The 124120-nt window shown below is 36.0% G+C and overlaps 6 protein-coding genes across 8 annotated transcripts; 3 read left to right on the forward strand and 3 right to left on the reverse strand.

The window, feature by feature from the left end:
- Window positions 1-63283: 63283 nt before the first annotated feature.
- On the forward strand, window positions 63284-65301 carry LOC132599971 (uncharacterized). Its single transcript, XM_060313114.1, has 2 exons — window positions 63284-63487; window positions 64453-65301. The coding sequence occupies exons 1-2, from the start codon at window positions 63434-63436 to the stop codon at window positions 65149-65151; spliced, it is 753 nt and encodes a 250-aa protein (XP_060169097.1). The 5' UTR covers window positions 63284-63433; the 3' UTR covers window positions 65152-65301.
- Window positions 65302-65368: 67 nt separating this feature from the next.
- On the reverse strand, window positions 65369-73987 carry LOC132645448 (uncharacterized). Of its 3 annotated transcripts, XR_009584107.1 has the most exons (6): window positions 72980-73544; window positions 71817-71884; window positions 70811-70899; window positions 67959-70122; window positions 66796-66863; window positions 65369-65878 (listed from the first exon to the last, which is right to left on the reverse strand). XR_009584107.1 is itself a non-coding variant. In XM_060362431.1 (4 exons), the coding sequence occupies exon 4, from the start codon at window positions 70118-70120 to the stop codon at window positions 68819-68821; it is 1302 nt and encodes a 433-aa protein (XP_060218414.1). In that variant the 5' UTR covers window positions 70121-70122; window positions 70811-70899; window positions 71817-71884; window positions 72980-73544; the 3' UTR covers window positions 67601-68818. The 3 variants fall into 3 exon arrangements, 2 of the variants coding, with proteins under 2 accessions (XP_060218414.1, XP_060218415.1); XM_060362431.1 differs by lacking the exons at window positions 65369-65878; window positions 66796-66863 and having other exon boundaries at window positions 67601-70122; XM_060362432.1 differs by lacking the exons at window positions 65369-65878; window positions 66796-66863; window positions 71817-71884 and having other exon boundaries at window positions 67601-70122; window positions 72980-73987.
- Window positions 73988-79650: 5663 nt separating this feature from the next.
- LOC132645450 (cytochrome b561 and DOMON domain-containing protein At3g61750-like) lies at window positions 79651-83094 on the forward strand. The gene is made up of 4 exons (XM_060362434.1): window positions 79651-80688; window positions 81349-81745; window positions 81969-82261; window positions 82520-83094. The coding sequence occupies exons 1-4, from the start codon at window positions 80482-80484 to the stop codon at window positions 82793-82795; spliced, it is 1173 nt and encodes a 390-aa protein (XP_060218417.1). The 5' UTR covers window positions 79651-80481; the 3' UTR covers window positions 82796-83094.
- Window positions 83095-83710: 616 nt separating this feature from the next.
- LOC132645449 (protein REDUCED CHLOROPLAST COVERAGE 1) lies at window positions 83711-99829 on the reverse strand. The gene is made up of 25 exons (XM_060362433.1): window positions 99536-99829; window positions 99027-99134; window positions 98842-98903; window positions 96985-97077; window positions 96805-96877; window positions 96312-96641; window positions 96192-96241; window positions 95838-95969; window positions 95660-95701; window positions 95001-95525; window positions 94756-94913; window positions 93749-94268; window positions 93611-93673; window positions 93393-93494; window positions 92694-93008; window positions 92001-92093; window positions 91780-91881; window positions 91468-91572; window positions 91201-91334; window positions 89877-90060; window positions 88390-88521; window positions 87902-88014; window positions 87267-87354; window positions 84436-86809; window positions 83711-84014 (listed from the first exon to the last, which is right to left on the reverse strand). Exons 2-24 carry the CDS (start codon window positions 99088-99090, stop codon window positions 84602-84604), a joined length of 5688 nt encoding a protein of 1895 aa, XP_060218416.1. The 5' UTR covers window positions 99091-99134; window positions 99536-99829; the 3' UTR covers window positions 83711-84014; window positions 84436-84601.
- A 7261-nt stretch (window positions 99830-107090) lies between these two features.
- Window positions 107091-108172, reverse strand: LOC132644379 (uncharacterized). The gene is made up of 2 exons (XM_060360968.1): window positions 107834-108172; window positions 107091-107591 (listed from the first exon to the last, which is right to left on the reverse strand). The coding sequence occupies exons 1-2, from the start codon at window positions 108170-108172 to the stop codon at window positions 107091-107093; spliced, it is 840 nt and encodes a 279-aa protein (XP_060216951.1).
- Window positions 108173-123328: 15156 nt separating this feature from the next.
- Window positions 123329-123793, forward strand: LOC132644381 (uncharacterized protein At4g04775-like). Its single transcript, XM_060360970.1, has one exon. It carries the CDS (start codon window positions 123329-123331, stop codon window positions 123791-123793), a length of 465 nt encoding a protein of 154 aa, XP_060216953.1.
- The last annotated feature ends 327 nt before the right edge of the window (window positions 123794-124120 follow it).

Here is a 124120-nt window from a genome sequence, read left to right on the forward strand (position 1 = left end):
TAGCTAAATATAACATATTTTCTACATAAAAGGATCAAAAATAATTTTTTAATTAACTGAAAATTAAATATGTTGAGTAATATATAACAAGAACTAAAATCATAATTTAGCAATAACTTAGGGACCATTATTATCCCTTTATCTTAAAAAGCAAACCATCTTAGTTAGACGAACAAGCTGGACGTAGTAGTAATTAAACATATCATCTACTACTATGTAATCTATATATATTATAAAACTAGGTATAGATAGGGTGATGTGACATCTCTCTATGACCTTCATTCTCATTTATCTTTTTTCTCCTTTTTTCCTTCTTCATTCTTCATTTATCTTATTTTAAACTAGCTCAAAAAAAACTCTAAATTAAATTAATGGTGTTAATTGCCATTCATTCTTGAGTTAATACTTACCATGAAAGCTGCAATTGTTACAAAAATACACTCAACGTGTTTTCTGGTAATAAATGTTTGTAATAAACTTTTCTCCTACCGCTTCAATGGTTTCTTTATTCTATCATTAACTATTCTCCTTCCTAATATCAATCAAATAATTACGTATTTACACGGCTTTTCCTATTCTCTCATTTAAGGTACTCCTACAATAACTATCAAATTAAAGAAAATGAGTTATGTGGAAATAAGCAAAGACAAGAACATGCCCTTTTGATACGGTAGGAAAACATAGTGAATTTTGCGCCTTTTTCCTAGCCAGAATTGAGAGCTAGAAGATTGAAAACCAAGAAAAAGAGTCGGTCAATCGAGATCTCAATACTATTCTTTATGTACCTTTGTCAGTCATTTTGTTCTTGTAGATTCATGAAAAATATTGATAGTTTGAACTCTAACTTGAGTTTTTAAGTTGTAATTTGATTGCAGGTGTAAGAAGCATATTGGATTACATCTATCTCTAAGTCAAGTTCATCCAAATAGCATTTGTAGCAATTGTACTATTGTAGTATATCACAACTCTTAATTATTTTGTCGTAAACTTCTCTAAAGAAGCCATGTAAATATTGCAAGAACAAGAAAGGCCAGTTTAGAGAATGGAATCTCCATTTCCGGAAAGGCAATGATGAGGTGAATTCTCCTTTTATTTTTAGACTTCGGAAATATTTTGTAACCATCAGATGATATCATTCTAACTATTCATTCATTTCCCCTTCTTAGTAGATTTTTATTTATATTTTGTTGCTTTCAAATTTGTACTGTTGTAGATATGGTGATCCCTACTTTAGAAAGTTAATGAGGGAGGTCTATGTTTTCTTGGATACTCAGGAGCAGATCAGGTATATTTTCAAGTTTTTATTATCAATTTTAAGCATTTTTCAAGATACTCATTTTTCTTTATTTTGTAATAATGATTGGAACATGTGTATTTTATATTCTCAGAGTTTTTATACTCAATTTGAGTATTTCTCAGGTACTCACTTTCCTTATTCGGCATTCATGATCTTTTTTCTTTTAATGTTATAAGTCTGATATGATTTTTTTCAGTATTGAATTTTACAAGATTCACCAAGTTGATACAAAATGAGAGGCTCTGCACAGTATGAGAATCAGATCATATATTTGACGGAATGAATTCCGGATAATTATTTCTTCTAAACATACAATTTGATAACCCTTTCTTATTTAGTTTATATTATGTGCAATTTATTTTGTTGCAAGGTCCTGGCGTTGTTTTCTTCCCAAAAAATAGTAGTAGGATTTCTAAATGGGAGAGATGGAGTATTTTTATTTCATTTTATATACTATTTGACTAGGGTTGGCTCTTAGTACCAAAATGTTCTTTTTCTCAATCATTTTTTGCTTTTCCCGACCTAACGTTTTGGTTGTTTATTTTTTATATTTTCCCATTCTTTCATTCTACTTATGTTAAAAAAAAAATCGTTATTAGAAAAACTGTAATTTCCTTGTACATTAGAAAGCCCAAAGTTCTCCTAAAATTTTGTCTTAAAAAGAGGTAGACTAAAGTTCTTCTCCATTAAGTGACATCTAATCGCCTTTTACAAGTCGCTTAAGTAACAATATTTTGATATGTGCTGAAAATATATCATTTTCATTATACTTAAATTATTAATGTGTAGTTAGTACTTTTCTTTGATGGCATGTGTTTCTAATGTAATTAAAATACATGTATTATTGAAAACAGGGAACTTGTGACTATGCCTATACTAGGAAAGATTATCAAATATTGGCACCAAAAAGAATATACATGATTGTTGCTCTCCATAAATCAAAAAAAGAGTAAAGTGTGAAGTATTTCAAAAATAACATGTCACAACAAGTGCATTCTTTATTACCAGTTATTACAATTTTGTAAAGCTTGAGGGTCTCCACCTACAAATTATTGCCGGTAGATGTTCTTTTGAATCTTTATGTTCATGCTCATAATCAGTAGTGACATTTGCTTTTATTTCATTTTAGATGATAGTGAAATTTAGAAAACAAAATTATGATCGCGCGAAGCGCGAACATTTTCACTAGTTGAATCAGAAATTTAATCATATTAAATAGTAGTATTCAGCTTGATTTTAGCTCGGATCTTAAATATATAGCTCATGAAAATTTGTGAATGCAGTGGAAATATACACTACGTCTTAAATCCTCTCAAACATATACATAAGAAATGGAATAAACATTATTAAATACGCATTTGCCCCAGGTTGTTGTAATAAATTAGCCTTATTTTAAGTTACGGTTATCTTGGGCCATTTGTGATCTCATAACATGGAATCCGCGACTTTCGTAGCACAACAAAAAAAAAAGTTGAACCAAACTAACGAAAAAAAAAACAAGTTGTTGACACCTAATTTTGTCTAGGCATGCTTAAAATTAACGTTTTGGGGAGCCCTGATTCATTAAAGAGCGCGAAATATATTTTTTTACACATTTTTACATTTTTCGATAATTTATTGATGATTATCCTTATTTTAGGAATTTTATCAATTTATTGTCATTTTCCAAGAATTATTATTTTGCACATGTGCAGCGTAATACTACCATTTTTGTGCAATTAATAATTGTTTCTTAATTTTATAGCAATACATTTTCATATCTTACACATTAATATTTATATTTTTATACTTACGTTATTATTTATACATGTATTAATTAACTATATTTTAGTACAGTCCAACAATGCAGAGAAAATCGGAGTAATTAATTCTTAAACACAGAGCAAGAATTCGATCAAGTCAAGATCTCGTCACCTTTTTAAAAGTTGACATTTGAGGTGATAGATTGGGTTCTTGATCAATTGATTAGTGCATTTTTACACACGGGTTAAAAGGGGTAAGGGGACAAGAGGATAGTTCTTTTATTTTTTGGACAAAAACATGTGTTTGTTTACATTATAAGAAAAGGGGGTTGATTTAATTATTTTCTACACAACACACACTATTGATTTTCAGAGTTTGCTCCACCTTCCCTCTCTCTAAACCTAATACTACATTTTCTTTCTCCCTCCACTTCCCTCTTTGCCACCGCCCATCACCACGCCGGAGCTCCCCAACATCACAACGACGCACCCCTCCACGACCCCACTGCCCCACAACTTCTCTCTTAGCCGTCAACCACCACCCTCATTGCTACCGCCGGCGAACACCAACCCACACAACCACGAACCACCCACGCACCATAACACCATCTCGTCTCCTTCTCCCCCTCTTCGTCTTCTTCGCTGCTCCGGTGAATCGGAGCAGCCAACAACAGTCACCACACCAGCCCACTACCACCAGTGACGCCCAGCGCAACCACCACACCAGTCACCTCCTCCACGAACCACACCACGACCCTCTCCCTTTGATTTTCCCTACACAGCAGCCTTGCTGCTCTTAACCCCGTCACTGCCTACCCGACGTCAGCGAACAGCCATCAACGGCGGGGGAGGAGCAGCCAGCAGCAACACTGCCTTCCTCCATGAACCCATCTCCGACGAAACACCACGACGATGACAAACTCTCTCTATTTTGCTGCTTCTCGCCCGCTGTTACTTCTGCATTTTTTGCGTATTTGTATATATTTTGCAGGTTTATAACTGCCTTGCATTTAGCGGTACTGCTCCGCGCTGCTGCTGCCATTGTTGGGCTGTTTTTGAGCGTTTTTCGGTGACTTCTATGTTGCCGGAGAATCTCTATCTTGCCCCTTGTGGTTGCTGATTATTGTCATTGTTTTTTGTAGCTTTGCCCCCGGACCTCGGGGTTGTATTTGTTTCAATTTATATGTGGCGGCTTTGTTTTTTCTTCTTTGTTCACATGATGGCTTCTCTTAATTTAGTTACTGATTTTATCCGTTTCTAGAAATATCACGACAAGTCGATTTGTTGGTTGTTTCTAATGATTCTTCACATTTCTCTTGCTAAAAAATAAATATTGGTTTGCACCCGAAGATACTACTCTGTGTGATTAATCTTTCTTGGCCACCCGAGACAGGCGGATGACACTTTTACTTTTTTATCATTTTATTTAAACTCATTTGGAAAAATACTATATCCAAATGGCGGATGAAGAAATTTTCGTCGATTTTCAAGGCCTCCCATGTACAAAAGACGGATTTTTTATTTTAAGTTTATTCATTATTTCTTTAATTCATCCAATAGTTATTTATTCTCTTACTAACATTTTTACTAAGTGTTTATACAGGTGCCCGGAGATACATTCCGAAGACGACACTTTGAAGGAACCCGAAGGCTTTATCGAATCACTGTTTGTATTTACTTTCCGCATTTTTTTTATAACTGTACAAAACATAAACTCATCGTATAGTGGAAACTTTATTTTTGAAATGACGGGTTGATATATTTATTTACTTATCGCTTTGTTTGTTAAACTTAAAATTGTCATTCGCTTTAGGCAAGACTTAGGCCGTCAATACTTTCATAACTGTATTAAATTGACTTGGTATAAATACTTTGTTAAAAAAATTCACACTTTTGACGTTTAGGCAAAAATACTAGTCCATTCCTTATTTTATATTTTTTATACACTTTTAATACAACACACATTTCATATTGTTTCGTATACACTAATACATATTTTAGTTAAGGTAAATCCACATTTTTGACGCTAGGCTAGGTCATCCGTTTACTAATCTTTCATTCTTTAAAGGCATTATATCTTTTCACTCATTTTTTTAATACATAATTCCTTATACTTATTTTTTACCAAAATATTTTTACTATCCTTTTGTTCCTCATTCTTTTGATAGGATATTCATTAAATGAATACTCTTTTTAACTAAACGGTAGAAACAAGTCAAATCAACTTCACTTTGTCTAATAATTTTGTTATATAAACTCTTTACACCAATGAATATTCGTAGATTATTTTTACATTCTTTATGCACTAATATACCTAGTCATACAATTCTTTAGACATTTTATATTTGATATACACTCTTTTATACTTGAAATATGTTCTTTATATGTTTAATATACATACATTACACATAGACACACATTCTTTATATACTTACTAGTTATGTGAGACCCATGCTAAGTCCGGGCTCAAACTCAAGATATAAAAGTAGATATTTTAACTAAAGAAATATAATTTGTGTTAGTACAAGTGTGCAACAACAACAACAACAACCATATACCCACTGTAGTCCCACAAGTGGGTAGTTATATGAAAGCAAAATTTCCATTCCACTCCTTTAATATTTTAACTTACATTTTGATGAAATTATTTACTTCAAATCAAATGTGGAGCCAGAATTTGACATTTATAACTTATGTATCCTAATTTTCTGAAGTTATTTAGTTCTAAATAAATAATCTATACATAGTTAATGAACTTTTAAGACAAATACATAATTTAACTTGTGCAGCGGATGAAGCTGCTCGTCTCTTAATTAGGGATTAGGGGTTCGAACATGGATATGGAAAAAATCTTTGGAGGAAGCGCTCCCCCGAATAGGCGGATACAATGCGAATTATCTGGATTAATTGGGCTCAAATGCGGATATCGAGCACCAACCAGAAAATCAAAGAACATGAAAAATGAGGTAGGAGGTACGATAGCTTTTGAAAAGTAGACCTTAAAAATAAAAAATAAAAAAATTGACTTAAATAAATAAGATTAGGACCTAAAAGTAATTAATTAATTTTTTTTTAAAAAAATTGGAAATTATTGTGAGGACTACAAAAGTCCCCAGGTTCGATAGCTTTTGAAAAGTAGACCTTAAAAATAAAAAATAAAAAAATTGACTTAAATAAATAAGATTAGGACATAAAAGTAATTAATTAAAAAGTTTTTAAAAAATTGGAAAATTATTATGAGGATTACAAAAGTCCTCACATTTGCTCTTATATTATATAGTAATTTTACATACTCTTATATCTTTTATACATCTTCTATATTGTTATATATATTCTTTACACCAACTGATATACCTTTGTGCCAATAGATATACACTTGTTTTTACTAACAAATACACTACCATACGAACGAGGTATGGTTTCTTTACACTCCTTTGTATATTCATATCGATATACATTCTTCATAAATTCTTGATACTTGATATACATACATTTTTTATACACTGTATACACTTAGCATATTATCACCTAGCGTAGCTTTTCATGAAATCACAACATTTTGAAAAACAAGTAATAATAATGATAAACAGATAAATAATCCCCCTCTAGTGTTCAGTTAAACTAAGTTTAAGGACTGTCTTCGGACAGGCTCTGAGGGATGCTTAATACCTTCTCCTCAGGGTTAATAAAACCCTTATCTAGAATCTCATAGGTTTTGTGGACTAAAATGGAGTAGACATACAAATACATATAGGTTTCCTATTTTTCCTTAAAAATTAGGTGGCGACTCTAACCCCTTTAAAATCAGTTAGAAGAACCGTGGAGTTGCAAACTATATTGGACCCGTTCAAAATAGGGCGTAACAGAGAGGACACGCCTCAGGCTGATGTTGACTGACGTGCGCGTCCATACCTACTCATCATATTCGGGGCCATCCTATTCCCGAACACTTCAGGTTCGCATGTGAGCTTGAGGTATCTTCGGTATATCGACAATCTCGCCGAGATAGGATGTTATAGTTGGGGCGCTGCTATGCTGGGTTCTATGTATCGAGGATTCTGCCGATGTTCTATGGACACGAGGGTAAAGGTCCCTGCATTTTGCTCGCTCCTTCAGGTAATATATTTAAATGTGTGTAATTAAACACAAAATATATTTTTTTAAAACGACGACTAATAAAATATTTTTTAAATGACTATATCAGATATGGGTGTGGACTAGGTTGAGACCATTTCAGCCCATACCAGCTCACCCTCTCGCTGACTATCTTACTGTGCCGATGCTATACGCGCGGAGATGGTCGCGACGTGCGGAGACGCACCACAGCCTTCTCCCGTTTAGGGATCAGCTAGACCGCATGACGGCGCAGACGGTATGTTCATATTTTGGATCCAGACGCTAGACCACATAGCTACTATTTTAGTCTTTTATTGTTAACTAGTTCAATTCTTTTTACAGGCTTTTATATAGACGCCGTATGATCATATTTTGGATGAGCTGCCTGCGTTTTGTAGGGTTGGTCAGCACATGTGGATATCGCGGTGTCCATTGATACATATGGATATCGTTGAGTATCACGCGCCCGACCGCATGTTATGGCAGTTTGGGTATGTACAGAATATACCCGCGGCTACGGATTGGGAGCATGATCACTATGTGAGGGACGAGCGTGCGAGCGTCGATGATGCATGGCGACTCCATATGCAGCAGCAGGTCCAAAGTTGGGATGTGAGGATGACGAGCCTAGCGGTGGTCGGACATGAGACTCCGATCCATGTGTACATGGAGTGGTACATGCAGATTACTCGCATCATTATTGGCAACCCCTCTAGGCGTCATCCAGATGGCCTGGGATATGTAGCTCTCGCAGGAGCGTACGAGGCACTGGTAAGTTTTATTAGTCTTAAACTTAAACCATCGTCTTATGTACTACTTTATAAATTTATTCAGTTATTACTATTTGCAAACATATACAGGTACGGACCGTTTAGACGATGCGCTATGAGAGCACTGCCCGTACGGAGGCCCCCGAGACAGCGGAGTATGCAGCACGGATGATTGAGCTTGCCGAGACTGGTACGAGAGAGGCACATGACTTTGAGCATCTCCATGAGCGTGTTCCCGGTGCCCCACCTGGGGCAGCAGGCGGTCGTGGTCGCCGAGGAGCTGGTGGCCGTCACAGAGGTGGTAGGGCTGGCAGAGATGATGAGGCTCCGTCGGCTTCAGAGATCCCGCCAACGACTACAGATATCCTATCGACTTCTCATTCCCGGCCGTCGACTTCACAGACACCTCCGTATACGCCGGACTCTTTTTTCAGATTATATGCCCTGGCCTTCATTTCCATATCCACCTGTTCGTGATCCACAGGGTGAGCGGCCGGTTCGTGATCTACAGGGTGGCCTACATCTGGACTTCGACGACTCCATGTTCGAGGACTTCGTGTTTGATACGGCACCATTTGCATCTCCTGCTCCGGGGGCCGCTCAGGAGCCTTCTCACGAGGCATCTTAGGAGGTCGTCGACACACAGGTTTGACTTTTACATTAAAGTAAAATAATTTATTAATTAATTATTTATTTATTTTAGGTTCATTTTAGAATAAATCTAAACTAAATTGTTTATATATTATTTCAGGTTCATTCTTCTACGCTGTGGACCCATCTCCTGCACCGGAGCTCACTCAAGAGACCGTTGAGGAGCCAGCTTAGGAGCCCTCTCACCAGGCATCTCAGGAGGTCGTCGACACACAGGTTTGATTTTACAATAAAATAAAATAAAAAATAATTAGTTGTTTATTTCATGTTTAGTTTAGAATAAATCTAAATTAAATTGTTTATATGTTATTTGTCCCGCCTCTACTCCGAAATACCTATTTACGTTTCTAATATTTTCGGCAAATTAAAATATATTTATATTTTACTATAATTATTAGCCTCTTATCAATACCAGCGTTTCATTATTCTATTACAGTTACTAGCTATTATTATTATTATTATTAGTTCAAATACAAGCCCAATTCACCCCCAATATTTTCAGATTAACCCAAAATAATTTTCATAGGCCACTACCCATTTTAATACCCAGCCCAACACCCTATTCATATACAACCAGCCCAACATTTTAATTCAACTCAGCCCATTATTTAAACTATACCCAGCCCACACTACCGACCCGACCCGCCCCTTCCACTTAACAAAGGAAACCCATTAGGGTTTCCTTCATTTTCTCTTCAGCGGAGCCGCCTCCCTTCTTTCTCTCCTTCTCCCTCCTTTCTCCCTCATCTCCCTCACGTTACCTCTGCCACCTCCACCTTCCCCTGTTCCCCACGCTCACTGCCACTCCTATTCCCTTGTCCCCCCACGCCTGTCCTTCGTCTCTCTCCCACGCTCCTCTCTCTCTCTCTTCTTCACAAGAAAACCCTAGAAATTCATCCTATAAATAATCCGGTCTTGAATCGGTTAGAGGGGGCTTTGGGAATCGCAAAGAAAATCTCCCTAAAAAGGAAGTTCTTAAACCATCGAAATACCCTAAAATTAAGTCTTTCCAGTTGCTTCAAATTCCCTGGAAAACTACTAAGTCTCCATCAGGTTTAAATATTGCTTTGATATTCATTCGAAATAGAAGATTATTCTGGTTCTCTTTCATTTCCTACAACTGTTTTCGAGCCCGAATAAATTCGAGATCGGAATTTGTAGTGTTCGAGTTGATATCGAATCCTTCGCCCCACTTCGCTGCACTCGGAGAAGGTATTTTCTGTCCTTTAAGTTATTTTAGTATTTGATTGGATGTTTGAAACTGTTTGTGCGATTTGTTTGTTTAGTCGTATTTCAGTTTCGTTTTGTCGTTATTTTAGTCGTGTTAAACAGGTTTAGTCCGGCTCAATTTAGTTTTGTGACTGTTTTAGCTCTATATGCTGGTTTAAATTAACCTTTGTGCTGCAAGTTTACCTTTGTTTGCTTGTATGTTATTAGACTAATCACATGTTAGTTTGGACTAGATGATCTGTTGATCCTGTTCGTGTGCGTTAGCTTTATGATCAGTTAGTTTAAACAAGTTTACTTGGGTTACGCTTTGATTTGGCCTGTTGTCAGTATAGTCCGTTGTTCTTGTTTGATATTGGAGTAGTTTGGGAATGCTATGTTGGTTCGGGTGGCTCAGTTGTTAGTATGTTACTCAGTTTAATTTAGTTCAACTGCTATTGGATCAAGTATGGGTTATATTAGCCTAGTCGTTAACCTGCTGGCAGTTTTATTGTAGTCATCAGCGTATCTATAGCATTTCATACTGCTCAAATTATATAATTGGTCTAGTATCAACATGCTTTGTGGCTTGACTAGATTATGCTAATAGTTAATTATGTGCCTATTAAGATTATTACAAGCATGTTTAAGTTACGTTCATGTTCTGTTCAAATGTGTTTGCCCAGATAGTTTTAAGTTATTAGTATTTTCATATGTTGTTTTTTTTTTTTTTTTTGCCTTATGGGATTTGATTACTGTTTGTTATGTCATCAGCATTTGAGTAGTTTGACTGCTGTTTAATGAAGTAGTTTAACTTAATAATCGTTTCTGGAACTTCTAATAGACTATAGAGTTTAGTTTGGCTATGTTCTATGTGTAAAAGGTGTTCTTTCCAGCTCAATACTTAAGATGAGGCGAAATATGTTTTAAAACTAGTTTCTTCTTTTCCTTAAACTAGAACTCTCCCTTTCTCCCTCATGTCCTTGGTTCTGTTTGATGTTGTGTATAATTACTTTCCTAGTTTTCCATCCATGTAAATCCAGCATCAATACGAGTTAGTTAATTTGATTTCATGATTGTTCTAGTTTTGCTGACTGACATCCATGTATGAAGAACCTCGTTAATGATTTTGTTGTCGAATCACTGATACACTAATCAATATGTAATTAGTCGAAGTAAATTTGTTTGAGTTTAGCTTCTGATTTAGGTGTTAATGAACCCATTTTATCACCTTGGTTCTATAGAAACCGATATAAGAATAACTAGTTGAAAATATGTGCTAAGTGGAAGGGTATTCAGACTGCCTTTTAGTTTTTGGAATCTGGCTTTATTTTGCTTCCCAAATTGCTGGCTTTTGTTATGTGTGTTAGTTTGTGAAGTCGTTACCCGTGATCATGCATTATATGTTTTGTAGTCTAGATAGGTTCTAAAATGATTTAGCCTTAAACCATGACTAATCCTGCCCTAGTCATTAATATTGATCTGATGCATGTTTTCCTAAAAGACATTTTGATTTCTCTTCGAGACTTTACCTGAATGTTATGAACCTGCATAAATGCTTTGTGCTAACATCATGTTAAACAAATCATGGAAATAGATGAGCCCCGAGGACTGCCCTGTTGATGTATGACCTATTATGGTGATTTTATTTTCTTTTGGGTCGATCTGTTATGCATATTTCAGTTTAATCGGTTAATCTTGTCGAAATGCTTGAATAATGATCAAAGAATAATGTTGAACTTGCTATATATGTTGGTTTGATTTATGGTATATGGTAAGGTGTTTTGTTAAAATGACCCATGATTAGGAGTTGTTTTTTTTTTTTTGTCTGATGAAAGCTGCTATATCTTAACGAATTAGAAGTCTAGGAGTTTGTGTATAGGGAACTGCTTGTGCATGAATAAGTGTTTGAATTAGAGTATCCCTATCTCTAAAGACTCCTAATTTTCTTTAAGTGATTTGTTTGTCTAGTGTATACCGATAGTTATGTGGGATCTGTGGTGGTTTGGTGAATAAATAATAGGGCCAGTATACCTCTTTACATTTAATAGGCGTTTGTATATTGCAAGTATACTCCACTGATCCGTTTTATTTACATTGTGTGTGTTTAGCCTTATTTGTCAATTGTGTACTAATCCTCTCTTTCTTTCATTTCTTTGCATGAACCTCGCGTACCGAGTCCGAGGGACTCGTTCCTCTTCCACATTCGATGTTGGGCTAAAAGCCCAACGTAATATTATCGAGTCTCTCTCGTGTCCAGCCCATCCGCAGCATATACATAAAAAGAAAGGAATTCTGGGCTAAAGCCCAATGGCAAAACAGTCTGCAGCAGTTGGGCCCTAAAATGGGCTAGATCCATTCAATTTTCTCCCCATCTGCCTTATTTTTATTGTTGTGTATTTTTATTTTCTTTGTATGACTAACACCTTATCTTATTTTATTTTCTTAACTTAAATGAATCCTAGTAAAATTAGTGGTTTAGTTTTAATATGATGGGTAGTTAATAAAAAAAGAAATTAACATTAGTTCCATAAGTTTCATTCCCTTTTTTTTATGTTAAAATTATTTATAGTATTTATTTTTATTAGAATAATTGATTTTCAAAATAGCACGACTACATATTTTTGAGCTAAAAGAATCATGATTTGTTCTTGCTATCTTAAAATTTAAAAATGTCACTAATATTGCAAAATACGAGTTCAAGTATGCTTTACAAACAATTTTTTCAAGAGTTACCTAACTATGCGTCTTTTAGCCAAGTATAGTTAATATAAAAGAAAGAAAACTCATACCCTTTCTATCACATTTTAAAGAAAATAAGTCTAGGTATTTCTATATCACCATATTGATAGAATACAAATTTTGTCTAAAGTTCACATTTTGCTAAAAGGCTATAGGCGAGTTGTTATATTTTTACAAGTCTTATTTTCAAGAACATTATTACATTTTCATTCAAGGCTTAGCATGTCCAAGTTTTATTTTAAATAGTATTTAAAATCTTCTTTTTATGCAATAGATCATATTTTCTACAAGTATTATTTCAAATGACATCATTATTACTTTCATTTAAAGTCTTAGCGACATTTATAAGTCCTATTTTAAAAATGGCATTCAAAGTTTTCTTTTTTTTCACTAATATTATTTTCCTTTTTAAAACTTTAGCAACATTTGTGAACCATTTTTTAAGCATTATATTACTCTTAATTAATTAACCTAAGTTTGGCCGGATAACCGTAGTTAACGGATTCTAAAGGATGCCTAACCCCTTCCCTTTAGGATAATATAGAGCCCTTACCTAGAATCACACTGATTAAGCAGACTATTAACGGAGGTTTAGTTAGTTTTACCTTAGTTAATAATTAGGTGCCCTAATTCACCTTAAAATCAATTAGGTGGCGACTCCTTTAAATAAAACAAATAGGAATCACCAATATGTTGTACTCCTAAATTAACTCGGTTAAAAAGGGGTATAACAATTCCTCTGCGCCTGTGGACGGGTCTCCTGATGAGATTGACGAGGAACCATGTTATGAACCGGCCCCACCGTCATATCCCATAGAAAGCATGTTATAAACCGGGGTCCAGGTCGAAAGAAGGGAAGGAAGGGAAGCAAGGATGATCATGCCATAGAGCATGTACAGATTAAGAGGAGGAAGGGGGATGGAGATGATGGTGGTGGTGGTGGGGTTAGCCTTAGGCCTAGCCGAACTCTAAAGGCTCCCACTTGTGGGACCTGAGATTGTGAATGTTGTGAATAAAGTGTACATTTTATGTTATTATTTTCTTAATTATAATTAGTTATCTTAATAATAACTCGTGCGACGTATGAAAAAAAACGTGATTTTAATAGGTTAAAAAAAACAATATTAATTACAAATGAAATAAAAGTGTAAGGGGGAAGGGGACAATTAAACAAAACAAATCAAACCAATATTAATTACAAATGAAATAAAAATGTAGGGGGAAAAAACAATTCCAGCAGATATATAAAATATCAGTCCCTCTTCCAAAAGTACATGCTCTTTCACGCACAGAATCTATGAGTGAAAGTGCAAAAACATATACTACCCTTCACGCACAGAAACTGTGCGTGAAGGTGTTTTCTTCTTTCACGCACTAATTTCGTGCATGAAAAGGTCTCCTCTACCTGTGACAATTTCAGGAATCTATGACACATAAAGGCTTGATTTGACAATACATTGCTACATTATTTGACCGTTTTAATACGACTTGTATTGCGCACCATTTTAATGCACAACGTAAGTGTTGATTTGACAACACACCACGCATGACAATTTTAGGAATCTATGACACATAAAGGCTTGATTTGACAATACATTGCTGCATTATTTGACCGCTTTAATACGACTTGTATTGCGCACCATTTTAATGCGCAATGTAAGTGTTGATTTGACAACACACCACGCATGACAATTTCAGGAATCTATTTAACTTAAAGGCTTGACGAGTGAAAAACTCATCAATTTCATAAGTCTAAGTCTTACAAGTCATTCAAAAAAAAAATCAAACTTTATAGAAAATGTCTCAAAATGCTTCAACTGTTAGGGTTTCACTATTTTGGGATGGAGATATCATCGAGGACAATTACTCCGTTCGTTATAGTATCAAATCAAAAGCCCATGTTAAATTTTCAACAACTTTAAATTATGAAACACTAGTCAGTTACATGCACAAAAGAATGAAAACTACACCCAGTGAGTTTGGAATCTCACTAACTGGCAGATATCCGCAAACAATATCAAACGGTATAGTGTGTTATGGCATGCACAATATCAACGATGATGAATCTTTGAGTGATTATTTGGGATCGCCGGAAGAACATCGTGATTTAGTATCCATTAATGTTATTGAGATGTATGTAGAAAAGATACCTCCAGAAGAAGTCCCTCAAGTCCAGCCTATTCATGGTAACACTTATGGGGACTTTATTTCTTATGGAGACATTTTGAGTGGTCAAGTGCCGCTGGAAAATCTAAGCCAGAAATTTAATCAAGCTTACAATGAAAATTGGTAAATATGAATTTTTCATATTATTATTATTATTATTATTATTATTATTATTATTATTATTATTATTATTATTATTATTATTATTATTATTATTATGTGCAGTAGCACGTGTTTGTTGTATGAATTGGTAAATAACCAGTTTTCAAATCTTTATAGGAACTATTTTCAAAACTCACCAGTGGTACCAAATATGGATGTTGGTCAATCCTCTCAATTCGGTGGAGTTGATCATTCTTCACACCATGACAATGCTTATGAACAACAGTAAGTTCATCACCTTGATATTAAATTATATGTGTGTGTATGTATGTATGTATATATATATATATATATATATATATATATATATATATATATGATGTTGGTATTTAAAATATGTTACTTTTCGTGTAGGAGGATGAATACACTTGATAATGAAGATTTTCCTAATTATTATGAGTCATCATCAAGTGATGACGATGAAATAGCTAATAATGCAGAGGTAACCGATGATGAAGATGATGATGTTCAAGTTGGTATGACCAACAATATTCCTCAAAGCCAAAACCAACAAGAACCAATGCACCACCACGTACCACCACCGATGGATAAAAACCCAACTTCTGAAAGCCCAATTCAGTGGAATTCTAACAATATTCCTTATTTTGACAGCCTGCAGGGTCGTGATGAGCATTGTCTTCACAAGAGAAGATGATGACATTTTTTATAACGTCCAAATCCACTCCTCAAAGAGAAAGTGTACACGGTCGTATGCAATATAATTTACCCAACTATGAGTCGAGGTCGATCCCACAGGGAACAATATGCTAGGCGATTAAGAAAGTAAGGAACTTTCACCAACTAAGCTAAAGCCAAACGATAAATGATATTTTGGTTTTTGGAGAAAATTATAACTAATGCAAAAATATAAACTAACCTAGAAAGCGAGTAAAATGATCAATGGCCACAAGCATGGATAATAGGAGATTACACTCAAGTAACGATCCAATGTATTTTACGATTTTACAACTAAAAGCGGGTTTATGTTAATAGATAATGGTTTCTACAATCTCATTGAAAGTCTTCCAACCAAATCAATGAATTTCACTCTAAGCTTTTCCAAGTCTTAGAGTGTGATATCAAGCACAACCAATTGAATCTCAAGTAACTATCCTCTTCCGAGCTCAAGTTATTAGATGGGTTTAATGACCCAAATTCTTGTTAACTAATCTTTCCCAAATTGACTTTCCTCTCTCGAGCTCAAATCAAATTAAATGGGTGAGTCCTAGGGTTAGCTAATCCCTTTGGAAACATTCAAGAACGAGATTAATTAAAGAAACAATAACCCACTTCATTAGGAATAAAAATCATTCAATACATAAGCATAACAAGAGTTTCAAACCAAACTTTAATCAAGAATATTTTCATAAACAAGATTCAAGTCATGGAATAGAAAGCTACACACTTAGATAATCAATACAAAACAAGGAATTGAAGAAAGGCTTAAGAAATATCTCATTAAAGTGCTTCCAATCTTCTCCTCCAATGGTGTAGATGAAACCCTAGCCTCCAAGAACTTGTGTTTTGAGCCAAAGATGTCTATTACAAACCCTAAAAGAGTATTTATATCATTCCAAAAACGGGAACAAAATCTGGACAACAATACCTTCGGGCACAACATGCTAATCGCATGTTATGTCGCAGGTGCAACATGCTAGTCGCATGTTGTGCCAAAACCGTAGCATGTTGTGCCAATTTTCTGTCACCATGTGCCGCACCAAGTGCTACTCGCGGGTTGTGTCGCAGGTTCAACATGCTAATCGCAGGTTGTGCCAAAACCGTAGCAGGTTGTGCCAATTTCTCTGTCACCATGTGCTGCACCAAGTGCTACTCGCGGGTTCAACATGCTGCAGCATGTGCTATTAGCAGATGCTGCCAGAAAGTGTAGATTGTTCTATTTTTGCTCTATTTTGGTCCGTTTTGCTCCGTTATGCTCTCCGGACATCTAATCCTACAAAACAACATAAATACACAAAAAAGTAACAACAAAAGTGCTTAAAGAGTCACAAAAGCTTAAGGAATTAGCATCGAATATCCCGTAATTTCACGACTCATCAATGATAGTCGCCTAAAAACCTGGATTGAACCAAAAGATCTCAACAGAGATCGATGCTACCTTGCAAAGGGAATGTGATTCGCATCCAAAAAGGCGTTGCAACGGGCTATCAAAATTTATTGTTTTAAGGACATGAGGGAGTTTAAGGTTTATCAGTCAAACACAAAGATATAGAGGCTAGTTTGTAGACGACGGTATCAAGGCTGTGAGTGGTTGCTTCGGGGAATTGTTAAGCCTGATGGTATGTGGGCTATCACAATATTTCGCGAAAGAAACACTTGTGATAGGGAAGAAAATCAAGCAGATCATTATAATTTAGATACAAACATGATTGCTCAAGTGTTACTTAAAGACATTGTCGAAACCCTAAGGTAACTTATCATACCTAGTACATTATATGTCTTATATCAATTGAAAGATCATTACTAAATGTTGTTTGTTTAAACTTGTGCAGGTTCCCCATCAAAGACTGTATTCGAAACGTTCAAACAGTATATAGTAAAACTATAAGCAACAGAAAGGGATTTCTCGGGCGTAGACGTGCTTTTGAGATGGTCTTTGGAAATTGGCATACTTCTTTTCAATCGCTGCCAAGGTATATGGAAGCTCTATAACATTTTAATCATGGTACTGTTGTAGAGTGGAGGCTTATAGAGAGTAAAGTCTTCAATTTCGTATTTTGGACATTCAAACCATATATTGATGGTTTTGCTCACTGCTGACCAGTGATACCCATAGATGGTACGCATGTATATGGTGCTTACGACATCAAGCTCCTAATTGCAATAGGAATGGATGCCAATGGGTCAATATTCCCTCTTGCTTTCGCAATTGCCGCTAACGAGAGCAACGACACATGGGGGATCTTTTTGACCTATTTGAAAACTCATGTTATTAAGGATCGTACCGGAATATGCGTGTTGTCTGATCGTCATAAAGGCATATTGCACAATATGAATAATTTACCGGGGTGGTAGCCTCCCTTTGTTTACCATCGCTATTGTTTAAGGCACTTGAAGGCAAATTTGCAATCAAAGTTTCACAATGGCACTCTAAACAAATTGATGTGGGGGGCTGCGACGGAGCATCAATAACGAAAATGGGCTGCAAAAATGGATCTGATCAGGGCAGTGACTGAACCCGCATACGTTTGGTTGATGAAGCTCGAAGTTGAAAAATGGACGTTTCATGCTGATGGAGGCAAAAGATGGGGCATGCTCACAACAAACAGCTCAAAGTCTTTCAATGGCTTGCTGAAATCTGCTCGAGGACTACCTGCCACCGCAATGGTGAGAATGACTTTCAAGCAGATTGTGGAGCGATTTGTGGTTAGGACAAGGCAGGCCAAAGCGATATTAGCCGAAGGCGGGACATGGATGCCAAAGCCCTTCAAAAATGTGAAGCATTATAGAAAAAAATATGAGCATCACCAAATGACCGAGTATGACCCAATTCAACATGTGTATGAAGTTAGGACGGGTTATTACAACGGTAAGGATGGAAACGTGCATACCGTTTATGAGACAACAAGAACATGCACTTGTGGTAAGTGGCAAACATACTACATGTCGTGTTCTCATGTTGTCAAGTGCTTCGAGAGAATGAGAAAAACAGTAACAAGTTATGTGGCAGGGGAATACAAGGTCTACAGTTACCTTAGAGCATAGTCCGGCCAATTCCACCCACTTGGTAATGAAGCTTATTGGCCAAACGAGCCATTTTCGATGGTTGCTAAGAAGGATTACATCAGGAAATTGGGCATTAACTCACGGAGTCGTAGACCCAATCAAATGGATGTTAGTGAAAGAACTTACTCTCGCAAGTACTCTACATGTAAGCAATATGGTCATGACAAGCGTTCGTGTGGGCAACAAGGTCGTGGTGGTACAAGCACGTCTCGAAGTAATAAAGCCTCTAGAACTTGAAGATTGTATTGTTATTCTAATTTATTATTGTATTGCTTTGAATTAGTATTGTAATTAAATGGAATGAATTATTTTTTAATTAGTATAAACCTCTCGTAATGGATAAATTATTATTAAATCAACTATTTATATTTGTACATTCAAATATAATAAAACACTTAAATCAAAACCCTATAAATATGACAAGTTTCAAAGCTTACTTTGGGGCACTTTAGAACCCCTAAAACGATAATCCAAACGTTTAGGTGGACTTGATGTAATGAGCCGACATTATTGTACGCAAAAAAAGATATTAAGTTCTATATAAAATATTGATATTTTGGGGTTTTGAAACATGACTAATCTTTGCCCAAAGTATAGAAAAAAAACGTGATTTTGAAAGGTAACACAAAAAAAAAAAAAAAAAAAAAACAAAAGGCCTCCTTCACGCACGAATTTCGTGCGTGAAAGGCGAAACTTGTATTTTTGCAGTTTGGTCCTTTCACGCACTAAATTCGTGCGTGAAACCTATAAATGTTTTTTTTTTTTTTGTGTTAGTTTGGTTCAACTTTTTTTTTTTTTTGTGCTACAAAAGTTGCGGATTCCATAACATGCTATGTCTGACAAGTAGTACACCCTCCGTATCAAATAGAGTATATTCCCTAAAAGGTCATTCATGTTTTAAAAATTATCTATTAATTTTTATTTTTTTGAAACTATAATATCACTCAACTATCACTATATTCCTCAAAAGATACTAAACACCACAACACTCTCCTTCTGTCATAGTTGTCATGCCATGTCACATTAAAATTTTATTTTTTAATAATAAATTCGGATAGTTTCAAAGACCTCTCTCCAGGTTTTGCTTCATCACATTGTTCCCCCTTGTGGTTTAAAATATTATCCTTACTTCCCTTATTTTAATTTTTTTCCTGTAACCATTCTTTAAACCTATTTATTATTAATATAAATTAAAACTAAATCGACAAATTTACCCTTAATTAGTATTAATTTTTCCAGCAAAATATCTTAATCAATAAACTTTTTGATAGCTTTACTTCCCGTTAAGCAGATGCTTTAGTCTAAATAGTACTCTGCTCATTTTAAAAAATCAATCCAACAAGTTCCCGGGAATCAAATATTTTCCAACACCACCACCTTCATAGTGAAAATGGACTCCCAAAAAGAGAAAGCTGATGCGATTCCGTTTTATTTAAAAAAAAAATTGTTAATTAAGATATTCTGATGGAATTAATTTATTGGAAAGTTTAAATGTTAAGTAAGGGAAAAAATTTCAGTTTAGTTTTATTTCATTAATAATAAATAGGTTCAAATAAGATTGGTTACAAGAAAATTAAAATAAGGAGGTAAGCATAATAATGTAAATCACAAGGGAAATCAATGTGATGAAGCAAAACCTGGAGGGAGGAGTTCTTTGAAATTATTTATAGTTATTTTTTTTTTAAAATAGAATTTTCATGTGGCATTGCATGCCAACTAGGAGAGAATGAGAGTTTTGTGGGATCATATTTTAGTCCTAAAAGAAACAAAAATAATATTAGTATGCAATTACATGGGTGACCTTTTAGGGAATTTACTCTCTCAAATTACACTTTTTTACACGGATTGCCCTTCAAATACACTGGTCTTTAATATTTGCCCCTCATATTTTTGGTCTTTAATTTTTGTCCCTACTGCTTATTTAATGAAAATATTTAGATCTGCTTCATTCAGCATAAGTTCTGTAGCATTTTTATTTTTGATAACTTAACTTTTGCCTAGCTCGGCACAAGTGTAGGAATTAAGTTAATAAGTTATATCGTATTTTTCAGATTATGTTGAGTGTTGAAAGTTTTGTCTTTTTCAACATATATAATTTGTATGGATGTTATGATACATATGCCGAAGCTAAATGTAAACTTTGAAGAGCGAAATTTAAACTTATGTCGTTGTCATATTATGTTGAGTACTGAAAGTTTTGTCTTGTCTGGCATAACTTGTGGGATGTTATGATACATATGCTGAAGCTAAACGTAAACTTTGCCGAGCGAAATCTAAGTTATGTCGCGGCTAAAGGGCAAAAATTAAAGACCTCCCCGAAATAGGGGCATTTGTGCGAATGAATCTGTCGTGCTTTTTAAATATAGTTGTCTCAAATTATTTGTCGTCGCATAGAATTTCAAGACAAAATTAATCAGTTTTTTTCATTTTCTCCCTAATAGTAATTGTTTTTTAAGACTACAAATACCTCAATTATACTGTATTATACTGAACAATTCGGAAGTTATTTAAGTGTCACGATCAAACATGAACGGACTTCCCAACTAAATGTTACGTCTGCAATACAGTATATTAGCACTTAAATTTTGACTGGTTACTTTCGACCTTCATTAATGTAATTTTAAAGGTTAACAACATACATTTAATTTGTGTAAGTTTGTGAAGATACACATCCAATTTTCTTATTTACTTGTTTATAGGCCAGGCGTTCGATTAATTATAAAGGGTTGTTACATTCACCGGAAGATTTCAAATAGAATTTTATCACTGCTAGAGATAAAAGTAAGGGAATTAACATAGAGAGGATAAGAAATGTGAAATTAGACAGTCTTCATCTAGATATATCGTTAGATAGTCTGTTCGGTCAAGTATATGTGAAATTAGATGTACTTATTTTCTTAATAAATAGTATTTGTTTTCGAAAGTTGAAGTATTTACCCTACATTGTAGGAAATTAAGTAATTTTGAGTAGTAGATGGACTCAAAAGAACAACAAGAGCATGAATAGGGAAAAACTCTTCTCTTTTTTTTTTTTCTTTTTTTTTTTTTAAAAAGACATAGTATTTGTTTTCGAAAGTTGAAGTATTAACAAATAGTATTTGTTTTCGAAAGTTGAAGTATTTACCCTACATATTAGAAAAGTAATTTTGAGTAGTAGTTGGAATTAGGGCTGGGCATAAATTCCGAAAACCAAAAAATCGAATCGAACTTCAAAAAACCGAAACTAAAAGAACCGATCCGAACTAGTTTGGTTCGGTGTTCGGTGTTCAGCTTCAAAAAATCGAAATTGAAATAGCCAAATCGAAGTTTGATAAAACCGAACTGAAGGATCGAACACCCACTGTAGTTTATTCTCTTCTTGACAAGTATATTCTCTCACATTTGGTGAGAGCTTGGAGAAATTAGGAGTTGTATTGATGTGAAGGCTACTCGAACCAATTTTTCTTAGTAGTTTTAATTATTTTGCCATTACTTGGTAGGACCATATTCTGTGAAATCAACTTAGAGTTGAGATACTCTTAGGTTGATTATAGTTTTTTACTCTTGCAAAGCATAGTTATTCATTTTGTAATTGATTTTGTTATTTTTATTATTAATACAAAAAATTGCTAAGCTCGCTGCTCAGTGGTATAATATTAGTTAATAAAAAAAATCGAGCAGAGGTCTATCGGAATATTTCAACAAACTCGAACTTTATGTTTTACGTTTTCAGAAACTTCGGTGTTCGATTTTAGAGTTTGGTGTTTCGGTTTAAACCAAAATTTAATATATTACCCAAACAAATTAAAATAGTACAGGCCCATTAAGCTTAAGCCCAAAAAAACTCAATTGTAATAAGCCCTTTTTTGCTTTTGTATCCCTAATTTTCCACTTCAGTTGAGCAAATCAAATATTCTTAACAAAGAAAGGTGACTAGAATGTGTCTTTAGGATTAATGTATGTCATTTATGTGTTTTCTTAATTATTCTTACTGTATGTATATAACACCTAGTAATCCTATATCATGGTTATGGTTTTCTGTTCTTGTGTATCCTTGTTTGTTTGATTTTGATTTCATTTTATCAGTTTTATGTTTTATTGCTTTTGAGAATATAAATTAGTGTAAATGGAATCGCTTCCAATATCATATCAAAAAAAATCGAATTGAAAAAATCGAAACCTAACCGAACCGAACTTCAAAAAATCGAAACCGAAAGAACCGAACCAAACTAGTTTGGTTTGGTGTTCAGTGTCCACCTTCAAAAAATCGAAACCGAAATAGCCGAACCGAAGTTTGATAAAACCAAACCGAACGCCCACCCCCAGTTGGACTTGTTAGAGTTTGTCCTGAATTTCCTATCTTAGTTAGATTTTATCATTATGTTTTATTTTAAAAAGGTTTTCTTGATGGAAAACGTTTACTTGCTGGAAAAAATCTCTTCCGTATTTGAATAATCATTTCTTGGAGGAAAAGTTTCGGACTTCTATAAATTGAACATCCTTCTCTCACACACGAAAAACACAATAGCATCCACAATGTAGTTGTTTAAAGAGTCTTGTTTAGGGGATATTTTCTTCTCAATAGTTTTTATGCTTTTATATTAGGTTTTCATATGTAGATCAATTGATCAAAGCGTATTAGAATATTATGCCTCTTTTAGTATGTTTTTCTTTGTCGTCTGATTTATCGTTGTTCAAGGTTTTGCAAGTGTAAGCTTCGGCATGACGCCTGATTATTTCGTTCCCAACAAGTGGTATCCGAGCCAATTGTTCAACGAGATTGAAGACAGGTTCAAAGCAGATTCAAATTAAGTTGCAGCCTATTAACGATAATGAAGATTTTTATCCAATAAGTTTTTTTAAAAAAAAAAAGTCTGAACCAAAAAAAAAAAGTCTGAACAAAAAAAAAAGAGTCTGAACCATATTGTCAACAAAAAATAAAATATTTTTAAACAATTGTTAACCCATGATATTTTTAACTTTATTTTTAATCAAGATTATTTTGCCAGAAAATTCATGTCAATGGGAGATTTGTTAGGGTTTGCCCTGAATCTCTTACCTTACTTGGATTCTATCATAATTGTGTTTTATTTCAAAAAGGTTTTATTGATGGAAAAGTTCTCTTCCATATTTGCATAATCCTTTCTTAGAGGAAAAGTTTCGGACTTCTATAAATTGAAGATTCGTCTCTCTCACACAAAAGACACAATAGCATCCATAATGTAACCGTTTAAAGAGTCTTGTTTAGGGGGGTTTTTTTTTCTCAATAGTTTTTATGCTTTTATATTAATTAGTTTTTCATATGTAGATCAATTGATCAAAGCGTATTATAAAATTATGCCTCTTTTAGTATATTTTCTTTATCGCCTGATTTATCGTTTTTCAAGATTTTACAATTGTAATCTTTCGCATGACGCCTGATTATTTCGATCCTAACAGGACTCAGAAGAACAACAAGAGCACGAATAGGAAAAAACTCTTTTTGTTTTAAAAGACATAGTTACCAAAAATTTAAATATGTCAAACTATTCGTTAATATAATACATTTTTCGCTCAAGCTCTTTTTTTGGTCCTATCCCCACCTTTATAGTTACTTAAATAAATTAATAAAACTAATAAAATTAATTAGTGTCAGTCATAATAAATATTTAAAATTACTTTATCTATTTAAATAGTAATACTAATTGCAAAGTGAATCTTTACATATATTTATTTATTATTTGTAATTTGACATTCAAAAGTATTAGAAAGATAAGGAACCCATACATAACGGTATCTGGCAACAAAACGATTTATTTTGTTTTTGGTAACTAAACATTTTATTTAATCACCAGATAGGAAATACAAAACTTGCCAGTTGACTCAACTGGCTTTTCAACAGTACACCACATCATCAATACCATCTCATTCCTTACCAAAAACTAGCTAGGGCCAAAAAAGGAAAAGAGTGCAGTACATTCCTAGTTTCTAGTTTTAACACAACCGGCTGCAAATTTTCCAAAAGCTTATTTTGAAACTCCACCACTAAAAAATAATTTTAAAATAAGTACATTTTTTAAGATAAGCCAAACAGACAATCTAGTTGGCCAAAAACTCCGCCAAGGGTGGATTCTCCCAAAAATTGAGGGTAAATTGGGACAAGTTATTAGATTAAATTCTAACAAGTATATACTGAGCTAAAAAAAATATTACACATCCGATGTTGGACTTTCCCGTTGGTGTGATTTTTGTGTTAGTAAGCTCAAAGTTTTGTGACTTTTGTGTTAGAAAATAGTTAAGTGACTTTGGTGAAAAAAATGATAGTTATGTAATTTTTGTGTTAGAAAACATAGTTAAGTGACTTTTGTGAAGAAAAAAAGCGATAGTTATGTGACCATATGTGAAATTTACCTGATTTTTGGCACATAGAATGAATTAAGCTTTTTGAATTATATTGTGGTTACGGCCTCTGATATTTTAGTCATATCAAAGAGATATTGTTGCCGATTGAAGCGTGATCAATTTATCAGGGGGGGGGGGGGGGGGGGGGGGATGGGGGGACATGCAACATCGGATGGGTACCATGTTAAATGGACCTTAGGCTAATTTAACCTCAAAAGCTAGCTCAAATAGAAGAGGATTGCAAAAGATATATAAGGAGTCCAATGATCTAATCCCTTAGATGTGGGATTTTATCATTCGTCAGTTGTATTCTTAATTGTGATGGGATACAAGACGAACCAAATATATGTATTAAGAGATATATGTATATTTTAGAAAACAACAAGAATAATTATAACAAAACCTCCTTATGCAACATAAAAAGAACGACTCCATTTATATAATTTCGATTCTTCTAGGTTTCCTAGAGGGTGTTTGGATTGACTTTTTAAAAGTAGTTTATAAGCTAAAAGTCAAAAGTCATAAGTTGAGAGTATTAACTTTTGACTTTTAGCTTATTTTTGTACCTTTTTATCCTATAAAACTAGTTGATTAAAAGCACTTTTTATCTTTTCCAAACATCATAAAAAGTAAGAGAGCTTAAAAGTCGGTAAGTACTTAAAATAAGCCAATCCAAAACACCCTCTAGTTAAAAAAATTATCCTCTATTTGCATGGGGATAAAAACTTTTTCTCCGTTTTTTCAACTAAATACCCTTTGAGGAAGCATCGATATCCATTTGATATTGACAATGCCTTAGTACAATATTTACAACATCAATCCTTAAGAAAACATTTTCCAAATAATGTAATCAAACTGAGGGAGTGTTCTTCGGTCTTATTATCTTTTCCATGTCAATTAGATGAAGCCTTCAGAAAAAAAAAAAATTGCATATGATCTAGCCTTCAGAAAAAAGAATAAATTGCATATGATGTAGTCTAGTACAATGAGACCTTAATCTAATGAGGAAGGTTTGTGTAATTTCAAAAAATCCATGGAGATCGTATTTGTTGACAACCGTGTGAGGCTGCTATATATCCTGTTCCTTATAATGGTAAAATATAATGTGCTCTCATTTGTCTGTGAATGCCAAACTCCAAATCCTACTTATAAAGTAATTTAACACTTTTAAGCACCGACAATATAAAAGAATTTTAACACTATTAAGACGCTTAATAACTATACGTAAGTGAAATTAGTTACTATCTGAAAAATGAAGTAATTGTTCTCAATATCAGGGTATATATAAGTTAAACAAAAATCCACATATAAATGACTGTTTATTCTAATTATTTGCAGTGTTGCAAATATGCAATTCATGTCGTGATACACAAGAACCAGAGTGCAACGAATTCCTATCAGCCTAAGCAGCCGGCATGAGCGCCAAGTTAATAGTCGAAACTCAGACAAAACACAAAAAGTAATTCAAGAAACAGGGCTAACGACATGGTCTCGAAACAGGGGGCCCTGTTGATGTCCTGCACAATTACGAGAACATCGATTTCTCACTCGTCGACGTTATGGAGGAGCTCCGAGAACACAAACTTGGTTCTCAATTTTGAGAAGGCGGCCTCTTTGATTAGCTTGAATGAATCGACAAAATCATTGCCAAGCTGGAATTCTTCCTTCATCAACTGCTATCACAAATGTTAACTTCTTGGCATAACTACATGCATGAACCATTAGCCCCTACAATATGCATTTGCATTTAGCGATTTTGATCTAAGTAATTTATTTCTCTTTCAAATATAAATGCCGGCATGAAAACAGAAGATCCATATAATAAAATATCAACTCGTCTGTGATTGAAACATAGTTAGTTGGTTGATGGAAGATACTTACTGTGGGATGGCCATAGCATGTTGGGCCAAGGAATGAAAATGGATGGCCTCAGCAAGAAACTTCATCGAGCGGACCGGCTAAATTTGAAAAGGTTATTATTGTTTGGGATAGAACTCTTTGAGCAAGTTTTGTCGCACCATGGTGCCATGCCAAAGCAAAAAAAAATTGTTAGATTTAGATTCCAACGACAACCAACAGGCAAAACTAATCAATTATCACAATATTTCCTGATAATTTTAAGATGTAAAGAGAAAATAACGGAGGACCTTAATGCCAAAGAACTTGTGGAGAAGTTGTAAAAAGTAAAAGGTGCATTGAGACCCAAGAGAATGCTTCTTTCGATCCATGGATATCTTAGCTTTGTGAGAGGATTCTCTAATTGGGTTATAGTTAAAGGAACTATGACAAAGCCAAAACAATTTCCTTGTATCACTATGACATTCTTGTCAATCATTTCAGCTACACAGCCTGTCATATATGGTCACGTGAACTTAATTGATTAGCCACATATAATTTTGATATTTTTACATTGCAATAACACAATTATATATGAATCTTTAAGCAAAATATATATTTCTACATCAATCTCGTAAACTCTATAAGCCATCTTGGAAGCTTGATTTTCATTTTCAACGTGTAAATGAAGAAATACTTACTTGGACTCCTAAAGCTGGTCTCAGATTTATTAGAACAGTGGGTCTGCATCTCATCTCTAGCGAAAGCTTCCTCTTGCGTTCAACTCTTTTTTGTTTTAAGAAGAAAAAATTATAAAAAAAATTGATTAGCATGCATGGCTGAAAGCATATCAACCCCTCCCTCTTCCAAACAAACACGGGATCCAAATTAGATCTCAACTATAAATCACCGTAACTCTAGATTATTACTTACATATTATTTTTGAGTTTAGAACTAAAACCATACATGTTCTTTTACATAGAGTATTAATAGTCCATTATGTTTGCATAAGTGGTGCGCTTTTTGTCAAACTCCCAAATATTTGGTGCACTTTTTGTCACCTCCCAAATATTTTGTTAAAAATTTAACGGAAAAGGGCAAAAGTGCCCCAGAACTATTAGAAAAGGTCTAAAAATACCCTTCATTCATCTATTTTGCTAAAAATACCCCTCAATTTAATTTGTTGACTCATTTAAGCCCTTTGACTAATAGTCAACACTAATTTTTTAAAAAAAAAATATTTAAATTGCACATGGCGTTTTATTACTGGAAAATTGATTATTTTTTAAAAAAAAAAATCTGGAAAATGGTTTTTTTAGAATCAAGAAAAATGATAAAAAAAAAATGAAAAACTAGATTTTTATAAAAATCTGGAAAAAATGATTATTTTTTTTTTACAAAAAGTGTGGGAAAACCGTTTTATTTTTAAATCCAGAAATCTATTTTATTTTATTTTAAATCTAGAAAAAATTATGGAGTATTAGTTTTGCACATTTTACTTAAAAATTTCAGATTTTCAGATTTAAAAAATCCAAATTTAAATAAAAAATCAATTTTCCTTATTTTTTTTAAAAATGGGGGTTTTCCACCCTTTTTAAAAAAAAATCAGTTTTCCAGATTTAAAAAAATTCCACATTTGTTAATAAAAATCCAATCCTAATTTTTTTATTTAAAAAGAAAAAAAAAGGGGGTTTACCACATTTTTTTAAAAAAAATTAGTTGTTCCAAATTTTATAAAAATCCAATTTTTTTAGATTTAGAAAATCGGACTAGTAATAAAATGTCATGTGCATTTTTTATTTTTATTTTAATTTAGCATAAATGAGCCAAAAAGTTGAATGGGGGAGGGGGGTATTTTTAGCAAAATAGGTGGATGAAGGGTGTTTTTAGACCTTTTCTAATAGTTCAGGGGCATTTTTGCCCTTTTTCGTTAAATTTTAATAGAATATTTGGGAGTTGACTAAAAGTGCACTACTTATGCAAACATAATAAACTATTAATGCTCCATATAAAAGAACATGTATGGTTTTAGGTCCAAACCCAAAGATAATGTACTATTTTAGTCCTTTTCTCTTTGAAATTCCATTTTTTTTCCTGAATAAATAAGTAAATTTTAGAACGGAGAAGGGCAATATAATTTTAATTAATTAGGGGATAGTTAAAATAGGCCAATAGAATGACGACACGTGTCCCTTTGTTAAAAGGAGGGGTATATTTGTGTCAAAGTATAACTTCAGGGGTATATTTGGACCCAAAGTATGATGGCAGGATATATTGGGTAATTCGCAGAATTGCCCTTTTTTTGGGGTGGTATTTAAATTTTGCCCTTCGGCTAAAACCCATAGGTTCCGGGTTCGAACCCCCGCTCAGTCAAAAATTTAAAAAAAAATTGCAAAGCAGAGTTTAAATTTCGCTATGCCCCCTCCGGCAGACTTTTAGTCATGTTTAACTAAAAGTCTGCCGGAGGGGGCAGACTTTGCCTTGAAGCATATATACCTTTTTTTTAAAAAAACTTTTTAAGGTAAACTTTTAGTAATGCCTTAACTAAAAGTGTGCCCCATAAAACATAACTAAAAGTATGCCCCATAAGGCGTTAGTTTTCCTTAAGGCATAACTAAAAGTTTGTCTTATAAGGCAAAGTTTAAATTTTGCTATGCCCCCTCCGGCAGACTTTGCCTTGAAGCATATATATATATATATATATATATATATATATATATATATATATATTACTTTTCAAGGTAAACTTTTAGTTATGCCTTAACTAAAAAGTGTGGCCCAAAGACATAACTAAAAGTATGCCTATAAGGCGGAACTTTTCCTTAAGGCATAACTTAAACTTTGCCTTATAAGGCAAAGTCTATGCCTTAAGAAAAGTTTTTGCCTTATAGGGCATAATTTTGTTATGCCTTAACTAAAATTCTGCCCCATAAGGCATAACTAAACTATGTCTTAGGAAACATTCTGCCTTATGGGGCAGACTTTTAGTTATGCTGGATCCGGCATAACTTTAGCCTTTCCTTATAGATTGTATACTGGATCCGGCATACGCTCCCCCAGTCCTGCCTGGAGAAATTATTTTTTTATTTTATGCCTGAGCGGGGGTTCTGTAACACCCCGTACCTCTAACGAAAATTTTGACCACGATCCTAGACTTAAAAAATCAGATAAAGAATGTGGGAATTGAAATTTTCCTGTTCAGTTGTGATATGGTGGTTTACGCCCATGAACAGTGGTCGTATTTTATTTTACGCCCATGAACAGTGATCGTAAACTGAAATCAAGAATTTCTGAACATTCTGGAATTTGACATTTTGAGGTCATATGGTTAAATACGTATTCCACTTTACAGCCCGTATTTCAAAACGTATTTGGAATTTGGGAAAACGTCCTTGATGAAAGTTGTAGAGCTTTGAAATACCTTTCCAACGGTATCTTACGGGGGTCAAACGTACATCTGTGCAAAGCGTTATGGCCATTTTACTGAAGAGATGCAGTGCAGTCCGTATTGCAAAATACGACCTGTATTGCAGTTTACGACCCGTAAACTGAAAATACGACCAGCATTGTTCAGGTCGTAAATTGCAATTTCACAGGACAGTATATATTCATCCATATCAATTCAACTCATTATTTTTCATTCCTTCAAACCCTAGAACAACCTCCTACTCTCCTCCAACATCAAGAACACTAAGGTAAGTCCATTCTAATTATTCCAACTCAATTCTAACATATATCCTTGTAATCTAAACAAGAAATTATCATTCCTAATCTAGGGGTTTCAAGAGAACCCATCTCAAGATTCAAGAATCAATATTTAGGAAATCTTCTCCAAGATCCAAGTCTTTAATTCAAGTTTTGGAACAATTAAGGTATGTAGAACTTCCATCCACATGAGGGAATCTCTATGTTCTTCCCCATGCTTCGTTTCCTTGATATCCATGAAGTTCAAATCTTAGGGCATTAAACCCAACATATTGGTAGCCCGTATTTAAGTATTTATGTACATGAATTTTGTATCTATATTTGTTGTTGTATTCCTAATCTTCCATTACGATTATTAGGAACCCTAGCTTAATCCATGAATCATGAATTCTTCCTCATGTGTTCTCATCATGTTCATATGAAACTTTATGATTTTATTTTGCAAGTTACAAGCATGTTTTCAAGTCAATTACAAATATATGATTATGAACTATTGTATTACTTATAAATCAAGAACATGTTTACAAGCTATTTCATGAAACCATGTTTACAAGTTATTTCATGAAATCATGATTACAAGACAAGTACAAGTTAATTCATGAAAGTCATGGGCTTCTTAGCCAACTATATTATGTTCATGTTTTTGGGAGTTGCACGAATTACCGAGAAGGCTCAGATAGCCTGAAACTATGTAGCCACCATAGGACAAGGATCGCTCCGCCCAGTTAGGACGATACCTTAATTTTACACTGAATGGATCCATCAGGCACGTTACCACCTTATACCCTGGCAAGGTATAGGGGCTCTGCTGGTCCGGCGAGGTACCAGACTCCACGTATCCACGTGGTGATATCATGTGTCGGTTTATGAAATGCTCTCCCTACTTATCATGTTTTTACTTATGTTATATATATACATATGTACTCATGCTCATGTTCATGTCCAGGTTTTCAGTTTCAGTTCTTATCATGTTATTCCATGTCCCATTTTGTTTCTTTCGGTTGCTTTACATACCAGTACATTCAATGTGCTGACGTCCCCTTTTATTGCCCGGGGGACTGCATTTCACGATGCAGGTACGGATTTACAGAACGACGATTCTGCTCATTAGGATTTTCACGTACCAGCTTATTGGTGAGCCCCATCTCATTCGGGGTTTAGACATTGTCTTTCTTTATTTAGTTTTGCATCTAAAGGTATGCTGAGGGCCTTGTCCCAGTAAGTATGTTTTCCAGTCAGACTCATGATAGAGGTTTCATAGACTAGACAAGTCAGTTATGTCATGTCAGACATTTGGAGTCGTATAGCCATTTTGGCTCACTCATGTTTAAACAAGTATTATGACTTACCATGTTTTATAAAGGCTCATCATGCATTCACATTATATTCCGCTTATGTTTTGTATCATGATGATTCAGCAAGCCATGTGGTTCGCTCGGTCACATGCAGTCAGGCACCGAGTGCCGTGTTACGTCCAGGCCATGGTTCGGGGCGTGACAAAGCTTGGTATCAGAGCCTAGGTTCAAGTGTCTTTAGGGAGTCTATGAAACCGTGTCCAGTGGGGTCACTTTTATATGTGTGAGGGCCCCATACATATAAAAATTTGACCACCAAGACATTCAGGATTGTCTCATTTCTTTCTACTCTAGATCGTGCTATGTCTTAGAGTAATAAGTAACCTTCTCTTCCAATCAAATTACGTATGTTTCTAATGCGCAGGCGACAAACAGATAATTCAAGGTCTAAGTAAGGATGTTTACCCATATGGGGTACAATTGTGCAGTACTTACTGGTAACGAATGAGACTTCAAGTGCTATTAAAAGTGGAATACAATGTAAAATGCCCGAGAAGGGGTGTAGTAGAATGAATGGTATTTTGAATGATAATGATGTTCTTGAGAAAAGAGAATGGGATACCACAGGGAGAGGATATTAGAGAAATTAGAAAAGGAGCTAAGTCTGCAAGAAACGTAAATCATGAAGGATCTCAAGGAAGTGGTGGCAGACAGTTTTCTACCGGAGGTCATCAGGACCCACTCCATCTACAGTTAAAGATTGAATGGGAAAATAAACAGGAAAGTGTAACAGGTGTCACACCCCATTTTAACCCGGGAGGTCGAAGTAGAAGTGTGACGTATTGGAGATTTCTGTTTTGTTTGTATTAAGGAGTCGCCACCTAATTATTTATGGTGAATTAGGACACCTAAAGTTTATTAAAGTAGTTATCTAAAGTTGATATCATTGTAAATTCTACGAAACCAAATGATTCTAGGTAAGGGTTCGATTAGTCTAAAGGGAAGGTATTAGGCATCCTTTAAGACCCATTAACAATGGTTAACCGACCGGACTTATGATTAGTTAGGCTAAGTGTAAATATAGTATTATAGAAAAACGAAATTAATTTTGTAAGTATGGCTAAAGCTATAGATAAATATGTAAGAATGCTATTTAAAATAGAACTTGTAAAATAATAATAATTTGTATAAAAGAGTACTTTTAATGCTATTTTGAAATACGACTTATAAATGTTGTTAAAATTTTAAACGAAAGTATAATACTTGTGGAAAGGTAATAGTTGCATAAAAGAGTTTTAGTCAAAAAATAAACTAAAAGAAAGCGGGACATGTAAAGTTTATATGTGGAGGAAATGACTAAAATTTAAAAGAGTTATTTAATAAAGTTTTAAAGGTTATCTTAGACAAATGTATTTCAAGTGTTGGAAGGAATTAAAGTGGAAAGTTATCCGTTGACACTAATTTGTCTTTTTATTTCTCAAAAATAAGTTAACGTTAGTGTAAAATTAGTAGCGTGTTAAATTTCGAAGATAGTAAGAATGAATCTTGATTCTCAAAATATGTAGTCATGATATTTAAAATCAACTATTCTAATAAAAATAAATAGTATAGATACTATAAATAATTTAACATGAAAAAAAGAGAAATGAAGCCTATGAATTAATTGTTAGCTCTCTTTTAAATTAACTACCCATCGTATCAACCCACTAATTTCACTAAAGTTTATTCTAGCTAAGAAGACAAACCAAGTAAAGTACTAGTTGTACAATATAACTTAAATGTACGAAATAAAGAGCAAATAGAATCAAATGGGTTCAACCCATTTTTATAGGACTGCTGCAACTGTTTGCTGTTGGGTTTTGGCCCAGCGAATTTAGTATATGGCTGTGGATTCCATGCGGTAGCGGTGTCGTTGAGTCTCAAAATGAGACTCTTCGGCTCCGGTGTGTCATGCAAAAGAAAATAAGAAAGAAAAAGATTAGAAAACAAGAAGCAGACTTTAATATGATAAGAAATACATGAAACAAATCATATATATACTTGTCTTCGTAATAATTGAAATCTCTACTTTGTTTTTCAGTCGATCTGGAAACAACAATTTGTGATCTTCCTCTATTTCTTTATTAAGAGTCTATAGTCACCCTATATTAAACCACTGAAGTTGCAAAGCTATATCTTTGCGTTAATCAACAACACGATTACTATAAAGACTCACACCAGCAGGAAAATATACTAAATCACATCATATTGAAGACTGAATTAGCCCCTGACTTTTATGAAGATTTAAATTGCAGGGAAAACACTCTAGGACAGCATAACAGCATAAGGTTTTCAATATCAAACTTTCCTTGTTCAGAAATGCTTATCTGAGAGAAGCATATTTCAGGAGATAAAATAAATACAGTTAATAAAATAGAACATAACAGTGACTCATACTAAAGATTATTTAAAACTAGCATTTCCCCACAATTTAAACTCTAAAGGGAACAACTAAACGAGAGACATTAGAACAGATGTGAACTATGGATTTACCTAACCGAACTATCAATAACCTTTGTTAAAATGTTAAGACATATTCTAGTAATCTCGGCCAAACAAGGCTTCCAATTTGTTGCTTCAGTATTACCAAACCAAGATAGAAAAATGAACTAAGCCTAATAATGATCATAGATAGAGGACAACTGATATTGAATCCAACAGGCAAGTCTAGAAGCTTGATGCATTGGAGCATGAAAATCAATGAGAGAAAACAGATTCTTGCTTCATATATATGTTGCACTTAATAGGTGAAATTAACTCATGGACTTCTAAAAAGAAGACTCAATCATGCTAAACTTTAATAAATTATCAACAAGCAAATCAGAATTAGAGTTCAAACAAAGTATGGCAAGGTGGGGAAAACAAACTTAGGGAAGCCTCTCCTTATCTTCAAAGGAATGTTTTGGGGCTGTTTTCATGACATAATTGCAATAATTCAGATTATGCAAATTCATAATTTGGTTAACAATTGAGATGGGTCAGGGTCAGATCAGTTTGCATCTCATTTACCCTCAACTGAGAGTGTCAGTTTAGTCTAATGGGATTATCAATTAACCAACAGTGTCTAAATTAGCCCCTTATTAATCCAAAACTTTAGAGTGTCAACATTTTCTGAAAAAGACCAAACCATTTGATATTAAACTACATATTCTGAATTAATCGATTCAAAATCAATACAATATCACAGAATCAGACAATGACTGAAGCAAAAGAAATAAATGAAAGGGAAATGATTGGACAGCATTGTCTCATTTAGAACACAGAGCATATTCTAGAAATCATAAACAAAGGGAAATGATTTCGACTAGTATACTAACCAATGCAAAAGCCTTAAGTTTTGAATAAAACATCTGAGAGAAAGTATGCATTTAGTATGTTCATGTGGCATCAATCACATCCAGACTTAAACAGACAACTACATCAGTGTGAGCTAGCAAAATTGCAAGATTTTAGTTCAATACTAATCATGTTCAACCCAAGACAGTCAATTATGACAATATGAACTAGCATGAACCTCAAACCAACCTTTTAACATTGATCAGATTTCACTTCAACAAACAGTCATGACAATGTAAACTAGAGGAAACTACAACTAACTAGACGAGCTACTAGTGTCTAGCGTTGATCAAATTTGACTTAAACCACACAGCGATGACAAGGTAAACTGGCCTAAGTCTCAAACTAACCATTCTCCATTAATCTTAACAGTTTAAACAAACAGCCACGACCTTGCAGACCAAATAAAATCAACAACCAATATCGATATGTCGTATAATCATTGCGTCACATCTAAACCCAGGCAGATTACATTCATAACAGTATACATTATCTCGAACAAATAGAGCAAAAGAGGGACAGTGCTGGCCTGTTTTAATCATATACATGATATACCTAAGATATACACACCATAGTGTGTATAGCAGACGTATATCGAATGTATGCCTTCGCCTTATCTTGATAGCTCATTGTATACCCATGTATATTCGGCTCTAAATGGGTTCTAAGTTCTGGGAATTCAGTCTAAACATCCAAATTACGGTATGCATCTTTCAAATTCATTTTTTGGCGATTAACGTGCTATCATAACAACCCCCAAACATCAAACAAATAACGCGACGACAAATAAACTATATAATCATTAGACATATAGCAGCACAGGCAAAAATCTTAACCAAAACAGAAAAGACTAAAGATTATGAGAGATAAATGTATCGAGGTTTACCTCTTTTGTGTGCAGTGAAGTGGGTGTCGACGGTCTCGAATCTACGCTCGACTCCAAAGTAACAGTCGAATTGATGAGAGTGACTCACTTGATGTATCAAAGAGTGTTCTCTGATGTGGTGACTAATATGTATGTAAACAAAAGTTTAGGCGATTGACCGAAAAAAACCTTTATAATTAAAATTGATGTTTTGTAAGGAATTCTGCAGTTCTAGCTTCTTTGGTGATTCAGATTTTCTTATTCCTAAAAATAAACCACTCGAACACCAAAATCGCCCCCCCCCCCCCCCCCCCCCCATCTCCTCCTAAATTAAGATTATTTATAGTACTGTGATTAGGGTTTAAAGAGAAGAGAAAATGGAGCGTAGGAGAGAGATGAGAGCGGGGGACAAGCGTGGGGGGGCAAGGGAAAGTGGAGGTGAAACGTGAGTGGACAGAAAGTGACAGAGAGGAGTATGGGAAAGGGGAGGTTTGTCGGGTGAGGAGAGAGCGTGAGGATAGTGATGGTGGAGATGGCAGAACGGAGTGGGGGACAGGGGAACGTGAGAGCACGTGAGGCGTGAAGACGACACTGACGGAGAGACGAAGGGAAGGAGAGAACGTGGGGTGTCGGCGGTGAAATGATGAAGACGAGAAAGAGAGACAGAGAAGATGAGATGGAGGCGGAAGAAGAGAAAAAGAAGGACAGAAAATTAGGTTTTAGGAAAATAAAAGAACGAATGGGCCGGGTCGGGTCAATTTTAAACGGGTATTGGGCTGGATCTGTTGAAAACGTGGGTAATGGGCTGGTCCGTTTGGGCTGGCCCGTTAATTTAAACATGGGCTGAAAATGTGGGTTGGGTATAAAAAATGTGGGTTATTTATTTGGGTAGGGAAATAATATTGTATTTATATTTTGGGCCATTAATTGGGCTGAGAATTGTTGATCCTTCCTCCTCTATTTAACTATTTTTTGGGCTTCTAATTTAATAATTGGTACAATATATATTATGTATAGAAAAAATAAGGATTTAACAAAGTATTGTCTTGTAATTAAATTTAACGAGTTCAAACCCAAAAAATGAGACGATGACGATCATTTAAAATTAGTGATAAAGTAATGCTCATAATGTTGAAAATAAAAGTAATGATATTAGTAGTAGTGGTAATAAAATAAAATAAAGTATTTAGCTCGTCAGTAAATTTAGAAACCCGAGTAAATTAAATAAAAGAGGGACAAAATTGGGTGTCAACAACAGGTACAGTTTGATTTGGACATATGAGGTAAGTTCATCATTTTTATATTGTTGTTGAAATTGGGAGCCCTGTGTGGCTATGATATGATATGATATATACGTATATATATGTTGGCCTTGTGAGGCATTGTTGGTATTTCCTGCGTGCAGGTTTTGGGATAGTAAGAAATACAGAGGAAACTCTGCCAAAATTTTTCTAGAAACAGAAGGAGAATGAGATATAAGTTCGTAATATGTCTGGAAAAGCCATGTCAATAGTAATAATAAGATTTGACTAAGTTACGAGTACGACTGACTTTGAGAAATAAGATTTGATTTCCTATTCAGATGAACACCTTGAGTGGGTGACAGTTTGGATACATCCGAATGTGTGTGAGAAAACAAGGGCTTAAGTTAAGTTAAGAGTAGAGTGATTAGTGGAAAAAGAAATCAGCTAAAGTCGTAAGAGAGCAAACTACAGAAGAATAGCCTTTAAGAGTTGTCAAAAGAGGTTGTCCTAAGATTTACAAGTGTGAGCAGAGTTGAGTCGTTAAGATGGAGTATGCCAGTTATGAATACAGTAGCAACCCGTTCATGTTAGTAAATTTAGTTCTTTTTCCCCATGAGAAATTGCTCAGATGTGAGTCAAAAAAAAAGTAAGTGTTGTAGAGTACGAAGGAATTGCAGAAGGTAAGGAATGTTAATTGGATCCCATCAAAAGAGAAGAATTTGTAAGTATAAGATGTTAGCATTGGTCTAAGGGGGAGATGCATAAATCGCCAGTAAGTTCAGCGAGATAATTGAAGACCCGAATGGTTAGTATGAGATATGAAGAACCTTAGTTCAATTAAGTTGGCATAATGAGATAGTCTTCATAAGGAATATGCCTCATCTTAGAGGAAACCCGAATTGAGTAGAATGATCGTCGAACGAATATTATCAAGTTCAATTACTATCGATTAGGCGATCACAGAAAAGCTATAAGATCATGCCCAGTTATGTATCATAAGGGTAGTGCCATTGCACAAGACTCTAATCTTTAAGGTGCTCGTGAAAGACCTAGCGCACAACAGTACTATGAGTATTTTAGGAAGTATCTCAGAAAAAATCAAGTATGGGAAGTACAGCTCATGATTTAGGCAGACAAGAGAACTAAGGTGAAAGAAGTTCACTGCTTATCCAAGCTAGGAATTTGACTTTCAGACTCCGAAATGGGTGGAGTTATTGCCCAGAACATGGCATTCCTGCTTAGTCATTGAAGTTAGAGAGAAGCAGTTTGGTGATTCCTACTTGTTGCAGATGAAAGAGAGGGTTCACGAATAGAAAGCCTTAGCTTTTGAGCAGGAGGGAGATAATGGTACCTTGAGATATCAAGGCAGATTATGCGTTCCAGATGTTGATGGGCTCATAGAGCGAATCATGTTAGAAGCTCACAACTCTAGGTATTCCATTCACCCAGGTTCCACTAAGATGTATCATGATCTCAAGGAGATTTACTGGTGGAACAATATGAAGAAAAATGTGGCAGATTTTGTAGCTAAGTGCCTGAATTGTCAGTAGGTGAAAGTCGAACACCATAGGCCTGGTGGCTTGGCTCAGAATGTTGATATTCCTGTCTGGAAATGGGAAATGATCAATATAGGCTTTGCATCAGGTCTACCTCGTTCAGCTAGGAGGCATGATTTAATTTGGGTGATTTTGGACAGACTTACGAAGTCAGCGCACTTCTTGCCAGTTAAGACCACAGATTGAACAGAAGATTATGCCAAGTCATATGTTAATGAAATTGCCATATTGTATGGGACCCTAGTGTCCATTATTTCATATTATGGTGCTCAGTTCACAGCGAACTTCTGAAAATCCTTTCAGAAAGGATTGGGTACCAAGGTGAACCTTAGCACAGCTTTGCATCCTCAGACAAATGGTCAGACAGATACGCTATTCAGATCTCATGTTATAATATTCATGTTAGTTCAATACTCAGATATCAGTCCAGTACTCACGTATTCATGCCAGTTCAGTATTCAGCTAATCCAGTATTCAGTCAGCTCAGTATTCAGCTAATCCAGTATTTAGTCAGCTCAGTATTCAGCTAATCCAGTATTCAATTAGCTCAGTATTCAGTCAGCCCAGTCTTCAGTCAGTACAATAGACATTCAGTTTAGTAATCTTGTATTCATTCAGTTCAGTAACCATGTGTCCTTGATTTCAATGGTAATTGGGATGACCACCTGTCTATTATTGCGTTTACTTACAAAAAAAAAAAGGATTACCATGCTAGTATTGGTATGGCACTGTTTGAAACCCTTTTTGAGGGAAGGTGTAGATTACCAATTGGTTGGTTCGAAGTTGGTGAAGCAGAATTGTTAGGACCAGATTTTAGTTTATCAGGATATGGAGAAAGTCAAGTTAATACAGGAGCGTTTGAAAATGGCTCAGAGTCACCAGAAGTCATATACAGATGTGAGGCGAAGGGACTTAGAATTTTCAGTTGATGATTGGGTGTTCCTTAAAGTCTCACCTATGAAAGGTGTCATGAGATTTGGCAAGAAAGGGAAGCTAAGTCCCAGATATATTGGACCTTACAGAATTCTACGAAAGGTTGGTCTAGTAGCTTATGAACTTGGGTTGCCACAAGATTTGGCTGCTGTACACCCAGTGTTTCATGTATCCATGTTGAGGAAGTGTGTAGGAGACCAATCGTTGGTTGTTCCTGCTAATACTATAACAATTAATGATGGCCTCACCTATGAGGAGATTCCCGTAGTCATTCTTGACCGTCAAGTTCCTAAGTTGAGAACTAAGGAAGTAGCCTCAGTGAAAGTCCTGTGGAGGAGTCAAAAAGTTGAGGAAGCTACATGGGAAGCCGAGGAGGATATGAAATCCAAGTACCCGCACTTGTTTTAGCCCGCAGAAGAGATTTATGATGAAGCACCAAGATTTTGAGGTATGTAAGCTTTCTTTTCATGTTTTTGGTCGTGTGTGGCCAATTTATAGTGCTATTGTGATGTAGCCCTGTGAGGCAATGATATTATGGGTTGTTGTGACAGGTTGATAGTGCCATATTACATGGAAAACTCTGGCGAAATTTTTGTAGAATCCCGAATGTTTAACATTCGAGGACAAATGCTCCAAAAAGGGAGGAGAATGTTACACCTTGAAAATTTCCCCGTTAGTATACCACGAATAGACCCACGAAGGGTATGACGTATATGACATGTTGACGAGTAAGAAGTAATATTTAATGATTCTAAATGAGATTTCAAAGACATTAGAGGTAGGAGACAAAAGCTGTTAAGGAAAGCAAGGTATATGTTGTATGTCGGGCAAGAATTACGAGTATCGAATTAATGATGGCTTAATGACATTTTGGAGAAGAGTTATAATGTCCCTTATGTATTCATGCCTCACGTTTCACGTTCAAGTTCATGTATTCACTATTCATGTCTCATGTTTAGGCACTGACGTTTTCATGAAACTATGTCATGTCAGTTTCCATGCCCCATGTCATGTTATGTCTTATGTTTCACGCTCATGTCATATATCCAGCGCTCATGTTTCATGTCTCATGCTTCAGTATCCATGTTTCCATGTAATCACACATTCAGTTCTCATGATCCATGATTATGCTCCCACGTAACAATGTCAAGCTCTTATGTTTTATGTCATCTTTCATTCATGTTCATGTATTCAAGGCATATCCAGCCATATCCTTAACCATGACCCATCATTCGAGGACGAATGATCCCAAGGGGGAGATATTGTAACACCCCGTACCTTTAACGAAAGTTTTGACCACGATCCTAGACTTAGAAAATTAGATAAAGAATGTGGGAATTGAAATTTTCCTGTTCAGTTGTGATATGGTGGTTTACGCCCATGAACAGTGGTCGTATTTTAATTTACGCCCATGAACAGTGATCGTAAACTGAAATCAAGAATTTCTGAACATTCTGGAATTTGACATTTTGAAGTCATAGGGTTAAATACGGACCGAATTCTACTTTACAGCCCGTATTTCAAAACGTATTCGGAATTTGGGAAAACTTCCTTGATGAAAGTTGTAGATCTTTGAAATACCTTTCCAACGGTATCTTACGGGGGTCAAACGTACATCTGTGCAAAGAGTTATGGCCATTTTCCTGAAGAGACGCAGTGCAGTCCGTATTGCAAAATACGGCCCGTATTGCAGTTTACGACCCGCAAACTGAAAATACGACCAGCACTGTTCAGGTCGTAAATTGCAATTTCACAGGACAGTATATATTCATCCATATCAATTCAACTCATTATTTTTCAATCCTTCAAACCCTAGAACGACCTCCTACTCTCCTCCAACATCAAGAACACTAAGGTAAGTCCATTCTAATTATTCCAACTCAATTCTAACATATATCCTTGTAATCTAAACAAGAAATCATCATTCCTAATCTAGGGTTTTCAAGAGAACCCATCTCAAGATTCAAGAATCAAGATTTAGGAAATCTTCTCCAAGATCCAAGTCTTTAATTCAAGTTTTGGAACAATTAAGGTATGTAGAACTTCCATCCACATGAGGGAATCTCTATGTTCTTCCCCATGCTTCGTTTCCTTGATATCCATGAAGTTCAAATCTTAGGGCATTAAACTCAACATATTGGTAGCCCGTATTTAAGTATTTATGTACATGAATTTTGTATCTATATTTGTTGTTGTATTCCTAATCTTCCATTACGGTTATTAGGAACCCTAGCTTAATCCATGATGTCACGACCCAGCCCCGTGGGCCGCGACTGGTGCCCTACTTGGGCACCTATACGGACATACAAACTAAATCATCATAGCAAAGCTTAATACGGATTTCATATTCATCATTATTTTTTTTTAAACAGAGTTGAGAACGAATATTATCTTGCGTGATTGCGCGTACAAAACATTATATCAGAATCAGAAGAGGCGGCGGAATATACATCGCCGAACATATGCACATATATCAAAAAGCCGGCAAGGCTATCAAATGTGTCAAAAGCCGACAAGGTTGTCAAATACGTCAAAAGCCGACAAGGCTGTCATAGCGAATAGGGTCATATAAACTCATCTGTACAGAAGTAGGCACACACACCCACAAATACGTCTACAAACCTCTAAACAGACAAACCGAAACATATGGCGGGACAGGGCCCCTCCGTACCCCTGAACAAATACATATATACATAGCGAACAAATATATACCAAAATGTGTGCTCTGAAATGAGAAGAGCACTCCAAACAACAGAAGAGGGTGTCCTAAATGGGTAGATCACCAAACTGTGCGTCTGTACCTGCGGGCATGAAACGCAGCCCCCCGAAGAAATGGGGGTCAGTACGGAATATGTACGGAGTATGCTAAGCAGAATATACAGAAAACAAACCTGAGACATAAACGAGGCAGAAGTGCCGAACATAAGTACAAATCCAATCATATCAAAACGTTTAGTTTAAAAATATAAATCATGCATAGGGTACAGAGGAATATGGTCGCCCGCCCGTCGATGGCGCCATTGTTATACCCCATTTTAACCGGGTTGAAGCGGAGTACAACATATTGGAGATTCCTATATTCGCTTTGTTTTAAGGAGTCGCCACCTAATTAGTTTAATGGTGAATTAGGACACCTAATTTATTAACTAAGGCAAAGCTAACTAAACCTCCGTTAATAGTCTGCTTAATCAGTGTGATTCTAGGTAAGGGTTCTATATTATCCTAAAGGGAAGGGGTTAGGCATCCTTTAGAATCCGTTAACTACGGTTATCCGGCCAAACTTAGGTTAATTAATTAATGTTAAAAACGATGCCTGAAATTTAAGAAAAAGGGCTAAGAAATATTGCTAAGATTTTTAAGAAAGATATAAGAATGTTGCTTGAGATAGGGTTTAGAGAAAATATAATAATTTGCATAAAAGAAGATTTTAAATGCCATTTGAAATAAAACTTATAGAAGTTGATAAGGTTTTAAATAAAAAAGCTATTTAGAATGAGATTTGTAGAAAATATAATAATTTGCATAAAAGGAAACTTCAAAAGCCATTTAAAAATAAACTTATAAATGTTGCAAAGACTTTAAATAATAATGCTATTTAAAATAAGATTTGCATAAAATATATAAACAAAAGAAAACGCAGGTTTGTGCGGTGTTTTAATAAATACTTGAAACAAACTAAACGATGAGGTACTAATTGACTTTGCATTTTTAGAAGTATAAACAAAATTATGTTTTATTAACTACATTCGGCTAAACGTATGCATAATTTAGATAACCTTAAAAGATGTTTACAAAATACTTTTTAGTTCTTTTCCTTAAACTAACTACCCATTCCCAAACTAAACCTACTAATTCATCAGGATTTATCTAAACTAAAAAAGATTTAGTTGCATAATACACATTAATGTGCACAAAATAAAATGAAAGGGAAAATAAATCAACTGGGCCAGCCCACTTTTGAGGGACTGCTGCTGCTGCTGTTGGGCTTTTAGCCCAGTAATTTCATTGTATTGCTGTGGGCTCGGGAATGACTCAATAATAATACATTGGGTTTTGGCCCAACTCCGAATGCGGGAGAGGAACGAGTCTCTCGGACTCATATGCGGTAGTCATGCATAAAAACGAAAGAAAAGGATTAGGATATAATCAAATGAATGAGATCAAAGCACGTAGATTATACACTCACAGCAGATTAGGTGTATGACTAATGTATATTTCATACATACATATGCATAACCAATCAAACATGCTTGCAATATAGGAATCATAACGACAAGATTAAGCAAAACAACCAACCCAAACATGCCCCACAGACCTGATTTTTTACACTTTCACTAAATATAGCGATCTATAAGTAACTTAATGACTTTTAATTAACACAGCGGACTGCCTCTGACTAATATATCAACAATCTCCAAACAAAGCAAACATGAGTTGATGTATGTAAGCTGGACAAAACTAAATAACATTCTTGTCATGCCACTTGATGTTTCAAGATCAATCGATCAATGACACACCCTTAAGACACTCACAGAATTCCCTAAGTTGTGCTTCCCATTATAAGACACAATGTTTTAATAGTTGTCTTAGACCAGTAGGCCAACATGGAGGACCAGTTCGAACGACATAAATATAAAAATAAAATCAACAATCAAACAGGGATTTAATCAAATAGGTTAGATGTAGGCAGGGCATCTCAGATACCATAATGGCTCAGTAGGCTAATGAAGTTGAGGTATCACATGGAGGGTATAAAACAGATAGGAAAGCATCTGACACATATTCAGTAGAGCAAGAAAAGAAGACATATCTATATTAACCATGCTATACCCAAATCATGATACAAATGAAGTTATGCCATATGCAGATGAGTAGATGTTCATTGAGAGTGAATTCAGATGAAGCAAGGTGCAGGCAAAGATGTAGACATGAAAATATTTGAAGCTCAGATCTTTTAAAACCAGAGACACCACATGTTTATGAACTAATTGAAGTTAAATTCAGATCCTTGTTGATCCTATTTAAACCTGTTGTCATCATTTAAATCCTATTTTATCATGCTGAAGAGCATATGAATCCAGATAAACTCAGACTAATATCAAAAAAAAAACCTATCAGAATTCAAACTTATAATCTAGCATGGAAACATCAACAATGTCATATACAGGTTAGTCATCAGGAAAAACAGGTGGACATGACTTTATTTGGATAACAATGACATACAAGGCCAATCCTGACACAGATTATCACCTATGAGGAATAGAACATATGAGGACAGATCAAATAATTACACAGACCCCTTGTGGGTGACCTAGACTAGCACTAATGCATTTGTGAATCATATAGAGACATCAAACTGAAACAATATCCAATGTTATATTAAACTACTGAGATATCTAAATTAGCATAAATGAATAATGCACTTGAAACTAGGAAACCAACCCCAAACAAAAATTAGTTTACAGAATGACAAAATATGTATTTCAAGATAGTCCTTTCTTTAACTAGACATTAGTTGATCAAATGACTGTATTAAACTAATCAAATCAACAATTTAGAAGCAGTTAACATTATCAGCACAAAGATAATTCCCAGAGGAGAACATGCTAATCCATTATTAAATTAATAGAATGGTGAGACAAGAAAGAGGAATGCTACTGATATGCCAAAGATAGACTACTTCCACTGAAAGCTTTTAATTACTGGATAAGCACTTCTACCATACTTTAATAGATTTGAAACACCTTAAAACCTAACAGGACAGGACCTGTATCTAAGACTAAATCCTTTTCACGTATGTTCTTACAGAAAACCTTTTAAATTCAATAAAAACTGAAACCAGACAACACTCAGGCTGATCTACTCCCATAAAATTCTATACGTCAACTCCTAGCTTAATGGACACAAACAGAAACAAACAAACATACATCGAATGGGAGCAAGCATACAGAATCACATACAGGGTCCTACGGCATGTTGATTTTAACTCATTAAATTAACCAAACGTGTGACTCGATTCAGGTGATTTTTTAGCCAAACATGTACTTAGTAAAAATTCAAGGCTGATGATCTTTGATCCATATCACATGACAAACTAAATTTAAAACAGCAACCTCAAAACCTACTTAATCATAAAACACACCAATATAGCACAGAACTCGCTGCAAATAGCTAACGAAACCAAAATGTAAACGATAAAAGGGCGAGGAATTACCTTCTTCGAGTGCAGCGAAGTGAGGCGAAGGTTTCGATCTAACTTGAAACACTACCAAATCCGAGCTTGCGATGCTCGGATTCACAACAACAAACGAGGCAAACGAATACAAATTGGATCTAGTATTTTGACCCGATATTAAATAAGATTATGACTGCTAAAGGGACTGATTTTTAAGGAAATTTTCATGCGGCTGAAGAACTCTTTCTTTTATGGGATTTTCGCAAATAAAATAAAAAGGCCCCTTTTCATTCTAGGAACGATTATTTATAGCTAGATTTTTAGGATTTGGGGCTAGGGTTTTCGTGTTGAGGAAGAGAGAGGGGAGCGGGGGGACAGGAGAAAGTGGAAGGGACAGAGGAGCGTGGGGGACAGGGCATGGTGGAGAGGAGATGACGATGACGATGAAAGAGAGGAGCGGATGGGGTGAGCGGCGGAGGGGGGGGGGGGGAAGAAATGAAGGGAAACCCTAGGGTTTCCCTTATCTTAAAACGGGAATGGGCTGGACCCGGTCCTTTGTGGACTGGGTCAATTTCTTTTGGACTGGGTATTAAATGAATGGGCTAGTGCAATAAAACATGGACTGGTCTAAAAATTGAGATCAAAATATGGGCTGATCAAAAATGTTTATGAGCTGATTGGGCTACTACATTTAAACAAAAGACCAATTTAAATTACTTAATATAAAAGGTGCAATTACTAATACTCGGATAATAAATTATATGCCGTCATAATAGCAGTGCAATAATATTTGAAATTCAACAGTAAGTAAATGTTGTTATCTAATTATGCGAAGATAAATGCGACGCGTGTGCGTAAGATGGTAAAAAGTGCTGAAATGATAATTATGATAATACTAGTAATAATAATAATAGTAACATAATAATAATAATAATAATAATAATAATAATAATAATAATAATAATAATAATGGTAGTAATGACGGTAGTAAAAGATAATGACAGGATAATGAAATGTCAGTATTAATAAAGCTAATTATAGTAAAAATAAAAATAATTATTTTTTAAAGTTGCCAAAATATTAGAAGTGAAAAATAGGTATTTTGGAGAAAAGGTGGGACAAAATTGGGTGTCAACAGCCATAACACAGCATAACACCAGAAAGTCTCAAATCTCCGTATCCCCGTCACATATCACATCACAACATAACTCCATACACAGCATAACACCAAGTATAGGTGGAACCCGACCCTCTTTTGCGAGTAGCTCGGTGAACCATAAACACAGCATAACTTCGGAGTATATCAAAATGCGCATGATAACAGAACCGGCCCGGGACTCGGCGAAGGGAATGACAAAATGCACGAATAGAGTCGTGAGTAGTCATATGCATAAAATCATCCTCATAAATTCAAACATAAGTAAAATGATCATATTTGAAAATCGAAATAATAGTCTTAACAAATCCTTTCAAAAGTTCCCGAATTACATAAAGGAAGGTCGCGGGACCCATGGACGGGAATTTACCCAAGTCGGGCCCGCTTATGGAAAACATACTCGTTATACGTAATGCAAACTTTTATAAAAATATATATTGGAGCAATCCGAGCATTTATGTGAAAGATATGGCATTCGGAAATTTCGAAGTTCTTTAAAGTGAAACCTTTTTGCGCAAAGTTCGAAAAGCGATTTTTCGAATACGTAAAGGTTCATATTTCATCAAATCATACATAAGAGTACCAAAGAACATATACGGATCATAACATGCTCGGATTTCGGATTTAGAATTTTCCTTAAGGCTCTAATTTAGCCTATGAAAACTAAGACATGCCAAAAAGAAAGGAAGTTGCCTTACATACCTCGTACGCACTCCAAGATGGCCAATCTAAAGTAAATTCCAATCTACGCCTCGGGCTCCCCAAGGTCTACAAATATGCCAATGAATATCCAATATTAACCATAGGCACTTAAGCCATTTATTCCAACTAACATTAAATTCTACAGAAAATTCGGCAGCATTTCCCCTGTAAATAGGCCATCCCGAGAATTTAACTCGCTCAAAATCAACAACAACCACCACAATAACCAACCTAGTATCATCAATAATCAATCCGAAAGGCAAAACAACATTAGTAGCTCTCTTTTACACCATTCGACGACTTTCCAATTATTCCATTTAATGGCTTGCCTTAAAGCCATAATATCGTTCGTACATTCGATTATTAACCCAAACCCATACTACAACATTCAAGAACATTCTAAACGATTCACATAATATTTCCAATAATCCAACAACTTCTCCAAGTTGGCCGAAAACAGTCTCAACCGAGAACAGCCCCTTTTTACACATTCCTCATTTTCAATTCATGATTTGTATCGACAATTTACAATATAACGATATCATTTTCGTGGATATACAAATTACGCCAAACGCACAATAAGCCTCAAATCAGCCCGCAACAATTCACCATATCACTTTGGGACATTAAACTTTCATTTCCAAACTAGAAGTCATCACAACAACCATTAAAACGCTAAGCGACATTAGTGTGTTCTTTGGCATATAGCATGACCCATGTTCATCTATCATTACACATATATATATTTCGATGATTTTTATTCTCTTCTCCTCTCTACAACAATCAAATAGGCTACAAACAATTAATCATCAATTCAATTTTTCAACACCCATTTGCACGGCTAGACCACCCTTCACACAACCCACTTCCAACATACAATATTTCATGATTTCCATTCATATTAACATACTAAAATGTGCATACAACATTTATAACTCACAAACAAGAGAAAAACTTACCTTTCTTCTCCAATTCCACACTTTGGTTAGGGTTTGAAATCCACAAAATTGATGGCTTGATCGCTCCAACGACGCTTCCACGCTACTTAGGGACCTCAAAATAGTGGGTTTATACCAAAGAAAAAAAAATTGGAGAGGCTAGAAATGATCTTGATTTTTCCATGGTTCAGCCGTGAGGTTGGAGGGGATTTTCTCCTTCTTGCTATTTGTTCTAAGTGTGGGAAATGAATAAAGATGACTTGGTTTTCATCTTTTAGGTGTCCACCAAATATCTATACAAGTCTTTGGCCCACACAATGTGTTGGACCATTTAAAATTGGCCACACAATTGTGTGGGACAACTTCATATACACGGCCACCATGGCCTTATTTTGCAAGATTTTTAAACTCCCATTTTGTGAATTGTGGTCCCAATTTTTTTTTTCTAAGTGTACAATGGCAACAATTTTATATACAACTTATGTCTCAAAATAAAATCAAATGGTCAAAAGTCCCGACTTCAAATCCCGGAATGGTCTTGGCCTTACATTATCATAGTTAATCCGGGTTGTCCCAATGTATAAAAATACGGGACGTAACATCCTCCCCCCCTTAAGAACATTCGTCCTCGAATGTTGGATTAATACTACGGATCTTACTCAAATTCGGGGGAGTTTCTTCTATAGCCAACATATACAAATCATTCACAGATCACATAGGCAAATAAAAAAAAAATTGGATTACCTGAAGGTGCCGAAAATAGGTGAGGATACGTTTTCATCATCTGTTCCTCAGCCTCCCAGGTTAATTCCTCGCGGTTATTATTCCGCCACAGTACTTTAACAGAAGCCACCTCTTTATTCCGCAACTCTCTTACCTGACGATCCAATATGGCTATAGGTTGCTCTTCATAAGATAGCTCCTCTGTGACCTGTATATCATCTGAAGGAAAAATTCTGGAAGGGTCACCAATACATTTACGAAGTATAGAAACATGGAATACCGGGTGTACTGCTCCAAAATCAGAATTTCTTCCCGGTTGTTGTTCTCAAATCAATTGGCAGATCCAATTCATAGGCCACTTTGCCTATTATACGAATAATCAGATACAGCCCAATATATCTCGGACTGAGCTTTCCTTACTTGCCAAATCTCATAATACCTTTCATAGGTGACACTTTTTAGGAACACCCAATCGCCAATCTGGAACTCTAACGGTCGACGTCGTTTATCAGCATAAGATTTATGTCGACTCGGGGCCGCTAATAGTCGCTCTCGAATCAGTTTCACTTTATCGACTGCTTGCTGGATCACATCTGGACCAATTAACTGGATCTCACCCACGTCAAACCAACCAATCGGAGATCTGCTTTTCCTGCCACACAAAGCCTCATACGGTGCCATCTGAATGCTGGAGTGATAACGATTTTCATTATAAGCAAATTCAATTAGCGACAATGATCACCCCAACAACCTCTGAAATCAATAACACAGGCCCATAGCATATCTTCCGGTGTCTGAATAGCACACTCGGCCTGTCCGTCGGACTGAGGATGAAATATTGTGCTATGACTCATCTGAGTCTCCAGTCCTTCCTGGGACGATCCTCAAAAGTTAGCTGTAAACTGAGCACCTCAGTCGGTTATAATAGGTATAGGAATCCCGTGAAGTCTTATTATCTCATTAATATACACTCTGTCATAACCCTCAGTCGAAGAAAATGGGCAGATTTCATTAATCTATCAACAATACTCCGAATAGAATCGTATCCGCGTTGAGTGCGCGGTAAGCCTATAATGAAGTTCATGCGAATCGTTCCTCGTTTCCAAACTGAAATTTCTAGTTCCCGAAGCAATCTGCCGGGCCTTTGATACTCGATCTTGACTTACTGACAGTTTGGGCATTGGCCAACGAACTCTGCAGTGTCCCTTTTTCATACCATCCCATCAGCATAAATATTTAAGATCATGATACATTTTTGTGGATTCAGAATGAACAGAATGTCGAACATTTTGTGCTTCGCCCATAATTGATCATCATAGCCCTGCAACGTCGGGCACACATAATCTGCCTCCGTATATTAATACCCCTTGCAGACGAAATTTCAAACTAAGTCTTTTCCTTATCAAAGGTCGCATCTTTGTACTGTACAAGGATAGGATCCTCAAACTGATGCTGTTTTACTTCTTCTATAATCGACGATTCAGCAACTTCTCGAACAAAATCCCAATATCTCCAGAATCGACCAAACGGACTCCAAGGCTAGCTAACTGATAAATTTCCACTAACCAATTCTTTCTCATCAAACTTCACATCAGTCAAACTGTCCATGGACTTACGGCTAAGTGCATTAGCTACCACATTGTCTTTTCCAGGATGACACAGAATATCGACATTATAATCTTTCAATAATTCAAGCCATTTATGCCGCAGATTTAGCTCCCTTTTGCTTAAAAATATACTGGGGCTCTTATGGTCCGTATAAATATCAGCGTAGTCCCCATGTACGTAATGCCGCCACATTCTGAAGACATGAATCGCCGCGGCTAACTCCAGATAATTTCTCTCGTGTGATTTAAACTGCCGGGGGGGCCTAGGCCATAACTCAACTGTGCTGCACAAATTCATAACCTATCCCAATACCAAAAGCATCATAATAAGTAACATACCCAACTGGACCCTCGGGAAGAGCGAGAACTAGAGCTGTAATTAATTTTTCCCTCCAGTACTGGAAACTGCATTCACACGTACCGGTTCCCTGAAATTCCACGGCCTTCTGAGTTAGCTTCGCTAATAGTGCCGTAGAAGAAGCAAGGTCCTTCACAAATTTTTCTGTAATACCTGGCTAATCCCCGAAAACTGTGTATCTCGGTCTATGTCGAAGACCTAGGCCAATTCTTTATCGCTTTAATCTTGTGTGTGTCAATTATTTTCATTTATACTTACTTTACTTCTCTTTCATCCGCTCCCCCTCTTTTGGGGTTGTGCTCATACTGTATCCATGTTTTCCCTTTATAATTTATAACTTGATTATCTTCGTACGAGATCTTAACAAAATCACGAAGTGATGAAATTCTCAACCACATAGTACAAATCTTATCTGATAGCTGGCACTCGAATAATTTAATTAATATAGCAATTTATCCTTTAATAATCATATCCTTCCTTCATACCCGTTCCTTATCCGTCGTTCTATTTTCTCGATAGTCAAATTACTCAATATTCGCATGATTCATCATTCCATGCCATAGGTTTTTCTTTTGCCCTGCATTATTACATTCCAGTTCGTTTTTTGCAAGTAATTTCGTGCCTTGCCCGTCGACTCTTTTAGGAGCTCTGCGTAATTACGTTTCTTACGGTTCACTTTTTTTTTTCCACAAATTCCATCTCCAATTAGTCGATGAAGACTGATAAAATATTACTGTAAGGCATTCTACAACCACCAGCAAAAGAACACTAAAATCCGACGAATATCGCGAAATCCTTTAGTACTTAATTCACATAATTACCTCCATATTTATACATATATATAGATATATGTATTTCTTTTGAGTCGTAAGCAAACTATTTAATTCCCAACTGCCTGTTATACATTTAGTATTCTTCAAATGAATCGAAACTTAATCGTTGGACATTTCTGCCTTTCACATAAGCTTTTCTGAAGCAACATGTGATTGGAACATATTCTGATCCATTTAAATAAATTACGAATTTGCTACTCATATATTTCTCGGAATAAAATTTCCCAATTAAGGATAATGCTTCTTACGAATGCCATGGAGGGTATCTCTTAACTTTAATACATCATGATAGATTTACCCTATCGGTATCGACTTTCAAAACATGTTGAGAACTTATATCTCATTTTCTCTCTTTATATTTCTGGAAAAATTTTGGCAGAGGTTCCTCTGTATTTCTTACTATTCCAAAACCTGTACACAGGAAATACCAATCATGCCTTACAGGGCCAACACATATACGTATACATATATCATATCAGGTCATATCATAGCCACACAGGGCTAACAATTGCAAATAAATGTATACAAATGTCGAGGCTTACCTCACATGCCCAACTCAAACGGCACCGGTGACATCTCCCTGTTTATTTTTCTTTTCAATCTTCAACTTTATTTTTCCATCATACTCCAAATAACTTTCCCGACATACATCTTTCATACCATTTCTTACCTGTGTACGGTACAGCTTCCAATATCATCGGTCACTTTCTTACGTCGATACCGTCCACCAGCTGAAATTAAAGGTTAGTAGAAAGAGATTCATTTCCTACGGCTGGCTCTATCGCACGATCTAAGATTCAAAGAAAGGAAACACCCTAAATGTCCTGTAGCCTCCTGTTTATCGATGTGGTGCACAACACACCGATAAACAAGACTCTACGCGACACGGTCTGTAGACATTCCGAGGATAAACCGCTCTGATACCACTTCTGTCACGACCCAGCCCCGTGGGCCGCGACTGGTGCCCTACTTGGGTACCTATACGGACATACAAACTAAATCATCATAGCAAAGCTTAATACGGATTTCATATTCATCATTTTTTTTTAAACAGAGTTGAGAACGAATATTATCTTGCGCGATTGCGCGTACAAAACATTATATCAGAATCAGAAGAGGCGGCGGAATATACATCGCCGAACATATGCACATATATCAAAAAGCCGGCAAGGCTATCAAATGTGTCAAAAGTCGACAAGGCTGTCAAATACGTTAAAAGCCGACAAGGCTGTCATAGCGAATAGGGTCATATAAACTCATCTGTACAGAAGTAGGCACACACACCCACAAATACGTCTACAAACCTCTAAACAGACAAACCGAAACATGTGGCGGGACAGGGCCCCTCCGTACCCCTGAACAAATACATATATACATAGCGAACAAATATATACCAAAATGTGTGCTCTGAAATGAGAAGAGCACTCCAAACAACAGAAGAGGGTGTCCTAAATGGGTAGATCACCAAACTGTGTGTCTGTACCTGCGGGCATGAAACGCAGCCCCCCGAAGAAAGGGGGGTCAGTACGGAATATGTACTGAGTATGCTAAGCAGAATATACAGAAAACAAACCTGAGACATAAACGAAGCAGAAGTGCCGAACATAAGTACAAATCCAATCATATCAAAATGTTTAGTTTAAAAATATAAATCATTCATAGGGTACAGAGGAATATAGTCGCCCGCCCGTCGATGGCGCCATAACACAGCATAACACCTGAAAGTCTCAAATCTCCGTATCCCCGTCACATATCACATCACAACATAACGCCATACACAGCATAACACCAAGTATAGGTGGAACCCGACCCTCTTTTGCGAGTAGCTCGGTGAACCATAAACACAGCATAACTTCGGAGTATATCAAAATGCGCATGATAACAGAACCGGCCAGGGACTCGGCGAAGGGAATGACAAAATGCACGAATAGAGTCGTGAGTAGTCATATGCATAAAATCATCCTCATAAATTCAAACATAAGTAAAATGATCATATTTGAAAATCGAAATAATAGTCTTAACAAATCCTTTCAAAAGTTCCCGAATTACATAAAGGAAGGTCGCGGGACCCATGGACGGGAATTTACCCAAGTCGGGCCCGCTTATGGAAAACATACTCGTTATACGTAATGCAAACTTTTATAAAAATATATATTGGAGCAATCCGAGCATTTATGTGAAAGATATGGCATTCGGAAATTTCGAAGTTCTTTAAAGTGAAACCTTTTTGCGCAAAGTTCGAAAAGCGATTTTTCGAATACGTAAAGGTTCATATTTCATCAAATCATACATAAGAGTGCCAAAGAACATATACGGATCATAACATGCTCGGATTTCGGATTTAGAATTTTCCTTAAGGCTCTAATTTAGCCTATGAAAACTAAGACATGCCAAAAAGAAAGGAAGTTGCCTTACATACCTCGTACGCACTCCAAGATGGCCAATCTAAAGTAAATTCCAATCTACGCCTCGGGCTCCCCAAGGTCTACAAATATGCCAACGAATATCCAATATTAACCATAGGCACTTAAGCCATTTATTCCAACTAACATTAAATTCTACAGAAAATTCGGCAGCATTTCCCCTGTAAATAGGCCATCCCGAGAATTTAACTCGCTCAAAATCAACAACAACCACCACAATCAGAATTTCTTCCCGGTTGTTGTTCTCAAATCAATTGGCAGATCCAATTCATAGGCCACTTTTCCTATTATACGAATAATCAGATACGGCCCAATATATCTCGGACTGAGCTTTCCTTACTTGCCAAATCTCATAATACCTTTCATAGGTGACACTTTTTAGGAACACCCAATCGCCAATCTGGAACTCTAACGGTCGACGTCGTTTATCAGCATAAGATTTCTGTCGACTCGGGGCCGCTAATAGTCGCTCTCGAATCAGTTTCACTTTATCGACTGCTTACTGGATCACATCTGGACCAATTAACTGGATCTCACCCACGTCAAACCAACCAATCGGAGATCTGCTTTTCCTGCCACACAAAGCCTCATACGGTGCCATCTGAATGCTGGAGTGATAACGATTTTCATTATAAGCAAATTCAATTAGCGACAATGATCACCCCAACAACCTCTGAAATCAATAACACAGGCCCATAGCATATCTTCCGGTGTCTGAATAGCACACTCGGCCTGTCCGTCGGACTAAGGATGAAATATTGTGCTATGACTCATCTGAGTCTCAAGTCCTTCCTGGGACGATCCTCAAAAGTTAGCCGTAAACTGAGCACCTCAGTCGGTTATAATAGGTATAGGAATCCCGTGAAGTCTTATTATCTCATTAATATACACTCTGTCATAACCCTCAGCCGAATAAGTAGTCCTGACTGGAAGAAAATGGGCAGATTTTATTAATCTATCAACAATACTCCGAATAGAATCGCATCCACGTTGAGTGCGCGGTAAGCCTATAATGAAGTTCATGCGAATCGTTCCTCGTTTCCAAACTGAAATTTCTAGTTCCCGAAGCAATCTGCCGGGCCTTTGATACTCGATCTTGACTTACTGACAGTTTGGGCATTGGCCAACGAACTCTGCAGTGTCCCTTTTTCATACCATCCCATCAGCATAAATATTTAAGATCATGATACATTTTTGTGGATTCAGAATGAACAGAATGTCGAACATTTTGTGCTTCGCTCATAATTGATCATCATAGCCCTGCAACGTCGGGCACACATAATCTGCCTCCGTATATTAATACCCCTTGCAGACGAAATTTCAAACTAAGTCTTTTCTTTATCAAAGGTCGCATCTTTGTACTGTACAAGGATAGGATCCTCAAACTGATGCTGTTTTACTTCTTCTATAATCGACGATTCAGCAACTTCTCGAACAAAATCCCAATATCTCCAGAATCGACCAAACGGACTCCAAGGCTAGCTAACTGATAAATTTCCACTAACCAATTCTTTCTCATCAAACTGCACATCAGTCAAACTGTCCATGGACTTACGGCTAAGTGCATTAGCTACCACATTGGCTTTTCCAGGATGACACAGAATATCGACATTATAATCTTTCAATAATTCAAGCCATTTATGCCGCAGATTTAGCTCCCTTTTGCTTAAAAATATACTGGGGCTCTTATGGTCCGTATAAATAACAGCGTAGTCCCCATGTACGTAATGCCGCCACATTCTGAAGACATGAATCGCCGCGGCTAATTCCAGATTATGTATGGGATCATTTCTCTCGTGTGATTTAAACTGCCGGGGGGGCCTAGGCCATAACTCAACTGTGCTGCACTAATTCATAACCTATCCCAATACCAAAAGCATCATAATAAGTAACATACCCAACTGGCCCCTCGGGAAGAGCGAGAACTAGAGCTGTAATTAATTTTTCCCTCCAGTACTGGAAACTGCATTCACACGTACTGGTTCCCTGAAATTCCACGGCCTTCTGAGTTAGCTTCGCTAATAGTGCCGTAGAAGAAGCAAGGTCCTTCACAAATTTTTCTGTAATACCTGGCTAATCCCCGAAAACTGTGTATCTCGGTCTATGTCGAAGACCTAGGCCAATTCGTTATCGCTTTAATCTTGTGTGTGTCAATTATTTTCATTTATACTTACTTTACTTCTCTTTCATCCGCTCCCCCTCTTTTGGGGTTGTGCTCATACTGTATCCATGTTTTCCCTTTATAATTTATAACTTGATTATCTTCGTACGAGATCTTAACAAAATCACGAAGTGATGAAATTCTCAACCACATAGTACAAATCTTATCTGATAGCTGGCACTCGAATAATTTAATTAATATAGCAATTTATCCTTTAATAATCATATCCTTCCTTCATACCCGTTCCTTATCCGTCGTTCTATTTTCTCGATAGTCAAATTACTCAATATTCGCATGATTCATCATTCCATGCCATAGGTTTTTCTTTTGCCCTGCATTATTACATTCCAGTTCGTTTTTCGCAAGTAATTTCGTGCCTTGCCCGTCGACTCTTTTAGGAGCTCTGCGTAATTACGTTTCTTACGGTTCACTTTTTTTTTTTTTCCAAAATATCGTCGTATTAGCATCTTCCAATCTCAACCCATAGCAAAATCAATATTTGTTTATCTCGTAACATCTGTATCATACCTTTCACTTTGTCTCATAAATTCTATTCTGGTAATGTCTCCCGTATATTATAACGCTGTCTATTAAGGTTCGCCAATCAATCGGCAAAATCATAAATGGGGGTCCTATACATACATATATATATCACTGTCATTTCTTTCCCAAGACATCTGCAATCATTTGTTCAAACTCACTCTAATTCTAGAGCCGCATTGCTCTTTCTTCTTTTCGGACTATATAGTCACCGTGTCGCCCACTATAAATCCTCAATATTTTTCTCCTCATGCATATACATATATAATTTTAAACAGCCCACAAATTTAAGTTTTCATCCCACAAATTCCATCTCCAATTAGTCGATGAAGACTGATAAAATATTACTGTAAGGCATTCTACAACCACCAGCAAAAGAACACTAAAATCTGACGAATATCGCGAAATCCTTTGGTACTTAATTCACATAATTACCTCCATATTTATACATATATATAGATATATGTATTTCTTTTGAGTCGTAAGCAAACTATTTAATTCCCAACTGCCTGTTATACATTTAGTATTCTTCAAATGAATCGAAACTTAATCGTTGGACATTTCTGCCTTTCACATAATCTTTTCTGAAGCAACATGTGATTGGAACATATTCTGATCCATTTAAATAAATTACGAATTTGCTACTCATATATTTCTCGGAATAAAATTTCCCAATTAAGGATAATGCTTCTTACGAATGCCATGGAGGGTATCTCTTAACTTTAATCCATCATGATAGATTTACCCTATCGGTATCGACTTTCAAAACATGTTGAGAACTTATATCTCATTTTCTCTCTTTATATTTCTGGAAAAATTTTGGCAGAGGTTCCTCTGTATTTCTTACTATTCCAAAACCTGTACACAGGAAATACCAATCATGCCTTACAGGGCCAACACATATACGTATACATATATCATATCAGGTCATATCATAGCCACACAGGGCTAACAATTGCAAATAAATGTATACAAATGTCGAGGCTTACCTCACATGCCCAACTCAAACGGCACCGGTGACATCTCCCTGTTTATTTTTCTTTTCAATCTTCAACTTTATTTTTCCATCATACTCCAAATAACTTTCCCGACATACATCTTTCATACCATTTCTTACCTGTGTACGGTACAGCTTCCAATATCATCGGTCACTTTCTTACGTCGATACCGTCCACCAGCTGAAATTAAAGGTTAGTAGAAAGAGATTCATTTCCTACGGCTGGCTCTATCGCACGATCTAAGATTCAAAGAAAGGAAACACCCTAAATGTCCTGTAGCCTCCTGTTTATCGATGTGGTGCACAACACACCGATAAACAAGACTCTACGAGACACGGTCTGTAGACATTCCGAGGACAAACCGCTCTGATACCACTTCTGTCACGACCCAGCCCCGTGGGCCGCGACTGGTGCCCTACTTGGGTACCCATACGGACATACAAACTAAATCATCATAGCAAAGCTTAATACGGATTTCATATTCATCATTTTTTTTAAACAGAGTTGAGAACGAATATTATCTTGCGCGATTGCGCGTACAAAACATTATATCAGAATCAGAAGAGGCGGCGGAATATACATCGCCGAACATATGCACATATATCAAAAAGCCGGCAAGGCTATCAAATGTGTCAAAAGCCGACAAGGCTGTCAAATACGTTAAAAGCCGACAAGGCTGTCATAGCGAATAGGGTCATATAAACTCATCTGTACAGAAGTAAGCACACACACCCACAAATACGTCTACAAACCTCTAAACAGAAAAACCGAAACATATGACGGGACAGGGCCCCTCCGTACCCCTGAACAAATACATATATACATAGCGAACAAATATATACAAAAATGTGTGCTCTGAAATGAGAAGAGCACTCCAAACAACAGAAGAGGGTGTCCTAAATGGGTAGATCACCAAACTGTGTGTCTGTACCTGCGGGCATGAAACGCAGCCCCCCGAAGAAAGGGGGGTCAGTACGGAATATGTACTGAGTATGCTAAGCAGAATATACAGAAAACAAACCTGAGACATAAACGAAGCAGAAGTGCCGAACATAAGTACAAATCCAATCATATCAAAATGTTTAGTTTAAAAATATAAATCATTCATAGGGTACAGAGGAATATGGTCGCCCGCCCGTCGATGGCCCCATAACACAGCATAACACCAGAAAGTCTCAAATCTCCGTATCCCCGTCACATATCACATCACAACATAACGCCATACACAGCATAACACCAAGTATAGGTGGAACCCGACCCTCTTTTGCGAGTAGCTCGGTGAACCATAAACACAGCATAACTCCGGAGTATATCAAAATGTGCACGATAACAGAACCGGCCCGGGACTCGGCGAAGGGAATGACAAAATGCACGAATAGAGTCGTGAGTAGTCATATGCATAAAATCATCCTCATAAATTCAAACATAAGTAAAATGATTATATTTGAAAATCGAAATAATAGTCTTAACAAATCCTTTCAAAAGTTCTCGAATTACATAAAGGAAGGTCGCGGGACCCATGGACGGGAATTTACCCAAGTCGGGCCCGCTTATGGAAAACATACTCGTTATACGTAATGCAAACTTTTATAAAAATATATATTGGAGCAATCCGAGCATTTATGTGAAAGATATGGCATTCGGAAATTTCGAAGTTCTTTAAAGTGAAACCTTTTTGCGCAAAGTTCGAAAAGCGATTTTTCGAATACGTAAAGGTTCATATTTCATCAAATCATACATAAGAGTGCCAAAGAACATATACGGATCATAACATGCTCGGATTTCGGATTTAGAATTTTCCTTAAGGCTCTAATTTAGCCTATGAAAACTAAGACATGCCAAAAAGAAAGGAAGTTGCCTTACATACCTCGTACGCACTCCAAGATGGCCAATCTAAAGTAAATTCCAATCTACGCCTCGGGCTCCCCAAGGTCTACAAATAAGCCAACGAATATCCAATATTAACCATAGGCACTTAAGCCATTTATTCCAACTAACATTAAATTCTACAGAAAATTCGGCAGCATTTCCCCTGTAAATAGGCCATCCCGAGAATTTAACTCGCTCAAAATCAACAACAACCACCACAATAACCAACCTAGTATCATCAATAATCAATCCGAAAGGCAAAACAACATTAGTAGCTCTCTTTTACACCATTCGACGACTTTCCAATTATTCCATTTAATGGCTTACCTTAAAGCCATAATATCGTTCGTACATTCGATTATTAACCCAAACCCATACTACAACATTCAAGAACATTCTAAACGATTCACATAATATTTCCAATAATCCAACAACTTCTCCAAGTTGGCCGAAAACAGTCCCAACCGAGAACAGCCCCTTTTTACACATTCCTCATTTTCAATTCATGATTTGTATCGACAATTTACAATATAACGATATCATTTTCGTGGATATACAAATTACGCCAAACGCACAATAAGCCTCAAATCAGCCCGCAACAATTCACCATATCACTTTGGGACATTAAACTTTCATTTCCAAACTAGAAGTCATCACAACAACCATTAAAACGCTAAGCGACATTAGTGTGTTCTTTGGCATATAGCATGACCCATGTCCATCTATCATTACACATATATATATTTCGATGATTTTTATTCTCTTCTCCTCTCTACAACAATCAAATAGGCTACAAACAATTAATCATCAATTCAATTTTTCAACACCCATTTGCACGGCTAGACCACCCTTCACCCAACCCACTTCCAACATACAATATTTCATGATTTTCATTCATATTAACATACTAAAATGTGCATACAACATTTATAACTCATAAACAAGAGAAAAACTTACCTTTCTTCTCCAATTCCACACTTTGGTTAGGGTTTGAAATCCACAAAATTGATGGCTTGATCGCTCCAACGAAGCTTCCACGCTACTTAGGGACCTCAAAATAGTGGGTTTATACCAAAGAAAAAAAATTTGGAGAGGCTAGAAATGATCTTGATTTTTCCATGGTTCAGCCGTGAGGTTGGAGGGGTTTTTCTCCTTCTTGCTATTTGTTCTAAGTGTGGGAAATGAATAAAGATGACTTGGTTTTCATCTTTTAGGTGTCCACCAAATATCTATACAAGTCTTTGGCCCACACAATGTGTTGGACCATTTAAAATTGGCCACACAATTGTGTGGGACCACTTCATATACACGGCCACCATGGCCTTATTTTGCAAGATTTTTAAATTCTCATTTTGTGAATTGTGGTCCCAATTTTTTTTTTCTAAGTGTACAATTCCAACAATTTTATGTACAACTTATGTCTCAAAATAAAATCAAATGGTCAAAAGTCCCGACTTCAAATCCCGGAATGGTCTTGGCCTTACATTATCATAGTTAATCCGGGTTGTCCCAATGTATAAAAATACGGGACGTAACACATGAATCATGAATTCTTCCTCATGTGTTCTCATCATGTTCATATCAAACTTTATGATTTTATTTTCAAGTTACAAGCATGTTTTCAAGTCAATTACAAATAGATGATTATGAACTATTGTATTACTCATAAATCAAGAACATGTTTACAAGCTATTTCATGAAACCATGTTTACAAGTTATTTCGTGAAATCATGATTACAAGACAAGTACAAGTTAATTCACGAAAGTCATGGGCTTCTTAGCCAACTATATTATGTTCATGTTTTTGGGAGTTGCACGAATTACCGAGAAGGCTCAGATAGCCTGAAACTATGTAGCCACCATAGGACAAGGATCGCTCCGCCCAGTTAGGACGATACCTTAATTTTACACTGAATGGATCCATCAGGCACGTTACCACCTTATACCCTGGCAAGGTATAGGGGCTCTGCTAGTCCGGCGAGGTACCAGACTCCACGTATCCACGTGGTGATATCATGTGTCGGTTTATGAAATGCTCTCCCTACTTATCATGTTTTTACTTATGTTATATATATACATATGTACTCATGCTCATGTTCATGTCCAGGTTTTCAGTTTCAGTTCTTATCATGTTATTCCATGTCCCATATTGTTTCTTTCGGTTGTTTTACATACCAGTACATTCAATCTGCTGACGTCCCCTTTTATTGCCCGGGGGCCTGCATTTCACGATGCAGGTACGGATTTACAGGACGACGATTCTGCTCATTAGGATTTGCACGTACCAGCTTATTGGTGAGCCCCATCTCATTCGGGGTTTAGACATTGTCTTTCTTTATTTAGTTTTGCATCTAAAGGTATGCTGAGGGCCTTGTCCCAGTAAGTATGTTTTCCAGTTAGACTCATGATAGAGGTTTCATAGACTAGACAAGTCAGTTATGTCATGTCAGACACTTGGAGTCGTATAGCCATTTTGGCTCACTCATGTTTAAACAAGTATTTTATTAAGTATTATGACTTACCATGTTTTATAAAGGCTCATCATGCATTCACGTTATATTCCGCTTATGTTTTGTATCATGATGATTCAGCAAGCCATGTGGTTCGCTCGGTCACATGCAGTCAGGCACCGAGTGTCGTGTTACGTCCAGGCCATGGTTCGGGGCGTGACAGATTCGAACCCAGAACTTCATGTATTCGCCCATCTTTCCAAGCAAAGGGCAAAACTTAAAGACCACAAATATGAGGGGGAAAATTTAATGATCACAAATTTGAAGGGCAAAATTTAAAGACCACCCCAAAAGAAGGGCAATCAGCGCAAAAAAATGGGATATATTTGGACCCAAGATGGGTATATTTGGCCCTTTTCCAATAGTACGAGGTATATTTGGCCCTTCTCCGAATTTAGAAAGATAAGCCAAGTAGACAATCTAGTTGACCAAAGGGTGGATTCCCCCAAAAATGCGGGTAATTGACGACTTCATATCACACAAGTAATGTAAGGGTCCTTAAATATCTCTCGTACAAAGAAAACATATAACAGCCTTTTAAAAAAAAAATCACGAAATACACTGCAATCGTTTTACAACAAGGAAGGGGAGAAAGATTAAGGAGGTGAATTAAAGAAGACAACCTGCGATTAGCTTCTTCTTAATTATCATTTGTTTGTTTCGCTAATTATAAGAATGGAATGGTCCCCAAAATATGCTGCCAATGCATATCTTGACACCCTAAAGTTGGTAAGTCTCTCACCCCCATTATAATTAATTTCCCCTAGATGATCCTATCGTAGTTGGCTTGTCTTGCTAAATATAGTGGTAGTATATAATTTCTTTAATTTTAACGAACAAATTCTGATTTCTGTTACATATTATGAATTAAGCTTTTGGAATTGTGGGTTCGAGTCTAATATTTTAGTCATATCAAAAGATATTGTTACCTTTGCTGTATTTTTGATTCTGATGGGAAGCAAATAGAAGCATATATAGACAGTATGTCATAAGAGATATATGTATATTAAAGAAAACAAAAAAATAATAAGAAAAAAAACCTCCTTATGTAACATAAGAGGAATTGCTCCATTTATAAATTTACCTTGTCAAAAATTTCATCCTCTATTTGCAGAGGAATAAAAAAAATCTCATCCGTTTGTTCAACTCATCCCTTTTGAAGCATTGATATCCATTTGAGATTGACACTGCCGTTTACAATATTTACAATATCAATCCTTAATTTCCAAATAATGTAATCAAACAGAGGATATGTTCTTCCATCTCCTTTTTTTTCCAATTAGATCATGCCTTCAGAAAAAGAAAAATTGCATATGATCCAATCTAGTATAATAAGACCTTAATCTAATGAGGAGTGTCTGTATATTGTATACTTTCAAAATGTCATGGAGATGGAAGTTGTTGATCACCGTGTGAGGCTGATAAATAAGGCAATATAATGATAGTCTGTGAATACCAAACTCCAAATCATACCTATAAAGTTCTGTGAATACCAAACTCCAAATCATACCTGTAAAGTAAGTTTAGCTTTTACACACTAACAATATAAACGAATTTTTACACTATTAGAATATAAGTATACATAATTGACTAAAATAAGTGAATTGTACTACTTGAAAAATAAATTAACTATTCCTAATGTGTATATAAGTTAAATCCACACGTAACTGACTGTCTATTCGAATTATTTGCAGTGTGGCAAACACAAGCATATGTGCAATTCATGTAGTGGAACACAAGAACCGGAGTGCAACGAGTTCCTATCAGCCTTAGCAGCTGGAATGAGCGCCAAGCTAATAGTCGAAGTCACCACCGAAGGCTCATCAACCGTGGCCTTAGCTGCTGCAGCTCGGCAAACAGGAGGCAAATTAGTGTGCATTATTCCCGAGCTAAAACTCGATAAAACGCAAAAAGTAATTCAAGAAACGGGGTTAAACGACATGGTGGAGTTCAAAACAGGTGACCCTGTTGAGGTCTTGCACAATTACGAGAACATTGATTTCTCGTTAGTTGATTGCAAGACGAATGATTATGACATGTTGATGGAGAAGCTCGACGTTAATCCCAAAAGATCGGTGGTTGTTACAAATAATGTAGAAGGGAGAAAAGGGGTAGGAGGACAGTTGAAGAAAGTGGAGAATAAAGTAAAGGTAAGGTCACTACAGCATCCGATTGGTAAAGGCTTAGAGGTAACTATGATTGGGAAAAGCACTGAGTTTGGGAAGAAAGAAATGAGAAGCAAATCAGGATGTTATGCTCATTTAAAGAGAGGAGGACAGAAACAGAATGGACATGTTGTGAAGAAGGGTGATAAGAGCAAATGGGTTTTTGCTGTTGATGAAAAAAGTGGTGAAGAACATATTTATAGGATGCCAAAATCATCTGGACCTTGATTCATTGGTAATTCTAATTAACATGGTTCTATGAAACTCTGATTGAGTTCTCAGAGAAATGAGAATATTGGTGGCTTTATGGATTTCAAAACTAATTTTACAAATTAAAGTGCAGCATTTGATCCTTGAAATTATATGGTATGCTATCTATACTATGTCACGACCCAACCCCGTAGGCCGTGACTAGTGCCCGATCTGGGCACCCGAACCCATCTATCAAATATTATCTCAAATTCTATCAACTCATTCTAGTATATGGCGGAAGCCGACAAGGCTTTATTTCAAATTTAGATAATTTCCAGAAAAATTTCGGCAGAGTTTCCTTTGTTTTACGGACTATCCAATATACCCTGCACGCAGAAAATACCAACAAAAGCCACACAGGTCTAACCAAGTAATATATAAACATATGCGGACCGGCCGCCTCGGCGTATAGGATCGCCCAAACAACATATGCGGACCGGCCGCCTCGGCGTATGGGATCGCCCAAACGACATGTACATACATCCATACAGAAAGACCCTAACCCACAAACATGTCCACAGACCTCTAAACAGACCGACAAAATCATATGACGGGACAGGGCCCCGCCGTACCCATGAACGAATATATACAAATGCACTAATAAATATATATACCAAAAGTATAAGCTCCGGAAAGAGAGGAGCACTCCGAATAGCAGAAAGGGTGTCCTAAACAGGTGGATCACCAGGCTGTGCGTCTGTACCTGCGGGCATGAAACGCAGCCCCCGGAGAAGGGGGTCAGTACGAAATATGTACTGAGTATGCAAAACAGAAGGTACAGAAATAAATCTGAATAATAATCGAATCAGATATATAGAAAATAATACATATCAAAATGTTTATTTCCAAAGTATAAATTATGCATAGGGCACTGGAAAATGTGGTCGCCCGCCTGTCGATGGCGCCACAACACAGCATAACACCAGAAAGTTTCAAATCTCCGAATCCCCGTCACACATCACAACACAGCATAACGCCAAACACAGCATAACGCCAAACATAAGTGGAACCCGGCCCTCGAGCGAGGAGCACGGTGAACCATAAACACAGCATAACACCGGAATGTATCAAAAAGCGCACGACAACAGAACCGGCCCGGGAACCGGCGAACGATATCATAGTAGGCACGAGCGGAGTAGTGAGGAATCATATGCATAAAATCATTATTATAAATCCGAAGGATAAGTAAAATAGTCATATTCGAAATCGGAATAATAATTATCACTTTTTGATTCAAAGTTGTCGAATTTACATAAAGGGCGTCGCGGGACCCACGGACGAGTATAGACCCGAACTGAGCCCGCCTATGAAAAACATACCCATTATACATCAAGCAAACTCCTATAAAAAATTTTGGAGCGATCCGAGCCTCTATGCGAAAAATATGGCATTCAGAGATTACAAAATTCCTTAAAGTGAACATTTTCTATGCGAATTTCGGAAAGCGATTACTTCAAATACATCATGGTTCATATTTCATAAAAACATACATAAGAGTGCCAAAGAATATATATATGGATCATAACATGCTCGGATCTCGAATTTGGAATTCCCTTAAAGCTCTAATCTAGCCTATGTAAAACTAAGGCATGCCAAAAGAAGGAAGGTTGCTTTACATACCTCGTACGCACTTCCAAAATAGCCAATCTAAAGTAAATTTCCAATCTACGCCTCGGGCTCCCCAAGGTCTACAAATACGCCAACGAATACCAAACATTAGTTAAGGGCACTTGAGCCATTCTTTCCAACTAATCATTAAATTCTACAGAAAATTCGGTAGCACTTCCCCTATAAATAGGCCATCCCGAGAATTTATCTCGCTCAAAATCAACAACAACAACCACAATAACCAACCTAGCAACATCAATAATCAATTCGAAAGGCAAAACAACATTAATAGCTCTCTTTTACATCTTTCAACAACTTTCCAAATATTCGTTTCAACGGCTTACTTTCAAGCCACAATATCGTTCGTACATTCGATTATTAACCCAAATCCATACTAACAACATTCTAAACAATTCACATAATTTTTCCAACAAGCCAAGAATTTTTCTCTATGTTGCCCGAAAACAGTCCCCTTAGCCGAGCAACCCCTTTTTTTTCACTTTCCTCATTTTCAAGTCATGTTTTGTATCACAATCTACAATAGAACGATATGATTTTCATAAAATATACAACTTACGTCAAACGCACAACTAACCTCAAAACAGCCCACAAATTCTCAACATCAATCTTGAGTTATTAATTGCTCATTTCCAACTAAAATTCATAACAACGACAACTAAAACGTTAAGCGATACTAATGCGATCTTCGACATATTATACGACCCACATTCGTCCACACTACACATACATATATATTAATGGTTCTCATATATAAGGATTGCATTCAATGCACAAAGTTCTCCAAATCAGTCCGCACATTTACCATATCAATTTCGGGTATTTAACTCTCATTTCCAACACAAAAGTCATCACAACAACCATTTCGACGCTAAGCGATATTAATTCATTCTTTGCTACAAATTGGAGGCCATATACACGGCTACATACCCACCTATATACATACATCGATAGTTCTCATTCATTTCTTCACCCTACAACAATCAACATACTAAATAGAGTTAATTCTTCACTTAGTCACAACACCCATTTACACAACTTCACACACCATACACGACCCAACTTCCAACATACTACATTTCATGATTTTTCATCCATATTGACATACTATAATATGCATACAACATTTATAACTCAAAAACAAGATTAGATCTCACCTTTCTTCTTCAATCCACCAATAGGCTAGGGTTTGCAAATCTCTTAAATGAAAGACTTGATCACTCCAACAATGCTTCCAAGTTACTTAGGGACCTCTAATTAGTTGATTTGTACCCAAGAAATATTTTTAGAGGGGCTTGATTTGGATTTGGTTTTCCATGGTCTTGGCCGTGAGCCATGGTTTTGGTTCCTCAACTTCTTGCTTTATTTTCTAAGTGTGGGAATGTGAAATGAGAGAAAGATGACTAAGTGGTCATCTTTTAAGTCCCCTTAAAATATCTCTTATTGTCTTTGGGCCCACACATGTGTTGGACCAATTAAAATTGGCCACAACAATGTGTGGGGACCACTTCAATCCACACATCTTCTTTCTTCTTTTTTTTTTTTTTTGCAAGAGTTTTAATTTCCAAATTTATGAATTATGGTCCCAATTTTTCCTAAGTGTTCAAGCTAACAATTTCATACACAACTTATGTCTCAAAATAAAATCAAAGGTCAAAAGTCCCGATTTCAAATCCCGGAATAGTCTTGGCCTTAATTTATCATAGTTAATCCGGGTTGTCCCAATGTATAAAAATACGGGACGTAACATCCTCCCCCCCTTAAAAACATTCGTCCTCGAATGTTGGATTTAATGCTACGGATCTTACTCAAATTCGGGGGAGTTTCTTTTTGAATAGCATATATCAATTTCTTACCAAACAATGTAACGAATTTAAAAATTCAAATCACCTGTAACCACACCTGGTGGCGCCTCCTGGTCCTGTCGGCTGGCCAACGCATATATGCGGTTCGAGGGACCGCTAGAACCTGAAGCACCGCCACGGCCTCGACCGCGACCCGCCTGTACCGGCATACCTCATCCCGCAGGGCGCATGGCTGAGGGAGTAGAAGATGAACCCGCGGCTGATCCCGTCGGCTGAACTGTACTACCAGAACCACTTGCCATTGGACAATCACGCATCATATGGCCCTGACGGCCGCAAGAAAAACAGGCTCCCGTAGCTCGGTAGCACTCTCCTGGATGAGATCTCCCACAATACGAACACCGAGGCATAGGTGGCCTCGCCTGGCTGGAACCTCGGCTCACCTGTGAACCTGGAGCTCTGGAGCTCTGGCCTGCTCCTGAGTATCTGGCACTATCAAATCCCTCTCCGGTAGGCTGCGGGGGCGCACTCTGCGCTGGCTGAGAAGACTGTCTAACATACTGTTGAGGCTGCCCGCCTTGAGGCTCCCCAGAATACCCAGCGGACCTGGCCCTCTTGGGCGGCCTCCTGTCCCGATCTCTGCTGGAATAATCAGCTCTATGTCGGTCCTCCATACCCAGAGCATAAGCCTGTAGTCGGGCAATATCCATGTATGTCTGCAATGCCACCGCCATACAGCCATCAATCAAGTAGCGGTCTAACCCCATCACGTATCTGTGCATCCGATCGGCCATATCTGCTACTATGGTAGGTGCGTACCGGGCCAGAGAATCAAACTCCATATTATACTCACGAACACTCCGACCCCTCTGCTGCAGATGTAAAAATCGGTCAACCCGCGCCCGCCGTAACTCAGGGGGCAAAAAGTGGCGGGTAAAAGCAGCCACGAACTCGTCCCAAGTAGCTGGGGAAGCACCCTCACCCCTAGATAGCTCCCAGGACTCATACCAGTGAGCAGCGACATCCCGTAGTCTATGCGAAGCCAACTCAACAGACTCAGTCTCTGAAGCCCTGACCAAATCTAGTGAGCGCCGCATCCCCCGAATAAAGTCATGGGGGTCCTCGTCGGGCTTAGACCCGTAAAACTCTGGAGGGCCACATAATAGAAACTCTCGAACCCTCAGGCTGTCACGCCTATCGTCATCATCATCATCTCTCCGCCCGCGTCTGCGAGCCTGTCCCGCTACCAGAGTGGTCAATAACTGCACAGCCTCTCTCAGTGTCCTGTCCTCCGCCCCTGGCTGAGGAGCTGGAGGCGCGGGAGCTGAAGCCCCTGGAGCTAATGGTGAAGCTGCTCCAGACTCCTCTGACGATGAAGACGTAGCAGAGTCGGCTGGCCGGGACGTAATATCACGCATCATCTGAGCAAGGGTCCGAGTACCCTTCTGAGCCCGGCTGGTCTCTCCTACTACGCCCTTTTTCTTCTGGGCGGCCGTCGCCTTTTTCGGAGGCATCACTGAAAGAAAAACAACAACAGATCAAAACAGAATCATCCTAATAGCACAGTTCTATCGCACGATCTAAGATCAGAAGAAAAGACAACATCCTAAATGTCATGTAGCCTCCTGTTTATAGATGTGGTGCACAACACACCGATAAACAAGACTCTACTAGACACGATCTGTGGACACTCCGAGGACAAACCGCTCTGATACCACTTCTGTCACGACCCAACCCCGTAGGCCGTGACTAGTGCCCGATCTGGGCACCCGAACCCATCTATCAAATATTATCTCAAATTCTATCAACTCATTCTAGTATATGGCGGAAGCCGACAAGGCTTTATTTCAAATTTAGATAATTTCCAGAAAAATTTCGGCAGAGTTTCCTTTGTTTTACGGACTATCCAATATACCCTGCACGCAGAAAATACCAACAAAAGCCACACAGGTCTAACCAAGTAATATATAAACATATGCGGACCGGCCGCCTCGGCGTATAGGATCGCCCAAACAACATATGCGGACCGGCCGCCTCGGCGTATGGGATCGCCCAAACGACATGTACATACATCCATACAGAAAGACCCTAACCCACAAACATGTCCACAGACCTCTAAACAGACCGACAAAATCATATGACGGGACAGGGCCCCGCCGTACCCATGAACGAATATATACAAATGCACTAATAAATATATATACCAAAAGTATAAGCTCCGGAAAGAGAGGAGCACTCCGAATAGCAGAAAGGGTGTCCTAAACAGGTGGATCACCAGGCTGTGCGTCTGTACCTGCGGGCATGAAACGCAGCCCCCGGAGAAGGGGGTCAGTACGAAATATGTACTGAGTATGCAAAACAGAAGGTACAGAAATAAATCTGAATAATAATCGAATCAGATATATAGAAAATAATACATATCAAAATGTTTATTTCCAAAGTATAAATTATGCATAGGGCACTGGAAAATGTGGTCGCCCGCCTGTCGATGGCGCCACAACACAGCATAACACCAGAAAGTTTCAAATCTCCGAATCCCCGTCACACATCACAACACAGCATAACGCCAAACACAGCATAACGCCAAACATAAGTGGAACCCGGCCCTCGAGCGAGGAGCACGGTGAACCATAAACACAGCATAACACCGGAATGTATCAAAAAGCGCACGACAACAGAACCGGCCCGGGAACCGGCGAACGATATCATAGTAGGCACGAGCGGAGTAGTGAGGAATCATATGCATAAAATCATTATTATAAATCCGAAGGATAAGTAAAATAGTCATATTCGAAATCGGAATAATAATTATCACTTTTTGATTCAAAGTTGTCGAATTTACATAAAGGGCGTCGCGGGACCCACGGACGAGTATAGACCCGAACTGAGCCCGCCTATGAAAAACATACCCATTATACATCAAGCAAACTCCTATAAAAAATTTTGGAGCGATCCGAGCCTCTATGCGAAAAATATGGCATTCAGAGATTACAAAATTCCTTAAAGTGAACATTTTCTATGCGAATTTCGGAAAGCGATTACTTCAAATACATCATGGTTCATATTTCATAAAAACATACATAAGAGTGCCAAAGAATATATATATGGATCATAACATGCTCGGATCTCGAATTTGGAATTCCCTTAAAGCTCTAATCTAGCCTATGTAAAACTAAGGCATGCCAAAAGAAGGAAGGTTGCTTTACATACCTCGTACGCACTTCCAAAATAGCCAATCTAAAGTAAATTTCCAATCTACGCCTCGGGCTCCCCAAGGTCTACAAATACGCCAACGAATACCAAACATTAGTTAAGGGCACTTGAGCCATTCTTTCCAACTAATCATTAAATTCTACAGAAAATTCGGTAGCACTTCCCCTATAAATAGGCCATCCCGAGAATTTATCTCGCTCAAAATCAACAACAACAACCACAATAACCAACCTAGCAACATCAATAATCAATTCGAAAGGCAAAACAACATTAATAGCTCTCTTTTACATCTTTCAACAACTTTCCAAATATTCGTTTCAACGGCTTACTTTCAAGCCACAATATCGTTCGTACATTCGATTATTAACCCAAATCCATACTAACAACATTCTAAACAATTCACATAATTTTTCCAACAAGCCAAGAATTTTTCTCTATGTTGCCCGAAAACAGTCCCCTTAGCCGAGCAACCCCTTTTTTTTCACTTTCCTCATTTTCAAGTCATGTTTTGTATCACAATCTACAATAGAACGATATGATTTTCATAAAATATACAACTTACGTCAAACGCACAACTAACCTCAAAACAGCCCACAAATTCTCAACATCAATCTTGAGTTATTAATTGCTCATTTCCAACTAAAATTCATAACAACGACAACTAAAACGTTAAGCGATACTAATGCGATCTTCGACATATTATACGACCCACATTCGTCCACACTACACATACATATATATTAATGGTTCTCATATATAAGGATTGCATTCAATGCACAAAGTTCTCCAAATCAGTCCGCACATTTACCATATCAATTTCGGGTATTTAACTCTCATTTCCAACACAAAAGTCATCACAACAACCATTTCGACGCTAAGCGATATTAATTCATTCTTTGCTACAAATTGGAGGCCATATACACGGCTACATACCCACCTATATACATACATCGATAGTTCTCATTCATTTCTTCACCCTACAACAATCAACATACTAAATAGAGTTAATTCTTCACTTAGTCACAACACCCATTTACACAACTTCACACACCATACACGACCCAACTTCCAACATACTACATTTCATGATTTTTCATCCATATTGACATACTATAATATGCATACAACATTTATAACTCAAAAACAAGATTAGATCTCACCTTTCTTCTTCAATCCACCAATAGGCTAGGGTTTGCAAATCTCTTAAATGAAAGACTTGATCACTCCAACAATGCTTCCAAGTTACTTAGGGACCTCTAATTAGTTGATTTGTACCCAAGAAATATTTTTAGAGGGGCTTGATTTGGATTTGGTTTTCCATGGTCTTGGCCGTGAGCCATGGTTTTGGTTCCTCAACTTCTTGCTTTATTTTCTAAGTGTGGGAATGTGAAATGAGAGAAAGATGACTAAGTGGTCATCTTTTAAGTCCCCTTAAAATATCTCTTATTGTCTTTGGGCCCACACATGTGTTGGACCAATTAAAATTGGCCACAACAATGTGTGGGGACCACTTCAATCCACACATCTTCTTTCTTCTTTTTTTTTTTTTTTTGCAAGAGTTTTAATTTCCAAATTTATGAATTATGGTCCCAATTTTTCCTAAGTGTTCAAGCTAACAATTTCATACACAACTTATGTCTCAAAATAAAATCAAAGGTCAAAAGTCCCGATTTCAAATCCCGGAATAGTCTTGGCCTTAATTTATCATAGTTAATCCGGGTTGTCCCAATGTATAAAAATACGGGACGTAACATACTATAAGAGAGCGCTTGCTTTTAGGAGTGATCTTTCGCTATTATTGAGGAGATAAACAAGCTTACTTACTAATAAAGCGACCAGCAGCACCTTATTTCTTAAAGTCAACTTTCTCCCTTTCAAATGAAGGGAGGAGAAATGTGAAGGCACGTCTAAGATGAAGTTGCTCCAAGCATTGTGGACAAACTGAGAGTTCTTTTAATTTTTCTTTTCTTTTATACCCTTTTTTCTAATTTCTATCCCCCCCCCCCCCCCCCAATTCTTTTTTTCATTTGCCTTTTCGTGCCTAAGGAGAAAAAGGGGCCGTGGAATTTGGTGGTTGTATTTAGAATGGTCGATAGTGATTACATTGTAATTTGTCTCTTGTTGCTTTGTTATGTACTCCAAAGACATAATTCAGGATTTTAACTTACTGCGTCTGGAATATCATTGTACTTATTATGGTATACTCTAAAAAGACGAGTGCAGATTAATATAAATATATATATTTCAAAGTATTTAAACTATATATATAGTCCTATACTTACATCAACCTCTGCTTCCCAGTGATCAGCGACTTAATTTTTCTATCATCAATAAAACGTCCATATGGAATTTAAGTGGTTGCTGAGGGCCTCTCTATTTTCGTTTTTTCCGTTTCGTCAGGTGCACAGTGTAACTTTTGACCACACCTCAGATTAGGCCAAAACAAAACAAAAAATCATTAGTTACTACCGAGGACCAAACGAGCCATCATACTTGTTCAACATGTAAATTTTATTTTAAAAATTTAAAGATGACATGTCCGAATTTACGGTATTGGGATAGAAGGAGTAAGACAACACAATTGAGAATGTCTTATGAAATGATTTAGAAAAAACAACACAAAATATCTCTGAAATGTAAAATATTTATCCGCCCATGCCGCCTTGCCCCCTGCTAAATTAACTTCACTTTTACCCAGTCGGCTAAAAATATTTAATGGAGTACCCCCTGGTCCAAAACTCTTCCTCCATGATACCATTTCAGTATATTTGTGTGTCATGATGGTATCACGGAGGACTAAGAGAAGGACTGAAGCAGTCCTCCATGATACCATCTGAGTATACTTATATATCATGAAGGTATCATGGAGGACTAAGAGAGTGTCTCTTTGAAGGACTGAAGCAGTCCTCTATGATACCATCTCAGTATATGGTATATATGATAGTATCATGGAAGACTAACGAGTGTCTCATTAAAAGGATCATCCATGATACTGTCTCACTATATGTATATAAGATGATGTATCTTAGAGATTTTTTTGGGGAAAGTGTCTATTTTGAATAAATGAACATGATCCTCTATAATACCCTGTCAATATATTATATATACCATATGAGTCTCATAAAGCGCTGATGAGTGTTTTTGAAGAAATGAAAATAGTCTTATGTGATATCATCATGATATATAAGAGATAGTTAACAACTTCCGTTAGTATATTTTGTCATTTTTAGTTCTTTTGTTAAGCATATAAGTTGCAATGGATCTCAACCATTAATTGTTTTATGGTACACGTGGCACAAATCTACAAGATCATTGAATATTACTTGACACATTGTACTTGACTGGATCTTTTTCCGATATCATGTTGGTATCATAATTGTCACGACCCAACCCCGTAGGCCGTGACTAGTGCCCGATCTGGGCACCCAGACACATCTATCAAATGCTATCTCAGATTTTATTAACCGTATTCCAGTATATAGCATAAGCCGACAAGACTATATTTTAAATTTAGATAATTTCCAGAAAAATTTCGACAGAGTTTCCTTTGTTTTACGGACTATCCAATATACCCTGCGCACAGAAAATACCAACAAAGGCCACACAGGGCCAACAAAGCAACATTTAAACATATGCGGACCGGCCGCCACGGCGAATGGGATCACCCAAACACAACATATACACGCATTCATACAGGAAGACCCCCAACCCACAAACATGTCCACAAACCTCTAAACAGACCGACAGAATCATATGACGGGACAGGGCCCCGTCGTACCCCTGAGTGACGTACATTTATACAATAGCAGGAGACTGTACCAAAAATATAGGCTCCGGATAAGAGAGCGCCTCAGAATAGCAGAATAAGATCCTAAGCGGGCGGATCAGCGAACCTGTCGTATGTACCTGCGCGGCATGAAAACGCAGCCCCCGAAGAAAGGGGGTCAGTACGAAATATGTACTGAATATGTAAAGCCTGAAGTAGAGAAACCAAAATCATAACCGGAAACAGAACGAACAGAAAGGAATGCAAAAATCCAGAATACCAAATGCATATTTCAAAACATAAGGAATGTGTACAGAAACATATGTCATATCATGTCCGGCCCCCGCCAAGGGACTCGGTAGACAGAACGTGGTCACCCTCCCGACGCTGGTGCCACAACACATAAGGATCAGAATAGGGGATAACCCCATAACATAGCATGTCATGTCAAATGGCCATATCGGATCATATCATATCATATCAAAATAGTGTACATGGCACAGCATACTCCACAACCCATGTACACGTATACCTGCCCCCTCACCATCGAGGCACGGCGAACAATGCAGAGGAATACGCTTGACAACATATCCTGGCCCGGGTTCAGTGAAGGAAACATTGAGACATCCACGAGTGGAGTAGTGAGAAACTAATGCAATATGAGACATAATACATTTTACAAGGACTCGATGGAGTATTCCGAACAACAACCATATTAATGAAACCGCACGATAGTCACGGTGCGTATATTTCGGATAACAAAAATAGATTATGTGATAATAGTCTTCTTGGGATCATTTCCATATTCTAAAATAATTTATAAGACTCAATAGAATAACTTAAACAAGTGTCATTTAGTAGTCAGAAGAGTAGTTAAGACGTTTCCTTTAAAACTTCTCAAAATAAGTTAAAATGCAATAAGAGTGAAATCGAGCATAGTGGGCCCACCTCGGGTCAACTAAAGTGATAGGCTCAATTTACGTACATTAAGTCTATAGAGAGGGAATAACAAAGTGCACGAATAGAGTCGTGAGTAGTCATATGCATAAAATCATTATCATAAATTCAAACATAAGTAAAATGATCATATTTGAAAATCGAAATAATAGTCATACCAAATTCTTTCAAAAGTCGTCCGAATTACATAAAGGAAAGTCGCGGGACCCACGGACGGGTATTGACCCGAATCGGGCCCGCCTATGGAAAATATACTCATTATATGCCATATAAACTTCTACAAAAATATTGAAGCAATCCGAGCCTTTCGGTGAAAGATATGGCGTTCACAAATTACGAAATTCTTTAAAGTGAAACCTTTTTATGCAAAGTTCGGAAAGCGATTATTTCAAAGACATAATGGTTCATATTTCATCAAATCATACATAAGAGTGCCAAGGAATATATATAAGGATCATAACGTACTCGGATTTCGAATTTAGAATTTCCTCGAGGCTCGTAATGTAGCCTATTGAAAACTAAGGCATGCCAAAAGAAAGAAGGGTTGCGCTTTACATACCTCGAACGCACTTCCAAGATAGCCAATCTAAAGCTAATCCAAATCTACACCTCGGGCTCCCCAAGGTCTACAATTACGCCAACGAATACCAATCATTAGCTAAGGGCACTTAAGCCATTCATTCCAAGCTAATTATTAAATTCTACAGAAAATTCGGCAGCACTTCCCCTGTAAATAGGCCATCCCGAGAATTTATCTCGCTCAAAATCAACAACAACAACCACAATAACCAACCTAGTAACATTGATAACCAATTCGAAAGGCAAAATAATAATAGTAACTCTCTTTTACATCATTCAACAACTTTCATAAATTCAACTCGACGACTTACCTTCAAGCCAACATCGATGCTTATATATTTAAATACTAACCCGAATCCATACCAACAATACTTAAAGACATTCTAAGCAATTCATACAACATTTCCAACAATCCAAAATTTTTCCCTTCCTTTCCACATAATGTAACTCTTCCATTCTAACTTCACACCATCCAACTAATATCAACATTTTTCCCTATTCATTAACTAACTCAAGATTACCCAAACATATTTCAATAACATTTTAAACAATATCCAAGGATTCAAACCATTCCGCCCATTTTCATATTCCATTCGAAACTTCTACAATTGCAACGGAACTACCAAATCGCATTGTTTTCTTCCAAATTCATTAATAACAACCATAGTTCACACTTAGCATCTTACTTTCATAATTGCATAAAAATTATATAAAAATCACATAATTTCTCATAACAACATACAACCAATTTCAACACCAACTCAACTCGTTAACCTTTTATCTACGTCATCAATGTCACAACGACACCTCTAACAAGCTAAATAAATTTTTAATTCACCATTCTCTTTCATTACTGTGGCTCACGGCCACACTCCTCTTCACACGGCTCAATATATAATTCAACATCAACATACATAACCCGTTTGTATTCAACACACATCTACCAAGATATACAAGTCTAAACTACCTCCAAAACATGTAGAAAAGAATTAAATCTTACCTTAGAGACAAGCTCTAATTTTTCACCATGAAATGTCTTCAAGAAAGCCATGGCCGTGAGTTGCCATGGCTACCATGAGCTCCATCTTTTTCCTCCTCTTGATCTTCAAATCTCTCCAATTAATTGTGTAGAAGGGGGCAAAAATGGGCTGGGCATGAACAGTACCCGTGAACAGTGGCGCCGCCCGTGAACAGTTGCGGCGTGAACAGTGAACAGCCGCCGTGAACAGTGCCCGAACCCCTCTCTCTCTCTCTAGGCTTGAGAGCCCCTCTCTCTAAAACCTAATTTGCAAGATTAATTGTAGTGTAGTCATCCACTTATGCTCATTTATATAATCTTTACAAAGTGGACATGTGTCAATTTTCATGACATGTGTCCATCTTTATTCAAGGCCAACCAAATCTCGCCACGTGTCGTGGGGCCCACTTTCGATAATTAAATTAATTCCTAATCTCCAATATTAATAATTTTATGCTAAATAAAATTTATAAGCAATTTTTGTGATAATCAAAGTTGAAAATTAAAAGCTCTTATTTCATGTCCGAAAATAATTCCGCATTTAACTTGAGTCGATTTGCTTGCGGATAATTCGTCGTATAAATGTACGGGGTATAACAATAATCTTGGAGGCATTTCGGATAAATAATTTTGAGGGGATAAAAATAAGAGGTATAAGCGAATAATTATTTTGTTTTCAGGACGCATCTGCGATTTTTTTTCCCCTCTTTAGTCGTAGCATATCCATCAAATCAATATTCGTATATAAATAATCAATTATTGGCCGCGACATTATTTGGTGGAATATCTGGGAAAATCTGGAAGATACACAAAAGGGTGTTATAGCCTGTTTGGCCAAGCTTATTTTTCCCCCAAAAGTCCTTATTTTTTCAATAAGTGCTTATTTGAAAAAAAAATGAGGTGTTTGGCCAAGCTTTTGGGAGAAAATAAGTGTTTTTGGAGAGTAGCAGAAGCAGTTTTTCAGAAGCTAAAAAAAACAGCTTTTGCCCGAAAGCACTTTTTTGAAAAGTACGTTTGAGAAAAATACAAATAGAAGCACTTTTTAAAAGCTTGACCAAACACTAATGAATGTTCAAAAGTACTTTTTTAATTAATTGACCAAACACAAACTGTTTTTCGCTAAAAATGCTTTTTTGAAAAGTACTTTTAAAAAAAAGTATTTTTTAAAATAAGCAAATTTTAAAAACTTGGCCAAACAGGCTATTAAACTGTGAAAATACTACTGAGTTATTAGCTAACCTTTTCCAGATTAGCATGCGGTTTGTGAGACATATTTTCCCTGTTAACCATATTTGGAGGCCAATGAGGTTGAGGTAATACATGATCGTGTTTCTTTTGTTTACTTTTTAATGAAAGAAGAGGAGCAGGGCAGCTCAATACTATTTGTGGCCTAAACCGTAGCTTCAAATGAGAGGCTTGAGTTTTTATTTTTTTCAGCAAAAGAACTTTTATATATATTTTTAATTGAAATCTATTTTTCTAGCTTTTTAGACGCAATGTTATGAACAGTTGTTTTATAATCGATTGTTTATTTGAAATCTATTTTCCTAGTTTTTACTACAAAATTATCGTTCAATATCCATCTCATTTGCAATTTTAAACCACAACAATTCTCGATTTGTTCTTCATTTGTTTCTTTTAGTTCTCCATGATCAGTTGTTTCAACCAATTCTATTTTTAGCCACGATTTAATTTTATCGAAACAATTCCAGTAGATGCCCTTTTGTTTTCTTTCTAAGATTTTCCCCTTTGTTTATTAACATAGTTGATTGGAAAACAGGGGCTTCAACCTTCAAGTGACCATTGGATCATACTCCTAACATTCCGGTTCGAATTGTCACCTCTTGATTGAGTTATCCCCCGAGGACAATTTTCTTATCGCATGCCTAAATTTCCTCTAGATCTCTTTCTCTCTCTCACACACACACATTTTATTTGTTATGTTGAAGAGTGATAATTAACCTCAAATATCACCGGCTAAACCTATTTTTATACCAAACCTCTTAGACATAAATATAATTAGCAAATGCTAATTTAACTGCTCTTACAAATTTGGTAATGATAGACAGTTAGGAAGGTTTTTTCTGTATTGCTATCAATGTTGTTTGTTAAAGGGTTCAGCTGGAGTAAAATGATGATGATCACCAGCCACTTCCAACCACCATCCCCACCACCTTCTTCAATCTCTAATAAACCTTCAACTTCAAGAAAACAATTTACTAACAAACACCCTTCACCTACTTTGATCTTTAACAAAATTTCTCCATTTCTTTCTTTCATTGCCTACACAATATTGGCTGTTCCAAGTTTTGATTCATTTTCTTGGGAGAAAAAAAGAGACAATGGATGGAATCTCAAGAATGTTGGTGCTGTCAATGTTCTTTGCGATTTTTTTTGGTTTTCAAGGAGAGAAGAATGTGGTAGTTATGGCCATTGATGAAGATGCAAAAGCGCTTTGTAGCGTTAATCTTGCAGAATTTCTTCCTCCGCCTTATGGTGGCCTTGAAAATATGGTTTGTCAACCTGTTTGGAACTCTTTCCTGCTGCGTGTAAGTACTCATTTAACATTATACAAAATCTGTAATATGCATTTGGATTTATAAGACTATTAGCATCTAGTATTATCACCCATCATCTCCTTGTTTTTAACCAATGACTTGCAAGTATTCCAAATCTATCACCAGAAAAGGTCTTTATGGAAAATCATGAACAATAAGGTGGAAAAAGATTCAAAATTTTACATTTAAAGAACGATAGACTTCAATGTGTATGGTACTACATAGTCACACCGTGGACAGAGGCCAATTTTTGGTAATCACTAATAGTTTATGGCGCCATGACCTGAATGACTTCTATCTTAATTTCCGGATTCAGTACTATCAGAGTAACAGTGTTGTCATTATTTTATTACCTACTGTGTACACAACAATAATTTGCAATAAGTTTCAATATTTCACGCTTCCCCAACCTCCCAATTTATTTGGCATCATTTGACTAGACCTGGAGTTTAAGAAATAAAGGACTTCTAGTAGGTGCACGTGATCATGTCAACCGGAAGAAGAACATCTCATTAAGAACAAAATGAGAAGATAAATATTAGGAGTTTTTATATATAGAAAGATGTCAGTCTTTTCAGGATAGACATATAGAAGATAAATAGCAGCTTATAATGCAATTATAATGACTTCCATCTTAATTTCTAATTACAGTACTCTCAGAGTAAAGACAATGTGGTCACCATTGTGTTATCAACCATTTACACAAGTGGATGGGTAGGAATGGGGTTCTCCCACGACGGAATGATGATCAATTCTAGCTGTATGGCTGGATGGGTGACTCCTGCAGGTCATGGAAAAATCAAGCAGTATTATGTTGAAGGCTTCACTCCCTCGAAAATCATACCAGATAAAGGAGAGCTGCCATTGACAACTGTTCCACCTCTCATTTATCTTCAAGGTGCCACAGTTTACTTGGCCTTCCAGTTGAAGTATCCAACTCCGCTCAAAACTCAACCAATGTTACTAGCTTTCTCCAGCAAATATCCTCAACACCACCATCTAACCTCTCACGAAGATAAAACAACCATAAAATTTGACTTCTCTTCAGGTATGGTTATCTGTGTCTCTCTAAGTATCAAGTTTAATTTTTCCTACCTCAAGAATAATTAACAAGTTGTGTCGAAATTGACACAAGTATATTAAATGGGCACTTAAGCAATGGCCTTCACAATGAGCAATTTATACATATTAGCTTCATTTTCAGTTGTCTTCATAAAGCTTGTATTTATGTTTGTCTACTTTAGTTGAGATGATCTTCTCTTTCTCCTCAGGTACTACATATGCTGCCACTGCTACACCTAGTAACTATATTAGCTCAAAGAAGACCCATGGCGTATTGGGTATATTGGGATGGGGACTATTCTGCCCCTTTGGAGCAATTTTTGCAAGATACTTTAGGAGCCAACCGTTATGGTACTACTTCCATATATCTGCTCAATTCATAGGATTCATACTAGGACTTGCCGGAGTGGTCGTTGGTATTCAGCTCAACAACAAGCTGCAACCCCATATTCCAGGACATCAAGGCATAGGCATTCTTATTCTTGTGCTTAGTATTCTTCAGGTTTGTCCCTAGTCTCATTCAGCAAAAAAGATACTGAAAACTTGATCGATCATATGCTAAAACCTATGGTTTAGCTGCTGGAACATTAAAATTGGGGATCAGAATATGGTTGGAAAGATTGACAAATATCCTCATTCTATTGAATGGATGCTTTCCATTTTAAACTTGTGTCACTGACTCAATGTCTATGTTATGTCACATATTTTAGGATCATAGAAAATGTTCTAACATTTGCTTTACTTTTACAATCACATGTAGGTTTTGGCATTCTTTGTACGACCGGATAAAGACAGCAAGTATCGCAAGTACTGGAATTTGTATCACCGTTGGGTGGGGAGGATTGCTCTCTTCTTTGGGGCTGTGAACATAGTATTGGGGATGCATTATGCAAGCGCAGGGCAAGGATGGAAAATAGGTTATGGATTTGTTCTCGGTTCAACAATGCTGGCATGCATCATCCTGGAAACGATGTTAAGGCTAAAGAAGTTGGATGAACCAACTCTTCCTTCAAATTACCCCACGACTTCAATCTAGCAAAGATCTAAAAATTAGAATTGTTATAGGTAGACTGGGTGAACAAGTCGAAATTTTCCCTCCAAGCACTAAGTTCATTCAGCACTAGGAGTGCTCTTTACCAAAAATTGTATAGGAATTCTGTCCAGAATATGCTTTTGTGGTTGAATTTGGATTCTGCAGGCTCAGTACTAGTGCTCTTCAAAATTTCTCCTTTGAAGGACAAACTGAACTTTGCCTTCTTTATTTCACGTTCTTCAGTGCTTTTGAAGAGATTACATGTATTGACAACTTTTATATAGCAAAAATTTGTTTGTGGAGATCACCAGTATGGTATTGTAACATTGAATCAGTATGTATTTCACCCTTTGCTCATCAGAGCGATTGTTAGACGCCTCATAGTCATACAATGTATGCTACATGATTACTTTGGATAATGTCCAGCCAACCTATAGGAGGAATGAACAGACGTGGTTCTCAGCAATGACATACATTCAGTTTTCAGTTCTCTTTAACATGGAACTTGGAAGCTTTTTATGTAACTCTAGATTCTACTATATACTGTAAGTAAATAAGTGCCTCTCCAAGCTTCCTTTGTACTTGTAACTCAAATTTTAGATCAACATTGCACTTTCACTTTCTTAATTGGACTGAGAAAAGAGATGTTTGTACATCCCATTAGAAAGTGAGACTAATTCATGCCAGAATCAGAAAGAAACACTACTATATGATACAATAAGAGAGAGAGAGAAAGAGAGAGAGAGAGAGAGAGAGAGAGAGAGAGAGAGAGAGAGAGAGAGAGAGAACAGAAACAATAAATCTCATTCCTGAAAAGAGAGACAAAAGAGTAACACCTGGTCGATGACGAAGTCAGCACAGGCAATTTGGTTAAATGGTCTCTACAGGCAATTAAGACTTCCCATAACTCCATCCAAATCGAATTCAAAAATCTCAGATTTCATTTCAAATCATTTTAGATTGAACTTAGAGCAGAATGTATTGCATACAACTCTGCAAGTCCTAGATCAGATGCAGATATACTTTGTTGGAGCAGTCTAAGAAAAATTCGGTAACGTATACAAGTCAGTGAAACCAATAATCACTAGCAACTTAGAAACATGACAAGAAAGCGTTTAATTTTATATTGCACTATGCTCCTAAAAAAATGTTCTAACCAAACTGTGAAGCTTACATAAAAAAGACAACTCCTTTAGCGTCAAAAAGTATGTTGAGAGTAAACCTGCATATCAATAAAAAAAACACTATAAGCAGAAACCATGCATTGTCGCTAGGACTAAATTAATATCAGATGTGATCAAAGAACTGAAAATATAGCGCCATACGGTATACAATTTCGATCATTTCTTGGAGTCTTTCTATAGAAGGATATGGGATTGCTACCATTTGCTACATGAGGCTACAACTTAGCCTATTCGCTTACTGATATGTCACCCACTGAATCTTTTAGAATTCTACTGTATCTCAAAGGTAAATTATTCCATTAATGTTATCTCGACGGGAGGTTGGTCCAGAAGAAGCTAGATGTATCTCTACTTTACCCAAAGGTAAATGGAAGACTGAGCAAAGGATGATCTTTTTGCCCAATTAGCAGAAAAGAATGACCTTGGTGAGGAGAGTATTATCTCGTGCAGAGAACTAACCTTCAAGTTAACTGAGGCATAGTCTGAAAGCCAACGGACATCAAAGCCATGAGAATTGGAACAGCAGTAAATTCCAGCAGTCATGATACACGACCAACGGATATGTATACTCAGCTTCAATAGACCATCCTGCTAGGGTTATCTGGTAAAAAACATAAGAACCTCCTCAAGTAGCAGTAGCTATGCCATGTTCATGTGGATCAAAGCTGGTAGACCTGGGAACCTCAGTCTCTTTTATAACCCTGCTATATACAGCTTTGAAGGGCTGAGAAGAATATGGTCTCTTGAGCAAACTTATTGGCATTCTTAGAGTTTGTTTGCGGTTCCTCCGGCCCCGTACCAAAATGTTGAAGGTCTTCTCATTATCAGTCTCCGTAAGATTTCTCTGCACATAATTATCACTGCAACTTCCGGCCTTCTCATTTGATCCATTGTCCTCTTTTGATTGATCACTGGACAGGGTAACAACATGTGAATCTGAGGTGCTGCTTGTTCTCTCTTTTTCTGATCCAACCGCAGCTAAGCTCCCCACCGTTTCTGATGCTGGAAGATTTACTTCTTCCTTGACTACATCCCCAGTGTTGAGATCTACCGGTAAGCTTGTTGTCAAACTAATGCTTTCAGGATTATCAGATGGCTCCTTAGCAGCGGAAACTGAGTCAATTATGGGCTCAATCACGGGTGGTGAGACAGAAAACTCGACTGGGTGGCAGCCAGGCCAAACTGTGGTAGGAACGTACTCTGATGCATTAGGAGCTATATTGCATTGCCAAGCATAATGATTCGGATGGAAAGTGCTGCTATTCATGGGGAATGTATTTGGAGGTAACGTCTGGGGTTGAGAATATGGAGGGTAAATAAAGCGCAATGGGTGCATCATGTTTGGGGTGTGTGGAGGTGAAGGGTACAGGTGATGAGGGGAGGAGCACATTGGATTGGGCAACATGGAAGGTGGTCCTTGATGAAGAGACATGTTCACTGGCCAAGGGCCAACAGGTGGTCGTGTTCCAGGAGGAGAAGGGAGAGTAATGTTCATAGGTAATGGTGCTATGCGGGGAACAGCTGGTGACGGGCTGAATGGTGCTGCTGATGCGGATAGCTTTCTGGACAATTCTCGACTTGCATCACTTGTAGGCGATGACGCAGCTTGTACCTTCAGATGATCCATATCTTGCAAGGTCATATTCGAGATACAGCTAGGATTTAAATTACATGATGAGTCCTTTTCACAGGGATCCACTTTGGGAGAATTGTCAGAAGTAGGAACATTACGAGTCTCGACAGTACCCTGTTCCATTGGAATAACATCAACATGGCCGGGTTGAATAGATGCATTTGTAGATATCACATCTGAAATTTCACCACCTTTGAGATCACTCATTTGAATTTCTTCTTTTTTGTCAGTAGCTACTGTTTCACTTTTTTCCTGATCAGCAAAAGCTGTAACAAGATCCTGAATGTTCTCTTTCTTGATGGATTCCGCATCTCTTCTCATTACTTTGGAATTTTCTTCTGCTCCATTGCTCTCCTCGCCAAGTTTCAGACCGTCTTGATTATCAGGAATTTTATCTTCAGAAACTCTCTCCTGCAACATAGAGATGGTACCTGGTGGGGCAAGTGCTACTTCCTTATAGGAAGGAGATTTTCCTAGGTTTACTATCGAACTTCTCTTTGATAGTGATCCAACCTCTCTTGTTGCAGAAACTTGGACCTGCTCTGATGAAGTAGTTAACACATCTCCTCCAGTTGTGGAGATCTCAGGAACAGCATCTTTCACAGAAGATGACACAGACTTTACACGGTAGGCTACAGCTTTTATGACTTTTCGACCAAGTTTGGTACCAGGAGTTTGACCTTTTGCTATGTAATAATCTGCATAACTTCCTGGAGATGTCCGTTTCTTTAAGACATAATATTTACTAGCTTGATAGTTATTCTTCAATTTAGCAGGCTCAACATCAGAAACTGAGTCCTTTTTCTGGTAACCAATGACCTTACTGATGGTTTGACGCCTCTGCCTTCGTCTTCGTCCATAGAAACCACCTGACCTTGGTCTCTGCACTGGCTGCCATCCATCATCTGCTTCAGCAGAAGGTTCAGATAAGACTTCACGGACCATAGACTTCTCAATTGAAGCTTCCTTCAGCAAGGGCCCAGATTGGATGGGTTTGTTCTCAGCAATTCCACCATCTCTATTGTGATGGGATTCAATTACTGTGTCAATGGGCTTCATATTAATCTTGGGATCAGTATGATCTTCGACAATTTGTTTCTCCTCATCTGACTCTTCTTTTAGGACATCTTTAGAAGTGTCAGAGTTTGGTATGGCAACATTGCTTTGATCAGTTTTTCCCTTCACCTGAGAAATAAAAGCCTGAAAAAAAATATGGCAGAAAAGAAAAAAGGATAAGAAAGGGGGAACATGTCCACTTTACCATATATGGAGCAGTATTTGCACATTCCGTGGGGAAGCATGATAGGTAGTTTATCAGGCATATTCAATGTGAGCCTCAAGTTTCAAGCTACAGTGCCTACTTAGGGGAAAGAGAACAGGAAAGACAAACAGACCTTAGAGTGCCTGAAACATTTCAAAGCTTCTAAACATTACCAGTTTTCTTTTAAACTAGTTCACTCATTCCCTCTCCTCTTCCAGACTGGTATTATAGATGGTAGACCTTCCAGAAAGAGCATAATTGCTTCTGCTTATTTTATAACAAGTTTCATAAGATGAACGACTTCGTTGAAGCTTATTTCCATGTTCACATTCATGCTGATACGTATTGGAAAAGCATAAGCAAGAACAAATTTATTGTATTCTAAGCACCACATACCTTTGAGACAAAACCTTTTCTTTTTGATCCAACATCTCTCCCTTTGGCATCAGGATTTGGATTGATGTAGTCGAGCAAATCTGACACACTGCAACAGAGTATGTCACCACAAGGTTAAAACTGAAATAGTTTACTTACTGTTATCTAGAGTATGGCTATCTGCTTGTACATTTTTGTGAAATCCTATGTGCATAAAATTTATGCAATTACTAGTCAGGAAACATAAAACTTTTACATTGGCAGCCATTGAACATTGTCCTTCCTAGACAAATTCATTTTCCTTAAACTGAGGATCTTTAAGCGAAAAAAACACACCAAATGGAGTGCCATAACGAAATATGAATAGATGGATTGCAGGCATTGGTTCAATAAAATAATCAGGATGCCTTTGAGCATAAATCGAAGAGATTGAACATGAAGCCATAGTGAACATATCCTCTAATTTCAAAGCAAAAGGACTAGACAGTGGGCAAAAGAAATATCAAACATATGCTCTGGCAGACAATGATGATTCAAGTCCTTCAGTAATTACATTATCTTGCAGTCTAATAAGAGCTAGCACAGAAATTAACGTTGTCTGTTTACTCATTAAGTCTACCAAAAAGATTTAATTTAAGCAAAATGCATGCATTTACCTCAAATGACCCTTGCTAGCTATTGATGCATCAGGCTTCTTAGTTCCATTCCGAGCAGCTTCTTGCTGTTCAAAAGCCTTTGACTCAAAATACTCAAGCCACGCAGCAGCATCCTTCAGCAAAGATCAGAAAATTTTGAAATTATGAAAATACATGGCTGAAGTAAAAACAAAATACCTATATCGTATTTCAATAGTTTCATCACTAATCCATCACTTAGATTTCACCAAAATAGAGATGATATGACATTTAAATACAACCTAATTAAATTAGTTAGAAACATCTAGAGTTGTACCTTTAGTAGTTACCCATAAGAAACTTTGTCTGTGTAAAGCACTGATTGCTATTGATTTGAGGTATTATAACTTCACAAGGAAAAAGCAAAGAAAGTAAAGTGCCAGCGAATGCAATTTGTTCATCCATCTTTTATAGGGAGCAAAAGAGTGGGCCTACTGATTGTGTACATGTGCGATAGACAGAAGTTAAACCTGTGTGCGAAGATCATCTGGACCAAGCTTTGCTCGAAGTATCTGCAAGGTTGTTTGTTCATGCTGAACACTCAAAGGATAAGCCTCCATCAAAGAGAGTGCAATTGCTATAGCATGGTAACTTGCAGCTGTCTGGAAATCACAGAGGCACAAAGATAACTAGATTAGAGAGAGGTGTACGCAATAATCTGTAGAGACAATTAACCAGGTTCATCAGAGATGAAGGGCATTTAATTATGTCGCAACAAACTAAGACATAGTATCCAAGAACTTCAATATAGTGACGGAGTTGGTTTAATAACTGGAAGGTTTCAATCTTCCATATGTCCAACCAAGTTCAAAACACAACACCATGCAAGCTTGAACCAAACAAGACAAGTATAGTTTTATTAGCTAGACTACCAAAACAAAAACAAGCACACCATGTTCTGAGTTTCTGATAGAGATTACATAGTTTCAAACATCCCAATCTAGGCTATTACTCCCTCCGTTTCAAAAAGAGTGTCCACTTAATGTTTTGCACACCCCTTAAGAAAATACTAACTCCTAGGCAAAAAGATGTAATTTGACCTAATTAAATAGGTATTGGGTTTTGGTCACATAGCACTTAATAAGGGCAAATCTGAAAAAATAAGGTGAATTTTTTCTTGATTTGATAAGTGGACACTCTTTTTGAAGGAAAAAATAAAGGTTAAGTGGACACTCTTTTTGAACCGGAGGGAGTAGTATACTGAAGATTGTCAATGAAGTCCTTCATTGCAATAAATATGACTATTATGGACTGGTGGAGAAGCAATTTGGACCTGTCTTCAGCTCAATGACAATTACTATAAAGGGTGGAACGGGTTCACGATTAAACCCTATTTCCTTTTCTCATTTTGGGAACTCGATGTGCTAACAATGAGTACTCACTTTGAAGCCTAATCCAAGACAAAGCCTTAAGAAAGGTCATTTGTTTAAGATCACACTGAAGTTACTCGCTTAAAATGATAAATATGAGAAGACAAAAAGTAAATGGAACATTGAATGGACTTTTAGGTCTGCAAGTCTAGTAGTTAGCATGTCTTGCACATCTTAAGAGTATCTAGGGTCAATGACAGGTGACAGATATCAAATCACAAAGAAAAGAAAATGAAACCATCCACCTGCACTGATGCTTATTTGTGAACACCTTAGCCCGATAGCCAGGCAATAGACATCAGAAACAATTACTTGAATGGCATTACTTCTTTTCCTATAGTAAAATACGCATCCATAGAAGTTGATGGACAGACTAACACATATACTCAAGTACACTCTTTGACATGAAAACTACCCCGAATCCAGCCCCTTTTTGTCAATCAGGTTGATACTCATCTCACAAACTAGGAAATAAGAGGTCACTTTTTTTCTGAATAAGGCCACTTTAGTTTGACAAGCCTAGAGAACTATAGGGAGCTGTGAAAGCTTAAAAATACTTATAAGCTCCGGAGGAAGAAGAAAGGAACCTGAATATGGTCTGGACCGAGTAACTTTTGGTTACACTTCAAAGCTTTATGGAGATATCTGAGGGCAACATGCACATTACCGAGCCCTTCCTCCATCATAGCCACGTTAATATATGTCGCCGCAGTGTTTGGATGTGAGGGACCACATGTGAGATGCAACAAATAAAGAGCTCGTTTTACATACCTGTAAAATGTAAATGGGAAATTTCCATAGTGTGAATAACAACGGGGAAAAAGTGAAAAGAATCAAAACAAATATTCAAGCATTACTATTTATTGTCAAAAGTGGGGAACAGATATGAGTGATACAATCTTTCATTATTGGGAGAGTAAAAGTTTTCGCCGTGTTGATTTAGTATTTTTCCTTCTTATTTTACCAAGTTGATTTAGTACAAGTGAGCCTAAAATCTTGTCTACATAATCTAACCGCCTACGCAAACTCCATTATTTGAACTGTCACCCAAGATCATATTCCTCAATCAAATTTCAATCTATCATATTTATTTCACAAGCTTGATTAAGTACCACTGCTATATCAACTTCACGCCTAGACAGCTATTGGCAAACCTCTTTCCCACTGACATTATGTAACATTTCGTCATGAATCAAGCTAGCAACTAGATTGTATCTCTGTGCTAGACTAAACATAATTGTCCAAATCGTTTCTGTAATAGTGATATAAAAATTCTAAAAGCAACGACTACTAAGCTCCAGTTCAAAACAAGTTGGGGTCGGCTAGCACTAGTATTGTTATTGTTGGTATTTGAAGCAAGTTTTAGGTCATTTTATGTCAATCAGATAATTACTCCATCGCATTACAGAAGACCGTGTTTGACCTGTTCAGTTATTAGGAGTAAGATAATGAATGATATTGAGCTTGGATAAAATTTTAAAATAATGGTTCGAAATGCAAAATGTGGAGCATTCAGTTGGCACCAAGCCACACCAAGTTTTGACTAATATAAAGTACAATAGTATTTTTCTTTTATTAGCTTGAATAGTTGAAAGGGAGTAACTTGCCATCTAAGCGAAGATGACAAGTTTATCGAGACAGCCCGAAGAAACTATGCCACTTTCATAGTCCTATTGGGATGGGGGAGTAACTAAGAAGCATAGATGACCATTGACAAAATGATAATCAGAAAAGACAGCAAAATGTCTAGTTTAGGATAATGAACCTCCAACTCCATATCGATAGCTTGTTCTTTCTCTTTTTCTTTTTTCTTTTTGCTTGTATATTCTTTTTTTTTTTTTTTGCTTATTTTAGTTGTTGGCACCATCAGATAAATTTGAAGTACTGGAAATCTAACAGAAATAAACATACTTGAGAGCCAACTCTGTGTGTTGAAGTCGGTAATAGAAAACTGCAAGATCACCATAACTTTTCATGGTGTCTGGGTGATCGAGACCCAACTCTCTTTCATTTATGTCCAAGGCCTTTTGCTGATAGATTGTGGCCTGTCATGGATACCACCATCATCAACACATTTAGGAGTTGAATATGGATAGAGGTCAAGAGTAGTTATAACAGGCAGAAAAAGTAACAATGTAGGACCAAGGAGGTCTATGCTGACAAGCTTCTAAAGAATACCTGATTAAAATCACCGGTGTGATACAGAACAACAGCAAGAAGGCTATAAGCTCCAGCTGTCATTCGATGGTATGGACCACATACTGCGACCAGCTTGGCGAGAGCCTGAAAGCACCACAAAAATGCAGCATTTGTCACATGGTATGAAAAAATATATCATTGTATATCCAAGACCAACAAAAGGAAGAAATCTAAGAAGCCATGGGGTCGTGAAGCCCACCAATATAACTTGGTTTCTCCACAATAGAAAGTTTCAATCGGAAGAATGGAGAATGTAATATACAACTTTTTTCTATCTAGAAAATCAATTACCTTAGTCCCATAGCTGACAGCATCTTCAAGTTTTCCCTTATCCAGAGCTGTTTTGGATGATTCCAAAAGCTGCCTTCCATCTGCAGAAGAGCAAGCAGCTTGCTGCAGAAAAGGAGACACAAAGATACAAGGGGAAGTAGAAAAAAATTGGTAAGTTGGAACAAAAGAGAATTCAGTAATATCTCCTAGTATCGAAGACATTGACAGGGTTGCATTATCACCTTATGCACTGGTACTAGGCTGACAATGTCTACTTTCTGAAAAGGATTTGAGGAAGTCATATCATAATCTCTTGGAACCAGTTCAATTCCCACCTAGACAGAAAAAGTACTTGTAAGTGTTCTTGTCTATAGCACAAAACTGAAATAATTCATTTCCATCACTAAAGTATTCAAGTTTATCTGCACAAGATTTATATCCTTGCCCAAGTTAAATATTTAACGAATTGACGCACCAACAAGCGACACTAAATAAAACATACATGTAACTCATATACCTTCTTTACAATTGGCTAGTCAGATCACAATGTCTCGGCAAACATATTTCTTCAATTTCTTTTTATTTATTTATTTTGACAATGAATTTCTTTTTATTTTTTGACGAACTTTTTTTTTTTTTTTTCAATTTCAAAGATGGCAAAAATCCAAGTGTTCAATGCATTCTCAAAAGAAAGGTACCAAGTCCATCAAATGCAACCACTCAAAGACAAATGTTAAGACAAATGTTTGATGTATAATGTTTACTGAATGATAACTGTTCAACTTTTCATCATTTCATTACAAACGACATTAAATGAAAGATCTTTTTAAAAAATTGTGGAAAAGGATTATAACGGAGGAACAAACAGAAACTACACATGCAATGCTCCCACACCGAGGTCATTCTTAATTGCTCAGAACAAGAGTTTCAATTACCTTATGGCATAAACCACGAAGGATTGCAAATTTCCTCACATCTTTGTAATTTAGGCTGCCAACATCCCATTCATATCGCTTCTTCAAAAATAATTCCAGCCATCTCCAGATCAAAGAATCGACGCCGTACTCATTTGGATCGTCATTTTCAGGTACCCCAAGCATCATATTCAAAGCAGCAGCAATTATCCCAACCATATCCTCAACGTCAACAACCGATGCAATAACTGCTTGCAGAATATGTTTAAAAGCTCGGACTATCATCTCGTGTATACAAAGAGATTGCACATGTGATAACTTCTCAGAAAGTTTAACCTGCCCAAGAAAAAAAAGAGCGAGGATCATTTCAGGCGCAGCTTAATGAGATAAAATCGGCCTACTATGGTTTTACAGTTGCACATAGGATTTATATGATCTCAAACCAGATCAATGTAGCACTAGGAAGGAGATAAAGAATGAGAAATTCAACTTTCAGATAATTTTCAAACCTTTTGACAGGTCTAACAAAATTCAACATCTATATCTGATAATCTCAGTGCAATTAATATATTCAGGTAAAAAAAAAAAAAAATATGACCTGGAGATAGAAGACACGACAGAAATTGAAGATTAAGTGGAAAAATATATGTGTCACACACACACAGAGACATAAATAAGGAGAAAATCACTAAGGGTAGAAAAATGACCAATGAGACTTACTACTTGTCCAAGAGAACGCATACGTAGACCCCGGGTATGCATGAAATCAGTTAAGGTTCGACCATCTACTGGTGAGAGTTCCAAAGAGCCAAAATCAGCCACCTGCAATGCATTGTGAAATGAAACACAGCTAAGATACCACTTGTCACAAATTGATGCATCTATCATACAATTTTCATTATAGGTTTATATATACACAATACTATTTTATGTCTTACCAGCTTTGGTAGGGCAACTTCATTGTAATACTTCTGTGACAGATCAATCAGCTCTTCCAAAGACTGTCAGCAGCATTAAGTAGTTAGAAGACGTTAAAGGCCTTCTCGTAATCTATCAAAATATTTAAAGAATTCTACCTTAAGGTGAAGTCCAGTCTCTGACTCTTTCAACCTTGTAAAACCAGCCTCAGACAACAATGCCTTGAGGACGACCTGATTTTGATCCGTATCCTTCTCAAACTGAGACTCTCCAGACTGCAGGACAGCTTTTTCTGATCCCCCACCAACACCCTCTGAGACAGATTTGAAGCTTTCAGACTGGGATTCTACGTTAGTTCCATCTGTGCTCTTCTTTCTGTTCTTAAGGGACTTAAGAGGTATTCCAAGCCCCTCAACCTTCATCTCATTTTTTGTCTTGTCAATGGGGGGTTTCTTGTCCTTCTCTGATTTCTTCTGATCTTGTAAGTGCTGTATCCAGCATGCACCAAGTTCCCATCTGATGAAAGAGTCACCTTCTATTTTCTCTTCTTCAAGTTTGGTAAGACTCTCTTCTAGTATTCTGTTTACAAATGCCTGAGAGTAATCTGTCTCTTCAGTTTCTGTAGGTTTTGAATGCATTACCTTGTTATCCACTTTCTTGTGAAGGAGCAAGCGTAAACTGCAAGATAACATGCTAAAGTAAGAAAAATAGAAAATTAAGTCTTGAGAAGATGAATGCACCATCCACTAACAAATTGCTATTAAATACGCGACCAGTGAAATGGTGAAGATGACACCAAAATGACAGACTCTTTAAGGGATCGAAGACCAAGAAGTATTTTACAGCACTATATCATCAGAACAAAGAAAGAAGGTATCAGAAGGCAGTTGTTTTATTTTGGAAAAAGCTCATACTTAAAGACTTCTCCTCCATGATAATTTCTTCCTCCTACAAACTTCAGTTTCTAAAAGCTGAAACAGAATGAGAATCCCAATTTATCGAACTAAAGAAATTTTTGTTCAAGAGCTCAACATAACTTTATCTTCAGCTTATAACAGTCAAAAAAGAAAAAAATGTTTATTGTTTACTTCGTGAAACCACAACAGAAAGAGATCAATAAACTACTATTACTTGTTGGCTTATTATGAAAAAATTCAAGCTATACCTGTTGATATTGAGGGCATTTGCACCACCATCAGGCTGATCAGGAAGTTCCATGCTTTGCAGTGGGCTGCCCACTTTGTCATTTTCTTTTCTTTGAACTTTTACAGTTGCAATGTAACCACAGTGCCTTACATTCAAAACACCTAAAGTAGCAATATCCTGAATTGAAAATGCAGCAAGTTTTTTTCCAATCAGATGCACTATATCAGAAGTATAACCACATCATTTTTATAAGTACTTTCTTACATGGGCAGCAGTATTTTCATCAGCAGTTATCCCCTTCAATAAATTTCTTTCCATGAGATTCTTCATAGCTATTCCAGTTGCTTGAAATCCATCAATTTTGGTATCTACTTTGCAGCTAGCATTCGAAGCATCTTTGGTAACAAAGATGCTCAAGTCCCCAACTGTCTCGTTAAAGATGATTTCTCCATTCGAATCACAATGACCTGGTTTAACATTCTCCATGACATGCTTTACAGCTGAAATGGCTCGGAAAATGGCGACATCAACAAATAAACTATGAAGAAGAAATGCCTTCCTGTCTCGGATCTGCCTCTCCTCTGTTGTCTTACAAGGCATGGATGCAACATTCGAGAATTCATTGGCATAAGGTAACAAATCATATTTTCCATCTCGGCCTAGACCACCTCCATTTGCTCCCCAGTTTTCGTCCTCCACAGGTAGAGGTGGAAAGACTGCTGGCAACTGTGCTGCCACAGGTGGTATAAGCCATGTGTTGGCTCGGAATCCATAGGGAAGATTCCCAAACTGTATTAAGAAGAAAAACAGTTTAGACCCCCGGGTTGGAGAATCTTAAACGAATGAAGAAAACATTCACAGTTTGAAATCAGATTTAGAAAAATTAAGGTGATGAAACATGTCAGGGAAATCATGAACTGCACCTTATTACGGTCTAAGAATGCTTTCATGAGATCATCGTAAGCCTGAAAAGTGGGACGAACAGTGTCAACTTCAACAACTATATATATATATATATATATATATATATATCCTTACAAGGAAACAAGACAAAAACTAGCATGACTGTAATTAAAAGGTAGAGAATCTGCCTAAGCTCACATTGTCAAATGCTCTACTGAGTTGTCTCAATAAATCAACAAGATTGTGACAAAGAATCCCTTGCTTTCCAAAGTTGTAAAATCCTTTTTTGCAAGCTTCAATGATAACCAGCTTTCCATTACAAAGTTTCACCTATAAACAATGAAAAATGCACATCAATCTGTTAATTTATGGTTAAATCATATCTGAAATCATAACACATAGAAATACTTTTTAAAAGTTTGACCAAACACTAATAAATGTATTTTTAAATTAATTGATCAAACACAAACGCTGCACTTTTTAAAATAAGTTTGATTTCAAAAGTTTGGCCGTACATGCTATAAGAAATAAAGAAGCTGTGCGCTTGCTTACTTCAAGAGAGAAAAGATGATCATCTTGCTGTCTTGTTGCTCTTCTTATGACTGCAAAAAACTAACATTAGTTTTCATTTTAATCACAACAAGATAGACGATAAGAGTGAGAGAGCATTACACTGAAGAGGAGGAGTGAGATGAGAAAGCGAGAAGAACTCATAGAAGCTTCCAATCTTAGGACACGTGTTGCTCATCTCTCCGTCCACGTCCGCCGCATCTTTACCTAGCTGTTGAGCCGCCGGAGACGGCGTTTGTGGCGGCGACGATGACTTATCATTTCCCCGAGACTTGTTGGATTTTTTGGCGCTCTTGTTATCCTGCGCACCCCGCGCATTCTTGCTTGAGTCGGTTTTCAACTCTTTGCCTGACGGCCCAAAACTCGTTGTACAAGCGACGATATCCAACAGCCTTCTAACGTGCGCCGTTGCGCTTTCTTCATCGTAGTCCTCTGTCAAAAAAGGAAATAATTAAAATGTTTGAGGGTAAAGTTGGGTTTACCTAATTTCGAGAAATGATAAACCTGGGACCACTTTCCTAAAATAGGAATATCCTACATTGGAAAAATATAGAAATATTCTATACGACGACGTTCTAGTTCTGAAATTTTTTACCTTCGACAAGAGTGAGGATGCAGGGCTTCAGTGCGGAAACGTCCACTGTTTCTTTTAAACGTGGACCCCTTAACTGTTAAAAGTGGGAACAACAGTAAAAAATCAAATGTTGATTAAAAAAAGTAAAAATCTAATGGTACTCGTTAAGGAAACAGATAAGAGAATATTGACGGCCGTTACATCATGAGACAGTGAGAAATTGGTGATATTACAAGTTGTTGTGTTCACTGATAGTAATCGACGAACATCGATAATCCTATCTGTAGATATTCCCTGCTCAAACAAAACAAAAACCGTTAAAATTATTTAACAAAATAGAAGATATTTTGAAGAAGAAAAAAATATTAATAATAATATATTTAACCTAATAGCAATAGTCATGTAGCAATGTTGTAGAAAAATCAATATTAAATGAAAAGGTTAACAATAAAATAAAAGTTGAGCATACCTTATCCATACTCCACGTCATGAATTTATTTTATGTCAATTCACAGAACATTTTATTATCATAAAACACTATTTATTGCGTATACGTTGCTATGACTGATATATGACTCTTATTTCTACGACTTCTCTTAACTTTGTGTGTCGACCATATGACCTTTGTTTCTACGACCAGTGTTTTAAAAGGCGGGGGCGTAAGGCGGGGCGTTTTACATATGCCTCGACGAGGCGTAAGCCTCGAGGCACAGGGCGTAAGCCCCATGGGTATTTAATTTTTAGTATTTCTTCAAATAATATAATTACAATAAATATTTTTAAATAGGTAAAATTACATAAAAAAATAAAAGAAAACTGTAAATAAATGAAATATATATATATATATATATATATATATATATATATATATGTGTGTGTGTGTGTGTGTGTGTGTGTGTGTGTGTGTGTGAGCGCGCGCGCGCTTGATCCTCACAAAAACATGATCAAAGCAATCCATTATACACCGCTTATAACTTGTAATTATATATAACATAATTTTACAAGTATAAACAATACAATAAAATAAAAGCTATTATGAAATGCAAAACAATTCTAACATTTTAACTTTCAAACACGAAAAAAAACACAGTTTCTTAAAATACTATTACTATCATACTATTCATTTTATCTCCCTATAAGCAAATAATCAATAAAATTTATCAATATTACAATTAAAACATAACTTCTTCATGAACAAAAAGTAAATTATATGATAATTCTGATACATAGGACTTATGACCAATGACAAGTGAAAATGTACAATTCCGCTATGTGTTTTTTTTTAAAAAATTAAGTGATATTCACCCTCACGACGTTCTCAAATAGTAAATATCCAATACTACGACTTGTTATATGAGTTACACCCAATCTTCTATTTCTATAGATGAAAAACTATTAAGTATCATTATTTTGTTAAACAATTATGAGGGTGAATGATTTTAATTAAGAAATTTAAAATATAATTTGTGTAAGAACTGTTAGGCGAGCCCTGGGCGTTGGGCGTTAGGCGTGTTTAGGGCGTACGGTTGGGTGCTTAGGGCGTAAGCCTCATAGGAACTAAGCCCCGCACGTTAGCCCCAGGGCGTTTTGCCACTGCCCTGCCCCGAGGCGAGCCCCGGGGCGAGTCCTGACACTGCCTTTTAAAACAATGTCTACGACTTTTACTAACTTTGTTTATCAACCATTCAATTTCGTAAATTAATCTATATAAAAAGTAAGATTTGAAGAGTTGTGCTTATGCAAGTAACCAATGAAATCTTGAGATGGGTAACCGACTGTTTGAAAAATATTAGAACTTTAGCTCTTCATATTTTTCTTTTGGAATATCTATTGATAAATTAGAAAGCCAAGCTGTCAGAGGCTGAATCTGCTTTTCTTGGAAAACAATAAACTTGGTTGAACATCAACCAAAAACTAACACAAAAGTACTCGAATAAGATAAAGAATTCGAAAAAAAAAAAGGACCCAACTATTAAACAAATTAATGACACGGGCAACTGTAGATATCGTTAAACCTTGTGTTTCATAAGCAATAAAATTGTTTAGTAAATGACAAACCTTTAAAATAACTTGAGTCTCATCCGGAAGGTTTATCGTAATATCCATTACAACTGGAAGAACTGAGTAGCAAAAAACAAAATACATATTAGCAAGCAATAAAGATTAATTATCTTAATATAGGCTAAAATGTACACATGCAAATTAAATTCAAATTGTTCTCGCAGAAAAAAAAGAATTAATACCCTTCTCTTCTTTCTTCTTCTTGTCTCCCTTCGTCTTGCCACGACCATTCTTGTTGGGTGCCATTTTCCAACTCAAATTTTCGAACTTTCAGATTCTTTAAATGTTACCTATAGAAATGCCACCACAAAATTTCACATAAAACTATTGCAGTACCAATGAGGCGGAGCTAGCGTTTTGGTTACGGGTTTGCTCAACCAGTAATCTTGGTCCAAATCTTATAACTGTATCAAAAAAAAATATTGAATATGTATATATTATTAATTTAAAACCCAAAATCTTGAAAGGAGTAGAACCCAAACCCGAAAGTGTCAATATCATGGCTCCGTCTCTGCAATGGTTTTCTTCATTCTTAAATCCAATTAACCAATTAAATACACATAGTCCTTATTTGGATTAAATAAATCGAAAGAAATGTTTAGAAGTAGAAGCAAGAATTAGCGAATAAATAAAGTATTATATTCTGCTTGTAATTTTGCATGTATGCACGAGCAAAGTAGCTGAAAATTACCTGATAGGAAAGCTGAAGTTTCGACAAGTGCACCGCTTAATCAAGAAAGGGGTATTTAATGCTTCATTCAATAACTATGAAAATGAAGTAGACAGCACACACCTGCTATAAATGTGTAGTATAATTAAGTTATTAATATGAAGTATGTTTATCAGTAGCTAGGGATATTGATAGCTCTGGGAATTTTATAGAGAGGGGTTTAAGATAAGGAACAGTACATTCACTAGAGGTTTTGAATATGGAAATGAAATCTCAGCCAGTAGAGGAGAAAGAAAGAAAGAAGGGGGGAAACAATTGTGTGGGGGATATAGAGAGAGATGAATGTGTATGATAAGGAAGGAAGGGTTGAGATTTAACTTCAGAATTATAATGACATATTATGGCAGTTTCTGTAGATTTTATTAGACTACAATTTTTTTAAAATGAAATAAGGGCTGGTGATATTCCAACTTGCTAGCTGCAACATTTGAGACAGAGAGAAGAAAAGGCATGGACCACTTAGATATTCATCTTTTCACATAGACTTGTGTGTAATTTCCTTCCTATCACTTACTACCCAATTCATCCTATGTGAAAAAAATGACTACTACTAATATTTTGATAAAATGATGAATATTGAGCATGAGGATTTTTCATAGTTATCTAGATAATGTTACCATATTACTATCTATGATTGATCAAAATATACACATAATCTTTCTGTTACAAATAATTTTTTTGTTTTTGTAAGGTGATAGGTGGCAATTGAAACTGATGAGCTTTATGTATGGTATAATAAATAAATTATTTTTGTCACGTAAAAGTAAATGCATTAACTACAACAACAATAAAAGCAAGAAACTTCACAGATTGTAATAATAAAGTCATAAAAATATTTTTTTTCACAGTAGAATAATTGAACTTTACAATTATAACAGTAAAGTTACCGAGATTTACCACTATAATGATAAGTAAAATTTACTTGACATAGCTTCCATTATTACCTATTTATGGAACATAACTAAAATTTTCAATAATTATATTTAGTAGCTAAAATATAACATATTTACTTCACATAGCAACCATGTTTTTACCACTCATCTGATAACTTCCCACTCCCCTAAATTTAAGCAAAAAAAAAATGTGTCTCTCTCCTACCTCCTAAATACACGCCATTATTCACCAAATCCATTACTTTCCTCCAATTTCAAATCAGTTTTACAATTCTTCAACTTTCTTGTTTATTTCTAATTTACTACTCATTAATTTCACTCATGTTTCAAATCTAATTCCCAAAATAATGTAAGATTCTATACTGATTTTTAATTTTTCACCTTGTATTTAACCTATATTTTGGGTTTTTTTTGTTCGTTTGAATCAGGAATGCAAGTCTAAGTAATCGTCTATCAGTGTTTGTTCTTGGTTGTTTTTTCTTAGATTCAATTGAAATGACTGAGAAAGCTTCTACTCCGATGAGAAATACAGGTATAGAACCCGAATGTGCGATTCCTAATTGTTCTTTGGGAATTTCTCAACATGAAACTGCCATTACAGGCTCTTATGCTGAGAATCTTTCAAAAAGAATTAACGATCCTAGGCATTCTAAGGAATATGTTGATTCGAAGAGTAAACAACAAGAAAAAGTGAAAAGGGTTTCTCAAATGGAGAAACAAAAGAAGAGGAAGGCTGGTGACAATGTTGTTAATGTTAAGGGCAAAAAAATTGCTAAAGCCAAACATAATGTGGATGAGAATGATGATGAAGAGGTATATTTATGTTGTATTTTCAGTATATTTAGTTCTTTTTTTTTTTAGTTCAGTTATTATAGATCTGTGAATTAACCAGATCTATATTATATGTGCATTTTAAGTATATTTTCTGTTTTTTTTTTTTTTTACACATGTTTCTTCAGTTATTTCGTGTTTATTGTTCTTCACCATAACTGTAATTTTTAAGATTTTTAAATACATTTGTGTATATTTTATTGACAGTTATTACAGCTCTGTAATTTACATATTCAGTCGATATATGTCATTATATTTTCGGTATATTCATATATATTTATTGTTCTCTTAGATTGTATTTTTTCATTGTCAATCACTGTTTTGTTTTATATTTGTATATATTTTTGGTTGATCTCTTTTTTACCTGTTTGTGTTCACTGTTTTTTGTCAATCATACGTGTTTTTTGGCATGTTGTTTCAGGTATCTAAATTTTTTGGTTACCAAGCACCCTGCTGTGGTACCATCTATGTGTAGATACACGAATGTTAATGTAATGCAAGATATTAGAGGCAAACTAACAGATCCACAGATGGATGTGTTTAGGAATTCTTGTTTTGGTAAATATCTTAGAATGCAGCAATTGGATGTACAAGCACAGATTTTTCAGTGCTTTATGGTCAAAGAACTTAGGGGTAGTACATATAGGTGCTTTACATTTGAAATAAATGGTAAAGTTCTGCGTTTTGGCCTTAGAGAATTTGCACTGATCACTGGGCTAGATTGTGTATCTGATGAAAATGATTTTGTTTATGATAACTCAAAACCGAATAGGCTTATGGTTGAGTATTTTGGTAGAAATCAGGAGAACCAACTGCCAGTTAAAAGACACGAGCTTATTGAGTGTTTCAACAAGACTGTCTGGAATGATAAAGGGGATGACGCAGTCAAGATGGCAATATTGTATTTCATAAATACGTGGGTACATTGTGGTGAGCCAAACTCAACAAACATACCAAGGATCTATTTTGATGGTGTAGAGGACGGGAGATATAATGAGTATCCTTGGGGTAAAGATTCGTTTAGAGAGTTGGTTGTAAGCATCGGGCAAAAATATGCTGGTTTTAAGAAATATTATAGGATTCATGGTTTGTCGCTTGCTATGCAAATATGGTTGTACGAATGTTGCTCAAAAGTCCCGTCAACCATTGCAGTTAAGACGGGGAATTTAATTCCTAGAATTTTGAACTGGCGGACTACGGAAGGAAAACCAGAATTCAAGAGATTGATGGAAAACCCGATAAAACAGTTTTTTAACAGTTTTGTGTCCTTTACCATTTAACTGTTTTAATATGTTTGTTTTACATAGTATATTTTGATTATATTTTATCTATATTTATGAAATAAGTCATTTGTGATCAATATGTTTTGACTATATTTTCCTCATATTTTTAGTATGTTACTAATGTAGATATATATGGTAATATAGTTTCTATATTTTGTTGTTCACAGTTCTGTAGATTTGAGGAAGTTGTGCCAACACCCCATGAGTTGGAAATTCTTAAATTGCCTCCTGTTGCACATGACATACCAGACGTCAAACATGGAGTTGATGGTGTACATGGTACTGATTTGGTAGACGATGATTACGATGATTTTAGTACCACACCTCTGCATCTATCCAATGGCAAACAACAACAAAGGAGTGTCAATTCTAATTCCCCGCGAGGCAAGAAACGGACACAGATTCCAGTTTCTATTCCTCCTTCCAGGAAAGAACCATCACGGAAGGAATATGGGATAAAAGGGACAAGGAAACCAGATGCACCTATAGGACCCCGAACAGATGAGTTTAAGCTGATAAGGGAAGAGATTCGGATTTTCAAGAAAGAAGTAGGCGTTTTGTTTTCAATATATTTTTTTTACTTCACAGTACTTGTGTCAAGTAATTAACAATGCTAATTCTATTTTTTGTGTTTCAAAACTGTAGGTGTTTGACTACATGGATAACAACTTCAAAAAGTTGTTAGATGCAATAAAGGGCAATCAAACACCAGATAAGGTAAAACTCAACACTAAAAATGGAAATTATTTACTTTTTAAGTTATTTTGACATATTTATTGGAAGACTTTATATTTTCTTTTGGAAAATTTTAAAGGTCGGAGACACAATGTTGCAAGCTGACTTACATAGTGATGGTGGGATTTCTCAAGGGAATCAAAGTGGCAGTGCAGTAAAGGTTTCAACCAAAGAGAATCAAGGTGGTGGTGCCACTTCCGCGCAGAGGAGTCATCCAGTGGTACTCATTTTTTCTTTCACTTTGCTATATTTGCAGTATATTTTTCAAAGTGAAAATATTGGAATTTTAGTTGTGTTTAGTATTACCTATAGTGTATTTACATATATAGTTTTCACATGGTGATTTGTTAGTAGTGTTCTTTTTTATGTATCTATTTGTGTTATTTTTGTTATGATTGTGTTTATATATAACAGTAGTGTTATATTTGTTTTGGATTGATATTTTAATATTAGTTTTTCATATATGTTGTGGCTATATTTTAATTGTATTTTGATTATTATGTTCAATGTTACTTATTCTGGTTTCTGTTTACTATATTTCAGGTATATTTATCATATATTTTGTCTATATTTATATGAAACTTTTAACTTTTATAGCAGTGCTATACATGTGTATATGTGTATCCGTTTTGCTGATGCCTTTAAATTCATTTGAACCATGTTTTTATTGTTTTAGGTTGAGAAAGTTGGGTTGCCAATTAATGATCCGATTTCTGTTGTTGATGTGGATAAAGAAACCGGAGTTAAAAGTGATGCACAAACAAATGGAGTGCCCATAACACCAATCCATTTAAATTTTGATGTAAGTACTGAAATGTGGCTTTTAAGTGCCAATCACATATCGTTTTGATAAGCAATAATTGACAAACAGCAGTCGTTTTTTTCTTGTTTTTTATTTCTAGAATTTCAGCAAATCGGCGATATGAAGAATGCTAATGCTGAATTTACCGCATTAGAGGAAATGGTAGCGGACTTGCTAGTCAACTGCCCTTTAGCATGTGTTATTCCTCTCGGTCCTCCTCCAGTACCATGCGATGATCAAACCGATTTGTCAAGTTTAAGGACCCCTCAGAATCTGGACGATAACCCGGTAACGATCTCTCAGTGGATGATTCCTGATTCTCAGATACCAATCCAACTTGGAGTACAACCAACAATCGGACAAAGTTCAACTAATGAAACTGAACAGCAAGTTGGAGTACAACCGATCGTTGGCCACAGTTCAAGTGATGAAACTGGACAACAAGTTCCCGTACAACCAAATGCGGGTCAAAGCTCAAGTGGTGAGACTGCATAGCTTTCAAACACTGAAAAACAAATCATTGTCCATCCAGGTGCTGCCCGAGAAAGGAAACTAAGCAAATACAACCTGTCCCCTTATTGTCTCAATTTCAGCTCAGCGGGTTCTTCTGCCAAAAATATCAGTCCTTGCATTTATCAGAAAAAACACCCATTGTTGACCACCCTATAAATTCCCCGTTAGATACTTCGTTTCTTCAAGAATATCAAAAGTGGCTTGAGAAGGATCTGTTGAAATCGCACGACAAAAGGTACTTATTGTCACAACTTTTTTTTTTAGTTTTCCAGAATTCAATTATCAATAAACTAAACGTATGTTCTTTCCATTGTTGATATACAGGAAGCCAAAGGAAAATCATTACATAAAGAACAAGGAAGGACTTGATCCTGCGGATACCGAACTTCGGTAGCATTTAGGCGTTACAGCCGTATCCGACAAAAACTGGTTCTACTTGTTATCTATGGATGAGCAACTTTGGACTGATGAGGTTTGATATTTTTCTGCTTGTTATCTAAGTTTTTTGTGTTTTATAATAGAATTACAATGTGATGTATCTAGAGTATATTTTTTACTATATTTGACATATATATATATATATATATATATATATATATATATATCACAATTTTGTATTTACGTTAAGACTGTATTGTATTTTTAGAATATTCTCATCATTATATTTGCACTATATTTAATATATAGACATTAATTTACTAGTTGAGCATAGTACTGACCATGTATACAGAATTGCATTTTGCTATATTTAAGAGTATATTTCACTATATTTTATATATATACAACAATAGTTTTATTGAACATAGTATTGATTATAGTCACTGAATTGATGTTTTTACAGCATATTGATGTTATTTTCTACTACCTACGCAAGAAGGGGAAGTATCACAATAACAACAATTATAGATTCATCACTGTCAGCTGTTTTTTTCACACTTTAGTTGCTAAAATTCACAAATCTTGCGAAAACCCTGATTCATCCACATGTGTCGCCAGTAAGAAAGATGAACTGTGTGAGTACATTAACGGGCACAGGCTGTTGGCTAATGTACCATGGTATACTGTTGACAACGTACTAATTCCTGTCAACATAAAAGAGGAAAATCACTGGATTTTGGTTGTGATATCATTCACTGGCAGGTCTGCTCTCATCCAATGAAAAGATCATTCATTTTTCTACAAAATTTATATGTTTGTTTTTTTCATATATTTTCTTTTTACAAACAGGTGCAACTACGTATACAACTCTTACCGAGCTGCAGGGCATGATGTTGTCGTTAGAGCCGGAGTGAAAATGTTGGCTACTCTTGTGACACACAGTCTACAAGTGACTGATTTCTATGAGAAGAAGGCGGATATAGATTTTGCCACACATCCTTCTTACAGAAATAGAGAACAGACCGACAACTTTGACATTGTGAATGTAGACAATCTCCCGCAACAAGCTCCCTCTAGCATGTAAGAATCTCTTCAAAAAAAAAAAACACAATAAATGCATCTTTTTTTTCGTGGGTTTTGATAAGTAAATTTTTTGATCATTTTTTTCAGGGATTGTGGTGTGTATGTGGCAGCCTTCGCTGAATAATTGAGCTCAAGTGAAGTCATCCCAACCGAATTCGATGCAAAGTTACTCCGTATGAGATACGGCGCCCTTTTATGCGACTATGCATGAGATAAGTCAAACAACAATGCATCAAGTGATAACGAGCAGCCTCCAAGACCAATTAGACCGGCAGTTGATTACGATGCAGTTGATAAAGAGGATCTTGATTAGGCCACAAATCTTTTGTGTTTTTTATTTTCATGTTGAACAATAGCATAGTTGGTTGCGACTTTTGTTGCTGTTTTTTCATTTTGGACATATCGTTTCATGTGCAGTAATGTTTTTTAGGATGATTAATATGAACACCACCATATGGTTTTTATATTGTTGTTTCTTTCAAGTATGTTGTTTTTTCAATGCATAAATTCCATTTTCGTTATCCGTGAAATGTATTCATTTAACAAAGTAGTATATCTAACCATTTAAATACAGTCGATATATACAGAAAATATAACTCAGATATATTCCATAAGTCCATTTTTTAATGTACAGTGTGTTACAAAATTTAAAATTTCATCTAAATACACTTCAAATATATGTAAAATATATATCAAATATAGTTAACGGTAAACCAGAATAAGTATTATCTACCAGATCAGACAAAATGCAACCAAAATATATACGAAATACAACTATTAAAGCATAAATCCAAAACAAAAGGTCAAATCAGTTAACATAGAGTAGACTTTCCAAATCCCATTTAACCACCAATATAGCATTACATTGAAAAACATCGGATGTTCAACCATGTGAAATACAATCATACTAGAATAATATGAATTCAAGATGAATTCATTTTTTATTTTTAACTGAAATTTAAAGTAGAATTGTCTTAACAAATAAAATCAAAATGGACTTATTTATTCTTCTTATTGAGCGTCGGATTATCACACGAACGCCTGTTATGACCAAGACCTCCACATTTACCACAGGAATTCCTTCGTTTACCAATCATCAACTCCTGTAATGGCTTGTCCCTCTTCTTTTTTGGCCTCCCAGGGGGTCTCTTATAGATCGGTGGCATAACAACTTCATCTGATATACTTTTAGGAACATTCCACTCGGTCTCGTCGGGAAGAGGATCAACTGGCATATCATATGTGTTCACAACTGTTTCCGGCTTGAATAAATCCGAACAATATGCATCAGCAATCAAATTTTTATTCTTCAACACTGCCCATGCATGAGAACACGGTATCTCGTCCAGTTGGAACATCCTGCAGCTGCAAGTTTTCTTCTTCAAATCTATTATGAAACGCCTCGGACCATCATTCACTGTGTAAACATATTCAGTTGACGCTTCAACCTGAGAACCATTTAACCAATAAACAAGCATTACCTGAGCAGTTTTACCATACTGGGAATATATATAAATATACATTAGATATAGAAAAAATATAGAGTAAATTTTTGTGTTGCAAACAAAGATACCTTCATTAGTATTGATTTGTACTCGTTGATCGACAACATCTCTTGATACCGCCTCATCAGTGTTGTGAATGTGTAGGTACCATTTTTTCTATTTGTGCAATTCCATCTACCAAACATCTTCCTCACTTCTTCAAGGAAATCAAAAATATGTAACTCTCTTGCAGAAACCAGTTTTCCATTAATACATTCGGCTATATTCGAAGTCATTGTCCATCCTCTGTTAACAGGTGAATAAAGCCTAGACCATTTATCTCTTCCAGCATCTTCTAGGTATCGTTTTACCCGAATATCAACATTCCCAGTCTTCTCCATCAATTTATCGAACTCATCCTGGCTGTATGCCTTCGCTAGTGAATAAAATATAGGACTCAACACCTCACTGTTTGTTGTGTATTGCTTTGTCACATTTTTCCACAAATTCCATATACAAGCCAAATGAGGAACAATAGGATACACCTTAGAAACTGCGTGTATTATGCTTTCATGTCTGTCAGACACGACACACATATTTTGCCTAACACCATAAGCTTGCTTGAACAGTTCAAAGAACCACGTCCAGGACTTATTATTCTCAGAATCTATCACACCATACGCTAGTGGTAGGATATTACCTACAAAAATTAATATATATTTATAATATATTCAACACATATTTCAACTGAATTTGATCTCACACTATAATTTTAGCAACATCATTTATAAAACAACAGTATATATTTACAATATATTTACCTCATATTTACAGTGTATTTCAGCATATAATATTCACAAATTAACACCAGCAATATATCCACAGTATGTTTTTAGCAGATTTATTTGCAAATCAATAAGCATAATGTTGTATTTATACAAAAAAAAAAAAACATTCATAGAATAGAATTACACATACCTGCTCCATCCAAAGTACTTGCCGACACAAATGTACCATTATACGTTGATTTAAGGTGTGCACCATCCATTACAACTATTGGTCTACAACACTCAAATCCCTTTATGAATGCTTTGAGTGCTACAAGCAAATACATAAACTCATTTTCTGGTGATTTACGCATTTTAACGAGCGATCCAGGATACGTTTTATCAAGTATGTATATATATGCCGGCAACTTCTTGTATGAATCAGCTGGATCACCTCTGAAATCTTTTATAACCTTTTCTCTAGCTCTCTATGCCATCATATAAGAAACATCTACGCCGAATTCATTTTTAACATCATCTTTTATATCCCCAGGTGTGACCTTCCTTTTATGGTTAGTTATTTTCGCCTTGACAACCGCTTCTCCAATAAACCAACTTGTTACTTGTCTTTGTGAATACACCTTGTCCTTCAACGGACATGTATGTTCGTCATCAAAAGCTCTAACCCTGAACATTTCAGAATCCCCAATTCTCGACGCTCTGAATTTCCATTTACATTCCGGCGACCAACATGCCAGAGTGTAGCTACATAATACAATGCAAATAGTACATATTGAATCAATTAAATACAGTATAAATATACAAAAATATATATCAGAAATATATTGCATCAAACATTTTAAAAATTAACAGTGTGCTAAATAAGTTAAAAAATCATCTCAAAATAGTACAAATATAACAAAAATACATCTGCACTTTTTGTTACCAGAATACATTTAGAAAATCATACCTTATAGCATTTGATCTCTCAGTTTTGAAATTGCATCTTTCACGAATTGCGTATTTCGTCATCGCAATTTTCAAAGTTTCCTTATCCTGGTAAATTTGATCGACAAAAACTCCATTCGCTTCCGGTTTTGAAATTGCCAAATTGTTATCATTCCCAAACAAAACAGCAGCCTTTCCTGTAGAATCACAAACTTTCATACCATACCGATTCTCGCTATATCCAATTTGCAGCACATCATCTCCAATAATACGATTACCAGTTGCACCATCCTCAACTTCAAAATCATGAATACTAAAGCACATTGGATACATCCCCAAAACTCTGTTTTCTCTCTTAAGCTCAACGTACACACGAACTCCCATATCGTTGTGTATTTCAATTGGTTGAAAATCGCCTTCAACATTATATTTTATTGAAATAGTTTTCCTAACAGTATCCACGCCTAATTGATTTGTAATCGTACAAACTAACTCATCGTAATTGCAATTATCAATGAATACAACAGCATCAATTTTGTAATTCACAAAACAGTTCTGATCGTTCAAAAAAACAGAATGACGAATCAACGCAGTTACGCTTGTCATTATCCTGTTGTTTTCGAATACAGCAATGTGTTATATTCAATTTAGCTGAAACAATTTCATAAAAGACGAACAAAAAAAAATGTTTGCAGTGAAAAAATCGTTACCTCAATTATGAACTCAACTTGATGAAATCAAATATATATTCGTCGTGATAATCAAGCTCTGTTCACTGGTTTGATATTGTTATTTTTCAAAGATTTTTGATGAACTAGATTTTGAACCTTTTTATTTTTGGTTAAAAATATGATTGTACTTTTTGAATTCAAATTTTTTGAATTTGTTAGCTGTTTGAATGAGATATGGAATCAGATATGGAATAGGAGGATATTTGCGTGAATCAGGGAACAATAGAACCGATTATAATTTAAATTGGAACAGATTTTGTTTCCATAAATATAACACTTTCAGTTAGCCTCGCGTCTGTATTTCCGCTATATTTATGCTATATTTTGATATACCCGACTACTAGCTAAATATAAAGTCATCTAGCTACGAATTGTAAATATAGAATATGTAGTTATAGGTTGTTAGAAGGAGCTAAAAGGTAGCTGTTTGTGAAAATTTTACTAATGATAAACCCCATCAAGATGACGTAAGGGTAGAGCTATCAAATGGGCTTGACCCAACCTAGCCCTTGATTTGATGGAGCTAAGCTAAGATTTTCGAGCCCATTTGACCAATGTTTTTTAGCCCTATCCAAGTAAGCTCGCTAGTCTTTGAGGCAGATTGACGCCCGAGAGATTTGGAAAAAAAAATTGTTGATCCAAGAATATAAAAATTGTGGTGTATTACTCTCTATGTGGGATAACAATTATGGATTACTAATTCGAGATAAACCAAGAAATGATACATTTATCCTTCTCTAAAGTTCTTCTACAGGTATCTTTTAAGAAAGGTTGGAAATTGAAAATAAACAAATATCTACCAATAAAAGTATATCCACTCTCATCTTTGTTTAATCTTCATATTAAATAATCATAGTATACCTTGTGCACTAACCAAACGATCCTTATTGTTGTAGTTGTAAAGTTTTATGACTTTATCGGCGGAGTAATTTGTAAGTTTTGAAATTTTAATGTGATCGAAATTATTATATTTTTTTTGTGACATTTTTATGATTGTACTCATTTAAAAATAAGCAACACTCAACATACATTAAATTAACCCTCAAACTTTAAATTAATTTTAATTCGGTTCTCGAATGGCACTTCAGTTCGAATAAACGGGGGCACTTATATTAAAAGTAAGTTTAAAATCACGTTCTGTAAAATGCCCAAAGAAAAAAAAATAAAGCCGGCACTGCAAATTGGCAATCCCTCGAGATGGTCCTAGAATCAGAGTTTCTATCGTTTTTTCATGTCAGAGTTTTTCTGTTTCCTTTTATATGCTAATCCTATAACAACCCATATTCCCTACCCCCTTATTTCTTTTTAATTTTTATTTTTCTTTTGGTTTTAATCCCTTCTAATCTAGGAGGAAATTAATTACTTGCAAAACGAAACTTTTCTTTCATGGTGAAGAGTCACTATATGATATGTTGCTTCTCAAACTGTCTATTCGAAATGGAATGGGATAGCATAGAGAACAAAAAGCTAGTGCTACATGTTGGTTTATTTGGAGATAAACTTGTGGAGAAACAAGCTTAACGTGCATCTATGACCAGCTGCTCGATTTCTTCATTTATAATACTTTGTATTATTGCAAAAATTAACCGCCATATATTTATTAAAATAAAATTAAAAACGAAAGAGATGTATGATGGATAATGTAACACGCACCACCCGTTTGGAGCTGTTAGCTCATAATTCAACCAAATTTTAGCTCATAATTCAACCAAATTTGCCAGTTAGTGCAAATGTTTGTCAAATAGACCAAGTAAATTCAAAGTTGGAAGGCCGACTAGTGTGATTTTCACACAAAAGACAAAATTTATATAACCTGTCATTTCCCGCTAAACTTTGGCTACTTGTATATTATGAATTATGCTACTTAATTATTTTGCGAGTTGCTTTTCGCAAGTTTATTTCTCTATGAATTTTCTTCCAGATCAAAATTGTGAAAGAATAAAATTTGATTAAACAAAGTTCTTTTCTTCATCTTATTGTTTAATGTATGTAAAATCATCCACTCCTCTGTATTTTCTCATTATTTCCCCTCCTAGTCCTGGCTATGCGAGATGTATAAAGTTTGAGGAGGTTAAGGGGGCAGTTCGTAAGATAAGAGGGGAAAGAGTGACTGAGTCAGACAAGATTCTTGCGGAATTTAGAATTGCAACAACTACAAAAACAAGGGCGACATTCAAAACTGCAATAATTACAAGGGTATAAAATTACTTTGCCACACTATGAAAATCTGGGAAAGGGTGATTGATATGAGGATGAGGAAGAAGTCCATCTTCGAAAACCAATTCAAATTCGTATTAGGGGAATCATGATACGATATCGGAAAGCTCGATGTTGATAATGACCCGAGTTGGAGCTCATCCTCAATACCATACACTTTGGGGGGCAATTCATGGAGCTTATGGAACCTCTCGAGCATTCAAGGGAGATCAAATGCACATCTTCAAGCTACATACTCCTTAATCATAAAGATGGAGCTCTTGAAGATAACGGAAGGTCAATGTATGGCGGCCTTCAAGATATGGGAGATAGCTTGGATGGCCAGACCGCTGCATTTGAAGAAGAGCCTATCCTTGATAATGGCTAGATCTTAAATGTGGCTAGTTGTTGCAAATGTCAAATGTGGCTAGTAGTTCAATATTGAGGGTAGGACATGTAAAGGCAAAAACTATACATAGTTGCCTTAGTCCGTGTTCATTAGTTAGTTTGGAGATTGATGAAACTCTTTAAGTGTGTAGTTTCTCCCTCCTGGAGCTTAGGTTAATGTTTAGTCATTAGTGGGTGGATTCCATATCTCTTAGCTTTGAATCTCTCTTGGATAACTTTGGATTAGATTTTCATGTATGAGTTCAAGTCTTCATACCCATTGGATTAATTCATATATTTGTTTGTTGACTGATAGGTGTTTGTAACTAATCCAATGTTGATTAATCAAAACAATTAGTTGAATTAGATCATTTCTTTCTTCTAGCTCATCTCCCATTTCCTCTATCTCATCTCTTGATTTCTACTATCGTTTAATTTTCGCATGTTTGATTGTTGTTTTCATACTTTCCTAGTTAGGATCGTATTAGATAGAAAACATGAGCTATTCATTTAAAGGATATTCTTGGATTAGTATATGGAGAGGAAAAAAGACTTACATATGATGTTTCATTGACCTGGAAAAGACATATGATAAAGTTCCGTTAAAGGTTCTATGGAGATGCTTGGAGTCTAACAGTGTACATGTGGTATACACTAAAGTGATTAAGGACATATACAATGGAGCTAAACTTGAGTAAGGACAACAGGTGGAGACTCGGAAGACTTTCCAGTTGAGATGGGTTTCACCAGGGATCAGCTCTCAACTCATTTTTGTTTGCCTTGGTGATGGATGAATTGATACGACATATTCAATAGAAAGTACCATAGTGTATATTATGCTGATGGCATATTATTGATCGATGAGACATGCGATGGAGTTAACGATATACTAGAGATTTGGAGACAGGCCCTAGAGTCTATAGATTTCTGAGCAGGACTAAAACAAAGTACCTGGAGTGAAAGTTCAGGGTCGCATCACAGGAGGCGGATGAGAAAGTGAGGATTGATACGCAAGTCATCCCAATAGAGGAAGCTTCATGTATCTTGAGTCTACAATCTAAGGAGTCGTTTGGACATGATCTAAAATCATGAAGTGAGATCATGATGATTTGAATTTGAAGTTTTGTTTGGACATGCAATTTGGATTTCTTATGTTTTATTTTTCTTATAGACATAAAAACCCCACAAGTTGTGGAAACCATCAAAACTTTCCCAATTCTTATACAATCTTACCAAATGAGCAAGTCATAGTTCATAACAAAATTAATACGTTACTCGAAGGCCTTTCTAAAAAATACAACATCAATTGATCAAACTTTAGTTCAATAAAATGAAAATTTGAACATGAGTTGTAGTGTAACTACTCCTTAATATAATCTTCCCACACGGTTGGTAAGAGTAAATTTGTTATAAATATACTACCAACTTGTAGATCTTTTAATAATTAATATAAAATGGATGTTAAACATGATTGGTGTATATATATATATATATATATATATATATAGATCTATTTTTACAAACTATAAACTTATAGGTCAACTTTTACATTTAAAATTTTTAAAATCCCAAATCATGCCTTTTTGGATGATTTGGGATTTTGTCACGCCCCGAACCATGTCTTGGGCGTAACACAGCACTCGGTGCCTGACTGCATGTGACCGAGCGAACCACATGCTTGCTGAATCAACATGGTGCATGAACTGAATGCGGAGTATAACTTTAAAACATGGATAGTCTGAATAGCATGAGTTATCTTAATACTAATGAAAATACTGTTTAAACATGATGCTTAAATAATCTGAAAATATAATAAATGTTGAGCCAATACTGGTTATATGACTCTGAACATCTGACATGACACAAATGACTAGTCTATGAAACCTCTAACATGAGTCTGACTGCTAAAATGTTTACCGAGACAAGGCCCCCGGCATACCTTAACTGAGAAACTAACATGAAATATAAATACTAACTAAACCCCGAATGAGATGAGGCTCACCAAAAAGCTGATACAAGCAGTGTCCTAACGAGTTAATCCGTCGTCCTGTAAATGTGCATCGTGAAATGCAGGGCCCCAGGCGAATAAAAGGGGACGTCAGTACATTCGAATTGTACTTGTATGTAAAACAACTGATTGAAATAAGCATGACACATGAAAATAATAGAACTAAATTGAAACTGTATATGTAAGCTGAACATATATATATATATATATATATATATATATATATACTAGGGGCGAATGGCCCGTACAAGCACGGGCCCAATATGAAACTGGTAACAATCGACTTTATTTGGAAAAAAATTGAGTATTATAAAATTAGATAAATTGTTCAAAAGTTGATACCAAATTAAAAAGTGAACAATTCATGTATGTGTTTAAAACTTAGAAATTCTAATCACTTTTGGTTGTGAAATGCAGACATATTAAAATTGAAAAGACAAGTTTACATATTAACAAAATGTGGTGCATAAACTTGAAGGTCAACCAAGATATGTAGTTGTTAGTCTCATCTATCGTGGTCTTGGGCAAGAAGATTAGGACCCGTTACATGACGCACTTAAGTGTTCATAAGAATACTTGAAGGAAACAACCGTAGCAAAATGTCACGTAGTAAAAGAAGAATCCAAGAATCACCTAGTAATAAAGAAAATGATAAATTAAATAGAAACCTTAAAATTTTTTATTTACTACCACAAATAACTTTTTGTATAGAAGAGTTGTACCTTTTCTCTCTTTAAGTACACACAGAAAAGCTTTCATTCTTCAAGTTGGGGCTTTAAGTTTTTTTCCCTTGCTTTTTTTTTTTTAACAAAATTTTAAGATTAACATTTTATATTTAAAAATAATAAAGCAACTACTACATAAAATAGCAAACATTATCCACAAACACAAAGGCGTTATTATTTTAAATTCTAACTTAATATAAAATGAGTATCTTTGAAATTAAGTTTGTCAATTAAAATAAAGTTTGAAATGAGTATTTTGAGTATCTGTAAAATGAGTACAATAAAGTTTAATTATATTAATGTATCAATAGAATTAAAAAGAAATAAGTAATGACACGTGTATGTATGTGTGTATATATATAGAAATGTTGTCCACTAATTGATGTATAAAGAGTAAAATACTTAATTTTAAAATAGCCCTTAACCTTTCTACAAGTGGCAATTAAGCACACAAGTTGTAATTGATGTATAAAGATTAAAATACTTAATTTCAAAATAGCCCTTAAAATTTTTGCAAATGACAATTAAGCACACATGTTGAAACCCTCTTTTATTATATATATATATCATGTGTAAAAGCATTTTTAGTAGGGAGAGCATTAATATAACTGACAACATGAATCACCATGTGGGTATGTGAAGTCTGGTACATAGCTCAACTAGCAGAGCAATCTCATACCTTGCCAGAGGTATGAGACATAAACATGACATGAAAGGATCCAATCAATAAAACATGAAGGAATCGTCCTAATTGGGCGGAGCGACCTTTATCCTACAGCGGCAAGCCTAGTTTTAGGCTATCTGAGCCTTCTCGTTAATCTATGCAGGTCCCAACAATATGAACATGAAAACAGGTGATCTGAGCCCATGGTTTTCTTAAACACGATTTGTAGACATGAATTGTAAGTATAATATAACATGAATATATAATTACATAATATACTTGTATGAAAACATGGAGTCATGTAGGATTTTCATGAAAATAAGCATAATGGTTCATATCTTACATTTAAGAACCCATGGAATGCAAAGTATGGGTTTTCATGGATTATGGGCAAATTTTCAATAACCAAAATGGAATATTAAGAACACAATAATGAATTATTAATACAAACATGGTATATCATGTTACATGTACTTAGAGTTATCATGAACATGTCTAAAACCCTAATCTTTTATGAACTTTCATATAATCATGGAAAAACATGGCGTGGGAAAAAACAATGATGTTCCCACACGTAGGTAGAATTCCTACATACCTTAATCGCTCCAAAACTTGAGAAACATCTGAATCTTTGAAGAAGAATTCCAAAATCTTGAACCTTGAGATGGGTTTTCTTGAAAGCCCTAGGTTTGGAATGATGAACTCTCATTAGATCATGTGAATACATGTTAGAATTGACTTGGAAGGGCTTGGAATGGCTTGCCTTAATGCCTTGGATTGATGGGAGAAGAGGAACTTCGTTCTAGGGCTTGGAGAATGTAAAAAGTGGAAAAAGAACTTAACATGACGTATTTATACTTAACTGAGTTGGGGGATTATACGGTCAACTTATATAGTCCGTATTTTGATATACGGTCCGTATAAACTGACCTTATTTAACAATGATAGAGAATTTCAAAAACTGTGATTTTCCACGCAATAATTATGGACCGAGATACGGTCCATATTTCATTATACGGCCACCAAGTACGGTCCGTATTTAATCATTTAAATAAATCGGCAAATTCTAGAAACTACAGTTCTTTCCATGCTAAAATACAGACAACGAGTACGGTCCGTACTTCATAATAAAGTCCATATAACTGATCGTATCCAACTAAATAGAGAGTGGGATTTTCTGGGAAATAAAATACGGACAAGTATACGATCCGTATCTATAATTGCGGTCCGTAACTATTGGATGTAATAGTGACTTTTCTGAACTGAACTAATTTTCTTAATCTCGAATCATGAACATAGATTAGTTTAAAAGTACGAGATGTTACCGATTTCATCTCATAAGATGAAATCGCATGTCCAAACGCTGATTTCATCTCATGAGATGAAATTGCATGTCCAAACACCTACTAAGAAAATGGAGAGATCAACGAGGATGTCACGCACTATATTGGAGCGGAATGGATGAAAGGTAGGCTCGCATTCAGTGTTCTATATGATAAGAATATGTCACCGAGACTTAAAGGTAAGTTCTATAGAGTGGTTGTAAGATTGGCTATATTGTAGGGGGTGAATATTAGCCGGTCCAAAACTCTCACGTTCAGAAGATGAAGACATCAGAAATTAGGATGCTTAGATTAGGGGTGGGCGTTCGGTTATTTGGTTCGGCTATTTCGGTTTCTGTTTTTTGAAGGTGGACACCGAACACCGAACCCAACTAGTTCGGTTCGGTTCTTTCAGTTTCAATATTTTGAAATTCGGTTCGGTTTCGATTTTTTCAATTCGATTTTTTTGATATGATATTAGAAGCGATTCCATTTACACTAATTCATATTTTCAAAAGCAATAAAACATAAAACTGATAAATCAAAATCAAAATCAAACAAACAGGATACACAAAAACAGAAAACCATAATCATGATATAGGATTACTAGGTGTTATATACATACAGTAAAAATAACTAAGAAAACTCATAAAGAATATACATTAATCCTAAAGACACATCCTAGTCACCTTTCTTTGTTAAGGATATTTGATTTTCTCAACTGAAGTGGAAAATTAGGGATACAAAAGCAAAAGAGGGCTTGTTACAATTGGGTTTTGTTTGGGCTTAAACTTAATGGGCCTGGATTATTTTAATTTTTTTGGGTAATGTATTAAATTTCGGTAGCGTTCAGTCCTTCGGTTCGATTTTATCAAACTTCGGTTCGGCTCTTTCGGTTTCGATTTTTTTAAGGTGGACACCGAACACTGAACCAAACTAGTTCGGTTCGATTCTTTCGGTTTTGATTTTTTGAAGTTCGGTCCGATTTTTTGGTTTTCGGTATTTATGCCCAGCCCTATCTTAGATGGATGTGTAAGTGTACTAGAAGAGATAAGATTAGAAACGAAGATATGGGGAAAAGTGAAAGTCGCCTCCGTCGTGGACAAGATGCGGAAATCAAGGCTGAGATGGTTTGACATGTGAAGAGAAGGAGCACATATGCCCATTTAGGTGGAGCGAGAGGTTGGCGATGATAGGTTTGATGAGAGGTAGAGATCGACCGAGAAAGAATCAGTGAGTGGTGATTATATTAGTATATTAGACAAGACATGACACATTTTTTGCTCACCGAGACATGACTCTAGCTAGATAGGAGAGCATGGAGGTCGAGAATTAGGGTACACGATTAGTAGGTAGTTAAATATTTATTCTTTTAGAGTAGGATTCTAGTCTAAAACACCTACTAGTTCCCTTACCACCACCACCACCACCACCATCATCATCATTATTATTATTACTATTAGCATTATTCCATTCTTCAATTTTATTACTACTGTTGTTTCCCTACTTTGGTTATTTTACTGTCAGTACTTTTTTTTCATCGTTATTTTCATCATATCTTTGTACTCGGGCATTTCTTTCAAAATTGTTCTAAAAATGATTATCTTGACCGAGCCGAATGTCTATCGGAAACGTCTCTACCGTACAAAGGTAGAGGTAAGGTCTGCGTATAATCATCCTTCCCAAACCCCATTTGTGAGATTATATTGGGTATGTTGTTGTTTTACGTTGTTGTAGTCCTGGCAATGCGACATCATTATATTTGACGATCCTTTTTTCATGAAAGTTGCATTCAAAATATAAATAAATACGAGTTTAAATATAACTAACAATATAATAATAATAATAATAATAATAATAATAATAATAATTATTATTATTATTATAAGTATTTTGATTTAACTCTTACATCGTGAAGTACGTAAAAAATACATAACCATTTCATAATTGACCCAATTTAACCATTAAACTTCCCCGCTGAAACAAACACTAATTAAATAATGCATCATATAGTCAAAAATGAGGTGAAGACTACCAGGGAAGTAGCTGACTGCAGTCCCTGAGCCTGCAAGCCCAAAGTTTGACCTGAACCTACCTTTGCTAACAGAAGAGAGAGAAGGGAAAGACAGATGGCAGAAAGATGTCCTTCCAACCGTGGAATTGAACGCAACCAAAGTCAGGTAGTGGGCACCAGCAACATGCAATTTTACCATGTCATTAAACCACTAAACATTTAAATCAAAATTGGTAATTGTATTAGATTATGTTAGACACTATAATACCGAAAAGAGTAGGATTTACAAATTATAACAAGGGAAAAGGTGCAAATATACCCCTCAACTTTGCGATTTAGAGCAGATATGCCCCTCGTTACAAAAGTGGTGCATATATACTCCTGCCGTTACAAAAATGGTGTAAATATACCCCTGCAGTTACAAAATGGTGCAAATATACCCTTTTCACTAACGATTTTTTTTAAAAAAATCATTTAATTTATTTTTTAATTAAAAAAAAGTCTACCTATATTTTCTTTAGTAGACATAATTTTCTAAAGCCATATGGTAATTTTTTTTTCTGGTGTGTCGGGTCTGGTAAGTTTCAAAAAATATCTCCATGACTTTAAAAAAAATAAGTCTACCCATTTTTTAAAATATCTGAGAGAAATTACAATCTTTCTATTAATGGAAAAAAAACATCAAAAGGTTGGCCCTTTATATTGTTTCTGTTAGTAAATATGTTTAAAGGTTTCAGGATTTGGTAGTAGAAGTCAAATTAGGAGATGATTTTTTGCATTGAATGGACTAGTAGATTGAGAGTGCATATTCAAAATTAAAATGATTTTGGTAATTTGTTGAGCTTTTCTTTTGTACATTACCATAAAAAAAAGTCTACCTATATTTTCTTTAGTAGACATAATTTTCTAAAGTCACATGGTAATTTTTTTTCTAGTGTGTCGGGTTTGGTAAGTTTCAAAAAATATCTCCGTGACTTTAAAAAAATAAGTCTACCCATTTTTTTAAACTTACCAGACCCGACAAAATTACCATGTGGCTTTAGAAAATTATGTCTACTAAAGAAAATATAGGTAGACTTTTTTAATTAAAAAATAAATTAAATTATTTTTTAAAAAAAAATCGTTAGTGAAAAGGGTATATTTGCACTATTTTGTAACTGCAGGGGTATATTTGCACCATTTTTGTAACGGCAGAGGTATATATGCACCACTTTTGTAACGAGGGACATATCTGCTCTAAATCGCAAAGTTGAGGGGTATATTTGCACCTTTTCCCTTATAATAATATATACTGGTGTTTTAGGAGCCAAACCAGATTCTTTTTACCTGTACTTTTTTTCACACATAACGTAACATATGTATAGTAGTATGAAAATACACTATTTATGTTACTAGTACTTTTTGATGTAATTCTAAAATATATAATTTTTTTTATCTCAAAGAATGAATGTCCCAACTTACATCGACAATGAAATAATGCATTCAAGACATTTTTTGTTCCTGAACGGATCATTTATCTATACGATGGATACTCCAATTATGTGTTTCAAGGAAATTCCGTCCAGAAAAAAGGCTATGTTTATCTTTTTCTTTTTAATGCTCCATCCAGAAGAAAAAGAGTCTATGGCTATCATCAATATTAAAAAGCGGTAGTCTTTTGCATTTAAATGGATAAAGATACTGTTAGGGGTCGTTTGGTAGAAGGTATCTGGGATATCCCAGCACTAATTTTTGTATCATGTTTGGTAGAAGGTATAAATTTATCCCAGCATATACATTCTTAACTCACTTATACTGAGATTATTTTATACCACCTTTTAGATGGTATAAACTAATCCCAATAGATAGGATAAATTAGTCCCGAAATTATAATCCGGGGATAATTTCAACTATCTACCGAACGACACCTTAGGGTCTAATTTGAGAAACGGATAAACATAGCCTTTTGAAATTTACATAGAAGACAGTGACTTTGCAAAAAAGTTTGTGCATTATTTTCAGATCCTTTTTGTGTAAAAATAAATATCTCTTATAAAAAGAACATAAAATTCAAAACATATTTGTAAAGAATTACAAAATTAAGTGATCCATCCAATCCATGTATTATTTGTGTAAGCTAAAACTACTTTCAACAAAATAATGCATTCAAGACATTTATGTCATGATAGATCATTAAGTAGCCAAAAGATAAATTTAATTGAGCCTTCAGTTGTATATCTTCACTCGTTATTCTTTATGGGAATTATTTTACTCCCTCCGTTCACTTTTTCTTGTCCACTATGAACTTTGCAACTTGTTAAGAAATAATAAATGAAGTGTGGAATTTATCATAATGCCCATATTAATTAGTGCATATTTTTAATGAATTTGAAAGATGATTTGAAAATAGTAATTAATATTATGGGTAAAATAGAAAAAAAAATTTATCTTTCCTTGATATGCTAAAAGTGACAAATAAAAGTGAATATTTATTTTTAGTATAGTGCACAAGTAAAAGTGAACGGATGGAGTAGTTTGGATGTCTAAACTCAGATGTCATGGTTGGAGTTTGTAAAACCAATAAAATCATGAGACAAATTATTGGAATTTTTTTTCTCTCTCTCTAAAGTGCTCCATAGGTAGTCAGATTTTCTGAAGGGAAGTGGGAAATGAAAAAAATGAATCTTAATGGAGTTAGCCAATAAGAAAGTACAAAAAGATAAATGATGGGAGTGTGGATTTCTGCTCTAGCCTCCTAATTACACAGCAGCCAAGAAACTGTTATCCATTCTCCAGACTTAAAACAATTTTTGGCCCTTCATAACTGTTGGAGCCAGTATTATATTAGTAGTTCTATCTTTGTTTTATAAGACAAATCATTCCGTTAACACAATTTTCATCTCCTAGTATCAGTACCTTATTTCATATCTCATTCACGTTAGGGTGCGAATGAGATAAGATCCCTTCACGATTAATTAGAGGTTGTAAATTTGAGTATTCGAAATGAAAAATTTCTAATGAAGAGCACTTTACTTCTTAGTGAATGCAACCGACGTGAGTTCAAATTAATCTAACAAGGAAATTTAAAAAAATTGGATGGTCCAACCTTAAAAAAACTCATCCACATCTTTATGAAGAAAGCTTTCAAGTGAATCCGTACAAGTGTGAGTTCCATAATATCAACTCTTTGTATGTGAGTTCTTTTATCAGAATCATATATATTGGTTTTCATTGAGTGTGAAATCCCTGTTGGAGTTACGTGAAGAAAATCCCTAGTGAGTTTGCAGGATTTGGGCCTATTTCAGTTTGCTAGCCCAGTTATGAAAAAAATTGCCAAAACAGCCACTTAATATTGTTAATCAAAAATTAGTCATCATTTTTTTTTTTTTTTGATATATAGTCATTTTTTTGACACCAAAAATATTTGAGCAAACACATTCTTAACTAAACTACGAGGAACTGACTACCCGAGTTTGAACATTCACGTATTGTTTCCGGAAATGAAATGTACAATTTGAACTCCTTCAAAATTTTGCAAAGTTTAAACCTTTATTAGTTTAAGAGAAAAGACATATTTTAACCCCTAAACTTGGCACGAAAACTCAGTTTGGAAACTAAACTTAACATCTATTTATTTACCCCCCTTAACAACTTACGTTATTTTCCCCCTCTAGTGGCCCAGACCAGGGCGCGTGTTTGACAGTGCCTGACCCGCGCGTTAATTTATTTTTGTTAACGTTTTTTTTTTAATAAAATCGACGGGGGTAACGGTTATAACACCGTTCCGCCTTTCTAATCCCACCCGACCCACCACCCTTTAGAACCCTAAGTTGTTCTTCATCTTCATCTTCATCTTCATCACACCTTCAATCAACCCCATTTTTTTTTTTCCTCCATTCATGAAATTCCTCCTGCTCACGCCATTGCTTCTTCATATATGTATTCTTCCTCCACCAAATTTCTGTCCATAATCACTCTCTGTGGTAATTCGAAAATATTGTGGGTTCATAAATGTCTCAAGGTAGCTGTTCATCTCACATAAAATGTAATTGTGGCACCATTGCAAAACACCTCACTTCATCGACTCCTAGTAATCCCGAACGGAAATTCTACAAATGTTCGAGACCTAAGGGCAATTCTTGTGGATTTTGGGAATGGGAAGATGAATTGTTCCCTAAGATTCAGTGGAATAATGTTCAAAATCTGACGTCGTCGTTAGATGCGGTCAAGATCGAAAGGGACAAATTGCAAGAAGAATTAATTGCCATTGAGGCTAGACATCTAATTGAAGTGAACAAAATGAAGGAGGAATTAATTGACTTGAAGAGTAAACAACAATTTGACTTGAAAAAAAGTTCTAAACTTGGAGGAGAAACTTGCAAATACAAGGATGTTGCTTTTGATTTCGTGGGGAATATTTATTGGCTTTTTGGCGGCTTCCTTAATCAACTGAATTTATGTTGTTGTATGTTGTAATCGCGTAGTAGGTAATGTAAGAACTTCATGCTCTTGTTGTAATGTAAATGTCATGGAAGAACTTTATGCTCTTGTTGAAGAATTTTGTTGTTATGGAAAATATTACCTTGAAAATGATAGCAAAAGTCGAGAAATTTTATAAATTACTTTAAATAGAGAATCTGGAGACCTAATCTATCATTACGATCTCCGGATCCTCCTTTACATGAACAAAAAACACTATGCGGTTCTCGTCTAAACATGCCTTAAAACACAACACATCTCCTATCCCTAATCCGGCAGCATCAATGAAGGCTTTCCAGCCTTGAGCGAGGCGCGTGTATATGC

The sequence above is a fragment of the Lycium barbarum genome, chromosome 6 (assembly GCF_019175385.1).
Source record: "Lycium barbarum isolate Lr01 chromosome 6, ASM1917538v2, whole genome shotgun sequence".
Taxonomy (NCBI): domain Eukaryota; kingdom Viridiplantae; phylum Streptophyta; class Magnoliopsida; order Solanales; family Solanaceae; genus Lycium; species Lycium barbarum.

Bases quoted from the DNA above. Each gene is read 5' to 3' on its own strand.
- LOC132599971 (XM_060313114.1), top strand. From the start codon at position 63,434: ATGGAATGGTCCCCAAAATATGCTGCCAATGCATATCTTGACACCCTA. The intron at 63,488-64,452 runs GTAAGTCTCTCA...AATTATTTGCAG, and splicing joins ATCTTGACACCCTAAAGTTG to TGTGGCAAACACAAGCATAT.
- LOC132645448 (XM_060362432.1), bottom strand. From the start codon at position 70,120: ATGCCTCCGAAAAAGGCGACGGCCGCCCAGAAGAAAAAGGGCGTAGTA.
- LOC132645450 (XM_060362434.1), top strand. From the start codon at position 80,482: ATGGATGGAATCTCAAGAATGTTGGTGCTGTCAATGTTCTTTGCGATT. The intron at 80,689-81,348 runs GTAAGTACTCAT...TTCTAATTACAG, and splicing joins GGAACTCTTTCCTGCTGCGT to TACTCTCAGAGTAAAGACAA. The intron at 81,746-81,968 runs GTATGGTTATCT...CTTTCTCCTCAG, and splicing joins AAAATTTGACTTCTCTTCAG to GTACTACATATGCTGCCACT.
- LOC132645449 (XM_060362433.1), bottom strand. From the start codon at position 99,090: ATGGCACCCAACAAGAATGGTCGTGGCAAGACGAAGGGAGACAAGAAG. The intron at 96,642-96,804 runs GTAAAAAATTTC...CTTTTTTGACAG, and splicing joins CATCCTCACTCTTGTCGAAG to AGGACTACGATGAAGAAAGC. The intron at 95,970-96,191 runs GTAAGCAAGCGC...CATTGTTTATAG, and splicing joins ATCATCTTTTCTCTCTTGAA to GTGAAACTTTGTAATGGAAA.
- LOC132644379 (XM_060360968.1), bottom strand. From the start codon at position 108,172: ATGTGTGTCGTGTCTGACAGACATGAAAGCATAATACACGCAGTTTCT. The intron at 107,592-107,833 runs GTTTCTGCAAGA...ATATATTCCCAG, and splicing joins AATGTATTAATGGAAAACTG to TATGGTAAAACTGCTCAGGT.
- LOC132644381 (XM_060360970.1), top strand. From the start codon at position 123,329: ATGTCTCAAGGTAGCTGTTCATCTCACATAAAATGTAATTGTGGCACC.